A 143,496-nucleotide genomic window follows, 5' to 3' on the forward strand; every position below is an offset into this window, starting at 1 on the left:
ACACCTACTACCTCTGATTAAATGTACCAAGAAATAAATCAAGGTAATTCAAACAGTTATCCGCTTCAGAGTATATTCATTGCATATCAATTAAATTGACTTAATTATCTCATATAAGAAAAATAGATCGCAAAATGTTGTTTTCTAATTGTTCCTTTGAATAGTTATATTTCAACCAACCTGAATTTAAGTGCACTGACAAGGATTAAACAAACAGTTCCCTATGGTATAGCTCAAGAAGAAACAATCTTAGTAAAATAAGTACAGTAAGTCCCAAGAGATACATACCAATATTTCCCATACAGTGGTGGAAAAAGTACCCAATTCTAGTACTTGAGTAAATGTAAAAGATACCTTAAAAGAAAATGACTCAAGTGAAAGTCATTCAGTAAAATACTACTTGAGTGGTTTTATACTTAAGTATCAAGAGTTAAAGTTAAAGTATAAATAATTTCAAATTCCTTATATTTGGCAAACCAGATGGCACCACACGAAGCATGTGTGTTTAGTGAGTCCCCCAGATAAGAGGGAGTAGGATGACCAGGGATTAGTGAGTGAATTGGACCATTTTCCTGTCCTGCTAAGCATTCAAAAATATTTTTGGGTGTCAGGGGAAATGTATGGAGGAAAAAGTACAATATTTTCTTTAGGAATGTAGTGAAGTAAAAGAGTAGTTAAAAATATACATAGTAAAAGTACAGATACCCCAAAAAAACTACTTAAGTAGTACTTTAAAATATTTTTACTTACGTACTTTACACCACTGGTACTATAACTGTCATGTCCTGACCCTAGTAAGATGTCATTTTCTATAGTAGAGTAGGGCAGGGCGTGTTCAAATCAAATTTATTTATATAGCCCTTCGTACATCAGCTGATATCTCAAAGTGCTGTACAGAAACCCAGCCTAAAACCCCAAACAGCAAGCAATGCATGTGAAAGAAGCACGGTGGCTAGGAAAAACTCCCTAGAAAGGCCAAAAACCTAGGAAGAAACCTAGAGAGGAACCAGGCTATGAGGGGTGGCCAGTCCTCTTCTGGCTGTGCAGGGTGGATATTATAACAGAACATGGTCAAGATGTTAAAATGTTCATAAATGACCAGCATGGTCAAATAATAATAATCATAGTAGTTGTGTTCAAGTTTTTCTATTTCTATGTTGGGATTGATCTCTAATTGTAGGCAGCTGATCCTCATTGCCTTGGATTAGAGATCATATTTAAGTAGGGGTTTCTCTCATTGTTGTTTGTGGGTTATTATCTTTTGACTAGTGTGTTTTCCTCTCTGCGTATTTAAGTGTATTACACTCTGTTTCACGTTTAATAAATATGTGGAACTACGAACACGCTGCATTTTGGTCCGCTCCATTGAACAGCCGTGACAGAATAACCCACCAACAAAGGACCAAGCAGTGTGGAATGGAGCAGCGGAAGTCGTGGACATGGGACATACTGGAGGGAAAAGGATCCTGGACGTGGGAGGAAATCCAGGCCGGAATGGATCGCCTCCCATGGGAACAGTGGATGCAGCGAGGGAAGTACAGCGACGAGATCAACAGGCAAGGCAACGAAGGAAGCACGAGGCACATGGGAAGTTTGGCAGAGTCAGGGTGGAGACCTGAGCCAACTCCCCGTGCTTACCGTGGGGAGCGAGTGACTGTAGAAGCACCATGTTATGCGGTGGTGCGCACGGTGTCGCCCATGTGCACTCGCAGCCCGGTGCGCTCAGTGCAAGCTCCTCACCGTTGCTGTGCTAGAGTTGGCCGGCAGCCAGGGAGAAGTGCACCGATTCAACGCATCTGATCTCCAGTGCATCTCTTCGGCCCAGGTTGTCCTGCACCTGCTCTACGCACGGTACCCCTCATTCACCAGCTCGGCCCAGTTCGTCCTTTACCAGCGCTCCGTCCTTGCCGGGCTATAATCAACATCGAGCCAGGACGGGTTGTGCCAGCCCTAAGCGCCAGACCTCCAGTGCGCCTCCAAGGCCCAGTGTACCCTGTGCCTGCTCTGCGCACTCTCCCTCCAGTGCGCCACCATAGCCCAGTACGTCCTGTGCCTGCTCCTCACTTCCTCCAGTACGCCTCCATAGCCCAGTGCCTGCTTTGAGCACGCGGTGCTCAGTGCGTCCCCCCAGTCTGGTGAGACCGGTTCCAGCTCCCTGTAGGAAGCCAATGGCCTGGGGCCTCCAGCGGCGGTCTGCAGCCCAAAGCCTCCTTTTTTTTGGGGGGGGGGGGGGGGGGGGGGTACTGTCACATCCTGACCCTAGTAAGATGTCAGGGCGTGTTCTATTTCTGTTTAAGTTCTAGTTTTTCCATTTCTATGTTGGGATTGTTTGGTGTTGATCTAATTGGAGGCAGCTGATCCTCATTGCCTCTGATTAGAGATCATATTTAAGTAGGGGTTTCTCTTCATGTTTGTGGGTTATTATATTTTGAGTAGTGCGCTTTCCTCTCTGCGTCACGGTTTGTGGTTTTTGTATATTCACGTATTTGTGTGTATTGCATTCAGTTTCACGTTTAATAAATATGTGGAACTACGAACACGCTGCATTTTGGTCCGCTCCGTCGAACAGCCGTGACAATAACATTTTTATTATGTAATCTCTATGCAACTTCTCAAACGTATATGTTGTAATAATCATAAATACCCTGTCACAGGCCGGCTCATAGCCTGTGGCAAAAATGAGGGGGATCTACTAATTATATGCATATTCTCGTTTCTGGGCAAGAGTAGTAACCAGTTTAAATCGGGTATGTTTTTTATCCGGCCGTGCAAATACTGCCCCCTAGCCCCAACAGGTTAATGCTTTAACTACTGATTTTGAAGTTATAGTACGCAAGGGAAAAGCTGCTGGATATCTAGTTGCTTGACAACAGTTAATAAGTAGCTATGACCTGATTTGGACCGTGGTCAAGGCCCAACACAATCGATAATAAGATGCTCAAAAGGTTGCCCTACGGCTGGTATTGGATACAATGGTGCTGGCTTTACAACCTGGTTTGGCTTGCTTGTGCGCTGACATGTATCACAAGTTTTAATAAACTGAGACACATCCCGCTTTAAACGTGGCCAGAAAAAAATTACGGAGTACGCGATCATAAGTTTTACGAACACCCATATGACCTGCCACATCACCATGTGAAGTTTGCAACACTATTTCGTAAAGTAGTAGGTACAACTATTTGAAAGACTGGTTCTCCTAGACCCTGATCATAGTGTGGAACCCATTTCCTAACCAACAGCCCATCAAGAAGAAAATAACACGGAGCACTATTCCTCACCACTGAATCAGGAACAACTTTATCAAACAGATCAGCCAAGGTAGTATCGGCCTTTTGCTTAGCTATCAATGAATCTCTAGAACTAGTCAACTGTTCTGTCTGGAGTTTGACTGGAAACTCAAGACTTTCTGGCTTACTCTCAACCTTATTACGAGAGGCAGCGCGGGCAACAGCACAAACTGGAAATATACCTCAGGAGACAGTTGCGATCTGGAGATCCCCTTGCTGGGGACACTGAAGGTTGCTTCTTAAAGATGTTTAGTTTGCCATCTGCCCACACCTTACTACCTGCCAAGTAATTCCCCAAAATCATGTGGACTCCCTCTACTGGCAACTGGGGTCTAACCCCAACATCACCCTCTACCAGACCACATTTTAGGGTAACTTCATGTAAAGGAGAAGAGAATGGAACTAAACCCATACCACGTACCATTACACATCTGCCAGTATCAGACTCTTTAGAGAACAGCAAAACAGATTCCAGCATAAAAGAATTTTAAGCTCCAGTGTCTCTTAAGATCTTGATCGTAACATTTTGGTTGCCATCTTTCAGGAACACAACACCATCTGAAATAAAGGCTGAAAAATCAGTGGGAAGACAGAATCAAACTCAACTAGTGGCTGAAAAAAACTCACCCTGGTGGTCAGAGGCTGTAACAGGAGCTGCCATAACAGCAGGTTTAACTTGACCTGACTTTTTTGATTTAAGTAGAGGACAATCTTTCTTCCAATGTCCTTCAACTAAACAGTAGCGACAGGCATTAGCATTCACCGGTGCTTTAAGTCCTCCAGACCCAAACTTCTGCTGAGGCCTTTGGAAAGAAGTTCCTCAAAAAAGTTGACCTACTATTCCTAGAAGTAAAGTTATTTTTATGGTACATGTCACTGTTTGACTCAAAATGGCTTTTATGTGTTAGCCTGTATTCATCTGCAAGGACTGCTGCATCACTTGGAGACTTAACTTTACGTTCTTTCATGTATGTAGCAACCTGGTCAAACAGAATTTTTTAACTGTTCTAACAATCAAATTAGACAGATCCTCAAAAGTACTAACTTCAGAAGCTGTACACCAATGATTAAATGCAGAAGTCAAATCACGAACAAACTCAGAATAGGTTTGTGAATCTAGCTTTTTCCTGTAACGAAAACGTCGACGATATGCCTCTGGCACAAGTTCGTAAACCTTCAGAACTGCTGATTTAACTTTAGCATACACTTTACTGTCAGCTACACTCAGTGTTGCAAAAGCCTCACGTGCTTTACCTGTAAGTACACATTGCAACAACATAGTCATGTCCAAATCAGACCAAGCTCTAGCTTCCGCAATACACGCTAATAATACAAAGTATGTGTCTGGATCTGACTCATCAAATTTAGGCAACAAAGATTCTGTGAAACATCAAACTGTGGTAATTCTTTTGGTCTATTAGCATTTCTCAATCGCTCCATCTCCAACTGCATTTTCAACAGCTCCCGCTGCTGCTCAAAAGTTAACGAAGGACTAGACTGAACTTGAACCCTCACTACTAGCAGACTGACCCGAAAAAAAAAACTTATTTCCCTAAGACCCTGCTTTAATTCAGTTTTAACAGTCTAATTTTTTTATCAACAATCTCAATCTGATGTTCAGCAATATCAATTAACTGCTCCTTAGTACACAACTCTAAGGCTACCTCTGAAGGAGCTTGAACGAAACTACTCAGAATGGAAGACATTTTCCTCAACCAATACAACTATTATACAATACAACTAAATGCTCCAAAAAAATACACAACTCACCTGCTGTCAGTCTGGGTTCAAGGACAGGAGCCACACCCCACTATCCTCCAAAAACAACTAACTGGCCCTGGTCTTTGTGCAATCACATGTGGTGGGGTTTTATGCACACAAAACCAGTGGAGTGGAAAAGACAACCAGAAACTGGCGGCCCCCCCATAACCACGGAGGTGCTCCTGAGCCGATGTAGGGGAAAAGGAAAAGGGAAGCTCTACCCACGTTCACTGCCACCTAAAACAAAAACACCACGAGCCTCCTATTGACACTCGCTGATAAGCCTGAACAGGAGAGGACTCCCACTTGAACAAAAACCCAGAAATACCCAGAGTGAATTGTTAACCAAATTTAGCTACCAAGCTAACTGAACCAAAAGAACACATGGCTCTCAATGCTCTCTCCAACAATATAGGCCCAAACAAAAATCCCCTCAAACAAATTTTTTTTGGCAATCTGAACTCAACTAACCCAAGTTAACTTTAAAAACAGTCAAATAAGCCAAATTACAAATAAATAAACGTACCAATAATAAAGCAAAGACAATAGACAAAACCTTAACCAACTATGACAAAATGTTAAAGTACACTAAAATAACACTAAAGTACAATTCACTTTAACTTATGGATGAGCCCCCACTTGTCACAGGCCGGCTCATAGCCTGTGGCAAAAATGGGGGGACATCAACAACAGGTATAGGCCAATTCAAAAGGTTCTTTATTGTAAAACAAAACTATTAACTCTAAACAAAGAAATCGGAATGAGGTGTGTAAATGTCATAATGTAAGATGCATGGATGCGTGAATATGTGTGTGTGAACATGACTGAGTGGAAACTAAATAAACCAACAAAGGAACAAACAAAACAGGATCATACCTGGAGGAGCAGGGAGAGAAAGAGAGAGGTTAGTGGAGCAGTTTTATACCCTGAGCCCAGGTGGCTCCAATCACGCCAGCTCCAATCACTAATGACCCTCCTCTGCCTGCAGGAGGAACCGCCCCTGCACTGCAGAGGAGGCGCCGTGACACTACTATTCATTAATTACAGGATCTTTATGGTAATATCCTATGTTTGTCCTCCTATTGTACTGTATATGGTAGATACCACAGAAATATGTTGACTGGGTGAATTTATTGTTGAACAAAATAAAGCTTTTTTTTTTACAGAATCTATTCACTTACCTCAGTGTGACTTTGTGGATTTGTGACAGGTACTGCACCACAGGCTGTCAGCTGAGGAACACTATTGATGATGCTGCTGCTATTTCCTCTAGTGTGGCGGTTGTGTACTGTAGCTACCATATCACCAAAAACGAGGCTGTTAAACATTACCACAGAACAGTGGGAACTTTGCTCCCTGACTCGAAGAAATGGTGGCAAACATACAGTTGAAGTCGGAAGTTTACATACACTTAGGTTGGAGTCATTAAAACTCGTTTTTCAACCACTCCACATATTTCTTGTTAACAAACTATAGTTTTGGCAAGTCGGTTAGGACATCTACTTTGTGCATGACACAAGTAATTTTTCCAACAATTGTTGACATACAGTGAATTATAAGTGAAATAATCTGTATCACAATTCCAGTGGGTCAGAAGTTTACATACATTAAGTTGACTGTGCCTTTACACAGCTTGGAAAATTCCAGAAAATGATGTCATGGCTTTAGAAGCTTCTCATAGGCTAATTGACATCATTTGAGTCAATTGGAGGTGTACTGTACCTGTGGATGTATTTCAAGGCCTACCTTCAAACTCAGTGCCTCTTTGCTTGACATGATGGGAAAATCAAAAGAAATCAGCCAAGACCTCAGAAAAAAAGTCTGGTTCATCCTTGGGAGCAATTTACAAATGCCTGAAGGTACCACGTTCATCTGTACAAACAATAGTCCGCAAGTATAAACACCATGGGACCACGCAGCCGTCATACCCCTCAGGAAGGAGACGCGTTGTCTCCTAGAGATGAACGTACTTTAGTGCGAAAAGTGCAAATCAATCCCAGAACAACAGCAAAGGACCTTGTGAAGATGCTGGAGGAAACAGGAACAAAAGTATCTATATCCACAGTCAAACGAGTCCTATATCAACATAACCTGAAAGGCCGCTCAGCAAGGAAGAAGCCACTGCTCCAAAACTGCCATAAAAAAGCCAGACTACGGTTTGCAACTGCACATGGGGACAAAGATTGTACTTTTTGGAGAAATGTCATCTGGTCTGATGAAACAAAAATAGAACTGTTCGGCCATAATGACCATCGTTGTGTTTGGAGGAAAAAGGGGGAGGCTTGCAAGCCGACGAACACCATCCCAACCGTGAAGCACGGGCGTGGCAACATCATGTTGTGGGGGTGCTTTGCTGCAGGAGGGACTGGTGGACTTCACAAAATAGATGGCATTATGAAGAAGGAAAATTATGTGGATATATTGAAGCAACATCTCAAGACATCAGTCAGGAAGTTAAAGCTTGGTCGCAAATGGGTCTTCCAAATGGACAATGACCCCAAGCATACTTCCAAAGTTGTGGCAAAATGGCTTAAAGACAACAAAGTCAAGGTATTGGAGTGGCCATCACAAAGCCCTGACCTCAATCCTATAGAAAATTTGTGGGCAGAACTGAAAAAGCGTGTGCGAGCAAGGAGGCCTACAAACCTGACTCAGTTACACCAGCTCTGTCAGGAGGAATGGGCCAAAATTCACCGAACTTATTGTGGGAAGCTTGTGGAAGGCTACCCGAAACATTTTACCCAAGTTAAACAATTTAAAGGCAATGCTACCAAATACTAATTGAGCGTATGTAAACTTCTGACCCACTAGGAATGTGATGAAAGAAATAAAAGCTGAAATAATTCTCTAAACTATTATTCTGACATTTCACATTCTTAAAATTAAGTGGTGCTCCTAACTGACCCAGAACAGGGAATTTTTTACATTTACATTTACATTTAAGTCATTTAGCAGACGCTCTTATCCAGAGCGACTTACAAATTGGTGCATTCACCTTATGATATCCAGTGGAACAACCACTTTACAATAGTGCATCTAAATCTTTTAAGGGGGGGGGGGGGGGTGGTTAGAAGGATTACTTTATCCTATCCTAGGTATTCCTTAAAGAGGTGGGGTTTCAGGTGTCTCCGGAAGGTGGTGATTGACTCCGCTGTCCTGGCGTCGTGAGGGAGCTTGTTCCACCATTGGGGTGCCTGAGCAGCGAACAGTTTTGACTGGGCTGAGCGGGAACTGTGCTTCCTCAGAGGTAGGGGGGCCAGCAGGCCAGAGGTGGATGAACGCAGTGCCCTTGTTTGGGTGTAGGGCCTGATCAGAGCCTGAAGGTATGGAGGTGCCGTTCCCTTCACAGCTCCGTAGGCAATCACCATGGTCTTGTAGCGGATGCGAGCTTCAACTGGAAGCCAGTGGAGAGAGCGGAGGAGCGGGGTGACGTGAGAGAACTTGGGAAGGTTGAACACCAGACAGGCTGCGGCGTTCTGGATGAGTTGTAGGGGTTTAATGGCACAGGCAGGGAGCCCAGCCAACAGCGAGTTGCAGTAATCCAGACGGGAGATGACAAGTGCCTGGATTAAGACCTGCGCCGCTTCCTGTGTGAGGCAGGGTCATACTCTGCGAATGTTGTAGAGCATGAACCTAACCTACTACTTTTTACTAGGATTGAATGTCAGGAATTGTGAAAAACTGAATTTAAATGTATTTGGCTAAGGTGTATGTAAACTTCCGACTTCAACTGTTCAACATGATTCACTCCCACAGTCCCAGAGAGAACAATGCCATTGAAATTCCCCCAGTCTACAGGGGCTTCATGGCGCTCCCCTCCCTCTTCAGGAGAATGGGTCTGGACAGACATGATGACCTGTGTGTGAATTTAGAGGGAGAGCATTGATCACTGTAATGCCAACCGACCAAAAGTATGCTGTGTTCCAAGGGAGAGACCACAGACGATTTTGATTTCTCAGGTCTCTTCCATTGAAATGTATATATCTTTCAATATAGGTATGTCTTCAAAGGAGAGCACCAAATATCACATTTCAGGACAAATTCACGAAACTAATAATACTCTATCAAAATGTACACATAAACATACTTTTTCACCTATATATTTTCACTGTGCAATACCCTCCTCCATACCTCTTTCTGGAGTCCCCCAGAGAAAGGCTTTACACTGAGCTACATCCTGTTGACTTGACCTTGCACTGCCCAGTCCTAACATTGTATACTGATCTATAAACAAAACTCGATGAATTGCAAATAGAACATAATAGGCCATGGGGAGCTGTTTACACCACGTAACTTTATTGGCATTTCACTTCTCTTACATCTAGGGAGGATTTCTTAGTCATCCACTTCCTTTTACATTCAACAAACTGCAGAGTAAATCAGCAAACAGTAATGTTCAGTGAATGGTGTCCAGTAGCTGTCATAAGTCACGGTACATGAGGGTGCTCACTAGTTTCCATAGCCACAAAGTCATAATGATGGCTAAACCCCGCCCATTTCTACAATTTCTTAACATTTTATTTGAAACCTAACCCAAATCACACTGCTAACTTTATGCTTAACCCTAACCTTAAAGTAAGACCAAAAAGCAATTTTTTTTGTCATATTTGACTTTGTGGCTGTGGAATCTGACTTTGTGGCTATGGAAGCTAGTGGAAACCCTACATGAGGGTCTTTCTCATGTTGGACTGAGGCATTGAGAGTCACTGGGTTGCATTCACACATATAGATCTAACATCTTTGCCGGCATCGAGTGAGAGGCACTGCATTGATAGATCTGTTTTAGTCCTAGAGTCCATTCACTGGTTGCAGTTCACAGTAGAGTGATCTTCACTCAGATACTCACAGGGTTAAAGCTGTCGGTCATTGACTGCTAAGGCGTTGGTGGTAAGATGCTCATCATCCTATACAAACTGTGGTATAAAACTACCCTTTTCAATTTGAAACATGAGAAGTATGTCTGAAATATTTAAATGCTTAACATATGACTGTGTATGTACAATTAGAAAAGCTGCTAAAAACTACAAACTAATAACACTATTTAATTGAGCTACACACTGAATGCAATATAAACATCTGGTAAAATAGGGGGTTATCTCTGGAGTATGGGTGGGCCGTACAGACAGTGTGTGATTGGCAGGTTTCAGCCAGCAGGTTCCCGCAGGGGGACATGTGCGTTCCCAGTGAGCAGTTCGGGGCAATGTGGGTAGTCCGGTTGGGGACGGTCTGAGGGATCAGAGGGGTCAGGAAGGGCCGGAACAAGGGGTCTCTCTAGGCTGGAAGACAATAAAAAGGTCACCAATGCGCCTCTGCTAGTGGCTGTGGGTCCTAAGCTTCTAGTCACCACGGTGCCCAAACTGCCCATGCCATCCTGAGTGCCAGTCCCTCTCGAGGCCCTTCAGTAGCTCACTTAGCTGCTTTCTCTAACTGGGCGTGACAGGTTTGTTTTTTTATTTAGGTGGGGGGGGCAGTGCCATCCAATCAAAGTCTCAGGCTGTTCCCTCTCCTCAACCCAAATATCTCCTGCAGCGAGCAGAGCCTTTTTCTACACTACTGGAGAGGGGCGATGAGTGCAGCTTTGAAGATTACGGTTATTATTATTATTATCATCATCATCATCATCATCATCATCACTGCCGCAGGAAAATAAAAGACAATTCATGAGATATCGTTTTATATGGCTGTTCACTTGATCCTTCAGGCATTTTGTGCTCACTGAAGCTTTCGGTGTAGAGACTGGTGACAGTCCCTGTTAAATAGCCCCATGATCTGTTCTCTCTAGCTTCTCTGATAGAACACTTAACACACAGCTACCAATACAGAACAGCAACACAGTGTACATTAAATACAGGGATTATATCCTCACTTTACACTGGTTGGGTTATGTGTTTTTTAGGATTTGTATCTGTAATCTGGGTACATGTAGGACACTAAACAATACAATGGTTTAATAATGCCAGTATGAGGAGACATTTGATAAAAGGGTAAAAACGGCACAAAGTAATACATGTACTGAATAGTTTTATTTTTAAATGACTCTATAAAGATATTCAGTAACAAGAAGACATGTTTACGAGTTTTACAATGCAGCCGTCAGTTCACGGCAAACTAACTGCTCTAATACTGCCACTCAGTGGCAGAGAAGAGAATTCTGATTAAGTAATAAAGTAGTGTATTTTACCTGGGCAGTAGTGAATCACATCCTAAACCTTTCTTGGCTGGAACTACTCGTCCTCTTCTTCCTGCTGAGAAAATAAAACTGAGTAATGACAAAGTAAAGCAAGACAACAGAAGAGAGGAGAACCAAGATATCCCACTCAGTCCTATCAATATAAGAATACAAGAACCAGACCGTAGTTTAAATCCATATTAGTTTCTTTAAAAAAAGAGCACAGATGACTGTGAGATGACAGAGAGTGCTAGTTTAATAAAGAGAGCAGCCAGAAGAAAGCTTTCCTCTTCAATTAAGTGTTATCTCTCAGCTGTGCTTGATTACAGTTGAACATGATTACTGAGGAGTGGAGAAACTGATTTCATTCAGATAAGGCAATTTGTCTTTGCATCAAGGCGAACACTGGTGAGTCTTTGCATCAAGGCGAACACTGGTGAGAACATCAGTGTGTTTGCTGGTTGATATACTACCTCTGCTTCCTCTGTCACTTCTTCTTCTTCTTCCTCCTTGGCATAGCAAAAAAAAGATTTTGTTTTTTTGTGAAGGGAAGAGTCCAGCATAGGGGAAAAGGAAAGAGTAGTGTGTATAGTTGGGTTAAAATGGAGTTAAACCATCCAGGGGAGGCATCAAGAAAACAGGTAGGAGAGATGAGACTGGGAAGACACTAGGAACACTAGGAATATCACCATTACTTAGGCCAATGGAACAAGTTAGCCACAGGGATAGTGCACCATTCCCTTAACTGCTAGTGAAGTAGTAAGATTAGTGTGGGCCTTTAAGCAAGGCCCTCTCTGAGGTGGTGTCATATGACGTGAAACTGCAAGGCACTGCATACTTCACAAATCATCAGACCACATTCACTCCGAGGTGCATCTGTTGGGTTGAGCATGGTGTTGCAATTAGCTACATTTCTACAAATGTAAAAAGCCTTTACCCTATATTCTACACTTAAAACAGGTGGTGAAGTGCAATTAATTAGTCCTGTGACCAATTAATTCACTGTTTTTAATGACTAAGTTTTACAGAAAACTTGCTTGTGGATATAGTGCTTGCTGTGTATTCAAGATTTGATAAATGATGTCCACAGTAACACATTATTTAAAGCAGTATAGTTTGGTGCAACATATCTGACACTGCCAATATCTTGTTGTGGGGGAGCATTGCACAATAACAAACAGTCCATTAATCTTCTGCTGTGCTTGTCCTGTCCACACTCAGTCTCAAGACTCTCCTCACAAAGTGAAGCCATGCCAATGGCTATTTAAACATCCTGGTTGTCATGGAGTTCTGGTCAAGTCACTAGGGATCCCTATGCAACACTGTAAGATCCAATTCACAAGCATGTCTATGTGTCAGACTTGTACTCATGTGCGCAGAGGCAGATCTTGACACCAAACGATGAATGTCACCTGTTATGAAACATCCACTGGCACAATGCTGCAGAATCCTCAAGCCTCCAGGTAAACCAACGGGTAATGACCTCATCCCAGTCACACAGCACCAAAACCACAACCAGAGTCCAGAGAGAGCTCAATCATTTCCCCAAATTAAAGACAGCATACCACAGGAGGGATGCTGACAGCCTTGAAGAATATGATGGTAGTGAGCTCTTCACAAACCAACCCACACTAAATCCACATATGAAGGAGTAGGGTCATGCATAAGGTCCATTTACTCCACATCAGGGGCCACACCATGCAATGGGCTTGGAGAGCAGCCAGAATATACCTCTGTTACCTCTGGGGCCTCTTCTTCTTCCTAAGGTAGGGGATATCAGGGGTTTTGAGCATTTCAATGTCAAAGTGGGAACAAACGCAAGAGATACAACAGCCTATATTTGAGAAAAGCAAATCTGCATGTCACTAAGGAGACTACAAGAGGGAGGAAAACCCTGTGTTACTTAATGTTCCCATTATTATTACCATAAGTGAACCGAATGACGGTGTTGGCGATGTTGTCTGCCATGCTGCACACCATCAGTTAACTGTACCACAGAGACTACCACCCATGCAGCAGAGATAGAGAGACAGAGAGAGGGTCTTTCCAATCTAAGATCCACAGAAGACGCCACAAATTCCATCCAGAGGAAACTATTTCAACCTCACTGACTGACTCTTCTTGCTCCTGCAATGAAAGTATAGGAGGAGGTGGAGGAGAGCAAGAAAGTATAGGAGGAGGTGGAAGAGAGCAAGAAAGTATAGGAGGTGGAGAAGAGAAAGAAAGTATAGGAGGAGGTGGAGGAGATCAAGAAAGGGGAGAAAGAATAAGAGCAGAGAGAGCAAAAGCACTGAAGCTTGTGTGGAAGAGAAGAGAGGACAGGCAGGGGCAGTAAGGAATGTTGGAGAGGCTCTGTGTGAGTGAGTGAGTGAGTGAGTGAGTGAGTGAGTGAGTGAGTGAGTGAGTGAGTGAGTGAGTGAGTGAGTGAGTGAGTGAGTGAGTGAGTGAGTGAGGGAGAAGAATTCTAAAATCAGGATGAATGACAGTGCTGGGTTTCTCTATCATGGTCTGTGTTCTGATGGCTAGCAGAGTTACCATGTTGCTCATCCAACTATGTGATTGAGATATCATTATCTGGCATGAGACAGAGGGCTAAAGAAATAAAGTAAAGGGCTACAGTCTGTTCGGATGCCATAGGTGAGATAGGGTCTGTTCCATCTACACAAAAAGTAGTGAAGGAGGAAATTGAAGGAATGCTGAATAAACTGTGCAAGATGTGGAAGCAAGAAAAGCAGCATTGATAGAATGGTGAAGAGGTAGAGGGAGGACGAGTGTAGTTGGAAAAAAACACTTATCAATCTACCTCAAGCTGTCGCAGCTCTTCTTCCTCCTAGAAAGGATGAGATTGAGTGTCAGTGGTGTGGATGGTCTGGTCAGAGGTGACACCAGAAGCATGCGCGATAGGAAAGGTCTGTTAAAATCTTTATCTACAGGGATAGTTCAGGCTGACAGAAAGGAAGCAGCTACAGGACTAGGGAATAAATGAGGAGGAGGAAGGCTAAGAGAGAGGGGAGAAAGAGAGGTTCAGAGGGAGTGAACATGGACTACTGATGAGGGAACGAACGGCAGATAGATCACAAGACAAGCTCTTCCGTCCTACAACACAAAGCCTTCTGATCTCTGCCAGACAAACCCACACAGCTCGTGGCTAAGGGAACAACCACAGAAATTCACAGCCGCCGAAGCCCAGTTACCTCCGACCCCAAATCCTCTTATCCCTGGAAAACCAAATGAAGAGATGGGGGAAAAGGGCAAAGGTGAGAGAGGTCAATGTGTGGAGGAGGTACAAGGAGTTGCTGGCGGAGGAGACCCTCTTGCAGATAGCTTTTCATGCATGATTCAACATGGAGCCCTAAAATATTTTGTTAAACTTAATTATCTTTATTGTATTTATTTAGACTTACAATCTTTTTTACTGTATCTGGTGTTAACTATTTATACAATATATATTTCAATGTAGACAGAGTAGCAGCTAAAGGAGCAAGCCATTTTTCAAAATCAAATCATCAAACTATCTTATCAAATGACAAATACAGCGCCTTCAGAAAGTATTCAGATCACTTGACTTTTTCCACATTTTGTTAGGTTACAGCCTTATTCTAAAATGTATTAAATGTTTTTTTCCCTCACAATACCCCATAATGACAAAGCAAAAACAGGTTTCTGCTAATTTATAAAAAACAAAGCACTGAAATATCACATTTACGTAAGTATTCAAACCCTTTACTCAGTACTTTGTTGAAGTAACTTTGGCAGCGATTACAGCCTTGAGTTTTCTTGGGTATGACGCTACAAGCTTGGCACACCTGTATTTGGGGAGTTTTTCCCATTCTTCTCTGCAGATCCTCTCAAGCAGGTTGGATGGGGAGCGTTGCTGTACAGCTATTTTCAGGTCTCTCCAGAGATGTTTCGATCAGGTTCAAGTCCGGGCTCTGGCTGGGCTACTCAAGGACATTCAGACTTGTCCTGAAGCCACTACTGCGTTGTCTTGGCTGTGTGCTTAGGGTCGTTATGCTGTTGAAAGGTGAATCTTTGCCCCAGTCTGAGGTCCTGAGCGCTCTGTAGCAAATTTTCATCAAGGATCTCTCTGTACTTTGCTCCTTTCATCTTTGTCTCGATCCTGACTAGTCTTCCAGTCCCTGCCGCTGAAAAACATCCCCCACAGCATGATGCTGCCACCACCATGCTTCACCGTAGCAATGGTGCCAGGTTTCCTCCAGATGTGACGCTTGGCATTCAGGCCAAAGAGTTGAATCTTGGTTTCATCAGACCAGAGAATCTTGTTTCTCATGGTCTGAGAGTCTTTAGGTGCCTGATTGGTGAAGTGCTGCTGAGATGGTTGTCCTTCTGGAAGGTTCTCCCATCTCCACAGAGGAACTCTCCCCCGATTGCTCAGTTGGCCGGGAGGCCAGCTCTAGGAAGAGTCTTGGTGGTTCCGAACTTCTTCCATTTCAGAATGATGGAGGCCACTGTGTTCTTGGAGACCTTCAATGCTGCAGACATTTTTTGTACCCTTCCCCAGATCTGTGCCTTGACACAATCCTGTCTCGGTGCTCTACGGACAATTCCTTCAACCTCATAGCTTGGTTTTTGCTCTGACATGCAGTGTCAACTGTGGGACCATATATTAGACAGGTGTGTGCCTTTCCAAATCATGTCCAATCAATTGAATTTACCACAGGTGGACTCCAAGTTGTAGTAACATCTCAAGGATGATCAATGGAAACAGGATGCACCTGAGCTCAATTTCGAGTCTCATAGCAAAGGGTGTGAATACTTATGTAAATAAGATATTTACGTTTTTTATTTTTAATACATTTGCAAACATTTCTAAAAACCTGTTTTTAATTTGTCATTATGGGGTATTGTGTGTAGATTTCTGAGGATTTTGTAATGTAATCCATTTTAAAATAATGCTGTAACGTAACAAAATGTGAAAAAAGTCAAGGGGTCTAAATACTTTCTGAAGGCAATGTATGAATGTAGATGCTAGGGTATCTAATGATTATATCTCTAAGGTGGCATGCCATAGAAAATATCAGTGTTCTAAAACTGTGTCAAGGATTAAGATGAAATGCATCCAAACGTACAGAAATCCCTCCATAGGAGACCTGTGGAAAATGAGAAGGGGGCAAAAACGACAAAAGTGGATCTGGAGTTGCAAGTCATGGGATTACGAAGGAAGAGGGGTTTCAGCATTCAATATTGCACAAGAAAAGCGACAACAAAGAAGAATATGTGAGGTTAGTTGTCTGGACAATCAGACACAGACCACCATCACAATGATGCAAACAAACCACACATTAAAACTGAACACCCAAGGCCCTTAGCACAGAAATTGAGAAAACAGTATATAATGAATTCGACTTTAAGGACTGAACACTACAGCTATAGAACACAATTGAAAGTAGATCTACCTCGGCCTCCCGAGCGGCGCAGTGGTCTAAGGCAATGATCAGTGCTACAGGCGTTACTACAGATCCGGATTCGATCCCGGGTTTTGTGGCATGCGACCGCGACCGGGAGACCCATGAGGCGGCACATAATTGGACCAGCGTCGTCCGGGTTAGGGGAGGGTTTGGCCGGCTGGGATGTCCTTGTCCCATTGCGCTCTAGCAACTCCTTGTGGCGGCCAGGCGCATGCACACCGGCTTCGGTCACTAGCTGTACGGTGATTCCTCCAACACATTGGTGCGGCTGGCTTCCGGGTTGAACGAGCAGTGTGTCAAGAAGCAGTGCAGCTTGGCTGGGTCTTGTTTCGGAGGACGCATGGCTATTGACCTTCGCCTCTCCCGAGTCCACTCGGGAGTTGCAGCGACGGGACAAGACTGTAACTACCAATTGAATATCACGAAATTGGGGAGAAAAATGGGTAAAAAAACAACATTAAAAAATAAGTAGATCTACCTCAGAAACCGGCTGATCGTCTTCTCCCTAAAACAACGAATAGCAATGATTAGCTTTGGATGAACTCACTAGCTTTCACCAGGTTACTTTAACTAAGAAATTGAGATTTTAACTAATTGACTATTACTACAATCCAATAACATCACAAGTGCTTTGATATCTATTGACACATTGCACATAAGTCTGATGGATATATTCAGTTATATAGAACTTATTCAGGAGTTTATAACTTTATATCTTATCAATAAAGAGTTGATAGTGGTTCACTCTGTAGTGAACAATAGTGCCCTGGGTAACACTAACACGTCTCGGTTTACTCTGCGTCTGTTTGTTTGTACCACAGAACTTTGTATTCAGTACCAGCATTAGCTAGCTTCTGTGCCACTTCTGAGCCCAACAGAACACAACAGTGGTATGAGACATTAAAACAATGTGATATTTGACCTTTGCTGATCAGTCAGGCTTTTGCCTTCCTTTAACCTTTACCATTCTCAATACAGCTTTCAAGTCACAATAAAAGCATTTATTAATTAAGCTACTGGTGAGTTGTGAAACTTTGAATATGTATATAGCATGTTATTAAGCATGTATGATGTAATCATGTTTTGTTACAATGGCTAGCAGACAGCTGTGACTGGGCATTGGAAGAGAATCTTCATAGTACTGATAATCAGTGACTATGGCCAGGAAAACATAGACCTATGTCCCTTTTAGACGTACATGTATATGCTTTGATTAGAATAGTTGGATGACTAAAATATCTACAAGTTAATAATTTACTTAATTCCAGAATATTAGCGAGTTCAATAAAGGCACAATGTAGTATGGAACCATGTGTCAGGTCTATGAGATCCAAGCTAAGATCGTTTCTTAGTGGGGCAGATGGCACAATGCAGTGAGCAGTGGCTGTTGTTATTAATGACAATGCCCTTCATATCAGGAATTACTCCAGTGAACACAGTGTTGCCTGTTACCTTAGCCTCTTCATCCTCTACTTCTTCCTGTTTAGGATAAGAGAGAAAAACAGTGAGACTGGGACATGACTCCGAAATTTCTATTTAATTTCAATACTTTTCAGAAATGTAAAAACAACTTACCTGGGCTTCTTCCTCCTTCACGGGGGCCTTCTGGCAGAAAGGGGAGAAAATAGAAAAGATTGTGTATCAGGATTTTTAGAATGATAGCATGACCTCAAGGAGGCATATGGGAAACAGAGAACCTCTCCTCAAACATGGATGAGACACTTCTACATTGAAGGTCATGCAACTTGAACAGATCTCACAGATCACACACATTGAACAACAACATGGTGGGATTTCCAGAGGACCCCCACCAACACATACACACCTAGACATGGATGGACAGCAGAACGACACATACACACTTAGACATGGATGGACAGCAGAACGACACATACACACCTAGACATGGATGGACAGCAGAACGACACATTCACACCTAGACATGGATGGACAGCAGAACGACACATACACACCTAGACATGGATGGACAGCAGAACGACACATACACACCTAGACATGGGTGGACAGCAGAACGACACATACACACCTAGACATGGATGGACAGCAGAACGACACATACACACCTAGACATGGATGGACAGCAGAACGACATATACACACCTAGACATGGGTGGACAGCAGAACGACATATACACACCTAGACATGGATGGACAGCAGAACGACACATACACACTTAGACATGGATGGACAGCAGAACGACACATACACACTTAGACATGGATGGACAGCAGAACGACACATACACACCTAGACATGGAGGACAGCATACAACATATACACACCTAGACATGGATGGACAGCAGAACGACATATACACACCTAGACATGGATGGACAGCAGAACGACATATACACACCTAGACATGGATGGACAGCAGAACGACACATACACACCTAGACATGGATAGACAGTGGAACGACACACACACCTAGACATGGAAACATACAACATATACACACCTAGACATAGTTGTAGAACAAAGGACATAGTACATATCAAAGAAAATCAAGACCAACGATTATGTAGTCATTGAGACGACATGACAGTTAACTGCTACAGAACAGAGAAGTGGTTGAACATCCAACAGATCTAAGGAACAAACAGAACAGTCAACAGTCAATAGAAACAGTTATGGGACAGTCAATATAACAGAATACAGGTGGATTGGTATGGTCCAGAGTTGAGGAGGAGACGAGAATAACAGGAGCTCGAGGGAAACAAAACCTTGAGGTCGAGGAAAAGACAACATTAAAGAGATGGAGAGAGGAGACGTCACGGGAGGACACAGCATGGGATTCTGGGAGCCAATTACAGTGTCCTCTAAGGATTCCTCTGTGTCTTCGACTGCCTCCTTCTCCTCTGCCACCTTCTCTTCTGCTGCTTCCTCTCCTGTTTCTCCTCCCACCTCTGCTTCCACCTCCTCTGTGTGTTCATCTCCATTGCACTCCTCCATCGGAACCTCTCTTTTCTAGAGTGAAAACATCCATGTGCCATCAAGGGGGAAAAAACGACGTGTTAGAATAATAATGACACAGCAGCTGTCATGGGCACACATCAAACACCAGGAGGGGAGCAGCCCTACTGCTGGAGTCACATGTTCAAAGACATCACAGAGTAAGGCATCAGCATCAGCAGCTCCTCTGAGTAAAGGAAAATGCATGAATAAATGAAGGGCAATTACATATGGTTGCAAGGTGATGAATAGCAGCATAGTGGTGCTGCGGAGATAAATTAGAGGTTTTTAATGATGTATGCTGTAGCGAGGAAGACTGCATATTATCACACTGTCGGGAGCCAGCTAAATCAGTCCAGTCAACAGTATCAATAACAAAAACTGTCATTCCAACAACATTGCAACTTAAATGGAAAATTAACCGGCCTGGTACTCTGGAGAACAGCGAAAGCAGAGGGAGTCTGAACTCTTTTCCCAGAAATACCCATGAAGCTTGTCCAGTAAAATTAACTCAATTTGCACCCTTCTCGAAACAGCACCCTCTAAAAGCCTATGGGATTTGTTAGAGGAAGATCACAGGTTCAGCTGGGCAATACTTTCTCTGCTGTCCCTTGCCACCTTTTTGGGAAAAAGATACAAATAATTTCTCTATGGTTTGGCAGCATCCCAAAGTGAGTTGAGAAGTTGAAGTTTTTTCTTAATATATCTACATATAAATGTTCATATAATGTTTTACAACAGCATCAGCATGTTCTTCTATAAGAATAGTCCTATTATAGAAATAATTAATTACAAAAATAATGAACTGATTCCCAATCGTCTGCTTTCTATTGAGTATAAATCCTATATAATATCATAGAATTATTATAAATACTTTATATGCTTTGCAAAAACTACAGATGAAATATAAACACAATGAAACACTGTAAAAACTGAGAAATGTACACATGTTAATTAATGAGAGACGGGTACACTGTTTTTAAACCAACTCTAAATTGCCACTCATCCATGCAATGAGAGGATTAGCAACATTACTAGTTACTTGGGGCGGCAGGTAGCCTAGTGGTTAGAGTGTTGGGTCTGTAACCGAAAGGTTGCTGGATCGAATCCCAATCCCTTGAGTGGAAAACACATTGGGTAGCTGAATTCTATAGCTAAAAAGCTATATAAACACAATTTATATTTTAGAAAATTAAGTGAAAGTTGAATTCCAACCTTGGAACCTGGAGGAGGTGGCAGACCCAGGAAGGCATACACCGCATTGTCCTCTTTGGCGTCAAAGAATGTCTCGTAGTCCTATGGTAAAAGGCAAATTAGACATTTCTGTTTAGTCTCCAATCGTTCTCTCAGCATTTGAATGGACACTTTTCCCCCACCTTTACCTGAACCATTCAGTAGGGAGTAGGCTTATTGGTCACCACACCTTCTATATTATCTAGTTATGCTCACCCCACAGTAGCTCTCTTCGTTGAAGATCTGAGGGGGTAGAGGGATCCCGTTGGTGGGCTTTTTCTCCACAGGGACATTTTCCCTCATCCACATGCGGTTGTCCTCATTGCAGGCAATGTCCAATGGAGCGTAGTCCACTTTCAGGGCCTCCAGGAATCCAAGCACATCCTGTTGCTTCTTTTTGATCTGGACAATCACACAGGTGTACAGACAAACAACAAACACAGTATAGATAGGCTTCTTCTTCATGAGATCATGTTTGGCAGATTTTTTTCTATCACTAGGTTGAGGAGAGCAGAGTAGAAGGCTAATACATTAATGAAAGCTTTTTACTTTTTGTTTTATAGTTTGAGAAAGAATCTATTCACATATCATACACTATATGCAGTTGAAGTCAGAAGTTTACATACACTTAGGTTGGAGTCATTAAAACTCGTTTTTCAACCACTCCACAAATTTATTGTTAGCAAACTATAGTTTTGGCAAGTCGGTTAGGACATCTACTTTGAGCATGACACAAGCAATTTTTCCAACAATTGTTTACAAACAGATTATTTCACTTACCGTAATTTCCGGACTATTAAGCGCACCTGAATATAAGCCGCACCCACTGAATTTAAAAAATATATATTATTTTGAACATAAATAAGCCGCAAATGTCTATAAGCCGCAGGTGCCTACCGGTACATTAAAACAAATGAACTTTACACAGGCTTTAACGAAACACGGCTTGTAACAAAAAATAAAAAATTAGCAGTAAGCTTTAGTTGTCTTTTTGCACTGAGTCAATTCCTCACGCTGCTGTTTCCAACATCTTATCATCGACTCATTAAGACCAAGCTCCCGTGCAGCAGCTCTATTTCCTTTTCCAACAGCCAGATCAATCGCCTTCAACTTGAAAGCTGTGTAACCGATGTGAAATGGCTAGTTAGTTAGCGGTGGTGCGCGCTAATAGCGTTTCAATCAGTGACGTCACTCGCTCTGAGACTTGAAGTAGGGTTTCCCCTTGCGTTGCAAGGGCCGCGGCTTTTGTGGCGCGATGGGTAACGATGCTTCGTGGGGTGTCAGTTGTTGATGTGTGCAAAGGTCCCTGGTTCGAGCCCGGGTTGGGGCGAAGAGAGGGACGGAACCTACACTGTTACATTGATGCTGTTGACCCTGATCATTGGTTTCTGCGGAAAAGGAGGAGGTCAAAGGGGGGGTGAGTGTAACCGATGTGAAATGGCTAGTTAGTTAGCGGTGGTGCGCGCTAATAGTGTTTCAATCAGTGACGTCACTCGCTCTGAGACTTGAAGTAGGGTTTCCCCTTGCGTTGCAAGGGCCGCGGCTTTTGTGGCGCGATGGGTAACGATGCTTCGTGGGGTGTCCGTTGTTGATGTGTGCAAGGGTCCCTGGTTCGAGCCCGGGTTGGGGCGAAGAGAGGGACGGAACCTACACTGTTACAGCTGCATCATATACATTTCTCCGTGTCTTTGCCATGATGAGGGCGACAAAATGACTACAGTAATCAGAATGATGGGAAGTTTGAGAGCGCCTCTCGTCAAAGTTGTTTGACCTTAACCCGTTTGGCAATTTCATTGGTCTAATGAAAGCTTCATGCCGCCAAAAAACTGAGCACGTCACAGAATGTGTTTTTTTTTAGAAAAAAAAATTGAAAGCGGAAAAAAACATATATTAGCCGCGTCATTGTTTAAGCTGCGAGGTTCAAAGCCTGGGAAAAAAGTTGCGGCTTATAGTCCGGAATTTACGGTAATCACAATTCCAGTGGATCAGCAGTTTACATACACTAAGTTGACTGTGCCTTTAAACAGCTTGGAAAATTCCAGAAAATGATGTCATGGCTTTAGAAGCTTCTGATTGATTCAAATTATGTCAATTAGCCTATTGGAGGTGTACCTGTGGATGTATTTCAAGGCCTACCTTCAAACTCATGCCTCTTTGCTTGACATCATGGGAAAATCAAAAGAAATCAGCCAAGACCTCAGAAAAAAATTGTAGACCTCCACAATTCTGGTTCATCCTTGGGAGCAATTTACAAATGCCTGAAAATACCACGTTCATCTGTACAAACAATAGTACGCAAGTATAAACACCATGGGACCACGCAACCGTCATACCGCTCAGGAAGGAGACAATATAGGACTCGTTTTACTGTAGATATAGATACTTTTGTACCTGTTTCCTCCAGCATCTTCACAAGGTCCTTTGCTGTTGTTCTGGTATTGATTTGCACTTTTCGCACTAAAGTACATCCCAACTGTGAAGCACGGGCGTGGCAACATCATGTTGTGGGGGTGCTTTGCTGGAGGAGGGACTGGTGGACTTCACAAAATATGAGGAAGGAAAATTATGTTGGAATATTGAAGCAACATCTCAAGACATCAGTCAGGAAGTTAAAGCTTGGTCGCAAATGGGTCTTCCAAATGGACAATGACCCCAAGCATACTTCCAAAGTTGTGGCAAAATGGCTTAAGGACAACAAAGTCAAGGTACTGGAGTGGCCATCACAAAGCCCTGACCTCAATCCTATAGAAATTTGTGGGCAGAACTGAAAAAGTGGATGCGAGCAAGGAGGCCTACAAACCTGACTCAGTTACACCAGCTCTGTCAGGAGGAATGGACTGGAATTCACCCAACTTATTGTGGGAAGCTTGTGGGAGGCTACCCAAAATATTTGACCTAAGTTAAACAATGTAAAGGCAATGCTACAAAATACTAATTGAGTGTATGTAAACTTCTGACCCACTGGGAATGTGATGAAATAAAAGCTGAAATAAATCATTCTCTCTACTATTATTCTGACATTTCACATTCTTAAAATAAAGTGGTGACCCTAACTGACCTAAAACAGGGAATTTTTACTAGGATTAAATGTCAGGAATTGTGAAAAACTGAGTGTAAATGTACTTGGCTACGGTGTATGTAAACTTCCGACTTCAACTGTATACAGAAGTATGTGTACACCCCCTTCAAATTAGTCGATTTGGCTATTTTAGCCACACCTGTTGCTGACAGGTGTATAAAATCGAGCACACAGCCATGCAATCTCCATAGACAAACATTAGCAGTAGAATGGCCTTACTGAAGAGCTCAGTGACTTCCAACGTGGCACCGTCATAGGATGCCACCTTTCCAACAAGTTAGTTTGTCAAATTTCTGCCGTGATAGAGCTACCCAGGTTAACTGTAAGTGCTGTCATTGTGAAGTGGAAACATCTAGGTGCAACAAGGGCTCTGCCGCGAAGTGGTAGGCCACAAAAGCTCACAGAACAGGACCGCCAAGTGCTGAGGCGTGTAATAATTGCCTGTCCTCGGTTGCAACACTCACTACCGAGTTCCAAACTGTCTCTGGAAGCAACGTCAGCACAATAACTGTTTCGTCGGGAGCTTCATTAAATGGGTTTCCATGGCTGAGCAGCTGCACACAAGCCTAAGATCATCAAGTGCAATGCCAAGCGTTGGCTGGAGTGGTGTAAAGCTCGCCGCCATTGGACTCTGGAGCAGTGGGAACGCGTTCTATGGAGTGATGAATTACGCTTCACCATCTGACAGTCCTACGGATGAATCTGGGTTTGGTAGATGCCAGGAGAATGCTACCTGCCCCAATGCATAGCGCCAACTGTAACGTTTGATGGAGGAGGAATAACGGTCTGGGGCTGTGTTTCATGGTTCGGGCTAGGCCCCTTAGTTCCAGTGAAGGGAAATCGTAACGCTACACCATACAATGACATTCTAGACGATACTGTGCTTCTAATTTTGTGGTAACAGTTTGAGGAAGGCCCATTCCTGTTTTAGCATGACAATGCCCTCGTGCACAAAGCAAGGACCATACAGAAATGGTTTGCCGAAATCCGTGTGGAAGAACTTGACTAGCCTGCACAGACCCCTGACCTCAACTCCATCGAACACCTTTGAGATGAATTGGAACACTGACTGCAAGCCAGGCCTAAACGCACAACATCAGTGCCCGACCTCACTAATGCTCTTGTGGCTGAATGGAAGCAAGTCCCAGTTGCAATGTTCCAATATCTATTGGAAAGCCTTCTCAGAAAAGTGAAGGCTGTTATAGCAACAAAGGGGGGACCAACTCTATGTTAATGCCCATGATTTTGGAATGAGATGTTCGACAAGCAGGTGTCCACACACTTTTGGTCATGTAGTGTACATTTCCTTTTGATATTGTAGATTAGGTTTGAGGTAGTCCAAATATATTCCAGAAGGTTCTGCAAGTGAATGCATGGTGATTCATCTTCAACAGATTGCTGTTGCAGGTTAGGAATGTGATCTCAGCGACGGTAGAGATATATAAGGAACTCGGGTAGTCCTAGTGCTCCTCAAATGAGAAGTTAGACGCAAATAACGGTACTAAAAGTTGACAAACCGCTAAATTGCCTAGGTCTATAATAACTTCAAGCGATTTGAATCTGTTTGCCAGTCACATAAACGCATATGAATTAAGAGCTGAACAATAGTCGTGGTAAACCGGCCACAAAGTTAATAGCATGTAAAAACAAAGACTCGGGTAAGTGCTTACCGCTGTCGATCCTGATGAAGAAGCTAGAAATACTTTTATAACCATTTTGTTACAATGTGTTCTGTAGAATGAGGTACTAACGTAGGTTAGTAAAGATAAAGGCTGACTCCCCTAATACTAGAGCGCACCCAAGCCACACCACTGAGGCTATTTTTGTCCCCAAACTCTCCATCACCGCAGGATTGGTGGGCCAGGTTTTAGGGGTGCAGCGCTGACCGAGTGATTGGCAACTTCAGCTGTCTGTCGGTATGGGGACCACAAAGTTAGTTCGCAGCTACATGCATAGTGCATATATGGACAGAAATAGCCACTGCCCAACAGAGCAACTAGTGAAACCAAAATCAAGAGTTAAAGCGGCAGGTGAAATGTATGCTGTTGGACCATGATTATCTATAGGCCTAACAGTTATCTTTGTAGATCTACAGTGTGCATGCTTATTATAGGCTAGTGTATCGTTTTTTTAATTGTAGTATATCCTGAAAGTTGATCAAAACAAACAATTGTACTAAGTACTAACTTGTACTAAGTCTAATATAATTGCTTTAGTTGAAAACAGTTTGAGTTTATTTACAAATTAGGATGGTGTGTTTTTTAATTCTCCCAAAAGCTGTCAGTTCAAATAAATGTCCTATGAGCTGTGATTTAACCATATAATTAGAACGTATTCCAAAGCGGTCCAGTAGACAGACAACTACATTTCCCATTGTCCTATTCTATGAGAACGCTTGTTTCTAGGGCAACCAAAAATACATTTTCAGAGACAGCCAGCCAGCAACATAATCGTCAATGACTGTCTCTTGCTATTGAAGATAAATAATAACTCAACTGAATGCGAGAAGGGGAAAAAAACATTGATATATTTTAATAGTTGAATGTAGGGATTGCCTTGGCATGGGGAATTATTAGGCTTGGTTGTTAGTTATGTAGAATAGTTGAAGTCAGGAAAGGTTTTCAATCAAGCCAATGATTGTCTTCACTCGCTCTGTGTCTTCAATTGGCCTAGCTAGATAACGTTAGATAGCTAGCTAAACGGATTATACTATTAAATAATGTAAGTACGCTATAGTTGGAAGTATAGATTGCTTTGATTCTTATAATTTAACATACAGTGTGGCTAAATGAACTACTTCAACTAATTGGATATCTTTCTGCTATATTACAGAAACTGGTGCAGGCTCATATTTTGCATGGGAGACATGTCTCTAAGTCTGAGACACCACACCAGAGGCATAGTGCAGCAGGACGATGCTAACTATGAAGTTGGAGCAGGGGATGTAGACTCATTCTGCTTTTCAGACCAGTCCACCCCTTCTAGGTCCAGCAGGGGATACAGCAGTAGGACAGGCAGCAGGGTAGATTCTCAGGGGTCATGCACCCAGTCAGACTACGAGGAGGAGGCTGACACTACTGCAAATAGGACCTTTGCCCTCTCACCAAGCAAGAAGCCAGGTCTGGGCACGAAGACAGCTAAAACACGAAGTATGTGATATCTGATATTTCATATCTTCTCATTACTACAGACAACCTAGCTTTCATGACATACAGTGCATTCGGAAAGTATTCAGATCCCTTGACTTTTTCCACATTTTGTTACGTTACAGCCTTATTCTAAAATGGATGAAATCATTTTTTCCCCCTCATCAATCTACAAACAATACCCCATAATGACAAAGCGAAAATAGTTTTTTTGCAAATGTTTTTGCAAATGTATTAAAAATAAAAAACGGGGGAAAAAATGTACATACGTATTCAGACCCTTTACTCAGTACTTTGTTGAAGCACCTTTGCCAGCGATTACAGCCTTGAGTCTTCCTGGGTTTGACCCTACAAGCTTGGCACACCTGTATTTGGGGAGTTTCTCCAATTCTTCTCTGCAGATCCTCTCAAGCTCTGTCAGGTTGGATGGGGAGCGTTGCTGCTCAGCTATTATCAGGTCTCTCCAGAGATGTTCGATCAGGTTCAAGTCCGGGCTCTGGCTGGGCCACTCAAGGACATTCAGAGACTTGTCCCGAAGCCACTCCTGCGTTGTCTTGGCTGTGTGCTTAGGGTCGTTGTCCTCCAGTCTGAGGTTCTAAGTGCTCTGGAGCAGGTTTTCATCAAGGATCTCTCCTTCGATCCTGACTGGTCTCCCAGTCCCTGCCACTGAAAAACATCCCCACAGCATGATGCTGCCACCACCATGCTTCACCTTAGGGATGGTGCCAGGTTTCCTCCAGACGTGACGCTTGGCATTCAGGCCAATGAGTTCAATCTTGGTTTCATCAGACCAGAGAATCTTGTTTCTCATGATCTGAGAGTCCTTTAGGTGCCTTTTGTCAAACTCCAAGCGGGCTGTCATGTGCCTTTTACTGAGGAGTGGCTTCCGTCTGGCCACTCTACCATAAAGGCCTGATTGGTGGAGTGCTGCAGAAATGGTTGTCCTTCTGGAAGGTTCTCCCATCTCCACAGAGGAACTCTGGGTTCTTAGTCACCTCCCTGACCAAGGCCCTTCTCCTCCGACTGCTCATTTTGGCCGTGCGGCCAGCTCTAGAAAGAGTCTTGGTGGTTCCAAACTTCTTACATTTAAGAATGATGGAGGCCACTGTGATCTTGGGGACCTTTAATGCTGCAGACATTTTTTGGTACCCTTCCCCAGATCTGTGCCTCGATATAATCCTGTCTCGGAGCACTACGGACAATTCCTTCAACCTCATGGCTTCATTTTTGTTCTGACATGCACTGTCAACTTTGGGACCTTATATAGATAGGTGTGTGCCTTTTCAAATCATGTCCAATCAATTGACTTTACTACAGGTGGACTCCAATCAATTTATAGAAACATCTCAAGGATGATCAATGGAAACAGGATGCACCTGAGCTCAATTTCGAGTCTCATAGCAAATGGTCTGTATACTTATGTAAATAAGGTTTTTCAGTTTTTATTTCTAATACATAATACAAACATTTCTACAAATCTATTTTCGCTTTGTCATTTTGGGGTATTGTGTGTAGATTGATGAGGGGAAAAAACGATTTAATCCATTTTAGAATAAGGCTGTAACGTAACAAAATGTGGAAAAAGTCAAGGGGTCTGAATACTTTCCGAATGTACTGTAAGTGTAGGTCTATAGGCAGAGATGGTTTACAGCATATTCCTATGTACACATCACACTTAGGCACATTTTTCCTCTCAGCGCAAAACAAGGGAGGGGAGTGGTGCAAAAAGAAGAAAAACACTAATTTAAGGAAACACAAGGCCTCTCTCATCCCTCCAATCAAGCCCCTGGAGGGCCCAAACCAGCGCATTAGGTCTGCCCACAGGCACCGCATCAAGGAGCTCAACAGCCAAGTGTGGGAGCTGCAGCAGCAGCTGAGTGGTGTCGCCACAGAGAACAAACTGCTAAAGCTGCTCCAGGTCCGCCACACAGTGGCGCTACAGCGCTTCCAAGACTCACAGAGTGGCCTTCCCCAGGTACGCTGCAGTTTTTCTGGGGGCTTTAATAACTGATCTATAACACAGCTATAACAAACTCTGATCTGTAACACAGCTATAACAAACTCTGATCTGTAACACAGCTATAACAAACTCTGATCTGTAACACAGCTATAACAAACTCTGATCTGTAACACAGCTATAACAAACTCTGATCTATAACACAGCTATAACAAACTCTGATCTGTAACACAGCTATAACAAACTCTGATCTATAACACAGCTATAACAAACTCTGATCTATAACACAGCTATAACAAACTCTGATCTGTAACACAGCTATAACAAACTCTGATCTGTAACACAGCTATAACAAACTCTGATCTGTAACACAGCTATAACAAACTCTGATCTGTAACACAGCTATAACAAACTCTGATCTCTAACACAGCTATAACAAACTGATCTGTAACACAGCTATAACAAACTCTGATCTATAACACAGCTATAACAAACTCTGATCTGTAACACAGCTATAACAAACTCTGATCTGTAACACAGCTATAACAAACTCTGATCTGTAACACAGCTATAACAAACTCTGATCTGTAACACAGCTATAACAAACTCTGATCTGTAGCACAGCTATAACAAACTCTGATCGGTAGCACAGCTATAACAAACTCTGATCTGTAACACAGCTATAACAAACTGATCTGTAACACAGCTATAACAAACTCTGATCTGTAGCACAGCTATAACAAACTCTGATCTGTAACACAGCTATAACAAACTCTGATCTGTAACACAGCTATAACAAACTCTGATCTATAACACAGCTATAACAAACTCTGATCTCTAACACAGCTATAACAAACTGATCTGTAACACAGCTATAACAAACTCTGATCTGTAGCACAGCTATAACAAACTCTGATCTGTAACACAGCTATAACAAACTCTGATCTGTAACACAGCTATAACAAACTCTGATCTGTAACACAGCTATAACAAACTCTGATCTGTAACACAGCTGTAACAAACTCATCAGCTAACAACAATAATCTGATCTTGTAGCATTGGCTAAGATCATAATGTTTTGCACCCACCCACACCCTCAGGTCCTGGCCAAGCACGGCAATGAGGTGCGCGGTCTGCAGGAGCTCCTGCGCAAAGCCCGCATCCGCCGCAACAGTCTGTCCAGGCGTCTGCGGGGCACCGAGGAGGAGCTGCTGCGTACCAAGGACATTCTGCACAGGCTGCAGCTGCTCAGCGAGGACCGCAGCCTGAAAGAGAGGGAAGAGCTTAGCCACAGGCTGGCCCTGATCAGTGTGGACCTGAACAGGAAGAACAAGAGAATACAGGTACAGTACATGCACTCACAAGGCAGGGCTGACTCCATGTTCACAGGCCAGGTGGATGCCTGTATTGAAACTGATTGGGTTTTCAACTCTGTCCATCTGTATTGGTCTTCTACGGGGAGACCAATATAGGTGGACAGGGTCAATACAATTATGCTAGATTGATACTGTACACATAGTATCACAATGTTATATCTGTAGTGAAACTTACATATATTGTGTGTTGCAGGACTTGGAAAGACATTTTGAGCTGAGCCAGATATCCTTCAATCGCCATCTTGCCACAGAAACAAGGAAGACCAATGAGGCCAGAGAAATGTCTGATTACCTCCAGGCACAGATCAGTCTGTTGACCAAAAAAATCAAAGTAAGTTTATAAGAACTTGAGAGCAGCAACATAGAGTGTAAAAAACTTTAGGAACACCTTCCTAATATTGAGTTGCACCCCACCCCACCCCCAACCTGGTCAGTCTATATCATGGAAAGAGCAGGTGTTCATAATGTTTTGTACTATCAGTGTAGGTAAACTGTTCCAGATTTGAGTAGATTTGGAACAGTACTGTTGTTTGAAAGAGTGACCATCATTTAACTCGCAGTACTGCAATGTAAACACAAGAGGGTGTCTAATACAGCTGTATTTCAAAAGCCATAATTGAATGAAGCGAAATACCCATTTTCCCTCTCGTAAACTTGCCTGGCTACCCAAACGCTATGCCACGCCCACAGACGTTAGTTTCTTCTCCGCAATGAACCTGGATCTGAGTACCTCCCCGACGATTTCTAGAACGCAAACACACTCTAACCCTTCTGATTGGTCCCAGAAACCGATGGGTTGGGCCAGAGCCAGAACACACATGGGTAACGCAGCGTTTTGAAAATGTGTCATTGGCTTTGATACTCTAATCTAATTGGTTAGAAATGATCCAATCGCTGATTACTTTGTTTTGTTCAACAAATTCAGTTTGAGTCGTCAGGCAACTGGCAACAAACCAGCCTGGTAACAGATATCAGGATGATTACACTACATTTGAGAAAGTAACATTTATTGTACATATTGCATTCTTGAGAAATGGTTTACTGACGCATTTAATACAAAATATAGGAAAAAGAGAGAGAATTGGAGATCCACAATATCTACTCACATAGATTTCCAAATGGCTGGAACGGAAAAGGTACAAAGACATTATGAGCTACTTTTAACATGTTCCAGATCAGACTATTTGTTTTTACTTGAGGCTGAATATCTTTTCACATTTACAGGGGCAAGAGAAACTAAATCTGTTCAAACAGATGACTTATCCTCTCTCCCCATCGAGGCTCCATGCCAACTTGAACTAGAATATGCCTGTTCACTCCAGCATCTGGAGTTGGAGAAGAAGAGTTTGAGCTGGGTACGTAAATTGATTTTGTTCTCTCTCACATTCTGTGCAGAAAGCTGTATAACTGAGTAATGGTCAATAAAACATTTATTCAATATTGACCGATAAAAGCAAGATAGTAACTCCTTGATAAAAGTTTGTGTAGTGAGATCCACTGTAAAGTTGATATCTGGTTGTTTTTTTCAGGAGTCCTTTGCCATCGACTTCACAGACAGAAGTGACGCAGCAGACACGTTAGTGGATGACAGCGGATCAAACAATAATGAAGACTTTGCTGGTAAGGATTTATTTTATTTTACTATAGACTATTGGGAGAACCAATGAACAGCTGCAAAGCGAAAGGGATATTGAGGAAATAAATGGTTAAATTACATTCTGAAGAGTCTTGTATGTACTCTCCAGTCACAGTATATGCAAAAAAGACAGCAAACACAAAAAACTCCCAAATATTGGGAATAATTAAAGCTCACGTGTCATAGTAATTTACAGGACTGAAATAACCTTTCCTGTGTCATGTTATATCCCCCAAAAAAATCGGAGGGAATGACAACCGCTAATGCAAGCAACTATCATATTTATCCACAGAGGATGGAGAGTTGGATGGTGATTCTGACAAGGAGGATCCTCAGCTTCAGGGTGAGGAGGATTGCCTTGCAGAGAAGGCAGCGAGTTCCCCGAAGGCTTCAGGAAAGCAAACAGAGCCATTTGAAAGCCAGGTCCGGTACACTCTGGAGGATTTTCTGAATACAGAACGTGCCAACAAGGCCCTTGAATCCTCTCCCAGGACCAAACGTCTCTACAAATTCAAAGAAACCATCCAGAACCTACACAGTGGAAAGCCTGCCTATACCAGTCATACCCACAGCCTGAGAAAGAGCCCTCCTAGATACATCAAGAGCCAGGCCAGGGTGGAGAACCTTGGGTCTGGGGCATATGAGCCCTCCTTTGTCACTCTACCAGCAGAGAAGTGGCAAAGGCATGACACCAGGGGCCCTCATCCGGAGGATAGTGTAGTCCGCAGCAAGAAGAGCAGCTTGATGAAAGAGCTTTTTGGCCAGGCCCCAATCACTGATCCAATTGCCATGCAGACAGGCAGATCAAGAGTTCAAAGCACAGACCTGGACAGAATGTCATCTCACCATACAGGAGATGCTAGTCCGGTCTCACCTGGGAGAGAGACCAAGATCATTTTTGATTGACCCAAGAACAATACAAAATGATTATCTATTTTCACAAGTTGATTATTTTAATAAATCTTTCATCTGCCATGGCAACTCAACGCATTACTAAATGGAGTATTTGTATACGTGATATTTATAGTGAGTTATATACCTGAAAAGTATTGTTTAACTATTTGTTACAGAGGTAATATTAAGCTATCTGTTTGTGATTAGAGCATCAAACATTCTGACACTATTGTTCATGACGAATTCCTTAACTCCCTTGAAATCAGATTGTAATGAAAGCAACATTCAATGAAGACCATTCCTATGCCACAATGGTACATTGTACAATTTTGTAACAGCTTCTGTAAAATACCCAAGATGCTAAGAACAACCAACACTTGAGGCCTTCGGATTTCAAATTCTTTATTGTGTTGAATGAAGTACGCATTTTTTCTTATGCATACTTCAACACTTCCAAAACCCAAACAGTAAACTTTGTGATATTAGTTCAGCAAATGAAAATGTGCCACAGACCATGCCTACAATTAACATGAATAACAAATTAACAAAATGACATAACAATTTTAACACTTCTTGCTCAACTCATCTCAATAAGTTGGAATGAGATTTAAATACATGGTAATTAAAACATGCTCATACAATCATTACGCAGAGCAGCAACTTGTGAAATAACATCCAATTCCAAAGCCAACATGAGACACCGTCAAATGTGTGCAATAACACTGGCAATGTAAGGCAACGTTTGAATATGGGGTGCTTTGTAAAAAAGTGCTTACCAACAGTACCGGTTTAAACTTTAATATCAAAGCGCTGAGTAACACTGCCTGACTTCATTCTCAGAACATTTGGGGAATAAATAAGACATGAGAAGATACCATTCCTTAGCTAACAGCATGTAGACCAATAGACACCACTTTGTTGCACACCACCAGCCAGCATGTGATTCCAACTCCACCTGAAAGGATAAAAAGACTGGTTTCAAATAGGTTTCGTCAGAGTTGTCGGTTAGCAGTATTTGATGACAGTTTTCAAAAGAAAAGAAAGTGGAATTTGGATACACAGAGTTTTGAATTCCATGTTAAGATGGAAAAGAGTCATGTGATTCTATCTTCAGTATTTAAAGAGACTGAATAAAAAGGGACATTCAGTAGTCGTCTATAATTAGCCAAGACTAAGTCTTTTACACATTAAACACTAAGCTTGATTACAATGAATTTACCCACAGTGAAAGCGAGTGTGGGCCTCAATTCTCAGGTGTTGAAATCACACAATTTACCTGCTACTCCAGATGGGAAAGCCACCAGCCGCTCCAGGGGGGCAATCCACTTACTGGGTACAACAGTCACTGGGTCAGCATAATACTTCCAAATCAGTGAGATCATCAGAGCAGCCTAGAGAGACAAGAGAAAACAGCCTGATTCAGTGCATCAGAATTACTTGTGCATGTCTCTGGTGGTGACAACTGACATTTAAAAAAAGGTATGTATATTTTGTACATATTAAAGAATATAGGACATATTTCTCATTAAAATATGTTTAACTCACCTGCAGGATATAAAAACCTATATTCACCATCCATTTCATTTTGGCTTGTTGAGCAGTTCTTGACTTGACTGTAAGAAGAAAAACAAAATGACCAATCTGCGCAGGAACCATCTAAATTAATTATTGGTATCCACTCTCTAAATATCAAATTAACATCCACTAAAATGCCTACAGACATACATTAAATGTTAGGAATTTTATCAGATCTAATAACAGTTGCCTTTTGTGTGTTCTTCACAATTAATTTCAGTGTACACTACACAACTTGCATTGCAATAGAACCTGCTTTTTATGGTATGGCGTAAGGGAGGGGTTGGCAGTGACAAATAAGACTGATGTGTGACCAGTTTATACAGTGCATTAAAAAAAAAAAAAAGTATCTTTATTTAACTAGGCAAGTCATTTAAGAACAAATTCTTATTTACAATGACAGCCTACCCCGGCCAAACCCTAACCCAGACGGCGCTGGGCCAATTGTGCGCCACCCTATGGAACTCCCAATCACAGCCAGTTGTGATACAGCCTGGAATCGAACCAGGCTCTGTAGTGGCACCTCTAGCACTGAGATGCAGTGTCTTAGACCGCTGCGTCTGTCACAATTATCTTCGTCTTCTGACGATATTGCGAAATCGTCATCTGAGAATGTAGACCAATACGCAGCAGGTGTGCAGTTGTTCATTTTGAGCATTTAATTAAATCAAAACGAATACAAAAACAACAAACCGAACGATAAACTGACAGTCTGCAAAGCACAAGGCTCAACACAGAACAATCACCCACAAATAACAAACACACCCTAATATATGGGACTCTCAATCAAAGGCAGATAGACAACACCTGCCTTCAACTGAGAGTCCCAACCCCAATTAACCAAACATAGAAACAGACATACTAGACAAAAATCATAGAATACCTGAAAACCAAACAGTGCCCAAAAACCCCGGAATACTTAAACCAAATGCCTCTTCAACAAAACACACCACCCCAAACCACATAAAACGAATACCCTCTGCCACGTCCTGACCAAACTACAATACCAATTAACCTTATACTGGCCAGGACGTGACAGCGTCACTCGGGTATGACTGGAGAATTTAATGGAGAAATACATGTGGTGCATTTCAATGTGAAAATGCTTTTGATTCTAAAATAGTGAAATATTCCTGTCGTTGAACAGGATTTAAACTTGAAGGCATGTTGGTTGATAGGCAGTGGCCCTGAACTGAGACAGCATATAAAACACCATAAATCAAGGTCACCTGCGTTGTGACTCATTTAAACAATGTGATAAAGAGTGAACGTGTGGACTTTTTTGGCCATTTTGACAAATTCAAAACTAGATATTTTCAAACAAAACCCCAAAAATTGCCTTTGGGTTTTTGTCACAACCTGTATTTGCCCCTGTACAAAAATATATATATATATACACTGTAACAGAAATCCACTGAGGAATGTTTTCCAAACAAACCATTCTCATTCCTGAGAATTTGTCCATAACGTATCTTTAATTTTTTTTTAAAATCCATCCGAGTATAGTATTTCCTTGTTTGGATATTTGCTCGGTCATAGCCCTTACGGTTGCAGGGCAGGCGCCATAGTGTAATGCAAAGGCTGTCATTCATATGACATTAACTCGTCAAATGGCTGTTGGAGACATGTGGTTGTTGTCTGATAGTCAATGGAGTGTGTGTCTGTATGACACACTCGTAATGGAGCTCTATACTATGCTTCCTGCCTCTGTAGAGTCCAGAGCTATGGTCTGGACATGAAGGAGAGCAACAGGCAGCAGCTGCAACAACAGGCCCCCCAGTGAACACTCAGTCTGTTATCTGAACCCCACCTCCCACTGTCCACACATGGTGCGTTAACATTCAAGTCCCCTACATGCAGCAGAGAGCAGTTTGAAAAACCTAGAGGTATGGATAATTTGGTTTACCGCCTTTTTGCCCCTTATCTTATATAGAAGGTAAATGAGGGAGCTATAGCATCTGCATCTACATTGCTTGCTGTTTGGGGTTTTAGGTTGGGTTTCTGTATAAGCACTTTGCTGATTTGATTTGAGAGGAGCTACAGGAGGGGCTCATCTTAACTGCTGGAATGGAATCAATGGAACAGTATCAAACATCCTATAGCTCCTCCCACCAGCCTGCACTGACCTATAGTAAAAGTCTGACTTCCATCTAACCCCCCCAAAGGTGTGATAATGTCTCACTATTAGAGTTCCAAAAAGGGTCGGAAATTTACCAGGGGAAGTTAAGCCTGGGAATTTGGGGGATTTTGCTTAAATTCATCAAAAAAAGTTAGCTTATAACAGTGAACCTTTTTTGTGGGATACACATAAGGCAACTCTAGGTCTTGTGACATATTTTGGTTAAACTAGCCCCAATTCAATGGAATTGCAACCCTCTGCATGCACAGTGCATTCTTCCATCACATGTACAGCTGATTCTCAAGATCTTGCACAGGAATTAGATGTTAAGTCCACACTACTACACTGTCTGAGCCAAGGACTACATGCTTTCTGGTAAGTTTTGATTACAATACTGGCATGGTTGAATATATTTTATAATGAGATACATGATTTTTTTGTAAACTAGTAGCCTACAGCAAAGTGTGTTTAAATCATTTCTAACTTGTTAATTTCTGCTAGTCAGTTTTTGCTACCATATGGGTTTTAGCTTGCTTGAGCCTGCTAACTGAGGAGTGTTAATTCACCTGATTGGACTTGTTTAATCTAACTGCTTAACTATTTATCTGTACATGGAATGCATGTTATTTTTTTAATTCTAATCTTTACAGGAAAATGCCAAGGGCACTATCTGATGTGTAGAGATATGGGGACAGAAGACAAAGGACAGTGAGACCCTGGCTTAATCTTAGACACATGGAACGTAGGGTGAATATGGAGGGTACGGGGTAACAAGGAGACGGACAGCAGTGGAACTAAGGACACTAGATATGGGAAACGGACCAATGAAACGGGGGGACAGTTTGCGGGACTCTACCCGAAGGAGCAGGTCCCGTGTGGACAGCCATACCCTCTGCCCAATGCGGTAGTGGGGAGCTGGAGTCCGGCGGAGGTACGATACCTGGAGTTGGTCTTGAGAAGTGCTACCCGAGCTCTTCTCCAGGTACGTCGACAGCGGTGGACGAACATCTGGGCCGAGGGTATGTTGACTTCCGGTTCTTGTTCTGGGAAGAGCGGAGGTTGCTTCCCCTTTTGAGTGCTCCATGGGGTGAGTCCCGTTGCTGAACAGGGAAGGGTGTTCCGGGCATACTCCACCCAGAAAGGTTGTCAGCTCCAGGTAGTGGGGTTGGTTGACATCAGACATCTTAGGGTGGTCTCAAGGTCCTGGTTAGCTTGCTGGCCGTTCGAATGGGGGTGGAATCCGGAGGATAGGCTGGTCGACGCCCAAATTAGGGTACAGAACGCCTTCCAAATTGAGATGAGAATTGAGGACCCCAGTCTGAAACCATATCCACCGGGAGTCCATGGATCCAGAAGAGGTGCTGCACCATGAGCTGGGCCGTTTTCTTGGCAGAGGGATGTTTGGGGAGAGGGATGAAATGAGTGGCCTTAGAGAACCGATCCACCACTGTCAGAATGACGGTGTTGCCATCAGACGGGGGAAGCCCAGTGAGGAAGTCCAGAGAGATATGGGACCAGGGACGATGAGGAACCGGTAGTGGCTGTTGGCCAGAAGGAGCTTGCCGTGGAGTCTTGTTCTGGGCGCACACCATGCATGTGGCAACAAAGGCAGAGACGTCAGGAACCATTGTGGGCCACCAGAAACGTTGTCGGAGGAATGCTAGGGTACGGCGGGAACCTGGATGACAGATTAGCCTGGAGGAATGAGCCCATTCCAGGACCCGGGACCAGACTGAGTTAGGGACAAACAGCCGGTTAGCCGGGCCCTCTTCAGGTCCAGGCTGGGAGCGTTGCGCCTTGCGAACCAGGGTCTCAATACCCCAACCCACTGTGGCTGCAAGGCATGAGGTACGGATAATGGTTTCGGAGACCGAAGGTGTGGCAGAGGAACTGTATAGGCGGGAGAGAGCGTCAGGCTTAACATTTTTGGGCCCTGGGCGGTAGGAAACAGTGAAGTTGAATCTAGTAAACAAGAGAGCCCACCGAGCCTGCCTGGAGTTAAGGCGCTTGGCTGTACGGAGATATTCCACATTTTTATGGCCGGTCCAGACCAAGAATGGCTGTTCTGTTCCTCCCAGCCAGTGCCTCCACTCTCCCAATGACATCTTGACCGCCAGGTTGCCTACGTCATAGTTCCTCTCTGCAGGAGTGAGACGATGGGACAGGAAGGCACTGGGATGAAGCTTTTGGTCCTGGGCAGATCGCTGGGACAGGATGGCCCCCACTCCAACATCAGAAGCATCAACCTCTACCACAAATTGACGAGACGGGTCCGGATGGATGAAGATGGGTGCTGTTGTGAACCAATGCTTCAGGTTCACAAAGGCTTTGTCGACAGCTGGAGACCATGTGAACGGTACTTTGGGAGAGGTGAGTGCAGAGAGGTGGGCCGCCAGAGTGCTGTAACCCCGAATGAAACTGCGGTAGAAGTTAGCAAAGCCTAGGAATCGTTGCAACTGCTCCCTGGACTTAGGTTGAGGCCAATCCACCACTGCTTTCACCTTTCCAGGATCCATCTGGACAATACCCTCAGCAATGACATATCCCAGAAAGGCGATTGTAGAGTGGTGGAACTCACACTACTCAGCTTTCACACGAACAATTGCTTCTACAGGAGGCGCTGAAGGACCTGCCTGACATGAAGAACATGTTCTTGGGCAGACCGGGAAAAAAACAGGATGTCGTCAAGGTAGACGAACACAAAACGGTTTAGCATGTCCCGGAGCACATCGTTTACCAAAGCCTGGAAGACAGCGGGGCGTTGGTGAGACCAAACGGCATGACCTGCTACTCATAATGTCTGCTGGCTGTGTTGAAGGCTGTTTTCCAATCATCCCCTACGCGTTTTCCAATCATCCCCTACGCGTATCCAAACCAGGTGGTAGGCATTCCGAAGGTCCAGCTTGGAAAAAAGGGTGGCCCCCTGGAGAGGTTCAAAAGCCGAGGAGAAAGGAGTGGTAGGGGGTACCGATTTTTAACCGTAATGTCATTCAGTCCCCAGTAGTCAATGCACGGACGCAGGGTCTTGTCCTTCTTCTCAACAAAGAAAAACCCTGCGCCGGCAGGAGTTGCAGACGGACGGCGCCAGTAGCCAGAGACTCCTCTATGTACTCCTCCATAGCCTTTGTCTCCGGCCCGTATAGAGAATATAGCCGACCCTGAGGTGGTGTGGTACCTGGGAGAAGATCAATGACATAATCATAAGGACGGTGCGGGGGGAACGGAAGTAGCATGTGGCTTACTGAAAACTTCAAGGAGGTCATGGTATTCAGTGGGAATTTCAGAAACAACCAAAGCCTTGCTAACATCCTGACCAAGACGTCTGGGGGAAGGCTGTGTAGCTTGAAGACAGTGGGAATGGCAAAATGGGCTCCAACCCAGGATGGAGCTCGTGGTCCAGTCAATAACAGGGTTGTGTTTTTGGAGCCATGAAAATCCCAAGAGAACAGGAACATGGGGAGATGCAATAAGGAAGAACTGTATGGTCTCACTGTGGTTACCTGAAACCCATATATGAACGGGCACAGTACTATGGGTGACTACCTACTGAGCGGCCGTCCAGTGCCCTAGCATCCATGGGAACCGAGAGAGGTTGAGTGGGAATACCAAGCTCTGAAGCAATAGTAGCATCCATAAAACTTTAAATCAGCCCCAGAGTCAATGAGCACTCGGAGAGACAGACTGGTCTCCACACAGCAAAAGCACAAAAAAAGGTGCGTGGGTGATGGGAAATAGGGAACTCCCAGTCTGGCTCACCAGAGTACTTGTACCCACCAGAGACAAAGGTTTCCTAACAGGGCAGGTAGCTATATAATTTCCTGCCCCTCCACAGTACAGACAACAATTTGAACTCAGCCTACGTGAGCGTTCCCCAACCAATAACCTGGCTTTTCCCAATTGCATAGGCTCAGAAGTATCCAACTCACCCGTCGTTGATGATTCACGAGGGAACTCGGGGGGCTTCGGATCCTCTCGGAAAAACTGCCTTCGGGAACTTCTGGATTCCTTCGAAGGTGAGCGAGCCATAGCGGATCAACGAGTGTGCCCGAGACCAGACCTCTCACTCCTGCATTCCCTTAGGCGTCCATCAATTGTAATGGTGAGGGAGATGAGGGAGTCGAGGTCCACCGGTAATTCCCGAGCAGCTAGCTCATCGTTTACCACCTCACATAATCCGTGAAGAAAGGTATCGAAAAGAGACTCCGGATTCCAGGCACTCTCGGTTGGCCAACGTGCGAAAATCAACCACGTAGTCTGCCACACTACGGGAGTTTTGAAGTAATTCAAGAAGTTCACTGGCCGCCTCTTTCCCGGATACCGGAGAATCAAATACCTTCCTCACCTCTGCCATGAAATCCTCCAGATGACAAGAAATGGCGTATTGTTGCTCCCAAACTGCCGTAGCTCAGGAGAGCGGCCTTCCTGACATTAGCGTAATAATATACGCTATCATCGACCGGTCCGCAGGGAATGAAGATGGATGCAGCTAAAAAAATAAGGGAGCATTGAGAAAGATAACCCCGGCAGGTTCCAGGACCCCCAGAATATCGCTCCGGAGGTGGTAAGCGGGGGTTCCTGGGGAGCTGGGGTAGGCTGTACAAACCCACCACTGATAGTTGTAACGGCAGTCTTAGTAATGAAACCAAGGTGCAGCGGAGGACGTGTGTTCATCTTGAAATTGAATTGAAAAAGAGAACACTACAAAAATAAACAAAAGACGACAGTAAAACAGTCCTGTCAGGAAATACTCTAAACAGAAAACAATCACCCACCAACCCCAAAGGAAAAACAGGCTGCCTATGTATGACTCCCAATCAGCAACAACGAACTACAGCTGTTCCTGATTGGGAGCCACACAGGGCCAACCAAAGAAACAAACCAACATAGAAAAATAAACATAGAACGCCCACCCATGTAACACCCTGGCCGAACCAAAATAGAGAACAAAAACCCCTCTCTATGGCCAGGGCGTTACAATAGTAGACAGGTTACTGGGTGGTTGAGAGGTCTGAGGTGGCAGGTTGCCTATGAGCTAACTCACTGATTCGCACCATGATAGCCTTGAACCCGTGGTCATGACATTCTGTCAGGGAACGAAGCCCTTCCAAAAGGTCCAGCAGTAGATCCTCATGCCACCCAATGGTGGCTCCCTGCAAGGAGACAGCGTGGCGGAGCTGGTCCAAGTCTGCTGGGTCTGTCATGGCCAGTTCGTACTATAAAGGCACAAGGCGAGACACAGATGCAGACACGGGATGCAGATGGTTTGAGTCTTTGATATTTATTATATCCAAAAGGGGTAGCGTGAAGACTTCTGCCTGAAGCTCATACACGCCGCAGCATACATGTTGGACCCCAAGTATGCTGGCAAGAGCATCCTGTCTGGTGCAGAGATCAACAAGGCCTAAGGTGTCATCACTACCGTGTTTCGCCACCTTGGCCTAGATGAGGACAAGGTTTTTGGCAGTTTGGCAAAGTACACTTCCAAGCAAGGGCTTTGGGATGGAGATGCAATATGGCAGTCATGCCAACATATCTCATCAGCCACCTGGTGGAAAGGACTTTGTGCATCTGAGGCACTTTCCCTTGTTGCCTCCATCATCCTTCAAATCCCACCAACATCAGCCACCTCAGAGCGCAACTGGGCCTTGTTTGGGAACACACACACCAAAACACGCAACAGGCTGACCAATACAAGGGTTGAAAAATTGGTGGCCATCCAGGAAAATTTGAGGCTTTTTGAGCCTGACAACGAGCCATCCTCAACAAGGTTTGAAAGTGACAGTGAAGATGAGGCCTCAGAGTCTGATGTTCAAGAGGTGGACATTAAGGAGGTCCAGGGAGAAGACATGGAAGCCTGAGAGGAAGACAGTCTAGAAACTAAAGCTTTGCTTATCATTTTACAGATGTATGTTGAAAACGTTTTTGGGTGATATGATGGATCATTGGGGATCATTCAATATTCCCTTTCTTTTGTTGTTCAGTGAAATCATCCCATGTGAAGAGTCAACTTATTTAATTAAAGTTCAATTCGTAACTAAATATTTAGAAATCGTTATTTCTATTGGAAGGATGTAATCATTTGCAATTATGTCTACTTATGATAAGGTAAAATGTTTATGTTTCTGTCTCCATATGATATGGTAAATATATCCAATGCAAAAAAATCTACATTTAAATGATATTAATATTAATTTGCATGTATTTCCGTTAATTCCCATATATTCCCGTTAATTCCCATGGAAAGTTTCCACCTCTGAATATTCCCCAAAATGTGCAACCCTACTCACTATCAGGGATTTTTCTGCCATTGCAATCTCTGGGTGGGCAGCCTAAGCATTTTTTCAGGACACCTAATTCCAAACAGTGTTAAATTTAAAAAAATTATAATAATACACTACATTTTTGGGATGGAAAAACACTTTCAGTGTAAACTTAAACAACTAAAACCAGCTATAAAGTATGTAGAAAATATAAAATACATATATTTTTTTATTAAATAACCTTTATAAAAGCTAGAATATCAGGGAGAATTGAAAATTCCAAAAGCAATTAATTTAGCAGTATTGTTTTTGTTATTATGGTTGAGCAAAAGAACACAGCATTAGCAATGGTGAATTGCAAGAAATAAGCTTTAAAACAATTTTCTCTTAGCTCCATTGCAGAATGTGGAATTGCATGAAATTAACTTTAAAACTGCAAAAATGTATCTCAGCTCCATGAACAAAATGTGTAGAACTGCAGGAAATTATTCTACATGGCCAAGATGGGGGTGTAGAGAAATTCAGCAGAGCCAACTGGCCCGACCACGCCCATTGCCACACCGACCACCTAAACCCACTTTAAATTGTGTGTCTCTCTTACCATGTGTCTTCAGCTTGTCAGTCATCTTGTTGATTTTGCGCTCTAGTCTGGCGTATCTGGCAAACTCATCCATCATGCTAACGGAGTTGTGCTCCTTCTTCATCTCCTGGATCTCAGCCCTCATATCCCTCTCCTGCTCAGCATCGTTCTGAAGGACCTTCGACAGCTTCACATCCCAACAGACAAACATTTAATGGCTAATACACTACAGGTATAGCCTAGTTTCTGATAGGAGATAACTTTGGGATGGTTACCAGTTTTCCCTTGATCATGACTCAGTTTGATTACACATAATTCATTGGACGAAGGCGTCTTCTATACAGTGGAACTTTGTTAAGAGCCCCGACACTCAATATGAACATAAACACGCATCGCTTGAGGTACGGTTTTGGAAGTATAAGAAAGGACCTTATCTTTTATATCAGCGAGAAATAAAGGTACATTTAAACACACCTTGATAGGTTTAGGGTTAGTGTTCCCACGCGGCCATATCTCCATATTACAGCGCTTGTTTATGGCAGACAAGAGGCGGCCACCAGTGCTAATTAGCATGCTCCGAACACCTGTGTGTAAGTGTAATTCGGGAAGTGTAGCGGAAGTGTAGTTTCTTCGGATGGAGGCCCCCATAGCTGTATGGATCTGTGCAAAACTGCTACAGTAAGTGTAGATTAAAAAAAAAATCTGAAACATTCTTTCTCTCTGGTGAAAGATAAGGGCCATATGTTTCGAAAGCCGAATCGCAAGTGATGATTATTGATGTTTCTAAACATTAAAACACAGTGTCAGGATTGTAGTTCACATGAGGTAGTCGTGGAGGGAGCTAATGGCTGAAAACTGAAGGCAGAATGGCGCCTAGAGTTTGAGAGCTAGTTACCAGTATGTTACTGCAACAAAAGTGCAAAAGTATAGGAAAGTTGTATTATGTCCGATAAACACTGTACGTCATCCTGTTAAATGTGTTGTTCTGATAGTCAATGACGTAGGATACCAAATGTTTTACTCATTTAAATGTCTATTTTCTTTGTAATGAAATTGCCTTGGCAAGTGACAAGTATTTTCTGCCTCCATAGGTCATTTATGGTTTATTGCATTAGAACATGCAACACCTGGTTTAGGAGTATATTGCTTAATAAGGCACAAGGAGGTGTGGTATATGGCCAAAATATCACATCTACGGGCTGTTCTTAAGCACGATGCAATGCGGAGTGCCTCGATACAGCCCTTAGTCATGGTATATGTGTCATATCCCACAAACCACAGAGGTGCCTTATTGCTATTATAAACTGGTTACAAAATTAATTAGAACAGTAAAAATAAATGTTTTGTCATACCAATGGTATATGGTCTTATATACCATGGCTTTCAGCCAATCAGCATTCAGGGCTCGACCCACCCAGTTTATAACAACCCATATTCTATGCCTATAGGCTAGAAATACCATAAGACTTCAGATGTATTGACATGTTATGGTTGCTATTTGAATCTGTACCCAATAGATAACTACACGGCATTATCTACCCGGGAATATTATCAGCCTAGCACACCTTCCATTATCCAATGTAACAATTTGCCAACAGGATGGAATGGTTAGTTAGCTTCGTTGTTTGAGGGGCGCGAGAGGTGAAATAGCAAGCTAGCTAATTTAACCTGGGCAAATCTGCCAAAACATTACATGATTTACAAGCCAACCCTGCATTTCTCACACGACCAATGCCTAAATAACCCCTACTTACGAAAGAGGAAATGGTCGGCAACAGTATTTTGAAGAGATTGCACAAAAAGACAGATCCCAGCACCAGGAACCAAGCGCACCCGGCAGCCATTTTTCGTATCAACCTTTGTTGCTGCTGCGCTCATCATAAATGGAAGACACATCCAGTCTGAACTATGGGCTGATTTTCACATTAGAAACGCTTATTTATTCAAATACAACATATTTTATTAACTTCAAATCATTATGAGAATGTGCAAAATATATGCATAAGAAGATGTAATATATCAATTCATAATCCACATGGGCTAAATGTACTAAATTACTTTATTCAATAAAAAAAAATTGACAATTCTATAAGGGTCATTTACAGTATGTCTACATTATTCTAAATGACTAAATGACTAAATTGTAATATCAACGAAAATAACACAATTTGAAGCTATTCCCACCCCTTTAATAAAAATTGAAAGTTGGAACGACTGATTGGCATACAGACATACCCACACAGGTAACTTGCTATGGTTTAAAAATATGTTGCCTGGACCTTAAAGCCAATCAATGGCAACAAGGGGCGGAGAATGCATTGGCCGTCAGGTTGGTAGGATAAGGAATATAATATAGAGAGGGGGATCCAATCCGGTTTCAGCTCGTTTCTGTACGTAGGCCTACTGATGGAACATTTATGTTAGTTACAGTGTGTTCTGAAGGTACTGACTGAGTTACATCGAACACTTTCAGAAGCCTTCACTGAATTTTCAGTAACTGAGAAGGCTAATTTGTTATCTTCTTTTCTAGACAATACAAGTAAAGCAGCCATGCCGAAAAGAAGCAAAGTAAGTTGGATTGTGTACCTTTAATTTAAACCTTATTTTACAATATATAATTTAACACAGGAAGTGTTTTATAAATACCTGCAACAATTGCATGTACGCTAAAATATGCTTGATACAATGTAACACTTTTGCTTTAAAGTCTGAATGTTTTTGTGTGTCTGTCATGTTGTAATGGAAGTGGCGCCTTTTTACTTAGTGCGGTAACATTTTCCATTCGATCTCACTTTCTCCTTTTAACAACCCATACATGATCAACTATCGCAGCTTGTGCTTTTTATATAAGTAACGTAATCATATAATATAATTCCACCCAAATATTGGGTATTTCATTAATGTAAAGTAGCTTAATAGCCTTCTCAGCAATGAGATCAGACAAAGGGGTGTAACCCACCAGCGATGTAAGTAAGCTACATGTTGCCATTGCAGAAATGCGTGCATGAACTAGAGGATATTTTGTGAATATTGGAAGTGCTTTAATCGCCTACATATTAAGTTCACGTTTGTATTCAAATACTTTTAATAGCCCCGTTTTAATCCTAAAAAAAAACAGATGCTTGTGGCATCGTATATTATCACTTTGTGTCCTGTGTGCAGTAAAGCGTAGTGTAATGCGCGACACCCTATGGCATGGAAAGGTACAGTCTTTGGAGTGTCATGGCAGCCCTTGCAAATACGAAAGGCATCGACAACTCAGCGTTATGTATCACTTAAATGGGGTCATAGAATAATTAGTTTTAAAGAAAAAGACCACCTGAATTATAGGTGGTCACGGTAATAAAAAAAATGTTTTGCTTTTTGTTCGTGCGTATTTCCTGTCTTTGCTTTCCTAATGCAACATTGACAGCGCATAAGGGATCGTATAGGGGTGGATCAGGGAATTATAGATATTACTAATGGCGGGATCATACAGTAGACTGGTTGACATGGCGGGTGGATGGATGCCTTCATGTAACACATCTCCGTGTGTTGCTGGTGGATTGGGGGGGGGGGGGGGCGCATTTGGCCTTTATGTGTATAGGCTCCTAAAGCCTGACTATAACATACTATTTTACTTGTCGCTCTCCCAGTAACTGGTACCACAAAGGCTCTATTTTTGCATCATGACAATGGGAAAAGTCAAATGGCATAGTAATGTAAATACGTTAGCCTCCCCTCCCCCACCCAGTTTCAGATTACATAATTCCTCGTTAATTTGGGGGTGGAGCGGCGGGGGTACAGCATGTGAGCCCATCCCCCTCCCCAAGCATTACACTCCCACTTCTCCCGGCCGCTCCCGATCCATGAATGTGGGATTGTTGTTCTTGGTTTATACTAACATTTTATTTTCTCTCTCTCCCCACCCCCACAGGCAAGTAATGACACTGAAGTCGAGGTTAGTATTTGATGCTGTTATATTTGTCCATTATAAATAAATTATTTTTCTGCAATAACTGATTTAACTTTTTTGTTTTTCTCACCAGCCAAAAAGGCGATCCACAAGGTTGTCATCCGTAAGTTTACTATATATCATAATATTTATATGTTGTATAGCCTATTTATGATGTTTTCGATTAATAGATGCTATTGTCTATTTGTAATTGGACTAATTATCAAATATTCATTATTTTGCAGAAACCCACTACTCCGGCTAAACCAGAGCCTAAGACAAAGGTAAAAACAAATGTTGTAATTGTCAGCTTTTGCTGAAACCAAAAAGCACCCAATTATTATGCGTACTATGCATTTTTATATTGACATGTATATCATGTTTGTCTGTTTCTTGTAGACACCAGTCAAGGCAGCAGCCAAGCCCAAAAAAGTAAAGGAGGTAGTAGAGAAGGTCAAGCCTGAGGAGAAGAAAGAAGCTCCTGAGGAAAAAGCAGCACTGGCAGAAAACGGAGAGACCAAAGATGAGGAGGTAAGACTTGTTGGTTTAGTTTCAATTATACGATACGCCATGCCACTGATATATACAGCATTCAAAATCAGGAGTATTAGGTATTACAAACAGGCCAACTATTATAATTGGCATTGACAGCTGTTTGTCCCCCACACACAAAAATATTGTATAACCAACAAGACCTAAAAACTATCCTATAATATGAGAATGTTATTTTTTTTCATCCTCCAGGAGGCAGCAGAAGTGGCAGATGCTGATGCAGATGAGCCTGAGAAAGAGGAGGATGAGGCAGAATAATATGCTTACACTTTTGCCAGTGCTCCCCGTACCTCCTTTCTTGTACAATGCAGAGGAATATTTTTATCAACTATTTTCTTAAGAAAAGGCAGGTTGTGTAGTAGTAAGATTGTAGAAACACTTTTTTTTCCCTTTTCCCCTTTTTTTACACCTCTGGAAGAAAAGTTATGGTCATTGTGTGTTTCCCTTTTCTTTTGTAGTCTGGGGCACTTGTCAGAGGGAGGGGGGGCAGGTTTGCAGCAATGACATGCAATCATGCCAATATCAGGAATTTGTTATTCAACTGGGAGAGCTTGTCTGACACTAACATTCCATAGGCTTTATGAGGGACAGTTTATTTAACCTGTATTGTATGGGGAAGGGTTGGAGGGGTTTATACACAATAATACTTGTTTGATTTTTGTTTATAATGGGTAGGAAGGTGGTGACTGTTTAAGCTGTGCTCTATGAATATTAACTGTTTTATGAATCCACAGTTATGGTTCATCATCATCCTCCCTAGTACATGTACTGGATTTTTTTGTCAGGCCTGTGCATTATGTTAAATGTTGTTTGACTCTGTTCGGTGATGGCATTGCAATAACATTTGATATAGCTGCTGTGAAACTAAGTTTTTTTTCCATAATTTCTATGCAGTATGTAATGGTACGTTGTGAGGAATGGGGATGGTTCATGTGTTTTTAGCCAAGCTAATAACATGAAATGCATTACAGTGTTAAACATACTGGTTGTAGCTTATCCTTTTGGGGATACTGATAAACATGACTGTAATTTCACTTAATCTTTCAAGTGAACATAGCAGCTGTAGCAAGATATACATGTGGTTTTAGGATTTTATGTACAGTATTTCTCCTTTTTTTGTAGCTGTATCTGTGTTATGATTGATATAAACATGCCAATTTAATTAAATGGTTGTAATTTCTCTGTTTTCTCTGTTCTCTTATTGATCACAAGTGAAATAAAAACTGTATACACATGATATTCTAATTCACAGACACTTACTATGCATTAAATACTCTAATATCTCTTATACCATATTGATTGAAAATGTGTGATTGTTTTTTGGTGCTTGCCAAATATTGAGCAAATGTCTGTAATTCTATTAGGCCAGTGTAGCCATACACCACCTATTCGACAAGTAGCTGCATGACAATCACAATATTTTAGGGATTGTCAACTTGTGGCCTGAATTCGTCCCGTTATTGATTTTATTCCCCCGCCCCCAAGTTTTCGGAATAAATTCTAATAGCCTACAAAGATCCGTTGGACTTCTTGTGTAAATTTGCAGAGTGCACATTATATATATTTATGTTCAGGCCCCGACCGTCCGCCCAGGAAAAAATGCCAAAAATCAGCTGAATCTAGTTGATGGCCCATTAACTATTTCAACCAATTAGTTACCTATTAATAACAGTTATAACTATTCATAAAGTTATGCTTTTTTATAAGTAACTATTCAGTTATACCTACTTATGAAGCTTTCATATCTGTTGCATATGTCATTCTTTTTTCAATATGACTTTTTTTTTTAAACACAAATGACATTTGTTGTACCATAAATACATAGCCTAGAATGGGTCGTGTCTTGAAGGGATGCCGCTAATATCAGTGACATCAAAACTTTCATATTTGAATAGCACCGGGGAGGATTTTTGCGTTTTAACTAACCTTAACATAATTCTCCAAACCTGCAGCGTAAATTCTCCTGACCTGCTATGAAAAGTCACTTCTGACATTAGGCTGCATATCCCATCTAGTCAAGATCCCTCAAATGCAAGTGCAGGATAGACACCACATGGAGACTAGAAAACAATATACAGTATTTACATGATGTAAGAAATGTGGGTATATCATGTCATGTTATTTTTAGACAAATGTCAAAAAATAAATATTCCTGAAATTGTCATAGCACTAATATTTTGGCTACTTGTCAATTCAATTGAAGCCTACTGTGCAGTGCACAGGAGAACGCTTCCTGTCGGAATGCATAGTGCCAACTGTAAAGTTTGGTGGAGGAGGAATAATGGTCTGTGGCTGTTTTTCATGGTTCGGGCTAGATCCCTTATTTCCAGTGAAGGGAAATCGTAACGCTACAGCATACAATGATATTCTAGACGATTCTGTGCTTCCAACTTTGTGGTAACAGTTTAGGGAAGGCCCTTTTCTGTTTCAGCGTGACAATGCCCCGTGCACAAAGCGAGGCCCATACAGAAATGGTTTGTTGAGATCGGTGTGGAAGAATTTGACTGGCCTGCACAGAGCCCTGACCTCAAACCCATTGAACACCTTTGGGATGAATTGGAACACTGACTGCGAGCCAGGCCTAATCGCCCAACATCAGAGCCTGACCTCACTAATTCCCTTGTGGCTGAATGGAAGCAAGTCCCCACAGCAATGTTCCAAAACCTAGTGGAAAGCCTTCCCAGAAGAGTGGAGGCTGTTACAGCAGCAAAGGGGGAACCAACTCCATATTAATGCCCATGATTTTGGATTGAGATGTTCCACAAGCAGGTGTCCACATAATTTGGGTCATGTAGTGTATTTACATGATGTAAGAAATGTGGGTCTATCATGTCATATCGTCAGACAAATGTCTAAAAATAAAAAGATAATATTCCTGATATTGTCATAGCACTAATATTTCGCCAACGCAATTGAAGCCTATCGTGCACTGCACAGGCTAATACTGCATTGTTCTCATCAGCATTGCATAGCCTATTTGTCTATACACCACACATGGATGTTTTTCTTTAATCAGTTGAGTTATTGAAACAAAGCCTAAATAGTGTAGCTAAGTGAGTGTATCAAAGACAAATTGCACCGGGTAAAATAAAATGTGACAGATTGACGTTTTTGTTTTGCCATCACATATGACGTCATCAACAAGACACTCGACCTTGTCGAAGACAACAACAATGCGGTCTTTATATTATAATTTCGCATATATAAATAGCTTTCTTTCGTTACATTGACCCAAAGCTTCCTAATGTATTCAAACAGAATGTCAGTTCATTTAGAGGGCGAGCTTCGCTTTGTCTTTGTTGCAGTCGAGCAAAAAATAAAGAGTTGTTCCCCACCCCCTATTTCCTCTGCTGTGGCGGAAGTAACTCGTATTGCTGAGGCCTCATCCTTCCAATGGCGACTGAAAACAGGCTGATTAGAACGCGGGAGCAACTGTGGAGGGGGTCAGAGCAGTGTAACCGAAATTAAATAAATATATCATACTCTCACTAGTCATAAAGTTAGTTTAAAATTGTAGACCCACCAAATCACGGCCGATTCAATGGCCAAAAGTCGGAATATTTCGCTCCTTGAATCAGGTAAGGCGAATATAGTTGCTTAATTCATTGCTTAAATTATATATACATCTTGATTTAATTGATATCCAATTGTGCTCACTATTTTATTCTATTCACTTACAGAGCTATATTACCTAATTTCACGTTTTCTAACAACGGGTCCATGTCAGAGCGCGGCTGAGGTAAATTGGCGTGCCTTATTGACATCATTTTTCTTACTATTCAAAATTGTTGGCGAAAAGTTAATGAAAGCAACACATTCGAAAAACCTTTTTTTGTATCTATTGCAGATTCTAGCGAGCGAACTAGAAGAATATCAGGTGTGTATTCCGGTAGCAGCGGCGTTCTGCCGTCGGTGTATGTAGCTACTAGCTATCCCGATTGGACTGGAACGTAGAACTTGTCTCACTCACGAGTTTTAATGTTTCTCTGACCGCCTCACTCGTTTGACATCACATGTTTTTACTAACTTAATTTCTGGCAGTATTTCTAGTATCTTGAGTGTTGTGATTTACACTAACACGCACATTTTTGGATAGCTTTTGCCTTGCAGATTAGACTGGCAAGGAAATGAACATCCAAGATCTTACGAAGATTTGGTAAGTCTATAATCTATAGATGTAAATTAAATGTCGAATATCTGTTATTGTTGAGTGACAGCCACGTTGTGTCCATGCTTGGGCCATTTACTCTTTGTTCTATTCAGTTTTATTCGTTGTTACATTCTTGTTACATAATAACCTGATTTTAAACTTTTACCGGTATGTAGGATTACTTATTTTTGTATGTTTCGAAAGCTTAACGCTGTAGTATAGGAACACATTTATATATGCTCTATAAAATGTATCTGTTGTACTGCAGATAGGGTGGGGACTCTTGGGGTTCTGGCTACGTCAGGACACCACTGTTGACCAATCCACGCCCTAGAAAGGCTGTAGTTGCGTTATTTTCCTTGTGACCTGTGTTGTGATTCGTCGGTTGATGAATGTGTTTTACATAAAACGTTCTGCCCACAAAGAATACAGCACACTGGTGGAATGAGATCTGATGTACATGAAGAACCCAAGCTATGTCAGTGATTATTTTTTTTACCCCCTAGAAAAATAGATGCAATTTTCTTCCAGTGCCACTGGCTGACAGTGTATTAGACAAAGACTATGATGATCTAAATAATAATAAATAGACAGTATGGTTGCAGTACTGTAGTTTCATGATTCCTGGTGTCATCTTTTTTTTTTTCTCCATTTAGCAGACGCTCCAGAACGACTTAACCTAGTCGGCTCGTGGATTTCAAACAGGACAATTTCGGTTACTGGCCCAACGCTCTTAACAGCTACCCAAATATAAATGTACAAATGTTGTGATGGCTTGATTGAAGAAAGAACAAAGCATGCATAATGGTTTAACAATGAAAGCTGGATTAGACATTCTGCTCATCATCAACACTATTTTTGATCCCATAGGTTGCAGCCAACCGACACATTGCACCTGACCATTTGCTGCAGATCTGTAAGAAGATTGGGCCGATTCTGGACAAAGAAGTACCATGTGTTCCAGGCGTACATTCCCTACTGGGAACTGGGAGGCAGTCCTTACTCAGAACATCAAAAGGTGCAAAGCTTTACATGCATCTTGATTGAGCATGCATTCTAAATATATACATCGGCAACTTCGTTCTAAAATCGAATTGTAAAATGAAGTGATTCGATTACTTATTTCTTTCCATCTCTTCCAGGTTACGGCAATGTTCGGAGGAAAGGCTCATCATTTGCTGCCCTGAACAGAGGGAGACCACCAGAGATGCCTTTGACATGCAAGGATCCTCCAAATCTAGGTGGGTATTCCCTGACACAGGATTGACACATTCACACATTATTTTCTATTCATGCCGGTGCTGTAAATTCAATGTGTGCTTATAACTCAACAGATTCTTTGTTGTTTTCTGTTACCATGATTCTGTTATCATGTTTGGACTCTGAATCATAGTGTTTTGTCCTTCACAGTGGAGGTGTACAGAGGAAGGGAGCTAACAGGTACTCAACGGTTCAGTACTGTGAACCCTGTGAGCAACTATCAGCACATGCGGATGCACAGGAGGATTCTGGGTCATCTGTCTGCAGTCTACTGCATTGCTTTTGATCGGACCGGTCTCAGGATTTTCACCGTGAGTTTTGTCGTCATAAAGATCAAGTTGTTGGGGGAAATCATGTTAGGTGGTATACCCGAGGCTCATCACTTTATCTACCTTATCAAACCCCACAGGGCTCGGACGACTGCTTGGTGAAGATATGGTCTTCGTTTGATGGGCGGCTTCACTCCACCCTTCGAGGACATTCTGCTGAGATCTCAGACCTGGCTGTCAGCTTTGAGAATACCTTGATGGCAGCTGGCAGCTGTGACAAAACCATCCGAGTGTGGTGCCTTCGTACCTGTGCCCCTATGGCCGTCCTACAGGGGCACAGTGGATCCATTACCTCCCTACAGGTAGGAGCTTCCATATTCCTCCAACACCCTTATTATGTTTCTATCGACTGTAATGTTAGCCGGGCAAATAGTATGTAAGCTAATGCTGTCCACGGTTTTGCAAATGTAGGACACCATGCAACAGTGTAATGCGTTAACTGCACACAGCACTTTTTAACTCATGATGTACATACTAAACCTGATCGCTTCAGCAGCTCACATTGGACCACTAGTGTGATTTGCTGTCTGTACCGTAGACATCCCTCAGTATAGATGTGGCTGCATAAGTATATCTGGAACAGCATTTAACTTTGTGAATTACATCTGTCTCAGTTCTCACCGTTTGCCAAGGGCTCAAAGAGATACCTGGTGTCCACTGGAACTGATGCAACAATCTGCTTTTGGCAGTGGGATGTCAATAACATCAATTTCAGGTGAGTTTCAATTACTGGTAATTTGATTTAGATTGTAATTGCATCCTGAAAATGACAAATCTGAAACATTTACACTCTGTTTGTAAAGTGATCGCCCACAGAAGTTTACAGAGCGACCCAGGCCGGGAGTTCAGATGGTGTGCTCATCATTCAGTCCAGGTAACAATGTCAAGATCGCAGTTTTGTGTAAAAGAATGCTTTGGCTCTTTAAATACATTTCTACAAATTGATCATACTATTACACTAACCATAGCTGATATGATTTTAACAGAAGTATTGATTCAACTTTTTACCTCACTGTTCCAAGTTATTCTAACATGGGTATATAAAGGTTCAACCAAACTGGGATAAATGTATAGTTTTTTGTTGTTTTATAAAACATTTTAGGTGGCATGTTCTTAGCGACGGGAAGTACTGACGATGTCATCAGAATATATTACCTGGGAGGTGGGAACCCTGAAAAAATATCAGAGCTTCATGAACACACGGTAAGATCCTTTTGAAGAGCAGATAAACCAGCAAAAAGCTGAACACTAGAAAATAATGGGTTCCTAAAACAAATAATCATTAAATCCATTGAAGCTTTAATTTACAACAAATACAAACAACGTTGATGTAATATTCTAATCATTGGGTTGTCAATATATGTTCTAATTTTTAGGACAAGGTCGACAGCATCCAATTTTGCCACTCAGGAGAAAGGTATGATCAATGTGATTAGTTGAAGCACTCACCTTAGCCCAACCGTTTTCATGAGGATTGCCTAGAGTCCATTGTCTTGGTTTGCCTCGTCTCGTAGGTTTGTGAGTGGCAGTCGAGATGGCACAGCACGCATCTGGAGGCTGACTCAGCGTCAGCAGTGGAGGAGCCTTCTTCTCAACATGAACGCCACTCTACTAGGGTAAGGAATGAACAGCTTGCCGGCACCATTACATACACCTACACATGCTTGTATCTGTTTTATCCTTTCATATCAACTTTCTCCGCAGCTCAGAACACACGACCAATGAGGAAAGCTTTTTCAAGCCCAAGGTCACCATGGTAGCGTGGGATCGCCATGACAACACAGTAATCACAGCGGTCAACAACCATATCCTCAAAGTGTGGAACTCCTACACGGGCCAGCTGCTACATATCCTTAAAGTAGGAGCAACTGCATTGTCTTACATTCTATTTTCATAAACAGTGCTGTCTCACAGTGATAGCTGAGGACATTTTGTAGCTATGACTACTAGTAGTGTAGAGGAATTTCCATCCTTAAACTATTTGTATATAAAGAACTGTTGAGGGATAGTCCTAGATTCCTTAGTCAGGAGAACATTATAGTTGTACTGTTTTTCCCCTTGCCACTGCTTGTCACTGTAAGCATGCTTTTCAGGAGCATTTCCTCAAAACATTTTGTCCAGTGACTTGGTAAAATAGCAGAATAGCATCAGACAGTGATTTGGCCTGACGGCTGTGTGATTCTCTGTGCAGGGCCACGAGGCTGAGGTGTTTGTCCTGGAGCCCCACCCCTCAGATCCCAGGATCATGCTGTCTGCTGGCCACGACGGAAACGTCTTCATCTGGGACATCGTCCGGGGCACAAAGACACAGCACTACTTCAACATGGTGAGGAGGAGCCACGCACCACAGAAGACGGTAACATCCATTCTCTCCAACTATGACTGACTCCATCTTGGTTGCTCTGTCTGACCTACAGATTGAGGGCCAGGGTCATGGTGCTGTCTTTGACTGCAAGTTCACTCCCGACGGCCAGCGCTTTGCCTGCACAGACTCCCACGGTCATCTGGTCATTTTCGGCTTTGGGAGCTCCAAGCCATACGAGAAGGTAAGGATGGAGCTCCTACTACATCTATGCATAGGAAAGAGTCCTTTATTCAATGGTTTGAGATTGACTCCCTGTCTGTCTTTGTCCAGCTTCCAGATCAGGTGTTTTTCCACACCGACTATCGACCACTGATCCGGGACGCCAACGGCTTTGTGTTGGATGAGCAGACCCAGCAGGCACCCCATCTCATGCCCCCTCCCTTCCTGGTGGATGTGGATGGGAACCCCCACCCCCCTAGATACCAGCGGCTGGTCCCCGGGAGGGAGAACATTGCAGACGAACACCTTGTGCCTCAGCTGGGATATGTTGCCACAAGTATGTAAACTAGCATTTACGAGACAGTTGTAAGGCAATATGATCCTGGTGTTTATTGGACCAGTACGACAACACTAAAATAGCAGTTGGTCACGTGTGGATGGGTAGATTTTGTTTGACCAGTGCAACTACCATCTGTTTCTCTGAGAGTTTGTGAGTGGGTGGATCTGTGAATCTGTTTGAGTAAGTGGTTGTGTTACTTAAGACTGTCCATGTTGTCCCCCTCAGGTGATGGCGAGGTGATGGAGCAGGTGATCAGTCAGCTGACCACGGACCACGAGGAGGCCACGGCCAGACGCAGCATTCTGGACGACACCATCAGGCAGCTGCAGGAGCAGCAGGACAGGCAGAGCAGACCAGGGACACTGGCCCCAGCCCCCAGCACCCCACGCAGAGGTACCGGAACACACCCATACTGTCTCTTCTACTAGCAGTATTGTGTGGTGGCATGAAAGATAACATATTCCTAGCTCTCTTCCTTTCTACAAGCTACCATTGCTCTGGGGCATGCTCAAAAACTTTGTATTCCTACATGTTAATGGTCGAGGACTCTATTGGAAATGGAAAATCATTTCTCATCCATTATGGTTGAATGAATGATTGGGTCCTGGACAAGCAGTGATGTTGTGTTCCCTTCTCTCCCACTCTGTACCCAGCATCAGTGAATGAGCGAGGTGCAGCTGAGGTGCAGTCGTCCCCTAACGTGGGTCTGCGGCGCAGTGGGCAGGTGGAGGGGGTGAGACAGATGCACCAGAATGCCCCTCGCAGCCAGATGGCCACGGAGAGGGACCTGCAGGCCTGGAGACGCAGGGTGGTGGTACCTGAGCTCTTATCCAGCGGTTACAGGTGAGACCGACAGCCCTTAAACAACAGGGGGAGATAATCTGTATAGTTAGTTATATAACACAAAGGATGTCATGTATATAAACAAGCCTACTCCTGAATGGTTCATCTCTAGAACATTATTCCTGAAATGCAAGTTTAAATTAAATGTGTAAATGATCTTAGTTATCAGGATGACTTCCGAATTACAAAAGGAGAGGAGGAGATTGCCTTATACAATGCAAAGAAACGCCGTGTGACATACGGCAGTTGTAGAGTAAGTAGACATATGTTTATTACTTTAAAAAATCGTGACTGCCCACAGGAATTTTTAAATGATACTGACGTCATACCTGCATTTCTGCTTTGCTTCTGCCTCAGGATGATTCTGAAGATGAACTGCCTTGCATCAAACGAGCACAGTCCCGCAAAAAGCAAAAAGTCTTCCAGCAGAGCAGAGATGGCATTATGGAGGAATTAATCGAATTCTCCTGTGAGGAGGGAGAGGGGACCACAACATCAGAGGTACATTCTATGCTTTTGACATGTCCGTTAGAGAATAACAAGCTATTTCGAATATTGGTAAGAGGTCAATCTTGCCATCTCCTATCGCTCTAGGACCATGAGATGGAGGGCAGTGAACTGGATTCATCCAATGAGGAAGAGGAATGGAAAAGTGACAGTTCAAGGCACAGATAAGCTCTTTGCTTCTCTTGATTCCTTACAAGAGGTACATGACATATGTCATATTGTTGTTTCCCTTGGTATAATGCTAACATAACTTGCATTTCCCATGACAGCCACTCATCCAGTGAGTACTCTGACTGGACAGCAGACGCTGGGATTAACCTGCAGCCCTCCACTCCCGTGTCATCACGGAAACGAGTTCGCCGCCAGCTTAGCAGCTCGGAGGAGGAAGAGATCGAGGAGGAAGAGGAGAAGCAGCAAAGTGAGGATGAGGAACGACCACCGCAGACTAGCAAGCAGAAATCCAAGAAGCCCAAGGTTAGCCACTGTACTAACCTGCATATTTTTTGTCAGTGCTTGCATCCTGTTATGGTATGACAAAGTAGTTTCACACTTCTCTATTGAATATTAAATAAATCTTACAAATGAACAATTACGTATCACAGCGGCCTAAAGCCAGGCCATCGATCAACAGAGAAGTCTCCAACGAGTTCAGACCCTCAACGTGGATCACTGATGTCATTCCCAGGAAGTCTCCCTTCGTTCCCCAGATGGGTGATGAGGTACGTGGCTCTGTCTGGACCATATGTCTCCCCTACTGTGTTGTGTGCATCTCTGATGTCTAAATCAGAGGAGGCTGGTTGGAGGAGCTATAGTAATGGCTGGAATGGAACTGTATCAAACATATGGAAACCACGTATCCATTCCAGCCATTTCAATGAGCCCGTCCTATAGCTCCTCCCACCAGCCTCCTCTGATCTAATTACTGTTACCCTCTCTCTCCCTCAGGTAATCTATTTCCGCCAGGGTCACGAGGCGTATGTGGAGGCGGTGAACAGGAACAACCTGTACCCCATTAACATGGAGAAACAGCCCTGGAGGAAGATGGAGCTGAGGGTAAGAGCATCATATCCACTCTGCTCCAAACTAGGAAACGAATGAATCTGTCTTCCACTGATGCGGTAGAAAACGGGCTTGTGTGTTGAGGGCCTTTGTCTAAAAGGACATTGTTGAAGAGTAACTTGACACTCTCCTTCTCTCTACAGGACCAAGAGTTTGTTAAAATAACTGGGATCAAGTATGAAGTGTGCCCTCCGACACTCTGCCGCCTGAAACTGACGCTCATTGACCACGGCACGCGCAAAATCACAGACAAATCATTTTATGTCAAGTAAGTGATGCAACAGCTTCAAAGGGTCTAACATTAAAGATGCATGTACACAGATATTACTAGAGACATTTTGTAACTTTGGACTTCTGTACGCCTCCCCTCAGGTATCATGACATGCCGGATGTGATTGACTTCCTTGTGCTTCGGCAGAGTTACGACGAAGCACGCAGTAGAGTCTGGCAGCCAAGTAAGTTAACGATACATCTCTCTTCAGGGCTTTCTCACACTATTCAAGGTCCAGCAACGTATGAGATGAACAGGTCAACATTTCGATACAATGTTTTCTGCATTCCCCCATCTAAAATGGTAACATTCCTCACTGCAGATGACAGATTCCGGTCCGTAATAGATGATGCCTGGTGGTTTGGGATCATTGTTTGTCAGGAGCCATATCAGCCTGAATATCCGGACAGTCATTTCCAGTGCTTCAAAGTCCGGTGAGAATGTATTAAAGTGCTACTATGATTGGATCTGCAATGTTGGAAACCAGTCAAAATGGTCCCCAACGGTTGATGCTTCTAACCTGCTTGTCTTTGTTTTGTTGCCAGATGGGACAATGGCGAAACGGAAAAGCTAAGTCCTTGGGATGTGGAAGCTATTCCAGAGGATGGTAATTTTAACACACTCTGTTGTTGTAAATGGGACATTCTAGTACAGTATTTGGCAATGGACTATATGGCAACAATGGTGTGTGCTCTTCAGCCCAGCAACCTGAGTGTGTAGGTGGAGGGGTTCCAGTGACAGCAGAGGAGATGAGAGAGGTCATGTATAAACCCCAGACAGGAGAGTGGGGTGAGAGGAGCAGAGATGACGAGTGTGAACGCATCATAGCAGGCATTGACCAACTCATCACTGTCGGTAAGAACACTCTCACCTCCCCACTGCATTTTGATTCTACTTCCTTCTCAACAGACTCTGCATTGTATACCATTCCTAGATGGGCTAGTGAGGTTTTGAATTTCAAATTCACACTACTTCTGTTTTTTTCTTCTTCTCATTGACAGATATTGTAGCCCCATTCTCTGGCCCGGTGGACATAGTTCAATACCCAACCTACTGCACGGTGATAGCCTTCCCCACAGACCTGAGCACCATCAGACTGAGACTGATGAGTAGGTTCTACAGGCGGCTGTCCGCTGTAGTTTGGGATGTCAGATACATTGTGCACAACGCCCGGACCTTCAATGAGCCAAGGAGCAAGATAGCCCATTCAGCAAAACTTATCACAGATGTCCTGCTAAAATTTATCAAGTGAGTTGTCCAAATGTTATTGAGCTCAAACTTTTATACAGATACATTTTTAACAACATATGTTGCCTTTTTTATTTCCTCAGTCGACCTAGCTGTACAGATATCATGGAGATCTATAATGCAATTGAAGACATGGACTACACGGATGAGGTAAATCAGGTTTTGATGTGGCAAGTTATTCAAACCTTGCTCTGAAATGTTTGGGATGAACTGATGTTGATTTGAATGTCTTTCCCAGGACCTGGAAGAGGCACCAGGCCCCTCTTCTGGACACAGACTGTGCCAGGTAAGTAATGAAAGATGATGTAAAATCAGCTATGAAAACATCCCCAGCCACTTCCCTCAGTTATCTTATGTGTCTTCCTTCATCCCAGCGCTCTTCTGAGACGGTACCTGACCCAGACTCCTGGAAGGGGCAGTGCAAACGCCTGATGAACTATGTCTTTGAGTGTGAGGACTCTGAGCCCTTCAGAAAGCCTGTGGATCCTACCTCCTACCCAGTAAGAGAACAGAGTTCTACTGTAATAGTGACTCTGGCTTTGATAGAACTGTTGATCGAATGTGACTCATGTCTGTTTGCAGGACTACCTTAGGATCATTGACACTCCCATGGACTTTGGGATGGTGAAGGGGACCCTTGAGGAGGACCGTTATGAAAACCCCATGGAGCTCTGCAAAGACACACTTTTGATATTTGCCAATGCTAAAGCCTTCACGCCAAACAAACGCTCAAAGGTATTTCAGCTCTTGCATTTCCAAACCATACAAGTGATTCCAGTGTAAAAAAAAGCCTACCTTAATCAAAAACTTATTGAGTTGATTTTTCATTTCCAATTTGACTTTGGTCAGGTTCTGGATTGTCATCAATCTAGTGACTAGGACCTGATGCCAAATTGGTGTCCTCTACATATTTTTATCTCCTCTGTCCCCAGATCTACAGTATGACTTTGCGGCTCTCTGCATTCTTCGAAGAGCGAATCAGAACAATCATATCGCAATACAAAACTGCCGTCAAGAGCAGCGAGAAGCTCCGCCGCAGCCAGAGGTTCCGAAAGAAGCTTCAGCACCACGAGTCTGCTGCACCCAGCACTGACACCACAAGGTAGGCCTCACTTCTACTGCCCACCTCATTGGGCTTAAGGAAACGTACTTGTCCACATGACGTACAGCACTTCTAATTATATTGTTCTTTCCCTTCAGTCAAAAGAGGGCTGCTCTAAAAACTCAGGAAAAAGTGGAAGCGGCGTCGACGACCAAATCTACCTCAGCCAAAGTGTCTGCTCCTGAGAAAACCAGGAGGAGGAGCCACAGCAGTGACAGCTCAGGCCACAGCTCTTCTGAAGCTTCCTCAAGGTCAGACTCTGAGATTTACAGTGAGTTATATATGAGTGACTCTGAAGAGGAGAAACGCCCGAAGTCCTCACAGCACCATCACAGCAGAGAGAACAGGGGAACCAGAAGAGTCACCAGGAACAATGGGGCAAAGAAGAAAAAAAGTGAGTATTTCACATAAATCTGGCAGAAGGCAGCTAGTTCTTAATAGCTGTCCTTCTAATAAAATCCCTGTTTTTGATGTTTTATTTCAGTTGCTGAGAGCGAGAGTGAGTCCTCCAATGAGCGGGAGGAGAGTGAGGACGGTGAGAAGTTGTCCAACTCAATGTCTCGCCGATTCCCCAGCAGGTCCAGCACCAGGCTAACCAGGAACAATGCGGTTGCCCATAGGAAGCATACCAAACGGCCAGGTAAACACCATCACACCACAGAGCAAGGAAAAGGAGAGGTAACTAGAACAGGGAGTGGAGAGCAGATAACTGCCCTTCAAATCAAATTTATTTTTATATAGCCCTTCGTACATCAGCTGATATCTCAAAGTGCTGTACAGAAACCCAGCCTAAAACCCCAAACAGCAAGCAAAGCATGTGAAAGAAGCACGGTGGCTAGGAAAAACTCCCTAGGAAAAACTCCCTAGAAAGGCCAAAAACCTAGGAAGAAACCTAGAGAGGAACCAGGCTATGAGGGGTGGCCAGTCCTCTTCTGGCTGTGCAGGGTGGATATTATAACAGAACATGGTCAAGATGTTAAAATGTTCATAAATGACCAGCATGGTCAAATAATAATAATCATAGTAGTTGTCGAGGGTGCAACAAGCACGTCCGGTGAACAGGTCAGGGTTCCATAGCCGCAGGCAGAACAGTTGAAACTGGAGCAGCAGCACGGCCAGGTGGACTGGGGACAGCAAGGAGTCATCATACCAGGTAGTCCTGAGGCATGGTCCTAGGGCTCAGGTCCTCCGAGAGAAAGACAGAAAGAGAGAATTAGAGAGAGCATATTTAAATTCACACAGGACACCGGATAAGACAAGAGAAATACTCCAGATGTAACAGACTGACCCTAGCCCCCCGACACATAAACTACTGCAGCATAAATACTGGAGGCTGAGACAGGAGGGATCAGAAGACACTGTGGCCCCATCCGATGATACCCCCGGACAGGGCCAAACAGGCAGGATATAACCCCACCCACTTTGCCAAAGCACAGCCCCCACACCACCACCCTTCTGGTCAAAGGTCTGAACTGTCTGTACAGAGCAGATCTTTTTTTTGATATTATATGATTATTAGCCATTAAAATGTTGCTGCACTGTGTGTCCAGAGAGGGGTTCCCAGATGAACGGTCACAGCAGAACATTTGGGCGAGAGAGGCGACGAGGAAACGACTCTGAGAGATCACCATCCCAGGGTACAGACACTTACAGGGATGAGGAGGAGAATGTGGGCCGCAGGACATTGAAAAGGAAGACTGCCAGGGCAGCCGTCAACAAGATGAAGCTTCTGGAAGCCTCTGAGGAAGACTATGGTTCAGCCTCTGAGGATGAGGACAAACATAGGCGGAAAAGCAGCCGCCATGCGACCCGAGTCAGCAAACGCACTGCCGTGATCCAGAGCAGCTCTGAATCCGAGGATCAGTCATCAGCCTCTGGATCCGAGGATCTGTCATCAGCACAGAGTAAGCACACAGTCAGCTTAGACTGGTTTGGATCAACTTTTTTTTGTTCAAGTATCTACTGTACCAGAGCCACAAAAGGGGACATTCTTTGAGAACAAATTTCAACACTATTGGGTAACATTCTTTCTCTCACCTAGGTTCTAAAAAAGGCAAGGATTCATCGGGTGATTGGGAGAACAATGAGGACAGTATTGAGAGTGAAGCTTCATCCTCTCGTTGCCATCAGAATGGAGAGCGTAAGAACTCCAGCAGCCGCAGGACGACCAGACAAGCTGCAGGGATGGGGGGTAAGGGTAAGAGCTACAGGCATACTGTAGATGCTTTCACACTCAAGGCTACTTTCTCTCTGCCTTTACTCCAATTTCATTCATTTGTTGCTGTAGTGTTAATGTTTCTATCTCTTTCAGATGATTTGTCTCATGTAAATGGCTACAGCACAAAACATCAACCGGCTGATAGTAACTCTGAGAAAGAGGATGAGGAGAGCTCTGATGGTGAAGAAGGGGAGGAGGAAGAAACTATTGTGTCTCAGAAGTCCTCCAGAAGCACCGCAACTGCTGCAGTGAGCAAAAGTAGAACTTGCATTACCAGTTATGTGGAGGAAGAGATGTCTGGCTCCAGAAAGAGACAACACACAACACGAGACCACAATGCTCAAAAGCACCCTCACAAAAACGGGAGGAAGGTGGAAGAACATCCTAAAGACTCTGAGAAAAATTGTAAATTACCATCAAAAAGCCAAGAGCAAACATCTGCCTCAACCCACAAACAGGATGGCCCTGAATCAGAGGAACTCAGTGACACTCCAAAGAGATCAAGCTCTCGCAAGAAAAGATTGAAGTCTGAAGAGGAGGAAGATGGAGAGGAAGACGAAGCAGACAGCAACCATTCATCTGTTGAATCTGAGGGAGAATCCAATAAAAAACCTCCATTGCGAAACAAAAGACAGAGTCGCAATGACTCTGCTTCAGAGAGCGAGGAGGAGGAAGTTGTACCCAACAGGAGAGCAAGGAGGAAACTGCATGCTTCCTCAGAGGAAGAATCTGATGGGAAGGAGAAGCATAGCCCTAGCAGGCGGCCTTGCCTTCGAGTCCAACCAAAAAAGAAATATATCAATGAAGACTCTGAGGAGGACTTGAACTCTGAGATGCAAGGCAGTTGTAAGAATGGGAAGCGCAAAACTGTTTCACATAAAGTATATCAACGCAACCGAAGAAAAGCCTCCCCAGCTGCTACAAAACAACAGTCCTCTTCCAAGAGAAAACGCATTTACACTTCAGACTCCTCAGAGAACCCTGATGAAAAGAAACAGTGCATGCGCAAGACTAAGGCTAAGAGCTACTGTGATAAGGACGAGAGGGGGACAAAAAGATCCAACTCAAAGCATCCCAAGAAGGAATCTCGATCCAAGTCAGAACCCGAGGACGGTAATAGTCAGGAAGATGCCTCTTCTCAAGGGTCAGAGGATGAGAAGGAGGTTGAGTGTCCGAGGTGGAAGAGACATTTGGAGCGACAAAAACGCAAGCGAAAAGAAAGCTGCAGCAGCAGTGCCCACAGTTCTGCCTCTGAAAGCGAGGAGGAAGAGTCTTCTGCCTCTGAGAAGTCCTCTGCTAGCTCAGGTTTCCAGAACAATACAAAGAGAAAAAGCCACAAGAGGTCAAGGGTCAGCGAAAAGGGTACCGCCCGCCACTCTCGACAACGCAGGAGGGATGCCTCTGACGCAGACAGCGACCAGTTGTACAGGGAACCCCAGAGTGGAACACGTATCAAGACCCGAAACCGTGGCAAACGGACAGTGACATATCACGACAGCGAATGAAGGACTTGGCGCAGCAGGCTTAGCCAGAGCGAGACTAACTGGAGAACTTGAAGACACTTGATCGCCACATTAAGGTAGTAGCACTGGAGCCCTTTCAAAAGGAAATGCTGTGAATCTGTTTCATTCAGGGATATTTATATTTTCTATGAAAAATTTTTTTTTTTATAAAATGAATGAATGCAAGCATTTGAACAGCTGGTTTTCACAAGTGTGTGTGTGTGTGTGTATATATAGAGAGAACCACCTCCCATTCTGCTTTTGTGATTTGGCCAGCTAAATAACCGTTCGGGGGAGAATTGTCAGCTTGGGTGCTATCTTAATATACCTCTGTTTAATCAAGCATATTTTGCTGGTTTGCACTAAGAAACACACTGTAAAGAGGTATTTCATACACTAGTTTTGCATTAGGAACTCAGGGGTCAACTAAGTTTACCGTAGTCTCAGAAATGCAGTCTTGGGAGTTAGAGTAGGTAGGGATAAACATTTCCAGGATTGCGGATTCAGTCCAAGCACACTCGCTGAGACAACTAATCTTCTTCACCCTCCTTTGACTTCAACACTCCTTTGTAAATCCACATGAATTATCCTTTAATATATTGTGTGGTGACTTGTTGATATGAGCCAAAATGTACAAATTTGAATTCCTAGTTTTCCTCTGTTTTGTCTTAATTTTTTTTCATTGTTTATTTTGCAATATTTCCTTGTGTGTTCTAGTCATTGATTGAGGTGTAAATATGAGATTGAGTGAATGGTTTGGGGATCACTCTGTAGTAAACCATTGCTTATTTAAATTTGAGTATTCATTTTCCTTTTGTATGACATTACAATGCATTGTCTTGCCACATGTCACAAATTGGTACCCTTTTGCCAAGTACAGGAAACCAAAAAGTACTTATTGCAAAATACTGTGATTTCTCATATTGGGAAGACATTCTCGTGTTGTTCTGTATTATGTACGCTCAGTATTAAATTCCTTTTCTGAGATTTTTGCCAGTCGTGTGTGTGTGTGTGTGTGTGTGTGTGTGGAGGGGGTCTTGAACTGCAATTGCGTTGACATTTTTGCTTAATGTTTTTCATACTTTGATACAAACAGATTTCACAGGGAAAAGATCCTGGTACTCAGTATGGTTGTGGAGTGCAAGAGGGCTGTTTTTTTTCTGGTTAATAAAGACATCAATTCAAGGCTCATTTTGTATGTGTTATCAATTTCTGTGTTGGTCTCGAGACCATTAAGTGTCTCTGTCGGATAAATCAATAAATTTGTGCTTGGTCTGACAGTGAGGACATGTAATTTCTTCCCAAGACCAGCCGAAAACAGCAAAGTAAAGAAACAAATTATCAGCTTCCATTGTCAATGCATAAAACCGCTTTGCCAGACCAAGTCAATACAATTCTGCCTTGAAACATTAATTCAGTATCCTAACAGCATATATTTATTATAAACATGTTTTTTTTTTTTCGCAGTGGGAACCTAATACTAGTGCACTCATGTAGGAGAATGTACTCTTTGTATATATAACACAGGCATATTGGTGTAGTGGAGTTTATACGCTTAAGCAATAAGGCATGAGGGGGTGTGGTATATGGCCAATATAACACAACCCCCCCCCCCCCCCCCCGAGGTGCCTTATTGCTATTATAAACTGGTTACCAATGTAATTGGAGCAGTGAAAATAAATGTCTTGTCATACCCGTGGTATACGGACTGATATACCACAGCTGTTAGTCAATCAGCATTCAGGACTTGAACCACCCAGTTTATAATTACTTCTTAATCCCTACTGATACGTATCAAAGTATTGTAGTGCAGGTATACGATTTATGTAGTACAATAGAGAAACCATGCACAAAGTAGCATAAGCAATCGCAAAGCACGTGAAATCCATTCACATGCCCGCCGCGCACAATTTCAGCGGTATATCATCTGCTGGCAACAAGTGTGCAGCTCTCAACTGGTTTTGGCATGGAGCAGCTCACAGAAGAATTACATCGGTAGGATAGGAAAGACGTTTCCATTTATATCTACCAGTAAATGCTAAGTAAGGCAACAATGGGTATGCAAACCAGGTATTGAAAAAGTTTAGTCCGAAGTGTTGGTTAGTAGGCTATTTATGATATGATGTGATGTGTTTCCATCAGGGGCAAAGACATGGATGGGCCTGGGTGGGGAGCCATGCCCTGACAGGCCCACCCGATCAGATTGATGTGGTTTAAGAATTGTTGTGGACTTAGACCATCACATTTTTGTATTTTTTTCTATTAAAAAAAGTGTGCTTTTGTGAGTGAAAATCTGAAAAATCTATAGGAAAACTAATTTAAAAAAAGAATATGAAAACAGGATTTTTCATACAGGTTGCCTTTCCTTCGCTGGGCGGGCCGTTTGGGAACTTTTTGGCAAAATCTGAGTACACCCACTTCTTCAGGCACCACTACACCACTGCATAGAGCCAATGGAAAGACAGCAGTCACATACATCATGATGTTAAAAGTTAAGCAATCAATAAACTCAGACATAATAAGCCAGTAGGTCCCAATCATAAGAATACAAAAACACAACCATTAAGCATTTCTCCATTGAAATGTACAACTATTACTTCCCATTGCAAAAAAAAAACATTTTAAGTTTAGCACACAAAGTAACCAGTGACCTGTTTAAAGTGGAACTGACAGCGTTAATTTGAACTACTTTGCAGATATGAAACAGACAATCGTAATATCAGTCAATATTAAATGCACAGTTTATGCTACAAAACCAACTTTATAAGAGGTTTAAAAATAGGTTTTATTTGACTCAGCGTTCCATGGCGTATACTAAGGCATTGTTGGCAGAATAGATGGATGCAGTTCAATGCATGATTAATGTAATTCAACAATACATTTCTTGGTAGTCCAAAAAATATTGCTATCTGGCCTGGTAAATTGATTGCTGCCTCCATTCGGGATGCTCTGGTAGAGTTTCAATGACTCAATATTCTGGACAAAAATGTACAAATGTAACTAAGACTGGGAATGTCAATACAATAAAACTAGCAAGGGCAGCAGCCTTCTGAGTGGCGCAGCGGTCTAAGGCACTGCATCGCATTCAGTTACTACAGACCCGGGTTCATTTCTCGCGTTGTGCCACAACCGGCCATGGCCGGAAGTCCCATAGGACAGAGCACAATTGGCCCAGCGTCGTCTGGGTTAGGGGAGGGTTTGGCCAGTGAGGCTTTACTTGGCTCATCGCGCCCTAGCGACTCCTTGTGGTGGGCCGGGTGCTTGCGGGCTGACCTCGGTCGACAGTTGAACGGTGTTTCCTCCGACACATTGGTGCGGCTAGCTTCTGGGTTAAGCTGGCGGGTGTTAAGGAGCACGATTGGGCGGGTCATGTTTCGGAGGACGCATGACTCCACCTTCGCCTCTCCCAAGCCAGTCGGGGAGTTGCAGCGATGAGACAAGATCGATTGAGGAAAAAAAGGGGGTAAAAAAATATAAATAATAATACTAGCAAGGGCAATGATCACAAGTCAGTCATAACGGGGGCTAATAGGCTAGTGTATTTATTTTTGTAGCAAGCTAAAAACACTGAGACTAACGTTAGCTACTGTAGATAGCTAGCTGCTAGGAGGATGTCATGTAATGCCATTGGAGGAGTGGGTGAGTGTGAGTCTTTTTCCCCTCATATCGTTTTTCGGTGGCTATACACAGCTAGAGATGGAGGTGTCATTTGGTTAGCTAGCAAGAACTTGAATGACTGTTAACCAGTTAACATATCTCTTGCATTCACAAATTTACTCTGGCTATCTACTCTGATTTCAGAGGACTCTTGTCTGTGTGTGCCAAAGCGCAGAACAAGTGATGAATTTATGAACACGCAACACCCGCTGAATATGACCAGTGTCAGTAAACATAGACAAAAAAATTAAGTTAGTCAAGAACGCTTTAGATAACATAAAAACAGCCTAACTAGCGCTGCTACGGTGAGCAAAATAGCCAGAGTGAGGTGCTCATTTGTGTCTGGTAGTAGCTAGCTAGCAAGCTAGCCAAATTTAGCTAGTTAGCTTGGGCGCTTGGTTGGGACAAGCATGCATTGACAGGCAAGCTGCAGAAGAACAAGGAGGCTACAATTTCCAATCGTTTATCAGTGCAATTTTGACGGCCAAATAGATGAAAATGTTTGAGAGGGTTTATCTAATGTTCCTTTTTTAGATTTTAGCTCATCTTGCTCTGGCTAACATTAGTTGTTGATCTTGTTGATGTGCATAACTGAGGGAGATAGCCTATATTTTCATGGTTGTTTGATCAATAGGACTGTACAGTTCTGTGATGGAAATGTTTATGTTTGTGCTTTTCTATTAACCAATTTATGTGTACTGTTTGTGCTTTTCTAATAATCAATTTCTGTGTTCATGCAAGTGACTGATTGAACACCTGGCAGAAATCCTCACTGTAGTATCTGAAATTTGGCAGTATGCCCAGACTGGGGTTGCACATTTTGGGGAATATTCAGAGGTGGAAACTTTCCATGGGAATATATGGGAATTAACTGAAATATATGCAAATTAATATTAATACCATTTATATGTAGATGTTTTTTTGCATTGGATATATTTACCATATCATATGGGGACAGAAATATAAACATTTTACCTTATCTTAAGTAGACATTATTGCAAATTATTAAATCCTTCCAATAGAAATGTAAAAAACGATTTAGTTACAAATTGAACTTTAATTAAATAAGTTGACTCTTCACATGGGATGATTTCACTGAACAACAAAAGAAAGGGAATATTGAATGATCCCCAATGATCCATCGCGTCTCCCAAAAACATTTTCAACATACATCTGTAAAATGATAGTCTAGAAACTAAAGCTTTGGTTGTCTTCCTCCCAGGCTTCCATGTCTTCTCCCTGGACCTCCTCAATGTCCACCTCTTGAACATCTGACTCTGAGGCCTCATCTTCACTGTCACTTTCCAACCTTGTTGAGGATGGCTCGTTGTCAGGCTCAAAAAGACTCAGATTTGCCCGGATGGCCATCAATTTTTCAACCCTTGTATTGGTCAGCCTGTTGCGTGCGTTGGTGTGTGTGTTCCCAAACAAGGCCCAGTTGCCCTCTGAGGCGGCTGATGTTGGTGGGATTTGAAGGATAATGGAGGCAACAAGGGAAAGAGCCTCAGATCCACAAAGTCCTTTCCACCAGGTGGCTGATGAGATATGTTGGCACGACTGCCATATTGCATCTCCATCCCAAAGCCCTTGCTTGGAAGTGTACTTCGCCAGACTGCCAAGATGGCGAGACACGGTAGTGATGATGCCATAGGCCTTGTTGATCTCTGCACCAGACAGGATGCTCTTGCCAGCGTACTTGGTGTCCAACATGTATGCTGCGGCGTGTATGGGATTCAGGCAGAAGTCTTCACGTTTTTTGATGTATTTCAGAACTGCAGTTTCCTCTGTTTGGCGCAACAGTGAAGTGGGCAGGGCAGTACGGATTTCTTCTTACATCTGCAAGCAGAGTCAACATCAGTCAGGATGGCATTGTCTCCCTCAACCCGTGCAAGGACTACTGCTATTGATTTCAGGAGTTTCAGGCTGCTTACCACTCTCTCCCAAAATACATCATCCAGGAGAATCCTCTTGATGGGGCTGTCCATATCGGCAGACTGTGATATGGCTATTTCTTAGAGAGACTCCTTCCCCACCAGGAGACTGTCAAACATGATGACAACACCACCCCAACAGGTGTTTCTGGGCAGCTTCAATGTGGTGCTCTCACTTTGCTTGGTGAAGTAGATTGCTGCTATAACTTGATGACCCTTCACATACCTAACCATTTCCTTGGCTCTCTTGTAGAGTGTATCCATTGTTTTCAGTGCCATGATGTCCTTGAGGAGCACATTCAATGCATGAGCAGCACAGCCAATGGGTGTGATGTGAGGGTAGGACTCCTCCACTTTAGACCAAGCAGCCTTCATGTTCGCAGCATTGTCTGTCACCAGTGCAAATACCTTCTATGGTCCAAGGTCATTGATGACTGCCTTCAGCTCATCTGCAATGTAGAGACCGGTGTGTCTCTTGTCCCTTGTGTCTGTGCTCTTGTAGAATACTGGTTGAGGGGTGGAAATTATGTAGTTAATTATTCCTTGCCCACGAACATTCGACCACCCATCAGAGATGATTGCAATACAGTCTGCTTTCTCTATGATTTGCTTGACCTTCACTTGAACTCTGTTGAACTCTGCATCCAGCAAATTAGTAGATAAAGCATGTCTGGTTGGAGGGGTGTATGCTGGGCGAAGAACATTCAGAAATCTCTTCCAATACACATTGCCTGTGAGCATCAGAGGTGAACCAGTTGCATACACAGCTCAAGCAAGACATTCATCAGCATTTCTCTGACTACGTTCCTCCATTGAGTCAAAAAAACGAGTGGTTCATAATTTTCACCTCGAATAGAAGTAGAGGGACTTTTGTCAGAGGTCGCTTGTTGTGAGCGCTGAGGGAACTTTATGCACTTGGCCAGATGATTCTGCATTTTTGTTGCATTCTTCACATATGATTTTGCTGAGAGAGCATACTTAAATTCACACAGGAGACCGGATAAGACAGGAGAAAAACTTGAGATATAACAGACGGGGGGCTAGGGTCAGTCTGTTATATCTGGAGTATTTCTCCTGTCTTATCCGGTCTCCTGTATGAATTTAAGTATGCTCTCTCCAATTCTCTCTTTCTTTCTCTCTTTCTCTCTCTCTCTCTCTCTCTCTTTCTTTCTTTCTTTCTTTCTTTCTTTCTTTCTCTCTCTCTCTCTCTCTCTCGGAGGACCTGAGCCCTAGGACCATGCCTCAGGACTACCTGGCCTGATGACTCCTTGCTGTCCCCAGTCCACCTGGCCGTGCTGCTGCTCCAGTTTCAACTGTTCTGCCTGCGGCTATGGAACCCTGACCTGTTCACCGTACGTGCTACCTGTCCCAGACCTGCTGTTTTCAAATCTCTAGAGACAGCAGGAGCAGTAGAGATACTCTGAATGATCGGCTATGAAAAGCCGACTGACATTTACTCCTGAGGAGCTGACCTGTTGCACCCTCGACAACCACTGTGATTATTATTATTTGACCCTGCTGGTCATCTATGAACATTTGAACATCTTGGCCATGTTCTGTTATAATCTCCATCTGGCACAGCCAGAAGAGGACTGGTCACCCCTCATAGCCTGGTTCCTCTCTAGATTTCTTCCTAGGTTCTGGCCTTTTCTAGGGAGTTTTTCCTAGCCACCGTGCTTCTACACCTGCATTGCTTGCTGTTTGGGGTTTTAGGCTGGGTTTCTGTACAGCACTTTGTGACATCAGCTGATGTAAGAAGAGCTTTATAAATGCGTTTGATTGATTGATTGATTGATTAGGTACAGAATTTGCAAATGCACTAGTGCTGGGTGATATGGCCAAAATATCATATCATGGTATTTTTCTAATTTTTGACGATATGACGGTATTTTATGTTTTTGATTAATAAAAGTTATACATTTGCTTTCTGAGTAGTGTGTGAACATAGTGTGGCAACATATATATTCTAAATTATTTCCATGGGTCTTTCTCCATTCAAATTGTTTGTACTGTTCAATTCAACTTCAACCTAAAATAATTTCCTGCATTTCCATCAATTTCTGCATTTCCTGCACTCATTTGAGATCATTTCCACACTGCCACGATATGGGCAAAAAAACGAGGCCTTATTTTTAACCAAATGTTGCAATTGCGATTTAGATCAAAACACTTGGGTGAAATTTTGGGATCATGGAAATAGAATGTTTATTATAATTCTATAGTTAGAATATAAATAGTAGTGGGCACTGTGAATACAGTGTTGTTTGATATGACAACGAATGAAAATGCCATTGAACGAGTTATTGTGATAGGGTAGGAACCAAAATGATGTTCAGTGTTTCCTAGGGGACCCTATAATCTTTGGCTACATTAAATCTGTATTTATAGTCAACATATTCATGCTTCGTCTATTCATCTTTGATTTAGGAGATACTGTTGCACAAACAACATGCTGATTTAAGCCTCCACCAGTACTGGTATCAGGCTGTATTAGCAAGCTACGTTTGTTCTCACTCAGTACTAGTTAGCCAGCTAACTAGCGATTAGCATTAGTGGCTAACACGATTCTGCTTAACTTGCTAAGAAAACACAAACTAGCTGTTTGCAGATGTAAGAAACACAAACTAATATTGTAATTATAGAACGCTTGTGGAATTATAATAAGATCAAAGTGGAAACAACATCGTTGTCATCAACATTGTTGCATGTGCTGCATTGACCATGTAGACCGAACGAAAGTGTCTCGTGGTCAAGCAACAACAAATGCGCTCCTTGAGTGACCGGGTGGGACTAGGTCTGTGTGGAAAGCGGCATGGAGAGAGAGCAGAGAGGGATGACTCAAGTAGGAAGTAAACTATAAAAATGGACGTTCCACACGGCGTATCACATTTATCAAATCAAACATTCAAATACCGTTATAGAAGGTCAAGTAAAAACCCAAACGGTCTGTGCATAAATACCAGTATATAGCACTTTTTTATTTTTTAAATTGCACCTTTATTTAACCAAGTAGGCTAGTTGAGAACAAGTTCTCGTTTACAACTGCGACCTGGCCAAGATAAAGCAAAGCAGTGCGACAAAAAAAACAACACAGAGTTACACATGGAATAAACAAAACATACAGTCAATAACACAGTAGAAAAAAGTATATATACAGTGTGTGCAAATGAGGTAAGATAAGGGAGGTAAGGCAATAAATAGGCCATAGTGGCAAAATAATTCTAATTTAGCAATTAAACACTGGAGTGATAAATGTGCAGAAGATGAATGTGCAAGTAGAGATACTGGGGTGCAAAGGAGCAAAAAAAAAAAATAACAGTATGGGGATGAGGTAGTTGGATGGGCTATTTACAGATGGGCTGTGTACAGGTGCAGTGATCTGTGAGCTGCTCTGACAGCTGGTGCTTAAAGTTAGTGAGGGAGATATGAGTCTCCAGCTTCAGTGATTTTTGCAATTTGTTCCAGTCATTGGCAGCAGAGAACTGAAAGGAAAGGCGGCCAAAGGAGGAATTGGCTTTGGGGGTGACCAGTGAAATATACCTGCTGGAGGGCATGCTACGGGTGGGTGCTGCTATGGTGACCAATGAGCTGAGATAAGGCGGGGCTTTACCTAGCAAAGACTTATAGATGACCTGGAGCCAGTGGTTTGGCGATGAATATATAGCGAGGGACAGCCAACGAGAGCATTTTTGGTGACAAAACGGATGGCACTGTGATAGACTGCATCCAATTTACTGAGTAGTTTGTTGGAGGCTATTTTGATAGTCAGTTTTACGAGGGTATGTTTGGCAGCATGAGTGAAGGATGCTTTGTTGCGAAATAGGAAGCCGATTTTAGATGTAATTTTTATTTTGGATTGAAGATGCTTAATGTGAGTCTGGAAGGAGAGTTTACAGTCTAACCAGACACCTAGGTATTTGTAGTTGTCCACATACTCTAAGTCAGAACCGTCCAGAGTAGTGATGCTGGATGGGCGGGCAGGTGCGGACAGCGATTGGTTGAAGAGCATGCATTTAGTTTTACTTGCGTTTAAGAGCAGTTGGAGGCCACGGAAGGAGAGTTGTATGGCATTGAAGCTCGTCTGGAGTTTAGTTACCACAGTGTCCAAAGAAGGGCCAGGAGTATAAAGAATGGTGTCGTCTGCATAACGGTGGATCAGAGAATCACCAGCAGCAAGAGCGACATCATTGATGTATGCAGAGAAAAGAGTCGGCCCGAAAATTGAACCCTGTGGCACCCCCATAGAGACTGCCAGAGGTCCGGACAACAGGCTCTCCAATTTGACTCACTGAACTCTGTCTGAGAAGTAGTTGGTGAACCAGGCGAGGCAGTCATTTGAGAAACCAGGGCTGTTGAGTCTGCCAATAAGAATGTGGTGATTGACAGAGTCGAAAGCCTTGGCCAGGTCGATGAATACAGCTGCACAGTATTTTCTCTTATCGATGGCGGTTATAATATCGTTTAGGACCTTGAGCGTGGCTGAGGTGCACCCATGACCAGCTCGGAAACCAGATTGCATAGCAGAGAAGGTACGGTGGGATTCGAAATGGTCGGTGATCTGTTTGTTAACTTGGCTTTCGAAGACCTTAGAAAGCCAGGGTAGGATAGATGTAGGTCTGTAGCAGTTTGGGTCTAGAGTCATCCCCCTTTGAAGAGGGGGATGACCGCAGCAGCTTTCCAATCTTTGGGGATTTCAGACGATACGAAGGAAAGGTTGAACAGTCTAATAATAGGGATTGCAACAATTTCGGCTGATCATTTTAGAAAGAGAGGGTCCAGATTGTTTAGCCCTGCTGATTTGTAGGGGTTCATATTTTGCAGCTCTTTCAGAACATCAGCTATCTGGATTTGGGTGGAGAAATGGGGGAGGCTTGGGAAAGTTGCTGTGGGGGGTGCAGGGCTGTTAACCAGGGTAGGGGTGGCCAGGTGGAAAGCATGGCCAGCCGTAGAAAAATGCTTATTGAAATTCTCAATTATTGTGGATTTATCGGTGGTGACAGTGTTTCCTAGCCTCAGTGCAGTGAGCAGCTGGGAGGAGGTGCTCTTATTCTCCATGGACTTTACAGTGTCCCAGAACTTTTTGGAGTTCGTGCTGCAGGATGCAAATTTCTGTTTGAAAAAGCTAGCCTTTGCTTTCCTAACTGCCTGTGTATATTGGTTCCTAACTTCCCTGAAAAGTTGCATGTCGTGGGGGCTATTTGATGCTAATGCCGTACGCCACAGGATGTATTCCTTCCAGCCCTAAAATGCACACAGCTTTTCCTTCTACATTAGCTGCAGTGAAATGTCTCCACACATCAGATAGTGCCCGTGGCATTTTCCTGTAAAGATTAGAAAAAATGACTAAAAAAACAACAAATACAATTCCATGTACAGATAAATAGTTAAGCAGTTAGATTAAACAACTCCTTTGAAAGATAAATGTTTTAAAATTAACCAAGCTAAAACCCACATGGTAGCAAAAACTTACTAGCAGAAATTGTTAGACAGGGACGCAAACTGCTGAGGGCCCAAAAAGGTGACACTTTTTTTTTTGCACTAAAACATGCAAAAAATCCCTGCTAGTGGGAAATGCAGGTTTTAACTAATTAAACAACAAAGAATAAGATCTACATGATCAGTCTCTGTGTGTAAAATAAAAAGTGGTTAATAATAACCTAAAGAAAGCAATCCAATGTTATTTGTTGCCTAGACTTTACTGCAAATGACACTCAAGTCTTGAGAAAAAACAATACACTAATATTGCAGTTAGCCATGACAGCCTTTATAATAGAACGCTTGTGACCACAAATATTGCACTTGGGAAAAAAACCTCATAAAGTCGAAATAGAATGAAACAAACAGGCATTCTATTTTTGCTGGATTATAGTGGCCACTATAGTTGATATTGATCAAGTGCACAAGGCTACATGTGTGCAAACATACCATTCACTGAGTAAAAAAAAAACATATAATCCCCTCTCACTCACACACGTATTACTGTCAAGTTCAACACAACAAAACAATATCTTTGGGCTACACTGCACATTATTACATTGTACACTTTCTGCCTTTCTGCTGGCACATCTGTTCCACAATGTGCCAGCAAAAGTGAGAAAGAGGGAAAGTGTGTGGTGTTCCTTTCACCTCTATAGTAGCATCCAGCTTAAGCCAGGCCCAGCTCCAGCTACACTTGATCCCTGAATCCACTTGTTTAACAAGTAATGCCTAATTTTCACCTAATTCTCTCGTTCTTAAAATTAACCACATACTGTAGAGGGAAAACATTAGCTAACAGATAGTGGTTACTTCGTTAGCTAGTTAACTAGTTAACATTTCACACAGATTGCCAGGGTCCAGTAAGCAACTAACGCGTTATAACTTGAGGAACGGCAAGGAGACGTATACCAGTTAATACTATAGTGAATTGGTTAGGTTACTAATGTTAGCTAATCTGATGTTGTAACGTTAGCTGTCGGACTTTATTAGCAAGCTAATTTTCACACCATAAACTGAATTATTTGATCAGATAAGTTGGCTAATGTTGCTCAACATTTCTTTGGATATCTAACGGAGAATTCAATCCAGCTAGCAAGATACTTAACAATGCTAATACTTGTTCCACCACACTTTCTCCCGCACCTCAAACATTCCAAATGCCAGTACTTTTTCAGTTACAGCTCATGAAGTACGCATCATCACCTTCTCACCCCCATCTCCGTGGTCTGGTTTCTTACTAACGTTACCTCTTCGTTATCTTTCAGGGGACTCGCTGCTGTAAGTGGCAAGCTTACTTTCCAGAGCGTGCGCTGATGCTGTAACTAGTACATTTGTTGTCTCTTCTTTCTTCAGTAGCGTGCTGCGTTGCATTCTGTTGTTCTGTAAACGATTGCCTGAGACTTGGATACAGCCAATATCTCTCGTCGCTTACAGCCGGAAATTTACCAGAAAGTTTCCAACCCTTTGCAACCATAGTCCAGACCCTTGTTTTGTGAACGATATCTCAGTTTCAAGGTCTCAGCTTGGAGAGAAGAATCCTTGTGTTATTGGTCTGCCATGTGCATGAACCAGTATTGGTCGGTCACATGAATGATAGCAAAGGTAAATGATAAATGAATTATGAATAATGAATAAATTAAATCATGCAAATAGAACTTTCTGTGTAAGCATATAAGAGAACTAACAGGACTGCCCCATTAGAGCTCCTGACAGACGTTCGCTATGGTGCATCAAGTTGGATAGAACCTCTCCAGCGCGCTGACAATAAACAATGATTCATTTAAGTTGGACATTGTGTCCCTGGTGTAGAATTTCCACAACAGTTCCCAAATGTAAGAGGACTCCCGTGGTGGTTACATACAGTGGCTTGCGAAAGTATTCACCCCCCTTGGCATTTTTCCTATGTTGATGCCTTACAACCTGGAATTAAAATTGATTTTTTGGGGGGGGGGTTGTATCATTTGAATTACACAACACTTTGAAGATGCAATTTAATGTGAAACTGTGAAATAAGACAAAAAAAGAAAACTTGAGCGTGCATAGCTATTCACCCCCCCAAAGTCAATACTTTGTAGAGCCACCTTTTGCAGCAATTACAGCTGCAAGTCTCTTGGGGTATGTCTCTATAAGCTTGGCACATCTAGCCACCGGGATTTTTTTCCCATTCTTCAAGGCAAAACTGCTCCAGTTCCTTCAAGTTGGATGGGTTCTGCTGGTGTACAGCAATCTTTAAGTCATACCACAGATTCTCAGTTGGTTGAGGTCTGGGCTCTGACTACGTCATTCCAAGACATTTAAATGTTTCCCCTTAAACCACTTGAGTGTTGCTTTAGCAGTATGCTTAGGTTCATTGTCCTGCTGGAAGGTGAACCTCCGTCCCAGTCTCAAATCTCTGGAAGCCCTCAATAATTTCCCTGTATTTAGTGCCATCCATCATTCCTTCAATTCTGTCCAGTTTCCCAGTCCCTGCCAATGAAAAACATCCCCGAAAGCATGATGCTGCCACCACCGTGCTTCACTGTGGGGATGGTATTCTCTGGGTGATGAGAGGTGTTGGGTTTGCGCCAGACAATGTGTTTTCCTTGATGGCCAAAAAGCGAGTCTCCCACATGCCTTTTGGTGAACACCAAACGTGTTTGCTTATTTTTTTCTTTAACCTGTTAGGGCTAGGGGGCAGTATTGACACGGCTGGATAAAAAACATACCCGATTTAATCTGGTTACCACTCCTACCCAGTAACTAGAATATGCATATACTTATTACATACGGATAGAAAACACCCTAAATTTTCTAAAACTGTTTGAATGGTGTCTGTGAGTATAACAGAACTCAAATGGCAGGTCAAAACCTGAGAGATTCCTTTACAGGAAGTGGCCTGTCTGACCATTTCTTGAACTTCTTTTCCATCTCTATCATTTACTAAGGATCTCTGCTCTAACGTGACACTTCCCACGTCGTCCATAGGCGCTCAGAGCCCGGGAAAAAACAGAATGTCGTCATTCCAGCCCCAGGCTGAAACACATTATCGCCTTTCTCAAGTGGCCGATCAAGGGACACTGGCTTATGCGCGTGACCCCGACCGCCCTCGCCTTTGGGATTTTTTCCTCTGTTTGCCGAAAAGGAGATTCCCTGTCGGAATATTATCGCTTTTCTACGAGAAAAATTTCGTAAAAATTTAAACAGCGGTTGACATGCTTCAAAGTACGGTAATGGAATATTTAGAATTTTATTGTCACGAATTGCGCCATGCGCGCGACACTTCTTTACTATTTCGGATAGTGTCTGGAACGCACGAACAAAACGCCGCTATTCGGATATAACGATGGATTATTTTGGACCAAACCAACATTTGTTATTGAAGTAGCAGTCCTGGGTGTGCATTCTGACGAAGACAACAAAAGGTAATCAAACTTTTATAATAGTAAATATGATTATGGTGAGTGCTAAACTTGCCGGGTGTCTAAATAGCGAGCCCGTGATGCCTGGGCTATGTACTTAGAATATTGCAAAATGTGCTTTCACCAAAAAGCTATTTTAAAATCGGACATATCGAGTGCATAGAGGAGGTCTGTATCTATAATTCTTAAAATAATTGTTATGCTTTTTGTGAACGTTTATCGTGAGTAATTTAGTAAAATGTTAGCGAATTCCCCGGAAGTTTGCGGGGGGTATGCTAGTTCTGAACGTCACATGCTAATGTAAAAAGCTGGTTTTTGATATAAATATGAACTTGATTGAACAAAACATGCATGTATTGTATAACATAATGTCCTAGGGTTGTCATCTGATGAAGATCATCAAAGGTGAGTGCTGCATTTAGCTGTCTTCTGGGTTTTGGTGACATTATATGCTGGCTTGAAAAATGGGTGTCTGATTATTTCTGGCTTGGTACTCTGCTGACATAATCTAATGTTTTGCTTTCGTTGTAAAGCCTTTTTGAAATCGGACAGTGTGGTTAGATTAACGAGAGTCTTGTCTTTAAATGGCTGTAAAATAGTCATATGTTTGAGAAATTGAAGTAATAGGATTTTTAAGTTTTTGAAAATCGCGCCACAGGCTGGCAGTGGCTGTTACGTAGGTGGGACGCAAGCGTCCCACCTAGCCCATAGAGGTTAAGCAATGGCTTTTTCTGGCCACTCTTCCGTAAAGCCCAGCTCTGTGGAGTGTACGGCTTAAAGTGATCCTACGGACATGTCACGACTTCCGCCGAAGTCGGCTCCTTTCTTTGTACAGGCGGCGTTCGGCGGTCGACGTCACCGGCTTTCTAGCCATCGCTGCTCCACTTTTTCATTGTTCCATTTGTTTTGTCTTGTTCCCTGCACACCTGGTTTACATTCTCTAATCACACTGCATGTATTTATTCCTCTGTTCCCCCCCCATGTCTTTGTGTGGAATTGTTTTGTTACGTGTTTAGTGTGATGTGCTAGACTGGTTTTCCCCCGGGTATCGTATTTTGAACCGTGTATATTTGTGAGTGTTTTCGCGCTTGTTTACTTTTACCTGTGGCTGGAAGTTTTTGGATGCAGTTGCGTCTGTCTTTTGTGCCTCTGCCAAATAAAGTGTGCCTGATCACAACTCACTGCTCTCCTGCCCCTGACTTCGTACCAGTAGCGCACAACCTTAACAGAATTCCACACCGTCCATGGAGTCAGCAGGAGCAGGTACCCCGGTCAGCAGAGTCGAGGAGCGCGTCCTGGAACACTCGGCAATGCTGCAACATCTCGGTGCCACGATGGATCACATTGTCCAGACCATGGACCGCTATTTGTTCTTTACCAGTTTTGTGTTTACCCTGTCCTACAGACCAGGTTCCCAGAATATGAAGGCAGACGCACTGTCCCGGCTGTATGACACAGAGGAGCGGCCCATGGATCAGACTCCCATACTCCCGGCCTCCTGCCTGGTAGTGCCGGTCATTTGGGAGCTGGACGCTGACATTGAGCAGGCGTTGCGTACAGAGCCCGCTCCCCAGAGCCCGCTTCAAAGTCCTGAGGAGAGTGAACAAGGTGTGTTACAGGTTACAGCTTCGCCCCGATTACCGCATTAACCCCTCGTTCCATGTGTCTCTCCTCAGGCCGGTGGTGGTTGGTCCGCTCCAGGAATCTGAGGTACGGGAGGTTCCTCCTCCCCCTCTGGACATCGAGGGGGCCCTGGCATACTCCGTTCGTTCCATCCTGGATTCGAGGCGTCGGGCGAGGGGCCTTCAGTACCTCGTGGAGTGGGAGGGGTACGGTCCGGAAGAGAGGTGCTGGGTTCCGGTGGCGGATGTGTTGGACCCTGAACACTCGGCAGTCGACGTCACCGGCTTTCTAGCCATCGCCGCTCCACTTTTTCATTGTTCCATTTGTTTTGTCTTGTTCCCTGCACACCTGGTTTACGTTCCCTAATCACACTGCATGTATTTATTCCTCTGTTCCCCCCGATGTCTTTGTGTGGAATTGTTTTGCTACGTGTTTAGTGTGATGCGCTAGACTGGTTTCCCCCCGGGTATCGTATTTTGACCCGTTGTATGTATTTGTCATACATTTGTATATTTATGAGTGTTTTCGCGCTTGTTTACTTTTACCTGTGGCTGGAGGTTTTTGGACGCAGTTGCGTCTGTCTTTTGTGCCTCTGCCAAATAAAGTGCGCCTAATCACAACACACTGCTCTCCTGCGCCTGACTTCATACCAGTAGCGCACAACCTTGACAGGACAGATACTCCAATCTCCACTGTGGATCTTTGCAGCTCCTTCAGGATTATCTTTGGTCTCTTTGTTGCCTCTCTGATTAATGCCCTCCTTGCCTGGTCCGTGAGTTTTGATGGGCAGCCCTCTCTTGGCAGGTTTGTTGTAGTGCCATATTCTTTCCATTTTTTAATAATGCATTGAATGGTGCTCCGTGGGATGTTCAAAGGTTCGGATATTTTTTTATAACCCAACCCTGATCTGTACTTCTCCACAACTTTGTCCCTAACCTGTTTGGAGCGCTCCGTGGTCTTCATGGTGCTGCTTGCTTGGTGGTGCCCCTTGCTTAGTGGTGTTGCAGACTCTGGGGCCTTTCAGAACAGGTGTATATACAGTATACTGAGATCATGTGACACTTAGATTGCACACAGGTGGACTTTATTTAACTAATTATGTGACTTCTGAAGGTAATTGGTTGCACCAGATATTATTTAGGGGCTTCATTTATTTCATTTCACTTCACCAATTTGGACTATTTTATGTATGTCCATTACATGAAATCCCCCCAAAAATCCCATTAAATTACAGGTTGTAATGCAACAAAATAGGAAAAATGCCAAGGGGGGTGAATACTTTTGCAAGGCACTGTTTGTGGTGTATGTGGTCGGTCTGGCTGAAATGTTATATAGAGGATGTCTTAATAAAGACAATCAAAAGACTTAGTATTTTTTCAAGAGTTGTTCATTTGTTCGGCTATTGGTTAAAGGTGCAACACAAAATGTATTAATAAATGACCTTTCATCTAGTTCAGTCTTATTAACCACTTAAACATATTTTGTAATGATCTCTTACCTAGCTTGATGACTGTGGGCATTTTTGCTAAATAGAGACTGTGGATTGTGTAAAAATGTAGGAAATGAGCTTTAGATGCCCCCCCAAAATTATGGGGAGGACCCCCAGGCTCCCTCCACTATTTTGAATGTCAAAAAATATATATGTTGTTCTGAAATATGAACACAGAAATACTGGACATTTTGAACTCTTATTATGGTAGTGATTTGACAAAATTACAATCATGGGCTTGAATTGGACTCTCGGTCTTGACTCGTCTCAAACCCTTGTCCCCCTCCCGGTCTATCCCCCCTCCAGTCTTGGTCTTGCCTCTGACTTAATGTGTGTTGTATTAAACCGAGTAAAATGTAGGCAAGCAAACATTTCAGAACAACTACTAGTTGAATAAGACATGGGAGAGATGAATTTTGGCAAAGAGATTTATTTATAGACTAATACACTTGAAACAAAATGACAAACCGAAAACTGCAGACATTACTAGTGCCTCCTCCGCGATCAAACCGCCATAACAAATCAAATGAAACGCAGCCTAACGTGATCATTGACAGCTGCCTTGAAGGACACATATAAAAAATACTTTCTGCTACTAAGATCAGTGAAATGTAGGCTAAACTGACAATGGAGTGAAGAGCAGAAATCTCAACTAGCAAGCAAGTCCACGTACCCCTGACTGCAGTGTGCAGTTCGGGGCTGGGTTCAATGTGGGCGGAGTCAAACGTTTGACTCTGCCCACATTTGACCCTGCCCACCTTTTTATTGTCCATCTGATGTTTGACAGTAACACTCATTTGCGCAAGGCACAAGTTGAATAAAAACATATTTCATTTTTGAAGATTGTAAGAAATATTATATAAAGTACCAGCAGATGTAACACTTTTTGCGTCATACTATATTTGAGACAAACTACTGAAATTGTTGCAGTGAACAGCAGACTTGTTATGTACTGTTAAAATTGTGTTGATAAATGTTATAACTTTGTAATTATATTATTTAATTGAGCATATATACACACAGTTACTACCCATCCTGATTTATAATGTTATTTACTTTCCTCATGAGAATGGAGACAGACTATACCATATAGATATACTGACAAGCTGAATGTGCTTTGCACATTAAGTTATACCAGCTCCAGTAAAGAGATCAGACTCGGCTGACTTCTACGTCATCTTTACTAAACAACACAATTAACAATTGAAACAATTAACACAGCAGACAAAGTTTAACCACTCCTCAAAAATGGCTTTGCTCCTCAAAAGAGACAAAGACAGTAATTTTCTTGTTGTCAACTGCCTCCAAATAGAACAACTCATAATCTCTCTGTAACATGAATGGTTCCTTGAGGAGAACATTTTTCTCTTCATCCAGGCCATCATACAACTGTAGTTCTTTAAGGGTTGTAATGCGGTCTTCCCCTTCCATCCCAATTACACTAGGGAGGGAAACAGTGCCTTTAAATGTTTGGAGTTCACATCACCTTGCTGCCTCTAGGGTGTCCCTTAGAAGAACATCTGCTTCCTTGAAGAAAAAGGAAGAATAAATATTAAGAGTAGTACCTCATTGGGTGATCAAGTCAAATTACACCCCACTTTCACAATACCACCATGCAAACAAAAGCCCCTATTACTAAAGGGATTTTCAGTGATATCTATAACTACTCAACAAGTCATCACAACTATTATATCTTGCCATGCATTAAGTCTTCAACATTACACACAGTAGACTACATACCCAGTTCACAGCTCCCAGTTCGGCGTGCATTTTGTTTTGAGTATCGTCTAGAAAGAAAACAGACAGTGGTCAATAAGGGGCAGCAGGTAGCCTATTGGTTAGAGCGTTGGTGTCACGACTTCTGCCGAAGTCGGTTCCTCTCCTTGTTCGGGCGGCGTTCGGCGGTCGACGTCACCGGTCTTCTAGCCATCGCCAATCCACCTTTAATTTTCCATTTGTTTTGTCTTGTTTTCCCACACACCTGGTTTACATTTCCCTCATTACTTGTTGTGTATTTAACCCTCTTAACCCTCATGTCTGTGTATGAAATTGTTTAATGTTAAGGTTGGTACGCTTCCGGCTGGTTTGCGCCGGGTTTTTGTTTGATACCCGTGCTTTGTGGCAGCCGGTACTTTGTACTTGGGTTTTTGTATTTTGTGCTGCCTCACTTGTTCGTTGGGCATTTGTTTTGTGACACGGTTGCGTTCTGTGCAATATGATTGCCTAAGTAAAGTGCTTTGTCCACTCATCTCTGCTCTCCTGCGCCTGACTTCCATGCACCAGCTACACTCACCCCTTGACAGTTGGGCCCCTGAACAAGGCAGTTAACTCACTGTTCCTAGGCCGTCATTGTAAATAAGAATTTGTTCTTAACTCACTTGCCTAGTTAAATAAAGGTTAAATAAAGAAATTAAGTAATGTAACCTCTAGGGATGTGCGTACAAGAATGCACTCGTTAGGTGCCTCCTAAGAAGAGGTAGGTGCAGGAGTCAGGAGCAGGAGAGCAAGGAATTTCCAGTAGCACAATCGTTTATTGAACGTCCCAAAACACGACAACAACAGGTGGGGAAACACACCCAACCAAGTCGCCACACACAGGGAAATAAACGTAACACACGGAGGAGAAACCTCTACTCCTAAATACACTACAAACGGTACAACACAACCGTGAGGAAGAAAACCCTGTGGTGCAAACACGCACCCCTAGCAGAGCAACAACAGCAAATAATCCCGCACAAAGAATAGCAGGCAGCGGAGGTTAATAAACCAACCGAAATTAACTAATAGGACACAGGTGTAAACAAAACAGACAGACACAAACGAAAAATGCATCGGTAGCAGCTAGTAGGCCGGCAACAACGACCGCCGAGCACCGCCCGAACAGGGAGAGGAGCCACCTTCGGTGGAAGTTGTGACAGTACCACCCCTGACGCGCGGCTCCGGCCTCGAGGACGACCCGGAGGACTTGGCGCAGGGCGATCCGGATGGAGGCGGTGAAACTCACTCAGCAGAGATGGGTCCAAGACATCCTCCACCGGCACCCAGCATCTCTCCTCTGGACCATACCCCTCCCAATCCACAAGGTACTGCAGGCCCCTCACCTGAGGCCTGGAATCCAGTATGGATCGCACTGCATACGCCGGGGCCCCCACGATGTCCAGGGGGTGCGGAGGGACCTCCCGTACCTCAGCTTCTTGAAGCGGACCAGCTACCACCGGCCTGAGGAGAGACACATGAAACGAGGGCTTAATACGGTAATAAGGGGGAGCTGTAACCTATAACACACCTCGTTTATTCTCCTCAGGACTTTAAATGGCCCCAAAAACCGCAGACCCAGCTTCCGGCAGGGCAGGCGGAGGGGCAGGTTTCGGGTCGAGAGCCAGACCCGGTCCCTTGGTGCGAACACTGGGGCCTCACTGCGGTGGCGGTCAGCGCTCGCCTTCTGCCGCCCTTTGGCCCATTTCAGGTGCCTGTGGACGGCCTCCCAGGTCTCCCTCGAGCGCTTCACCCATTCCTCCACTACCGGAGCCTCGGTCTGGCACTGATGCCATGGTACCAGGACCGGCTGATACCCCAACACGCACTGAAAGGGCGAAAGGTTAGTTGAGGAGTGATGGAGTGAGTTCTGGGCCATCTCTGCCCATGGAACGTACCTCGCCCACTCCCCTGGCCGGTCCTGGTAATACGACCGCAGAAACCTACCCACATCCTGGTTTACTCTCTCCACCTGCCCATTACTCACGGGGTGAAAACCCGAGGTCAGGCTGACCGAGACCCCCAGACGCTCCATAAACGCCTTCCAAACCCGGGACGTGAACTGCGGGCCCTGATCAGAAACGATGTCCTCAGGCACCCCATAGTGCCGGAAGACATGTGTAAACAGTCTGTAGGGCCGTAGGGAGACCGGGCAAAGGGAGGAGACGACAGGACTTAGAAAACCAATCCACAACAACCAAGATCGTGGTGTTGTCCTGGGACGGAGGAAGATCGGTCAGGAAGTCCACTGACAGGTGTGACCAAGGCCGCTGTGGAACGGGGAGGGGTTGTAATTTCCCTCTGGGCAGGTGCCTAGGAGCCTTGCACTGAGCGCACACCAAACAGGAGGAGACATAAACCCTCACGTCCTTAGCTAAAGTGGCCCACCAGTACTTCCCCCTAAGGCATCGCACCGTCCTATCAATACCCGGATGACCAGAGGAGGGTAACGTGTGAGTCCACCGAATCAACCTGTCGCGAACACCAAGCAGGACGTAGTTCCGTCCAGCTGGACACTGAGGTGGAGTAGGCTCTGACCGAGATGCCCGCTCGATGTCCGCGTCCACCTCCCACACCACCGGTGCCACCAGACACGAGGCCGGAAGTATGGGGGTGGGATCGATGAACCGCTCCTCTGTATGATACAGACGGGACAGTTCGTCTGCCTTAGCGTTCTGGGAACCTGGTCTATGCGAGATCGTAAATCTGAATCGGGTAAAAAACATAGCCCACCTTGCCTGGCGAGGGTTCAGTCTCACGCCGCCCGGATGTACTCCAGATTACGGTGGTCATTCCAGATGAAGAAAGGGTGTTGAGCCCCCTCAAGCCAATGTCTCCACAACTTCAGAGCTTTTACGACAGCAAGCAACTCCCGGTCCCCCACGTCATAGTTACGCGCCGCCGAGCTGAGCTTCCTCGAAAAGAAAGCGCAGGGGCGGAGCTTCGGTGGCGAGCCCGAGTGCTGTGAGAGCACGGCTCCAATCCCAGCCTCGGATGCGTCCACCTCCACCATGAATGCTAAAGAGGGATCCGGATGAGCCAACACGGGAGCCTTGGTAAACAGAGTCTTCAAGTGACAAAACGCTCTGTCCGCCTCAGCCGACCACCGCAGATGCACCGGTCCCCCCTTCAGCAGTGAGGTAATGGGAGCAACCACCTGCCCAAAACCCCGGATAAACCTCCGGTAGTAATTGGAAAACCCTAAAAACCGCTGCACCTTCTTTACCGTGGTGGGAGTCGGCCAATTACGCACGGCAGCAATGCGGTCACCCTCCATCACCAACCCTGATGTGGAAATGCGATACCCCAGGAAGGAGACGGCCTGTTGGGAGAACACGCATTTCTCAGCCTTGACGTACAGGTCATGCTCCAACAGTCGCCCAATTACCCTGTGCACCAGAGACACATGCGCGGCGCGTGTGGCGGAATATATCAGAATGTCATCGATATAAGCCACCACACCCTGCCCGTGCAGGTTCCTGAGAATCTCGTCTACAAAGGATTGGAAGATGGCTGGAGCATTCTTCAACCCATACGGCATGACGAGTTCCTCATAATGTGGTACTAAACGCCGTCTTCCACTCATCTCCCTCCCGGATACGCACCAAGTTATACGCGCTCCTGAGATCCAGTTTTGTGAAGAAGCGTGCTCTGTGAAATGACTCAATCACCGTGGCGATGAGAGGTAGCGGGTAACTGTACCCCACCGTAATGGAATTTAGACCTCTATAGTCAATGCACGGACACAGACCTCCCTCCTTCTTCTTCACAAAAAATAAACTCAAGGAGGCGGGTGACGTGGAGGGCTGAATGTACCCCTGCCTCAGAGATTCAGAGACATATGTTTCCATAGCCACCGTCTCCTCCTGTGACAGGGGATACATGTCACTACGGGGAAGTGCGGTGTTTACCAGGAGGTTTATCGCACAATCCCCTCGTCGATGGGGTGGTAATTGGGTCGCCTTCTTTTTACAGAAAGCGATAGCCAAATCGGCATATTCGGGGGAATGCGCACGGTGGAGATTTGGTCTGGACTCTCCACCGTCGTTGCACCGATGGAAACTCCCACACACCTACCTGAGCACTTCTCTGACCACCCCTTTAGAGCCCTCTGTTGCCACGAAATAGTGGGGTTGTGAAAGGCCAACCAGGGAATCCCCAGCACCACCGGAAATGCAGGAGAATCAATGAGGAAGAGACTAATTCTCTCCTCATGACCCCCCAGCGTAACCATGTCCAGTGGAGCCGTGGCCTCCCTGACCACCCCTGACCCTAATGGTCGACTATCTAGGGAGTGCACGGAGAAGGGTTTGTCCTTCTGAACCAGGGGAATCCCTAACCTATGCGCGAAACCGCGCCATCGTGCTTCTACACCTGCATTGCTTGCTGTTTGGGTTTTAGGCTGGGTTTCTGTACAGCACTTTGTGATATCAGCTGATGTAAGAAGGGCTATATAAATAAAGTTGATTTGATTTGGTGCTGACTCACCTGGGGTGTCCGAACAGTGCTTGGCCTGCCGTCTCGACTCCCAGACGAGCCCCTCCAGCACCGGTCGGCAGTGTGCCCTCTCCGACCACACCTAGTGCAGGAAGGAGCTCCTCCTCCGATCGCCCTTGCTGCAGTGGCCCCTAACTCCATGGGTGTTGGAGCGGAGGCGCTGGGGGGTGGAACCAACAGGACCCGATCCGGACGCCCGCGCGTAGCCAGCAAGTTGTCCAAACTTATGGACATGTCCACTAGCTGGTCCAGGGTGATGCTGGCGTCTCTGCATGCTAGCTCCCTGCGGACGTTCTCACGTAAACTGCACCGATAGTGGTCAATCAGGGCCCTGTCGTTCCACCCCGCGCCGGCGGCCAAGGTCCTGAACTCCAGAGCGAAGTCCTGTGCGCTCCTCGTCTCCTGCCGTAAATGGAACAGACGTTCACCCGCCGCTTGACCCTCAGGTGGATGGTCGAACATGGCCCGGAAGCGGCGGGTGAACTCTGGGTAGTGGTCCCTCGCCGAGTCTGGTCCATCCCAGACCGTGTTGGCCCACTCCAGAGCTTTGCCTGACAGGCAGGAGACGAGGGTGTTCACGCTCTCACCTTCCGAAGGAGCCGGGTGAACGGTAGGTAAAGATCCAGCTGGAGCAGGAACCCCTTGCACCCGGCAGCCATCCCATCGTACTCCCTCGGGAGCGCGAGCCGAATACTGCTGGGGCCAGACGACGTCGGAGAAGGTGGTGGTGCTGGTTGGAGTGTGGCTGGTGGAGGGGTAGGGAGGCCACCCCTCTCCCATCTCTCCATCGTCGCCATCACTTGATCCATGACGGTCCCCAGACGGTGGAGAACTGTGGAATGGTGTTGCATGTGCTCCTCCATGGAAGTGGAGAGCGCGTCAGCTCCTGCTGACTCCATGATATGGTGCGGGATTCTGTTAGGTGCCTCCTAAGAAGAGGTAGGTGCAGGAGTCAGGAGCAGGAGAGCAAGGAATTTCCAGTAGCACAATCGTTTATTGAACGTCCTAAAACACGACAACAACAGGTGGGGAAACACACCCAACCAAGTCGCCACACACAGGGAAATAAACGTAACACACGGAGGAGAAACCTCTACTCCTAAATACACTACAAACGGTACAACACAACCGTGAGGAAGAAAACCCTGTGGTGCAAACACGCACCCCTAGCAGAGCAACAACAGCAAATAATCCCGCACAAAGAATAGCAGGCAGCGGAGGTTAATAAACCCACCAAAATTAACTAATAGGACACAGGTGTAAACAAAACAGACAGACACAAACGAAAAATGGATCGGTAGCAGCTAGTAGGCCGGCAACGATGACCGCCGAGCACCGCCCGAACAGGGAGAGGAGCCACCTACGGTGGAAGTCGTGACAGCACCATACTTTAGCTAATAGCCTATACAGTACCTGATCCTGCAGAGCTGGATGCTGATGTACCATGCAGTGACTTCTTGGGGGGGTTAAGTGTTTAAACATTGGTTTAAGACTATACCACTCATCATATGACACCTCCCTGTAGTGTGTTTTGTTTTTGCTGGCTTTTCGATCTTTCAAACTTTCTTCTACAGACCTTAATAAGTGATTTACATACATACGAAGATATATTCAGGTCAGTCTGACTACAGTGAAACAAGTGATTTTTAAGGATGCAAATGAAAAGTTGTTATAATGTTCAAGACTTACGGCATGGGAAAGTTCTGCAGGAGAATAAGGCATCAACATCGCCTAATTTGCTGCATGTTTTCCTTTGAAAAAGAAAATCACACAATCGGATGGGGATCCCAAAAAACATATCCACTAGTGATGAGAAATTCAGAATTTATACATACCTCAGTGAAATCACACTGTGCTTCCATTGCAATGTACAGATCGTAGTGTAAGTTAAGAAAGAGTAGGTGTTAAGTTTGATTGTTATGATAACAATAATGATAATACCACCCCCCCCCCCCCAGGAATATATTTCAGGATGTAGAAGACAACAACCCCCCCAAGAAGTCACAGCATGTTACATCGGCATCCAGCTCTGCAGGAGTTTGATGTATGAATTGTGTATGTTAGAACAGGCCCCAAAAAGTCTCAAGAATAATAAACAAGAAAAAGTATGAGCAATAACAATAGTGTGCTTTACATACTGCACTGTAACGGCCGTCGAAGGGAGTAGACCAAGGCGCAGTGTGTTGAGTGCTCATCATGTATTTATTGTACTGAGAACACATAAACAAAGAAACAAAAACGACAGCCAAACAGTTCTGTCAGGAACATGAACTAAACAGAAATTAACCACCCACAAAACCCAAAGGAAAACAGGCTGCCTAAGTATGGCTCCCAATCAGAGACAACGATATACAGCTGCCCCTGATTGAGAGCCATACCCGGCCAAAACAAAGAAATACAAAACATAGAAAAAAGGACATAGAATGCCCACCCTAGTCACACCTGGCCTAACCAAAATAGAGAATAAAACCCTCTCTATGGCCAGGGTGTGACACTGCACGCACAGAAATAATAACTTTTCATATGTTATAACAGAAAATAGGACTAATATAATATACTGAATTGCCAGCATCTTACCATCAAAACAAACACCCCACAGTTGTTTGAGAAACCTTGCTTTGGTAGGCCCTGTGGTGTGAACAAGGTACAATTTTCAATAAAGGAATGACAATCAAATGGTACAGTTCAGTGGAATAATTTAAAGGAATATCTAACCTGATCATCATCCACAAAAGTCCTCCAAGGTCCAGGGGACAAGATCCGAGGAATGTTTCTGTGAACACAGTGTATGTGAAAGTAAAGAAAAAGTACAATTCTACAGCGTTTTAATACTTCAGCATGCATAACAGTTTTGAACAAAGTTGGAACTGAATTAGCCCAAGTTTTTTTCACAAAATGTATCGGTTTTGCTGGACCAGAAAATGTATTTGACTGCAAACACACCATTTCTCAAATCAATGCACTCACATGCCAAAAATGTTTCCTTGGACACTGTTTCAAAGCAATGTTCATGACTTCTTCATAAATATGTTTTGAAGTTTTTCTTATTTAACTTCTGTTTGCAGTGTGGACAAGTTGCAATGACTTTTCTTGACTTGCCATGTATTTCATTATTGTATATACTAAACTCAGCAAAAAAAGAGAAACGTCCCTTTTTCAGGACCCTGTCTTTCAAAGATAATTCGTAAAAATCCAAATAACTTCACAGATCTTTAAACCCTGTTTCCCATGCTTGTTCAATGAACCATAAACAATTAATGAACATGCACATATGGAACGGTCGTTAAGACACTAACAGCTTACAGACGGTAGGAAATTAAGGTCACAGTTATGAAAACTTAGGACACTAAAGAGGCCTTTCTACTGATTCTGAAAAACCCCAAAAGAAAGATGCCCAGGGTCCCTGCTCATCTGCGTGAACATGCCTTAGGCATGCTGCAAGGAGGCATGAGGACTGCAGATGTGGCCAGGGCAATAAATTGCAATGTCCATACTGTGAGACGCCTAAGACAACGCTACAGGGAGACAGGACAGACAGCTGAACGTCCTCACAGTGGCAGACCACGTGTAACAATACCTGCACAGGATCGGTACATCACACCTGCGGGACAGGTACAGGATGACAACAACTGCCCGAGTTACACCAGGAACGCACAATCCCTCCATAAGTTCTCAGACTGTCCGCAATAGGCTGAGAGAGGCTGGACTGAGGGCTTGTAGGACTGTTGTAAGGCAGGTCCTCACCAGACATCACCTGCAACAACGTCGCCTATGGGCACAAACCCTCCGTCACTGGACCAGACTGGCAAAAATTGCTCTTCACTGAGTCGCAGTTTTGTCTCACCGTGGGTGATGGTCGGATTCGAGTTTATTGAAGGAATAAGCGTTACACCGAGGCCTGTACTCTGGAGCGGAATCGATTTGGAGGTGGAGGGTGAGTCATGGTCTGGGGCGGTGTGTCACAGGATCATCGGACTGAGGTGGTTGTCATTGCAGACAATCTCAACGCTGTGTGTTACAGGGAAGACATCATCCTCCCTCATGTGGTACCCTTCCTGCAGGCTCTTCCTGACATGACCCTCCAGCATGACAATGCCACCAGCCATACTGCTCGTTCTGTGCATGATTTCCTGCAAAACAGGATCATCAGTGTTTGCCATGGCCAGCGAAGTGCCCAGATCTCAATCCCATTGAGCACGTCTGGGTCCTATTGGATCGAAGGTTGAGGGCTAGGGACATTCCCCCCAGAAATGTCCAGGAACATGCAGGTGCCTTGGTGGAAGAGTGGGGTAACATCTCACAGCAAGAACTGGCAAATCTGGTGCAGTCCACGAGGAGGAGATGCACTGCAGTACTTAATGCAGCTGGTGGCCACACCAGATACTGGCTGTTACCTTTGAACCGCCCCCTCCTTTGTTCAGGGACACATTATTCCATTTCTGTTAGTCACATGTCTGTGGAACTTGTTCAGTTTGTCTCAGTTGTTGAATCTTTTTATGTTCATACAAATATTTACACATGTTAAGTTTGCTGAAAATAAACGCAGTTGACAGTGAGAGGACATTTCTTTTTTTGCTGAGTTTGTGTAGGCTGTGTAGACTCGCTATGTGCAACTATGGGAATGGCATCAATGATAGACATTTAGAGACAGCCAAACACAACAAGGCATACATTGAATAAACACAGAAAATCAACAATCAAATTGATTACATAACTCTACATGTAAACCTAGGCTTACTGCTCAAGTCGGCAAATTTGTCCAAATAAGATTCCCTTATTGTGAGCAATTAGCTAGCTCACGTGCAAATGGGTGCTAATTAACGCTATGCTAACATTTGTGCGGTAGTTGGTCATATAAAAATATACCACTGCACAGGTATAACATGAATATTACAAAGTACATTATGCATAATACCAGTCTCATTTACTTCCATGGTTTATATTGCTATCCATTTAGGTTAGGTTCGATTAAGATTCGCTTTCGTTGACACCATCAAAGTTTACCTCAACTTGCTTGACCTCGAAGGAGACGGGAAGGTTTTGGGTTAAACGCGTTTGACTCCGCCCACATTGAGCCCGGCCCCGACGTTTGACTCCGCCCACATTGAGCCCGGCCGCGAACTGCACCCTGAAGTCAATTTGTATAAACCTTGCTGTCTGTCTCTCCGATATTTGCAATATTGTTTCAATATTCAAATTCAATCTACAGCTGTCCCATAGTAATGAACGAGTCGGGACGAGATTGACAGGCAGGCAGCGTTTCTCAGCCAGTCGAAATCATGAATCAGCTGGCATCACAAAATGGCAATTGAAAAAAAGTGCAGCTACTGTAGTTTGCAGTCTTTCCAGTTAAAATGTGAAGTGATTGTGTTGGCTAGCTCCTCTGAACAAGTGTCCTGACGAAATCGCGCCTCACATAACATTAGCTCATTGTTATGGATGAATCCAAATAAATGTCACTAGAAAACAGCTTAAACAAATGCAGCTACTGTTGTTTTTCTGTCTGCACTGTTTGACGTGACTGTAAATTGGCTAGCTAGCAAGCAAGGGATAAGGACGTTGCCAGCCAGTAAGGCAATGGAACATTTAGAATGAACGACTGGGTCGTGCCCATAGATACAGAACAAAAAGACTGAACAACTGGGTCGCGTCTCTGGCAACCAAACCAATAGAACGAACGCCCAGCCGGCTTGGTTAGCAACCCTAGATTGGTCTCGGGACTATATCTTGTGTAAGGATGAAATTATAAATTAATAAAAAATAACGTTTTGAATGAAAATATTTCGATCATTATTTGAGTTGTATAAAAGTGATAATGCCCTCGACGCCGGTGTTTGAAGGATATATTGGTACGATTTGCCGGTGTTGTGCCGAAAATCTCTCCCCTGCCAAAATTCTCCCCCCATTCGTGTGAACGCACACACACTACATTTTGCATTGCTGCGACTTGCTGAGAAGCCCCTGACTGCAGCGTGCAGTTCGCGGCCGGGCTCAATGTGGGCGGAGTCAAACGTTCTGTATCTATGGGCGCGACCCAGTCGTTCATTCTAAATGTTCCATTGCCTTACTGGCTGGCAACGTCCTTATCCCTTGCTTGCTAGCTAGCCAATTTACAGTCACGTCAAACAGTGCAGACAGAAAAACAACAGTAGCTGCATTTGTTTAAGCTGTTTTCTAGTGACATTTATTTGGATTCATCCATAACAATGAGCTAATGTTATGTGAGGCGCGATTTCGTCAAGAAACTTGTTCAGAGGAGCTAGCCAACACAATCACTTCACATTTTAACTGGAAAGACTGCAAACTACAGTAGCTGCACTTTATTTCGTTTTAACTTTTTTCAATTGCCATTTTTTTTGTGATGCCAGCTGATTCATGATTTCGACTGGCTGAGAAACGCTGCCTGCCTGTCAATCTCGTCCCGACTCGTTCATTACTATGGGACAGCTGTAGATCGAATTTGAATATTGAAACGATATTGCAAATATCGGAGAGACAGACAGCAAGGTTAATACAAATCTCTGCTGTTGGAAACTAAATGTTATTCTAAAAAAAATGTGAGATAATGTCTAGATGCTTTTTATAGTGGAGATCAAGTTTATAATTTGCCTGGCTGGGTTGATGAGACAGTGGATTGCGCAGTCAAATGGAACAGAGTAAATAGCCATATTAACGTCATAGATTTAGCTCTTGGTAGCTTGTGGAATAGACACCGGCTGGGATGCGCTTTTAACCAGCATTCAGGGTACAGGATTAGACCCACCCGTTGTATAAAACAGACCAACAGACCAACACATCTTCACACGAATGTCCACGGTGGGTCTCTGTAAATTATGCGATTATATTGGAGACAGTTTAATAGCGGTGACTGTCATCAATTCATTTACTCTTATAGTATTTCTAAGTAGAATCCATATCAGCCAGGGAAACTTTGTGATAGAACATTCAGATTTGTCTGCCTGACTGTGGGACTCTATACCTGAATTATTAGGATTTTTTTGTGATCACAACAAAACTAGGTATTTTGATCAAATATAGATATAATAAATGTTTATCTTTCAAAATATGGGCCTGGCTGAGAATATAACATTAAGTTTTCTGCCTGAGTGTGGCGCTGTTTACCACATTTTTTAAATCATTTTGTGACTGTAACAAAGCTACTTTTACTCAACTAGAGATGAAAATAAATAGTGTTTCTTTAAAAAGATGGGCCTGGCTAACATGGACTGTTTCCTCACCTTATTCTCCTTGTGGTTATCCATGGTTGTTGGTTATTTGCCAGGTAAAAGTAATTATTTTGTATGTTTTTGCTGGACATCTAGAGAATATTAATTTATTATAATAATAAACTACTTTATTCTGCTAACTGCATACAAGTACATTTCCCTGTTATAGGAATGGAATGGAGTTGTAGAGTTGTAATTTAGAGTTAGAAGAAGTGAAAACTATACAAGGACTGAAGCAATAGACTCCTCACTCAACTAGATATTGAAATAAATTGTGTTTCTTTGAAAAGATGGGCTTGGCTGATATAAAAATACATTAAGGGGAAAGGATCCAATGACACAGAGGCTGATTATCTTTCTGCACATCTCTTTATTTACAATGCTGGCTGCCATTGTTAACACAATTGCAGGACATTAAATGCTACCTGAATTTACTAAAAAAGTAACATAAGTAGGCCTACAGTATCACAGCGAGGTCAAACAGGTGTGTGTGTGTGTGTTAGTCAGACTGTCCAGTGTCCACAACAACACTACTGATTATTCTCTACCCCCAGTGTATGTGGTGTACTATGGTTTTAGGCATGCGCTCACAAACCCTCATCTTTTCTCTTTCTCTGTCTCTCCTTCCGGAGGACCTGAGGCTCTTGGACTGCGACTGAGGACACCCCAGCCTGACACCTGAATGTGCCTGGCCCAATCCCACCTTGCCCTCCTCTACCAGCCTGTGGCTACCTCCACTGATTCTTTCTCCCCCTCAAGTCACTAACCTACTCCCCACACACCTAGAAACTTGTATTTCATTACTTACCATATGACTTTATGAAAGGCCATCGGTTCATGGAGTCTTAAAGTGTGAGTACTTTCTCTATAGTCATTATGGATATTGTCTGAGCCTGCTGGCCAGTAATACTGGTATTGCCCTTTCCTTATTGAAATTGTGAATAAAGGAAGACTATGCTTTCATTTTCTATTAAAACACAATGAAGACATTGTTAGATTGAATGAATGCTTTTATACTGTCTGTATCTCTGTATTACAGTAAATCAAATACAGATTCGTGCAAACTGGAAGTGTGACTTCTTTCCCCAATGATTTCTGAAGGCTGAGGTACTTTTTCATTTATCAGTTATTCCATACCAACACTAGATGAGGCTGAATGGCAACAACACCACACACACCTGCAAAGCAACTTATTCATCTCATTGGTAAATGACTGTTCAGTCTGTTGAATATTTAATCAATGAAAATATGGATGTCTTATTAAACCTTCAAAAGAGACACACATACATAATAAAGGGCATTTATCAAACAAAGTTATTGACAGGAAAAGTAATTTACTACATCACTTATAGTCCCAGCCTCTCCTCTTCGTTTGCTTAATTGGGGGAATGGGATGGAGAAATGGTTTACAATAGGCAGGGTGGGGCTCATGGCAACATTGAGCCATGACTACATGGAACTCTATTCCACATCAAGTAACTCATGCAAGCTGTAAAATTAGATAAAATATATATATAAAAAATACACCTTATGGAAAAGCAGGAACTGTGAAGAGACACACACACACAGGCACAGACACACCCATACTGTCACGTCCTGACCAGTAAAAGGGATTATTTGTTATTGTAGTTTGGTCAGGTCGTGGCAGGGGGTGTTTTTCTGTGTGTTTTGGGGTTACATTCTCTGTCCTTTTTTCTATGTTTGGTATTTCTTTGTTTTGGCCTGGTATGGCTCTCAATCAGGGACAGCTGTACATCGTTGTCGCTGATTGGGAGCCATACTTAGGTAGCCTGTTTTCCTTTGGGTTTTGTAGGTGGTTTATTTCTGTTTAGTTATTTTACCTGACAGAACTGTTTGGCTGTCTTTTGTTTATTTGTAAAGTGTTCTAATTTTCCATTAAATTACAAAGATGAGCACTAACCACGCAGCGCCTTGGTCTACTCCATTCAACAGCCATTACAGAACCACCCACCATCAACGGACCAAGCAGCGTGGGAGAAAGGAGTCATGGACCTGTGAGGAAATCCTGGATGGGGCAGGACCGTGGACAAGGCCGGGAGAATACCGCCGCCTGCCGGAGGAGATAGAGGCAGCGAGGGCAGAACGGCGTTTCTGGGAGGATCGGCTGGCACGGGAAGTGTCATGCTAGAGTGGGCATCGAGCCAGGACGGGTTGTGCAGGCCGTGCGCTCCAGACCTCCAGTGCGTCTCCAGGACCCGGTCTATCCTGTGCCTGCTCCCAGAGCCAGGCCTCCTGCATGTCTCCCCAGCCTGGTGCGTCCTGTGCCTGCGCCCAGAGCCAGGCCTCCTGCAAGTCTCCCCAGCCTGGTGCGTCCTGTGCCTGCTCCCAGAGCCAGGCCTCCTGCATGTCTCCCCAGCCTGGTGCGTCCTGTGCCTGCGCCCAGAGCCAGGCCTCCTGCAAGTCTCCCCAGCCTGGTGCGTCCTGTGCCTGCTCCCAGAGCCAGGCCTCCTGCATGCTGTCTCCCCAGCCTGGTGAGTCCTGTGCCTGCGCCCAGAGCCAGGCCTCCTGCATGTCTCCCCAGCCTGGTGAGTCCTGTGCCTGCGCCCAGAGCCAGGCCTACTGAAAGGCCCGCCTGTCCGGCGCAGCCAGAGTCGCCCGCCTGTCCGGCGCAGCCAGAGTCGCCCGCCTGTCCGGCGCAGCCAGAGTCGCCCGCCTGTCCGGCGCAGCCAGAGTCGCCCGCCTGTCCGGCGCAGCCAGAGTCGCCCGCCTGTCCGGCGCTGCCGGCGAGGGACCCCGCTCTAGAGGCGCCACCAAAGTGGGGTGAACCAGTGGTGGAGCGGGGTCTGCGTCCCGCTCCTGAGACACCTCCGTAGGGGGGAGGATTGGGAAGGGGGGTTGTAGCACAAGAACCGTCGTTGACGGTGGCCACCCTCCCTTCCCTCCCTTTTAGTTTGGGGTTGTTTTTGTGTTTTTTTTGTTTTTGTTTGAGGTGCATTTCGGGGTCTGCATCTTTGGGGGGGGGCGTCCGCCTGACTGTCACGTCCTGACCAGTAAAAGGGGTTATTTGTTATTGTAGTTTAGTCAGGGCGTGGCAGGGGGTGTTTTTCTGTGTGTTTTGGGGTTACATTCTATGTCCTTTTTTGTATGTTTGGTATTTCTTTGTTTTTGGCCTGGTATGGCTCTCAATCAGGGACAGCTGTACATCGTTGTCGCTGATTGGGAGCCATTCTTAGGTAGCCTGTTTCCCTTTGGGTTTTGTGGGTGGTTTATTTCTGTTGAGTTATTTTACCTGACAGAACTGTTTGGCTGTCTTTTGTTTATTTGTAAAGTGTTCTAATTTTCCAATAAATTACAAAGATGAGCACTAACCACGCTGCGCCTTGGTCTACTCCATTCAACAGCCATTACACATACACACACATGATAACATACACATGGGTTTGTGTTGTAGCTATGTTGTGGTAGAGTAGTGGCCTGAGGGCACACAATTAAAGGAAAATTCCAACCAAAACTATCGTTTTGTATTGGTTTCATTGCACGTGACACTTGTTGACCGAGTTCCAAAATGTTTCTTTTCAACAATCAAGATATGTAACCTTTAAAATACCGAAATATGTAATGTTTTTAACTTCTATGGGCTAGGTGGGACGGTAGCGTCCCACCTGCGGGACACAGCCAATGAAATATCAGGGCGGAAAATTCAAAAACAACTGTCATAATTCAACTTTCTCAAACATACGACTATTTTACACCATTTTAAAGATACACTTCTCGTTAATCTAACCACATTGTTCGATTTCAAAAAGGTTTTACAGCAAAAGCAAAACATTAGATTATGTTAGGAGAGTACATTGACAAAAATAATCACACATCCATTTTCCAAGCAAGGACAAGTGTCAAAACCCAGCGACATGAAGCACTAACCTTTGACGATCTTCATCAGATGACACTCCTAGGACATGTTACACAATACATGTATGTTTTGTTCGATAAAGTTCATATTTATATCCAAAAACAGCATTTTACATTGGCGCGTGATATTCAGAAAATGTATTCCCACCAAAACGCCCGGTGAATGTGCACATCAATTTACAAAAATACTCATCAACGTTGACAAAATACACAATTATTTTAAGAATTATAGACTACTCCTTTATGCAACCGCTGTGTCAGATTTTAAAATAGCTTTACGGAGAAAGCACATTTTTCAATATTCTGAGTACATAGCTCAGCCATCACGGCGAGCTATTCAGACACCCGCCAAATTCGGGTCAACCTAAACTCAGAATTAGTATTAGAAATATTGTATTACCTTTGCTGATCTTCGTCAGAATGCACTCCCAGGACTGTTACTTCCACAAGAAATGTTGTTTTTGTTCCAAATAATCCATATTTATGTCCAAATACCTCAGTTTTGTTTGTGCGTACAGATCACTTATCCAAAGGCATAACGCGCGAGCGCGGAACAAGAGACAAAGCCAAAATGTTCCATTACCGTACTTAGAAGCATGTCAAACACTGTTTAAAATCAATCTTTATGTTATTTTTAACGTAAAATTGCGAGAATATTCCAACCGGACAATAGCATATTCATTCAAGAAGAAAAAGGAGGGGCGCGCTCGCAGGACCGAGCATATCCAATCCCTTTGTTGCCAGGCAGACCACTCAGTAACTGAGCTCCTATTATCTGCCCAGTGACAGGAAAATGCTCAAACCACTTTCTGAAGGCTTTAGACAGCCAATGGAAGCCTTAGGAAGTGCAATGTCACCCCACAGACACTGGAGCTTCGATAGAGAATCAAAAGAAGGACTACAATTCTGACTTTTCACTTCCTGCTTGGATTTTTCTCAGGTTTTTGCCTGCCATATGAGTTCTATTATACTCACAGACACCATTCAAACAGTTTTAGAAAGTTAAGAGTGTTTTCTATCCAAATCTACTAATAATATGCATATTCTAGTTTCTGGGCCAGAGTAGTAACCTGTTTAAATTGGGTACGTTTTTCATCAGGCCGTGAAAATACTGACCCCGAGCCCAGACAGGTTAATTGGTTGGCAGCAGCTAATGGGGATTCATAATAAATACAACAGGCAGAATGCGTCCCAAAGGGCACCTTATTCCCTATAACTTTTCCCTGTATAATGCACTACTTTTGACCAGAGCCCTGGTCAGATGGAAAGAGACTGGTAAGTGACTTGAGGGGGAGATATAGCCAGTGGAGGCAGCAACATCCACCAGTTAGAGTGGGGCCAGGTGGATTGGGCCAGGAAAGAGAGAATACAGTAGACGGCACGCATCAAACGTTTGATTTATGACCCTATGTCCGGGTGACGTGTGCATGCCCATATTTGGGCATCCTGTCAGGACATCCTGGCGGAAGTTATCACGTGCTCTAGAGTGCCAATATATGGGCATCCTGTCAGGACATCCTGTTCCTGTTCTCACGCCTAAGAGTGAATGTTAATTTATGCATATGCATATGCATCTATTCCTTTGAAGCTGTCACGCTTTAGTTGGTGTTTATTTAACAAGAGTGCATCTGTTAAAGCATGTGTATGTAGTTGATCTATCCTGGGGTGAGTGTGTGGGTGGGTGGGTGGGTGGGTGGGTGTGTATGCAATTGTTTCAAAACAATGTTTTTTGGGGTGTGTGTGTGTATGTCTCTGCAGGGGTGTTTGAAACAATGTTTTTTTATCTAAACAATTCAACAACAGGAGGGCATATATACATAACGATACCCAAACAACAGGTGATTTTTCCTATGTTGGGGATCAAAGATCTGCTCTCCAGGGGGTGGCGGTCACAGTCAATCATGCCAGCCTCTTTTTGAAAGGGTAATTGTACTGTTTAAGTTGGGCCCTTTACTTATGACTTAAACAGATTCATTTTCTACCCCACTTATTAATTATTAATTAATGCAGTGGGATAAATCAAGTGTTTCTTGGTTTAAAACAAATCTTGGTCTTAAACAAATCTACTGTGAAACAAAAGTGTACACTTTACACACATGTTTATTGACTTAAAAAAAGACCACAGTAACATGTCAGATATAGTAGAAATGTTACAAAATCTGCTAGTTCGTATGTATTTCCAAAGCCTGTCAGGATGTGAACTACTGTCAAGTCCTGATCCTAGTAAGATGTCATTTTCTATAGTAGAGTAGGTCAGGGCGTGTCGGGGGTGTTTTGGGTTGTTCTATGTTTTCTATTTCTAGGGGTTTTTCTCCCTGGGTTTTGTGGGTAGTTGTTTTCTGTTTAGTGTATGTCACCTGACGGAACTGTTGCCGGTCGTTTTGTTGTTTTTGTTTAAGTATATTCATTAAAAGTAAATATGAGCACTCTACACGCTGCGCCTTGGTCCCCTTTATACGACCCGCATTACAGAACTACCCACCTAAAAAGGACCAAGCAGCGTGCCCAGGAGGAGCAGGGATCCTGGGCCAGGGAAAGGAAAGAATGGAGGACGTCCTGGACATGGGAGGAGGTAATGGCAGGGGACAAGACCCTGCCATGGAAGCAGGTGGAGACAGCGAGGGAGGAACGGCAACATTACGAGGAGCTAGCCAAACGAAGTTTGGGGGGGGCACACGGGAAGTTTGGCAGAGTCAGGATGGAGACCTGAGCCAACTCCCCGTGCTTACCGTGGGGAGCGAGTAACGGGGAAAGCACCGTGTTATGCGGTGATGCGCACTGTGTCGTCAGGGCGCACTCACAGGCCGGTGCGATCTGTGCCCGCGCCCTGCATTAGTCAAGCTAGGTTGAGCATCCAGACAGAACGGGTTGTGCCAGCTCTACGCTCGAGATCTCCAGTGCGCCTCCGCGGCCCAGTATATCCTGTTCCTGCTCCCCGCACTCGCCCTGAGGTGCCTGTTACTGGTCTGGCGCCTCCTATGCCAGCCCCACGCATCAGGCCTCCAGTGCGCCTGCCCAGTCCAGGGTGTCCTGTTCCTGCTCCCCACACTCGCCCCCAGGTGCGTGTTACTAGTCTGGCGCCTCCTATGCCAGCCCCACGCATCAGGCCTCCGGTGCGCATCCCCAGTCCGGAGCCTCCAGCGACGCTCCTCAGTCCGGAGCCTCCAGCGATGCTCCTCAGTCCGGAGCCTCCAGCGACGCTCCCCAGTCCGGAGCCTCCAGCGACGCTCCCCCGCCCGGAGCCTCCAGTGCCGCTCCCCAGCCCGGAGCCTCAAGCGCCGCTCCCCAGCCCGGAGCCTCCAGCGCCGCTCCCCAGCCCGGAGTCTTCAATGGCGGCCTGCAGCCCAGAACCTCCAGCAGCGGCCTGCAGCCCAGAACCTCCAGCGGTGGCCTGCAGCCCAGAACCTCCAGCAATGATCTACAGTCCGGTTCCTTCGACGACGATCCACGGTCAGGCGGTAATAAAGCAGAAGGATCAGCGGGTGGAGCGGGGAGTACGCCCAGAACCGGAGTCGCCTCCTATGCTGGAAGTTAAGGTTATGTGGACTGCATTTGAGCCGCCATAGACTTTTGTCACCCTCCCTACCCTCCCTTTGTGTTTTGTGGTTGTTTTGTTGGGTTTTGATTATGTTGAATTCGGAGTCTGCATCTTTGGGGGGGGGGGGGGGGGGTACTGTCACGTCCTGATCCTAGTAAGATGTCATTTTCTATAGTAGAGTAGGCATGACAGGGGGTTGTTCTATGTTTTCTATTTCTATGTTTAAGTTCTAGTTTTTCTATTTCTATGTTGGGATTGTTTGGGTTGAGCTCTAATTGGAGGCAGCTGATCCTCGTTGCCTCTGATTAGAGATCATATTTAAGTAGAGGTTTTGTGGGTAGTTGTTTTCTGTTTAGTGTATGTCACCTGACGGAACTGTTGCCGGTCGTTTTGTTGTTTTTGTTTAAGTATATTCACTAAAAGTAAATATGAGCACTCTACACGCTGCGCCTTGGTCCCCTTTATACGACCCACGTTACAACTACTTTGTGCCTGTAAAACTTACGGAGCGGGGCTTGTGTGGGTATTCTGCGAGCAAGAAAGCCTGTCTTGACGGCAGTGAATTGGAAACGGCAGGATGTCAGGGGTAAACCTATAACCGGACCCTTTATCTGTAAGAAAGGAATAGTAAAATTGTTTAATTAATTATAACATGTTTTAAAAGGTCTGTACTAAAGATTTACAATTAAATAAATGGTATTAAAGCTGTATCTCACCCTTTAACGATTGGGAATCTGTCTTTTCGCTCTAACACCATGCCTATACAGGAGAAAAAAAGGCTTTCAGAAAAGACGTGTGCATGCGCGTGTGTGTGTGCGAGCGCATGCGGGCGTGTGTGTGTTTCAAAACAAAGGGTTTTCGGTGGTGTGTGTTCAACAATGCCCTGGCATTTGCACTTAAGTCTCTCTCTCTCTCTCTCTCTCTCTCTCTCTCTCTCTCTCTCTCTCTCTCTGTCTAGATATCTGTCTACTCCCATCAAAAAGGGTTGAAACAATATAGGCCCTTTCGATTCATTTGCACACATGCCTTTCAAATCTGTATTTATCTCACCCCAGAGGATGTGGGGGCTCAAAAGTCAAAACCCACAGCCGGAATATAACATGTCTAGAACGACCCCTGGGGTTAAAAACATTGTTATTTCTAATCAGCAGCGATACTAACGGTCCCCCACCCCGGTCTGTAAATTTACATCGGACAGACCCCCAAGCAGTTTCCCCCTGAGGTGCTATGAAGCAAAAGGCAATACAGCCAGCATAGAATAGGTCTAGACATCCCCTCCGGTTGTTTTAAAACATGGCTTTTATTCTCTAAACATTTGCGGTAGTATAGGTCCATTTTTGCATACAGGATGGCACCCCGAAAAACAGTCAAACAAACCCCTGGGCTGTAAATTCATTACATACTATCTCTCAGTCACGACAGAGGTCCTGATGAAACAGACCGTATTCTACCCATCTGTACGACCGGCTTTAACGCAACTACAAACCCCGGGCAACAGCCCAGAAGAGCAGAAGACCGAACAGCTAAAAGATCATCTGTGAATCATTCCTCATGGAGTTCTAACAGCTGATGTTGGATGATCCAAAGCATTTATCCTCGGGAGCAGTTGGCTCAATGTTGGATATCCTATAGACGTTAGAGAATATTAACATGTATTTATACGAAATATACTGCTCAAAAAAATAAAGGGAACACTAAAATAACACATCCTAGATCTGAATGAATGAAATAATCTTATTAAATACTTTTTTATTTACATCGTTGAATGTGCTGACAACAAAATCACACAAAAATAATCAATGGAAATCCAATTTATCAACCCATGGAGGTCTGGATTTGGAGTCACACTCAAAATTAAAGTGGAAAACCCACTACAGGCAGATCCAACTTTGATGTAATGTCCTTAAAACAAGTCAAAATGAGGCTCAGTAGTGTGTGTGGCCTCCACGTGCCTGTATGACCTCCCTACAACGCCTGGGGTTGCTCCTGATGAGGTGGCGGATGGTCTCCTGAGGGATCTCCTCCCAGACCTGGACTAAAGCATCCGCCAACTCCTGGACAGTCTGTGGTGCAACGTGGCGTTGGTGGATGGAGCGAGACATGATGTCCCAGATGTGCTCAATTGGATTCAGGTCTGGGGAACGGGCGGGCCAGTCCATAGCATCAATGCCTTCCTCTTGCAGGAACTGCTGACACACTCCAGCCACATGAGGTCTAGCATTGTCTTGCATTAGGAGGAACCCAGGGCCAACCGCACCAGCATATGGTCTCACAAGGGGTCTGAGGATCTCATCTCGGTACCTAATGGCAGTCAGGCTACCTCTGGCGAGCACATGGAGGGCTGTGCGGCCCCCCAAAGAAATGCCACCCCACACCATGACTGACCCACCACCAAACCGGTCATGCTGGAGGATGTTGCAGGCAGTGAAACGTTCTCCACGGCGTCTCCAGACTCTGTCACGTGCTCAGTGTGAACCTGCTTTCATCTGTGAAGAGCACAGGGCGCCAGTGGCGAATTTGCTAATCTTGGTGTTCTCTGGCAAATGCCAAACGTCCTGCACGGTGTTGGGCTGTAAGCACAACCCCCACCTGTGGACGTCGGGCCCTCATACCACCCTCATGGAGTCTGTTTCTGACCGTTTGAGCAGACACATGCACATTTGTGGCCTGCTGGAGGTCATTTTGCAGGGCTCTAGCAGTGCTCCTCCTGCTCCTCCTTGCACAAAGGCGGAGGTAGCGGTCCTGCTGCTGGGTTGTTCAAATCAAATCAAATGTATTTATATAGCCCTTTGTACATCAGCTGAAATCTCAAAGTGCTGTACAGAAACCCAGCCTAAAACCCCAAACAGCAAGCAATGCATGTGAAAGAAGCACGGTGCCTAGGAAAAACTCCCTAGGAAAAACTCCCTAGAAAGGCCAAAAACCTAGGAAGAAACCTAGAGAGGAACCAGGCTATGAGGGGTGGCCAGTCCTCTTCTGGCTGTGCCGGGTGGATATTATAACAGAACATGGTCAAGATGTTAAAATGTTCATAAATGACCAGCATGGTCAAATAATAATAATCATAGTAGTCGTCGAGGGTGCAACAAGCACGTCCGGTGAACAGGTCAGGGTTCCATAGCCGCAGGCAGAACAGTTGAAACTGGAGCAGCAGCATGGCCAGGTGGACTGGGGACAGCAAGGAGTCATCATGCCAGGTAGTCCTGAGGCATGGTCCTAGGGCTCAGGTCCTCCGAGAGAAAGAAAGAAAGAGAGAAAGAGAGAGAGAATTAGAGAGAGCATATTTAAATTCACACAGGACACCGGATAAGACAAGAGAAATACTCCAGATGTACCAGACTGACCCTAGCCCCCCGACACATAAACTACTGCAGCATAAATACTGGAGGCTGAGACAGGAGGGATCAGAAGACACTGTGGCCCCATCCGATGATACCCCCGGACAGGGCCAAACAGGCAGGATATAACCCCACCCACTTTGCCAAAGCACAGCCCCCACACCACTAGAGGGATGTCTACAACCACCAACTTACCGTCCTAAGACAAGGCCGAGTATAGCCCACAAAGATCTCCGCCATGGCACAACCCAAGGAGGGGGCGCCAACCCAGACAGGAAGACCACGTCAGTGACTCAACCCACTCAAGTGACGCACCCCTCCCATGGACGGCATGGAAGAACACCAGTAAGCCAATGACTCAGCCCCTGTAATAGGGTTAGAGGCAGAGAATCCCAGTGGAAAGAGGGGAACCGGCAAGGCAGAGACAGCAAGGGCGGTTCGTTGCACCAGCCTTTCCGTTCACCTTCACACTCCTGGGCCAGACTATACTTAATCATAGGACCTACTGAAGAGATAAGTCTTCAGTAAAGACTTAAAGGTTGAGACTGAGTCTACGTCTCTCACATGGGTAGGCAGACCATTCCATAAAAATGGAGCTCTATAGGAGAAAGCCCTACCTCCAGCCATTTGCTCAGGCTCTGGCCTTAGTCCCCAACCTAACCTGTCCACCCCCGCTGAAGACCTCGGGCTGGAGCACATCGCTGGAGACCTCGGGCTGGAGCGCGTCGCTGGAGACCTCGGGCTGAAGCGCGTCGCTGGAGACCTCGGGCTGGAGCGCGTCGCTGGAGACCTCGGGCTGGAGCGCGTCGCTGGAGACCTCGGGCTGGAGCGCGTCGCTGGAGACCTCGGGCTGGAGCACGTCGCTGGAGACCTCGGACTGGAGCGCGTCGCTGGAGACCTCGGGCTGGTGCGCGTCGCTGGAGACCTCGGGCTGGAGCGCGTCGCTGGAGACCTCGGGCTGGAGCGCGTCGCTGGAGACCTCGGGCTGGAGCGCGTCGCTGGAGACCTCGGGCTGGAGCGCGTCGCTGGAGACCTCGGGCTGGAGCGCGTCGCTGGAGACCTCGGGCTGGAGCGCGTCGCTGGAGACCTCGGGCTGGAGCGCGTCGCTGGAGACCTCGGGCTGGAGCGCGTCGCTGGAGACCTCGGGCTGGAGCGCGTCGCTGGAGACCTCGGACTGGAGGGCGACTCTGGCTGCGCCGCTTCCGGACTGGAGGGCGACTCTGGCTGCGCCGCTTCTGGACTGGAGGGTGACTCTGGCTGCGCCGCTTCCGGACTGGAGGGCCGAGTCTGGCTGCGCCGCTTCCGGACTGGAGGGCCGACTCTGGCTGCGCCGCTTCCGGACTGGAGGGCCGACTCTGGCTGCTCCGCTTCCGGACTGGAGGGCCGACTCTGGCTGCGCCGCTTCCGGACTGGAGGGCCGACTCTGGCTGCGCCGCTTCCGGACTGGAGGGCCGACTCTGGCTGCGCCGCTTCCGGACTGGAGGGCCGACTCTGGCTGCGCCGCTTCCGGACTGGGGGCCGACTCTGGCTGCGCCGGTTCCGGACTGGGGGCCGACTCTGGCTGCGCCGGTTCCAGACTGTGGGCCGTCTCTGTCGGTTCCGGACTGTGGGCCATCTCTGCAGGCTCCGGACTGTGGGCCATCTCTAGACGGGGTACTGTCGCCGGAAGCTCTGGACGGGGCACTTTTGCCGGATACTCTGGACGGGGCACTGTTGCTGGACACTCTGGATGGGGCACTGTTGCCAGACACTCTGGACGGGGCACTGTTGCCGGACACTCTGGAAGCCTGATGCGTGGGGCTGGTACTGGAGGTACCAGACTGGAGACACGCACCCCAAGGCTAGTGCGAGGAGCAGGAGCAGGACGAGCTGGACTGGGCTGACGCACTGGAGGCCTGGTGCGTGGGGCTGGCTTAGGAAGCGCCAGACTAGGGACATGCACCTCAAGGCTAGTGCGAGGAGCGGGAACGGGACGTACTGGACTGGACTGACGCACTACAGGCCTGGTGCGTGGGGCTGGCTTTGAAGGCGCCAGACTAGGGACACGCACCTCAAGGCTAGTGCGAGGAGCAGGAACAGGACGTACTGGACTGGACTGACGCACTACAGGCCTGGTGCGTGGGGCTGGCTTTGGAGGCGCCAGACTAGGGACACGCACCTCAAAGCTAGTGCGAGGAGCAGGAACTGGATACGCGGGGCCTTGACTACGCACTGGAGGTCTGAAGGACACAGCCTGCATAACCCGTTCTGACTGGATAGTTACCCAAGCTCAGCACGGGCGAAGTGCTGGTATCGACCGCACCGGCCTATTGGTGCGCACTGGTAATACAGTGCGTATCTCTGTATAGCGTGGTGTTTTCTTGGTCTGATGCTCCCTATAATAAGCACGGGAAGTTGGCCCAGGTCCCAGTCCTGGCCTAGCCAACTTACCCGTGTGCCCCCCCAAAATTGTTTTTGGGGCTGCCTCTCAGGCTTCCTTTCCAGCCGTGTTCCCGAATAACGTCCTCGATCCTCTCCAGTCTTCCTCCATGGTCCTTCTCCGGCCAGTATCTCCTCCCAAGTCCATGACTCCGTATACACCTCCTGCTGCTCCCTCCTCCGCTGCTTGGTCCTCGTTTGGTGGGTGATTCTGTCATACAATTCATCTTCTGATGAAGAGTAAGAAATATCGGACCAATACGCAGCGTGGTAAGTGTCCATACTTATATTTTTATTCATACGTGAACACTGAAACAAAACAAGAAAACACACGACAGTCCTGTAAGGTAACCTTGCCCATATATGGAACAATCACCCACAAACACAAGAGAAAATAAACCCATATAAATATGGCCTCCAATTAGAAGCAACGACAACCAGCTGCTTCTAATTGGAGGTCGTTCCCAAAACTAACATAGAAATACAAATACTAGAAATACGAACATAGAAATACAAAACATAGAACAATACCCAAAAAACCCCGACAACACAAAACAAACACACCCCTGCCAAGTCCTGACCAAACTACAATAACAAATAACCCCTTTTACTGGTCAGAACGTGACACATATATCCACTAGTTCCAATATATCCATGATATTCGGGATTTCCTTTAGTGCATGAGGGTGATAGTTTGTAATGTGATTTTCTTATTTTCTTTTTTCTAAATACAGAAATTATAATCTCCCACCATAATAATAGAGTCTTGTATTGCTTATAAGCTTGATCAATTATTATATATTTTCAAAGATGCATGGATCATCATTATTTGGACCGTATAGATTAATGAGCCAAATCTGTTATGGTCCTTGCGGATCTGTTTGGACAATTTGCATATTCATATCAAAATTATTGTTAATTAATAACATCACCCTTTTGAGTTTCTTTGCCCATGGGAGAAGTATATTTTGCCCCCCCCCCCCCCCCCCCCACCCCCCCAGTCCCTTTTCCACACAACTTCATCTAAAATTGTTGAATGAGTTTCTCTAAACAATATTATATTCCTTCTCTTTTAGCCAGGTAAATACTGATGGTCTTTTCTTATTATATGCTAAGCCATTACAATTATAACTAGTTATACTTATTACACCTTTTACCATAATGACATACAAGTTTCAATTCTATTGATCATAATATATGTTTGTAAACTTACCATTAAAAATATGATTGAGTGTCCATATACTGTATCTGTACCATGACATTTGCACTGCTACTGAGTAAACCTCCATTGTTCTCTAGGAAGGAAATATATTTTCTCCACCTTTGTTTTGAAAAGATGATATGTATCCTCTCTACCACAAGGTGACGATATAACCTTGAAAGAGTTAACTGCTCAGAGCTTTCTAAGTTTAGTGAAGTAAAGGTTTTTATGTTTGAAAAAAATAAATATTTGAAGAATCCCAAAATACAAATGTGTTAATTATAATTTATATGCTGGAACTTTCAGACTTCCATTTTTTTGCCTACAGAATTGCCTATAAAGCAGAAATAATAGTTCATTGAATAGATGAATACACTTCATGCAATTTTTCACATATTTAGTTTAATTTGAATTAGGCCTAACAGTGAAGTCAGCAATCACATCAGCCACTCATTATAAATCTCTTCCCATACAGAACCGCAATAGACTTTGAAATAAATAAATAAGTAAATACTGCTTTGTTGTCTTTTTTAAATATTTATATCCTAACTGATTTAGTAATGTGCATCTAAAGATATGAGTCCGTAGTGAGATGTTGGTAACCCAATGTAAATTGTCCAGGTGGCCATTTGATGAATTGTTCAGCAGTCTTATGGCTTGGGGGTAGAAGCTGTCCAGGAGCCTTTTGGTCCTAGACTTGGCACTCTGGTACCGCTTGCCATGCGGTAGCAGAGAGAACAGTCTATAACTTGGGTGACTGGAGTCTTTAACAATTTTTTGGGGACTTCTTCTGACACCGCTGAGTATATAGGTCCTGGATGTCAGGAAGCTTGGCCCCCAGTGATGTACTGGGCCGTACGCACTACCCTCTGTAGCGGCTTACGGTCAGATGCCGAGAAGTTGCCATACCAGGTGGTGATGCAACCGATCAGGATGCTCTCGTTGGTGCAGCTGTATAACTTTTTGAGGATCTGGGGACCCATGCCAAATCTTTTCATTCTCCTGAAGGGGAAAAGGTGTTGTCGTGCCCTCTTCACAACTGTCTTGGTGTGTTTGGACCAAGACAGTTAGTAACATAATGTTTATCTTCGATAGGAGCTCATGCAATTGGACCCTCCATACTTCAGTGGTGTGTTGTGTGCTAAAAGGTGAGTATTACAGTCCTAGATGTAATATTTAAACAAACCACGTGACACAGTTATTATCTGCCAACTGCCAATGAGATACATCTGTTTGAATCCTGTGTGTGTGTATTTTGCGTGGGTGGGAGCAAACTTAATTTTTCATTGTAGCTCATCATTTTATTCTTTACCTGGTCCTCCTCTGGCATCAAATGTTACAAAGAGTGTTAGGAGATACATAAGGGAGCTACGTAAGTCTTTGTTTATCCTATATCAACTTTCTTCGCTCAGTTGAGCTGTCACCTCATTTTGCCTGAAGATTTTCCCGTCTGCGTTTATATAATTAACTAATTATCCTGTTACTTATTTGATAGAAAATATCAAAAACAATGGATTAGAATATGCAACCTGAAACTCTGTTGCCATGCTACAGTATAGAAAGACAGTTTGAATGTGTTAGGCAGATGAGAACCATCCAGAATACAGTGAGGACCAATGTTCCCTTTAAACTGTGTTGCCCCAAGACTGCCGCGCAGCTCCCCCGGGACTGCGGTGCAGAAATATCAGCCCACAGAGGGAAGATAAAGGTCTAAGACACTACAGACCCGGGTTCGATCCCAGGCTGTGGCGGTGCACAATTGGCCCAGCGTCGTTAGGGGAGGGTTTGGCCAGCCGGGAAGTCCTTGTCTCATCGTGCTCTAGCAACTCCTTGTGGCAGGCCGGGCACATGCACACTGACTTTGGTCGCCAGTTGTACAGTGTTAACCTCTGGCACATTGGTACTGTTGGCTTCCGGGTTAAGCAAGCAGTGTGTCAAGAAGCAATGTGGCTTGGCAGGGTCATGTTTCGGAGGACACATGGGTCTCGACCTTCGCCTCTCCCGAGTCCGTACGGGAGTTGCAGCGATGGGACAAGACTGTAACTACCAAATGGATATCAGGAAAAAGGGGTAAAAAGTAAAAAAAAAATAATAATAATACAACAACGATAAAGCCTTTTTATTTTATTTGTCTCGGGCTGTTAAAATATATAAAATATATTTGGATTTGTTTAATAATTTTTGGGTTACTACATGATTCCATATGTGTTATTTCATAGTTTTGATGTCTTCAGTATTATTCTACAATGTAGAAAGTAGTAAAAATAAAGAAAAACCCTTGAATGAATAGGTGTTCTAAAACTTTTGATGTTATGGGATGCATTTTCTCTATGGTTTTTGATGGTAGGCCACTGGTAGGCCTACAATATGATCAAATAGACACAGTAGCCTACTTGGCCACTGTTAAAACTGTAACTTAAAGCGGGTACAGCTTCTGTGTTCACAGTAAACGTGTGCTCGAAGTTGCACGTCATTTTCACAACGTTGAAGTTGGCACACAGCAGACCTGAAATTTGCTCAGTGCCGAAGAAAATTAAAGGGGACATTGGTGAGGACCCAGATAGTATTCAAGTCAACCTAAATCTAAACTCATTGCAAGACTAAATCCCATTTTATCTGTCGGGAAAGGATTTCTCCAATAGCATATACAATATGTTGTATTATCTGTTGAGACCCTATGCATTTGTTCTAGTATGTGTTATATCAGCAGTTTGATGCTGATTAATGGGCTTTGGGCGGTTAAGAAAGCGTATTATCTTTATTGCCAAGGGTAATTCATAAATGTTGCGATTCCCAGATGGAGAAGTGGAATGGCCTGATCTGCTGTGAACATTTTGAGTGAATGGGAGATGTGGTTGGTCACATCTAACATCTCCAGTTTGAGCCGGTCTCACATCGTATTTTTTATGGAAATTATTAATGAACTGCTTTTCCTCTCAGGCGCTCACCAGAGGCCAATAAGTCTAAATGCCAAATGTGCTGGATAACAGTTTATTAAAGCTTTATTGCAGACATTCCAGTTCCTGTGGGATGAACTTAATGGCTGTTTCCACCATGGGGTTAGGCACAACCTCTGTCTGAGGAGGGGAGGTGGTGGAGAGTCTTTTTTCCTCCTCTGTTTCCGAATCTCTTTCCCCTCAGCCCTCTCCATCTCCTTGGTGTGCTATGTCGTGCTGTGCTATGTTGTTGTTAGGCGTTTCATATGGAGTTGGGTTTAGAATGCGGTTGGTTCCCAGGGATTGCTGGTTGCCCAAAGTTGCCACCACCACTGCATGGCTCCTGGTGCTCATACTCTGTCCTCTTCTCCTGGAGTCAACAGCATTAGTGGTTTGCAGTTCCTACTGAAGTCAGAGTTGGAGAATGCTCATCTCTTACTGAAATGGGTTTCAGATTATGTGCGGTAAATTAATCCCTAGTAGTACATCATCTGCAAAATAGTATAAATTACTCCCTTTAGTAGTCTGTAAGAAAGATCATTTAGTCTTTAGGAAAGATCATATGATCACTGCTACTATTCCATTAGCATTTGGTGAAAAAGCTTACTGTTGCCCTTTGAGTGAAGCATAGTATACAGTGTTACCTGAGTATTCTTTCAATGTGAAACACCACTTAAATAATGCAGCACAGAATGTACAGAAACACTTTGTCCCATATACAACAAGCAAGGAGGCCACATCATGTGCTGCTGTGTGCCTAGTCATGTCTATAAAACTGGGCCTAGGAAATGGGCTTCTCACGGGTTTTAATTAAATCCAAGTGACATTGGTATATGCCTCCAGAGAAGGCACTGCTTGCTTGAAATGGAATGTGTTGTCCACACCAGAACTGAGTAATTGTGCGTGCTTCCCAAGATTGGCAGCAGCCTTGCAAATCAACTGATAGGGCTGTCCCCCTTATGTCTGCTAATCTGAAAGCGTTAGTCCCAAGAGTCAGCATGACAAGGGTTAATCAGAGCAACAAGTTGCTTTCTGGGGGAATAAGAGGAATCTGTAAAGCACCATAATTAACTATGGAACCTTGCTAATAGGTGCCAATTTGGTTTTAGCAGGAGATTCCTGCAGTCATCTACAGTAGCTTGTCTCTGTCACACAACTGGGATTAGGCTAAAATGTTTTCATGTCATTTTGTGGTTGTGTTTTGGTTGCTGGAACAACATTTATCCCAGCCTCTACAGTCCCTACTTCTCCTTGGGGTCTTGTATGGAGGGCCTGAACAGCCTCTTCACCCAGCTTTATGGAGTCTCTCTCATGTCCAAAAATCCAAGTGCAGGAGACGTGTGGAAATATGATGTCCGCAAACTGGTAAATCCCCTTGTATAACTATTCCAATGTCCGTATAATGTTACAGTTGTGGTTTGTTTGCTGTGGTTATATTGTGTCTAAATTGTGTTTCTATGGTGTGATCTCCTACTTTGGCTCATTTGTCTTGTCACTTCCTGCCCAGGCTGTAGTTCATGAGACAGAGGCGTTGCTGGAATAGGTCTTTCTGGCCCTGTGGCACTGATCTTGAAACCAGCAGCATATAGAGTGTGTTCTCACCTGACATGATGGAGAACTTGGTCCACGAGATGGGCCTTGCCATGCACTCCATGCTGTAGGGCGCACGTGCTACCAACACATAACAGGTCAGCCATGCTCATCTGACGATCTCAGAGATTAACTGTTAACTTTAGCTGCTTTAACCTTGTGCTTAGCTTGGCATTGTGCTTATAGGCAATTCCATGGTAACAGAGTGATGCTGAAACGTCCAAGTCGTCCTTGTGCATAGAGTTGTATGGTTTGTTTAACTTTGCAATCATTGGTTTTTATTTGGCATAGATTATAAAGTGAAAAATCGGAGTCACAGCATCACTCTGTTACCATAGAATTGCCCCTATGTATTTGTACTGTTAATGTGAATAATAATATGGGAAAGTTTTTGGAAATGACTGTATGTAAAGCTTTCTCAAGTCAATAGGCCTAACAGTGAGAAGGATTGATTTCAGTATCAATGATTTAGTGGTTGGTGATTTCAGTATCTCCTAGTGTAGTGGTTGGTGTTGTGTATGCCATTTTACACACAGTGCATCTGATAATGATGGTCACAGGTTAGAATGGCATGCATAGATGCTGTGTTCAGTCATGGTGTGGAGACTTGAAAAGGCCTGTTAAATCCAATTGAGAATGATACTGTTTGGTGAGGAAATCCACACAGGTTATTATTGGATTGATTGCATGCTCCTTTACTTATTAGATGCAGACTAGGGATACGCCTTAGCAAGCAACTCAAGATACTTCCAAATGTCAATTTCATGGAGAGAGATATCCACTTACATGAAATAGATGTAGCAACTTGGGATTGTGGTTGTGCCACTGACTTTGCGTAGGCCACTGATTATTGAGTAGTGAAACAATTTGCCAACCATTATCAAACAGTGCAGGTACACAAACTCACCATTTTGCTGTTGCAACATGTTGATGACCCAAAATTGATAACAAAGCCATATATTAGTTTTGTTTTAAAGTGTTACTATACTGAACAAAAATATAAACGCAACATGCACCAATTTCAAAGATTTTAGTAAGTTACAATTCATATAAGGAAATCAGTCAATTGAAATAAATAAATGAGGCCCTAATCTATGGATTTCACATGACTGGTCACAGATACCTTAAAAAAAAAAATATTGGCGAGGATCAGAAAACCAGTCAGTATCTGGTGTGACCAACATTTGCCTCATGCAGCACGACACATCTCCTTCACATAGAGTTGATCAGGCTGTTGATTTTGGCCTGTGGAATGTTGTCCCACTCCTCTTCAATGGCTGTGAGAAGCTGCTGGATATTGTCGAGAACTGGAAGAAGCTGTCGATTATGTCAATCCAGAGCATCCTAAACATACTTAATGGGTGACATGTCTGGTGCGTATGCAGTCCATGGAAGAACTGGGACATTTTCAGCTTCCAGCAATTGTGTACAGATCCTTGCAACATGGGCCTGTGCATTATCATGCTGAAACATGAGGTGATAGCGGTGGATGTATGGCATGACAATGGGCCTCAGGATCTAGTCACGGTACCTGTGCATTCAAATTGCCCTCGATAAAATGCATTTGTGTTCGTTGTCCGTAGCTTATGCCTGCCCATACTATAACCCCACCGCCACCATGGGGGACTCTGTTCACAACATTGACATCAGCAAACCTCTTGCCCACACGACGCCATACATGTGGTCTGCGATTGTGAGGCCGGGTGGACGCACTGCCAAATTCTCTAAAACAACGTTGGAGGCTGTTTATGGTAGACAAATTAACATTATATTATCTGGCAACAGCTCTGGTGGACATTCCTGCAGTTAGCATGCCAATTGCACACTCACTCAAAACTTGAGACATCTGTGGCATTGTGTTGTGTGACAAAACTGCACATTTTAGAGTGGCCTTTTAGTGTCCCCAGCACAAGGTGCACCTGTGTAATGATCATGCTGTTTAATCATCTTCTTGATATGCCACACCTGTCAGGTGGATGGATTATGTTGGCAAAGGAGAAATGCTCACTAACAGGATGTAAACAAATTTGTGAACAAAATTTGAGAGAAATAAGCTTTTGTGCATATGGAACATTTCTGGGATCTTTTATTTCAGCTCAATAAACATGGGATCAACCCTTTACATGTTGCGTTTTATATTTTTGTTCACTGTAAAGATATGGTGCAATATTTCAGCTGAGAAATTAATGTCTTTGTGTTTTTGCAGCCTCTGCCTCAGAGCATGGTGGCTCATCTGTGTAAGTCCAAAAAGTTGTGTCATGTGGCAGACACTCAACTACAGATAACTCCCCCTGACATACAACAACAATGAACTAAATGGGTCACAGTGTTTACTTTCAGGGGTTACATTGACACTGAACTCTCATGCAAATGTACAAATGTACAAATGACCTACTAAACTATTTAAAGTGTACCTGCACTGCAGCAAACACTGACAACTCTTATCTGCTCATCTTTATAGTCATTTTTTAACAAGGTATCCTAGATTGTTACCGTTGCTTTAAAAACTCACTTTAACACAATGGGCATAAGGGTCCTGTAAGTGCTTTGAGTGAGTGAGTGATTGATGGTAGATAAGTGTACAGACTTAACAGATATCAGTCTTTTTCAGGCAACAGAAAATGCCTTGACTCAAGTGGGATATTTGGGAACGTTTCGAAGGTTTAACATGTAACTGCATGAATGATTCAGCATATATATATTTTTTCTGTGGACAGATTTTCTACTCTGCTCTGGATCAGATTTATCATGGAAAACCCCAAAACTGATCAACGAGTGATATCTTAAAAGACATGCAGCAGAAATTCAGCCTACCATATACTCCAAACACGGTGGGTACCTCAGTGTCAAAATGGTCTTTGCCTTCACTGAGTTGGTGGTCTATAGATCTTTGATTATGTGCTCAAGTACAGCCTTTATAGTTAATGAATGTTTGGGGGGCATTCTTTTCCTAATCCCCAAAACTTTACCACAGTGTGTGCCTTTTCTCATGCAACAGAGGGACAAAAACAGCTCAGAGCATAGAAAGGGCGAGAGAGAGGGAGTTATTTTTGGGCTTTTCTTCCCTAGCTCTGTGGTTTTATATCTCTTACCCAGGCGCAGTACCGTTTAAGGGATTAAAGCTTTTTTGGAGGCCCTGCTCAAATAACAAAGCAGAGGTATACTTTGAATGAGCACTCCCTGGGGGAAATATTTGAAACTCTTCTTTCTGTGGTCCTTTAATTTAAAAAAAAATTAACAAAAGAGGACAAAGTCAGAAGGGAATAGAGAATGTAAAACACAGCCATCATTTAGCCAGGAATGGCCTTCATAAGGCATTTATCCTCAACTATAATTATGTGGGCCATCAGGAATAGAGAGCACTCCGTCAGAACTATATTCCTCCTCACTTTAATTGAGCTTACCAGCCACAGTTGCTTTAACCTCGCTAAAAGTCCTACTTCCACTTTTATCCATCCAGCGACCAACCTCTCAGGGGAGTGTGGTTAATGTTATATACTTTCCTTCCTGTCTGGGTAATTTTTCTTCGATTATAAAACCATGCCCGATATTCAACATTTCACTCAAATTACATGTTATAATGGAAGAGTAGTTTTCCTCCTTTTAGCCCCACTTACAAAAATCTGAATTGTATTGTTAAAGGATAAGTCATGGGATTGGAGCAAGTGAAAACAGATTTGTTTATGTTCTGCTGAAAGGACGATATTTCTGGGCTTTTATTCTCTCCCCCTGCCCTTGCTAAACAGCAGTGAAGCAAAACCTTCCACACTAAACTGAACATTTGAATGGCTAATAGGTTACAGAAAGACCCAAATGATAAACACTGGGGTGATTGTGACATGTATATGGTTTATAGACCAGAGGTATCAGTTCTGACTGGAGAGAAGGACTTTCAGCTATTGTTGAGTACATTGACCAAATGGAAAGCCCTGCAACTGTGATAATAATATTTGGAAAGCCTGACATTCCTTCTGCTGTGTTGATGATTCTTTGTCTTTATCAGTTCTCTTGGAGCCCTAGAGAGTCAAGACATGGTCTTTTCTCACCCAGAATGTGGTGTTGATCTCTAGCACCCAGAACAAAGGCCTAGCAGCCTGGTCTGCAAAGGACAGGAGTGTCTTTTATCTAATACACAGAGAACAGAGTGAAAGGCTGCTCTGACTTTCCTCGTCTTTGTGTGTGAGGATCAAAAGAGATCTTTCCAAGAGATGTTTACTTGACTGGGCTATGACCTTCTCAAAAGTTGACATCTAACATTTGAGGCAAGCAGAGGGATCAAAAATAAAGCAGAGCACTGGTGTCTGAACTGATTAGTTTGAGTGTTCACTGTCCATCTCGAAGTTTCAGCCATTCTTTCAGTCTTACCTGTAGTTCTGTTTCATGTTCAAAGGTGTTATACGGTTGGAGATATCTTGCCTCAGGAGGATGAGGGTGACCCCATATCTACTATAGGCCTCTGGTACTGCTGTAGACCTCTGTTACTGCAGTCCGGACAGCTGGTGAATTCTCTCCCCACGATTTGTGCTCACTTTCCTAATGTTTTGGTTTCCCCCTTGTACTGCCTCTGTCAGGGGTACTGTTTACCCTTATTAAAGTCATTAGGGCCCAGATGGGACCCATCATGCAGACACTTGGCGGCTTAAGCCTGTTTCACGCTAGACGATCTTCTTTCACAACGCTCGCTGTTTAAATAAGCAGCACCCCTCTCAAAGGCAGAGTACAGGGTGCTTTAGACTAGCCCCTTTCAACTTATCTCTCACCTCTCCAAGACAGTACGGTAAAGTGCACAGCCAGGGATAAAATAGCAAGATAAAAATCTTGTCTTTTTTTTCCTCCTAAGAGCTAAAGACACTCATTAGTTTATAAAGATCTCAGCCCAGATTTGGATGTTACTTTGGGCTACTTCATTTGGAGATATCGATGTGACTCTAGCAAGGTTAATAAGGTTCCTTATGCATTACAGCCTTAATGCTCTGATATAATTCTTACAGTACTTAGCTTTGCATTTGTGTTTTACAACCACTGTGGAGACTGGGGTATAATTTAGTTTTATTCCACCACTGCTTTCTTCTGACTGACTGACTGACTGTTTGAATGTTTGCCAGATGAATTTCCCCGGAGTCCCAAATCAGGCATGATCATAGAGTACGTTGTCTTTATAGTTAGGAAGTCGGACCCTCTAGGCAACAAGGTGAAAAGGAAAAGTGTGCACTTTTAGGAATTTCCATATTCCTCTAAAAGCAAAGTAAAAGGTTTGAAGTAAAATGTATACAGTTAAACCGAAGTCTGTATTTGACTTAATCATTGGCCAATTGAACAGTAGCCTACATTTTGAAGCAGACAAAACAGTGACCAGACAGTAACTAGAACAAACATCAATAGACATTCTTTAATGGCCCAGAATACTTTTGGGTCTGTTCCTGAGGGGGAAGTAGATGATGACAGAAGAATGTCTCTGCTTGTCTTTTCCTTCAGCAACATTTATGAGCAGGAACCTTCAAAGCTGAATTGGCTTTGCTATTCAAACTTCACTCTCACCATACATAGTAGAAACAAACTCATTTAATGTTTCCTTTTGTCATGAATTAAGCATTTTTTTTCTAAAGGGAAAGATAATTGCATTCAATCGGTCTGTCTATGTTTAAAAAAAAAAATTCATCAAATGTTTCTTTGTCAATATACCTACAGTGGTGGTCTTTATGAATCATGGTATAAACAGTGGAACCTGTTGAAAGCCAGTTAAATTTGGGTTATTTATTGGGTATTTATTTATGGTGTTGTTAATGACGCTGTGATATTGTGAAATGCTTTGTTTTCCTTCGCAGGCATGGCAGCTGAGATTCAACCACCTCATTGGCTACGGAGCCAAGTACTACTCCTATATCATGTCCCACGCTGTGGCCTCCATGGTGGGAAAACAGTGCTTTGTTCAGGATCCTTTAAACAGGTGAGACTGAGAGCCATTCAGTGTGTCCTCACACAAACCCTTCATCAGGAAATACACACAATATCAAGGCGTGGCTGTCTGCAGCACTTACTTGACTTTTACGGGTATGACTAAATGTACCGTATGACTAAATGTAGGGTATCACTAAATGCAGGATATCAATAACCTAAATGCAGTGTCCCTACAGAAAAAAACAGCTTACTGTAATAACACAAGGAACTTCCTCTGAAGCAGTCATAAATCGATTGTTTTTTTAAAGCAAAACCAGACTCTGTTTGGTGATGTATTTTTGTGTGGCCCTTGAGATTTTTTGCCTGTGTGTAATCATACACCGGGAACTTGTTATTCAAAATTCAATGAATAACTGTTGTTATATCACTAAAAGTTACAGTACATTTGACTGGAAGGTATAAACATGTTTGCATTTCCAAAAAGACTGAGGCAAATGCTCTCTCACAAGCAACCTTCCCTGGGTAGTGTTAAGTCTCTCTGCCTGACATTGAACATGACATCATGAAACCCACACCAGCTTGGCAGGTGTGTACAGTAATCCAGTCAGAGTCACCAGCATCTACATTACATAGCCCACAGCCCTCCCTATCAGCTCTGCTCTGACTTGGACTCCACAAAGGCTTTGTTTAGAGATTCATCTCAGAGATTCGAGCCCCGCAGCCCTTTTCTCTCTCTCTGTCTTCCTTTCTCTCCTTTCCCTCTGACATTTAGTTCCACCTGTGGTTGTTGAACCTTTGTTTCCTAGCATCAGGAGGCCCTAAAAATTGCCAAAGACTCCAGCCACCCAAGTCATAGACTGTTCATAGACTGCTACCGCTGTTCTCTCTGCTACCGCTGTTCTCTCTGCTACCGCACGGCAAGCAGTACTTTTGGAGCCAAGTCTAGCTCCAAAAGGATTCTTAACAGCTTCTACCTCCAAGCCATAAGACTACTGAACAGCTAATTAAATGGCTACCCGGACTACTTGCATTGACCCCCCCCCCCCCCCACACTTTTTTACACTGCTGCTACTCGCTGTTAATTATCACTTTATCACACATAGTCACTTTACCCCTTCCTACATCTACATATTACCTCAATTACCTCGACTAAGCTGTATCCCCGCACATTGACTCAGTACCGGTACCTCCGTTTATATAGCCTCCTTACTGTTATTTCATTGTTGCTCTTTGATTTGTTGTTTTTGTTTGTTTATTTAGTAAATATTAAATAAATAACTCATAATTTTCTTAACTGCATTGTTGGTTAAGGGCTTACAAGCCCTTAAGCATTTTACGGGAAGGTCTACACCTGTTGTATTCGGGTCATGTGACAAATACGATTTGATTTGATTTTGATTTGATTTAATTGATCAGCCCTGTGAGGGGAGAGCTGAGACTTTGCCCAGGGCTCTCAAGATGGGGAAGTAGAGCTGCTGTGGGAGAATACATATGGCTGTAATCTTATATCTCTCCTCTCTCTCCCCCAGGGACATGGGAGAGCGCTACCGTAGGGAGATGCTGGCCCATGGGGGAGGGAAGCCCATGCTCATGGAAGGTATGTCATGGTCTTGAACTTTGTGTTTTCAGAGACTCACCACCTCTCTGAGAGCCTCTGGACAGGTCGTGTAGTGGCCCACTTCAGGCTGATTTACCTCTTTAGTGTCCCAACGTTATTAAGGAGTGTCCATTAGACTACAAATGAAGGTGCCAACCAAATTCTCTAACTATATTTCAATGAATTGTGTTCAGAAGAAAATAGGTATGTCTGCTCTAGGTGACCCTTGATGACCCGGTGAAACTAGAAAGAAAGAGTCAGCAGTAGTTCCTTCAATTCAGAACTGCTACTGTTGTGGTTAGTCTGGTCTGCGGTAGGGGCCTCAGAGCGGAGGATATTTAGCTCTCCAGCATGCTTCACTGCCTCTCTTACCTTGTGTTTACAGGGGCTCTATCATTATAGAGCTATATAGCCCCTCGTATGCTGGTGGTTAGTCTTGTATGGTGGTAACTGGTAACCTATAACAGAACACAAACCCTTATACAGTGCATTTGGAAAGTACTCAGACCGCTTCACTTTATCCACATTTTGTTACGTTACAGCCTTATTCTAAAATTGATTAAATTATTTTTTCCCTCATCAAGCTACATACAATAAAATGTGAAAACAGAAATACCTTATTACCTAAGTATTCCGACCTTTTGCTATGAGACTCGAAATTGAGCTCAGGTGCATCCTGTTTCCATTGATCATCCTTGAGATGGTTCTACAACTTGATTGGAGTCCACCTGTGGTAAATTCAATTGATTGGACATGATTTGGAAAGGCACACACCTATCTATATAAGGTCCCACAGTTGACAGTGTTCGTCAGAGCAAAAACCAAGTCATGAAGTCAAAGGAATAGTCCGTAGAGCTCCGAGACAGGATTGTGTCGAGGCACAGATCTGGGGAAGGTTACCAAAAACTTTCAGCAGAATTGAAGGTCCCTAAGAACCCAGTGGCCTCCATCATTCTTAAATTGAAGAAGTTTGGATCCACCAAGACTCTTCCTAGAGCTGGCTGCCTGGCCAAACTGAGCAATCAGGGGAGAAGGGCCTTGGTCAGGGAGGTGACCAAGAACCCGATGGTCACTCTGACAGAGCTCTAGTTCCTCTGTGGAGATGGGAGAACCTTCCAGAAGGACAACCATCTCTGCAGCACTCCACCAATCAGGCCTTTATGGTAGAGTGGCCAAATGGAAGCCACTCCTCAGTAAAAGGCACATGACGGCCCACTTGGAGTTTGCCAAAAGGCACCTAAAGGACTCTCAGATCATGAGAAACAAGATTCTCTGATCTGATGAAACCAATATTGAACTCATTGGCCTGAATGCTAAGCGTCACAGTTGGAGGAAACCTGCACCATCCCTACGGTGAAGCATGGTGGTGGCAGCATCATGCTGTGGGGATGTTTTTCAACGGCAGGGACTGGGAGGCTAGTCAGGATTGAGAGAAAGATGAACAGACCAAAGTACAGAGAGATCCTTGATGAAAACCTGGTCCAGAGCGCTCATGACCTTAGACTGGGGCGAAGGTTTACCTTCCAACAGGACAACGACCCTGAGCACATAGCCAAGACAACGCAGGAGTGGCTTCGGGATAAGTCTCTGAATGTCCTTGAGTGGCCTAGCCAGAGCCCTGACTTGAACCCAATCGAACATCTCTGGAGAGACCTGATAATAGCTGTGCAGCGACGCTCCTTATCCAACCTGACAGAGCTTGAGAGGATCTACAGAGATGTATGGAAGAAACTACCCAAATACAGGTGTGCCAAGCTTGTAGGGTCATACCCAGGAAGACTCAAGGCCGTAATCGCTGCCAATGGTGCTTCAACAAAGTACTGAGTAAAGGTTCTGAATAGTTATGTTAATAATTTTTTCCCGGTTTAAAATGTTTAATACATTTGGAAACATTTCAAAAAACCTATTTTCGCTTTGTCATTATGGGGTATTGTGTGTAGATTGAGGAGGACAAAAAAATGATTTAATCCATTTTAGAATAAGGCTGTAACGTAACAAAATGTGGAAAAAGTCAATGGGTCTGAATACTTTCCGAATGCACTGTATATGGTGGCTGCGTGGAGGTCATCCTCCTACCCTTTGACCCCCCCTTCCCCTTGTGTCACGTCCCCGTTGTTTCATTAGCGGCTGCATTTGGGTCGTGATTAGTTGCTTTGCTCAAAGCGGCCGGCTCCCTGCAGCCTTCACTGCGGCATGTCTGGACATGAAAACTGAAGGCGTTGCAATGTGGACTTAGAGCGGAGGGAAACCAGCGTAGTAATAATGAAATTACAATTGCCAGGGGACTGTTCCCTGTTATTAGAGCTGCTGTTTAATCAAATCAACAGCAAAAAAAATCACATGCGCCGAATACAACAGGTGTAGACTTTACTGTGAAATGCTTATTTATGAGCCCTTTCCAAACAATGCAGAGTTAAAAAGTGAGAAAAATTATCTACAAATGAAAAAGGAAATAGTAACACAATAAAATATCAATAAAGATACTATATACCAGTAGTACCGGTACGGCGTCAATGTGCAGGGGTACGAGGTAGTTGAGGTTATTGATGTGAACATGTAAGTAGGGGTAAAAGTGACTAGGCAATCAGGATAGATAATTAACAGAGTAGCAGCAGCGTATGTGAAGAGTTTGAAAGTGTGTCTCTGTGAGTGTGTGTGGCGTCAATATGCGTGTGTGTGTGTGTTGGATTTTGTGTGTTGGAGTGTCAGTGTAGTATGTGTGAGTGTGTGGGTAGATTCCAGTGAATGTGCATAGAGCTGGTGCAAGAGAGTCAGTGCAAATAAAAAGGGGGTCAATGCAAGTAGTCAGGGTAGCCATTTGATTAACTGTTCAGCAGTCTTATGGCTTGGGGTGGAAGCTGTTCAGCAGCCTTTTGGTCCCAGATGTGGCGCTCCGGTGCCACTTGTTGTACGGTAGCAGAGAGAACAGTCTATGACTTTGCTGGCTGGAGTCTTTGACAATTCTTAGGGCTCTCCACTGACACCGCCTGGTATAGAGGTCCTGGATGGCAGGAAGCTTGGCCACAGTGTTGTACTGGCCTGTGCGCACTACCCTCTGTAGCACTTTACGGTCGGATAGCAAGCAATTGCCATACCAAGCGGTGATGCTGTCAGTCAAGATACTCTCAATGGTGCAGCTGTAGAACTTTTTGAGGATCTGAGGGCCCATGCAAAGTTTTTTCAGCCGCCTGAGGGGAAAAGGTGTTGTCGTGCACTCTTCACGACCTTGTTGGTGTGTGTAACGCCCTGGCCATAGAGAGGGGTTTTTGTTCTTTATTTTGGTTAGGCCTGGGTGTTACATTGGGTGGGCGTTCTATGTGCATTTTTCTATGTTGGTTTGTTTCATTGATTTTGGCCGTGTGGCTTCCAATCAGGCACAGCTGTAGAGTGTTGTTGCTGATTGGGAGTCACACATAAGTGCCTGTTTTTCCATTGGGGTTTTGTGGGTAATTGTTTCTGTTTAGTGTTTTGCACCTGACATGACTGTTTGGCTGTCGGTTTTCTTGTTTTGTATAGTGTTTTTTCTGTTATTAAATTCAATGATGAACACTAACTCTGCTGCGCCTTGGTCTACTCTCTCTCCCGACAGCCGTTACAGTGTGTTTGGACCATGATAGGTCCTTAGTGATGTGCACACTGTGGATCTTGAAGAGCCCCATTTGATGTGAAGGGTGCGTGTTCGGCCCTCCATTTCCTGTAGTCCACGGTCAGCTCCTTTGTCTTGTTGACGTTCAGGGAGAGGTTGTTGTCCTACAACCACACTGCCACGTCTCTGACCTCTTCCCTATAGGCTGTCTCATCGATCGTTGGTGATCAGGCCTACCACCGTTGTGTCGTCGACAAACTTAATGATATTGTGTTAGAGTCGTGCACGGCCGAAGCAGTCGTGGGTGAACAGAGAGTACGGGAGGGGACTAAGCAGCGTGGTGTGTTGTTGCCTGCCCTCACCACCTGCGTTGGCCCGTCGGGAATTCCAGGATCCAGTTGCAGAGGGAGGTGTTCAGTCCCAGGGTCCTTAGCTTAGTGAAGAGCTTGGAGGGCACTATGATGTTGAACGTACCTTTTGTCAGAGTCGATGTAGTAGGATTCGATCTTAGTCCTCTATTAACGCTTTGCCTGTTTGATGGTTCGTCCGGATTAGTGTCCCACTCCTTAAAAGTGGCAGCTTTAGCCTTTAGCTCAGTGCGGATGTTTCCTGTATGTAATCCATGGCTTCTGGTTGGGATATGTACTGTACGTACGGCCACTATGGGGACGACATCGACGATGCTCTTATTAATGAAGCCGGTGAATGATGTGGTAAACTCTTCAATGCTATAGGATGAATTCCAGAACATATTCCAGTCTGTGCTAGCGAAACGGTCCTGTCGCTCTAATTAACTGTTGTTAAGATATTAACTTCTGTGATTATCTTTTATGGTCCTCCATAAGGTATGCTGGCTGCCTATCTGGCGGCAAGCCAATCTGCCAAACTGCCTCGGAAAAAAATCATACTATTGTTGTCCTATATCAAATGGAATGTTATTTATCACATGCACCGAATAAAACTGTTGCAGACTTTACAGGGAATATCATGCTAATGACTTTACATTTCTGCAGACATACTTAACTGTAGGTCCTTATAGCAGTGCTTGCACATCATCTTATTTTCATGATTTACCATATCATCATGACCACTTCAGTTACAGTAATAAAGTAAGGATAGTTTATGTGTGTCTGTTCAAGCCTTTAGAAAAGGAGTACTCGTTCTGAGAACCTAGCAAAAAATTGGGGAACATTTTGAGTGAGTACAGTAATTAGTCATTGGAAGTGACATGTTTACTATGATGATTTTTGTATCTGCACAGCATCATAGCAATAGCATCTAGCACTTACATAAACTAACACTGAGCAAACCGAACCCTCCCAAAGAAGCTTGCCGATGAAGTGGTCTAATGTTCCCCTGCTGTTCCGTCTGGTATGGGCCCAAGGCCTAGGGGTGGAGGATGGGAGTTGAAGGGTGACGGGGCAGGAGGGGGAACCGGAAAGAGGGGGAACTGGAGCAGCCCCAGAGAAGCTCCTCGGAGGCCGGCCTGGTCTCTTTATCTGGGTTGCTCCCTGCCTGCTCCGTGCTGTGCCTGGATGTTTCCCAGGCAGCCGTTGGTGAATAGCAGAACGGGGATTAAATGGCGGCAGAGAGAGTGAAAGGTGATCGACTGACGGCCGCTGCTGACTGAAGTCCTCTGTTCCTGGGCCCAGGCCGTGACAGAAGGGGCTTTCATGGGCCCGCTGTTGCCCATAGCCGCCTCTGCCCACCGTGGATCAGGAGGGGCACATGGAACAATGGAGCTACCTAAGCAATGGAGCAGGTCCCAGGACCCAGCCTGTCAGCTCAGCTCAGTCTGGCCCAGTTGCCCCAATCAGGCATGGGCATAATGACCCTGTCCTGAAGTGAATAAACCTCCTGAGCCTGGTTCTATTGGCCTGGTTCTATTGGCCTTGTTCTAGACTGCTATTCCTTTGTCTCCCTCTAGTTTAATCAGAGGATCACTGTATGTGTAGTATGAGTCTTTAATCACCATAGTTCAGTATGAATGAGTCCTTATAAACTGAGGAGGGTTTGATTTACAGTCACATTCCACTCCTTGCTATGAATTTATATTTAAGGGTGTGGAATACACTATACTTTGATGTAGTTGCAAATGTGCCAGTTGAGTATTGATGTAGGCATACCAAGTTATCAGAAGTTAAATTAAGGCTGTGAATTTATTTGCCTCCTCAAATAGTTAGAGATCTTCCTCCAAACTGCTCTTTGCAATGTTTGTCATCACCCTTGCCATGTTTTTTTTTTTACTGTTTTTAAGTGCGGTTTCAAGAAAGAACGGGCTTCCTTAACTTCAAAGACATAATTATAGTGGCAATGAGAAGATACTTTGCTGCCAGGTTAGAAAGAGGTAATAACTTGCACACCTTGACATGTTTCAAATGGTTATGAGCAAAATGTGAAGTGCTACAGAAACCAGAAATCTGTTATGAACTGTATAAGAATGAATGTTGCTCAACCCTGTTTGTTCAAAGAGCTTTTTCAAATCAAATCAAACTTTATTTGTCACATGTGCCGAATACAACATGTGTAGACCTTACCGTGAAATGCTTACTTACAAGCCCTTAACCAACAATGCAGTTCAAGAAAGGGTTAAGAAAATATTTACCAAATAAACTAAAGTAAAAAATAATAAAAAGTAATACAATAAAATAACAATAACGAGGCTATATAGAGGGGGTACTGGTACCAATTCAATAAGCGGGGCTACAGGTTAGTCGAGGTAATTTGTACATGTAGGTAGGGGTAAAGTGACTATGCATAGATAATAAACAGCGAGTACCAGCACTGTAAAAACAAATGGGGGCGGGGTCAATGTAAATAGTCTGGGTGGCCATTTGATGAATTGTCCAGCAGTCTTATGGCTTGGGGGTAGAAGCTGTTAAGGAGCCTTTTGGTCCTAGACTTGGCGCTCCGGTACCGCTTGCCGTGCGATAGCAGAGAGAACAGCCTATGACTTGGGTGACTGGAGTCTTTGAAAATAATGTGGGCTTTCCTCTGACACTGCCTAGTATATAGGTCCTGGATGACAGGAAGCTTGGCCCCAGTGATGTACTGGGCCGTACGCACAACCCTCTGTAGCACCTTACGGTCAGATGCCGAGCAGTTGCCATACCAGGCCGTGATGCAACCAGTCAGGATGCTCTCAATGGTGCAGCTGTGGAACTTTTTAAGGATCTGGGAACCCATGACAAATCTTTTCAGTCTCCTGAGGGGGAAAAGGTGTTGTCGTGCCCTCTTCACGACTGTCTTGGTGTGTTTGGACCGTGATAGTTCGTTGGTGATGTGGACACCAAGGAACTTGAAACTCTCGACCCGCCCACTATAGCCCCGTTGATGTTTATGGAGGTCTGTTCGGCCCGCCATTTCCTGTAGTGTCATGGTTCCACCAGAAGGCGGCAGAGACCATCCTAGAGACAATTATGACACTCAGGTGTGTTCTATTAGTCATTATGATTTCCACTTTAAAAGAGGTGTGTTTTCGGTTTCTGTTGGGGCGGATAGCAAATTGTAATGGGTCTAGGGTATCCAGGATGACGCTGTTGATGTGAGCCATGACCAGCCTTTCAAAGCACTTCATGGCTACTGACGTGAGTGCTACAGGGCGGTAGTCATTTAGGCAGGTCAACTTCGCTTCCTTGGGCACAGGGACTCTGGTGGTCTACTTGAAACATGTAGGTATTACAGACTCGGTCAGGGAGAGGTTGATAATGTCAGTAAAGACACTTGACGGTTGGTCCGCACATGCTTGAGTACACGTCCTAGTAATCCATCTGTCCCCGCGGGTTTGTGTATATTGACCTGTTTAAAGGTCTTGCTCACATCGGCTTCCGAGAGCGTTATCACACAGTCGTGCGGAACAGCTGATGCTCTCATGCATGCTTCAGTGTTGCTTGCCTCGAAGCGTGCATGAAAGGAATTTAGCTCATCTGGTAGTGTCACGACTTCCTCCGCAGTCGGTCCCTCTCCTTGTCCGGGCGACGTTCGGCGGTCGACGTCACCGGTCTTCTAGCCATCGCCGATCCACCTTTCATTTTCCATTTGTTTTGTCTTGTCTTCCCACACACCTGGTTTCAATTCCATCAATTACATGTTGTGTATTTAACCCTCTGTTCCCCCCATGTCCTTGTCCGATATTGTTTATTGTAAGTGCTTGTGTACGTTATGTCTGGTGTGCGTCGGGTTTTGTACCCATTTATTGATTGTTCTGTTTTCCGGTGGGTTTTTATTATTAAACTGCGCCGTTGGAAACACAGTTTTTTCTCTCCTGCGTCTGACTTCTCTGCCGCCAGTACGCACCCCTTACAGGTAGGCTCGTGTCACTGGGCAGCTCGCGTCTGGGTTTCCCTTTGTAGTCCGTAATAGTTTTCAAGCCCTGCCACATCCGACAAGCGTCAGAGCCGGTGTAGTAGGATTTAATCTTAATCAGGTATTGACGCTTTGCTGTTTGATGGTTTGTCTGGGGGAATAGCGGGATTTCTTATAAGCGTCCGGATTAGTGTCCCACTCCTTGAAAGTGACAGCTCTAGCCTTTAGCTCAATGAGGATGTTGCCTGTAATCCATTGCTTCTGGTTGGGATATGTATGTATGGTCACTGTGGGAACGACATCGTCGATGCACTTACTGACGAAGCCGATGACTGAGGTGGTAAACTCTTCAATGCCATTGGATGAATCCCGGAACATATTTCAGTCTGTGCTAGCAAAACAGTCCTTTAGCGTAGCATCCACGTCATCTGACCACTTCCGTATTGAGCGAGTCACTGGTACTTCCTGCTTTAGTTTTTGCTTGTAAGCAGGAATCAGGAGGATAGAATTATGGTCAGATTTGCTAAATGGAGGGCGAGGGAGAGCTTTGTATGCGTCTCTGTGTGTGGAGTAAAGGTGGTCTAGAGTTGTTTTCCCTCTGGTTGCACATGTGACATGCTGGTAGGAATGAGGTAAAACGGATTTAAGTTTCCCTGCATTATTAAAGTCCCAGGGCACTAGGAGCTGGATGAGCATTTTTCTTGTTTGCTTATGGCCTTATACAGCTGGTTGAGTGCGGTCTTAGTGCCAGCATCAGTTTGTGGTGGTAAATAGACAGCTATGAATAATATAGATGAGAACTCTATTGGTAGATAGTGTGGTCTACAGCTTATCATAAGATACTCTACCTCAGGCGAACAATACCTCGAGACTTCTTTATATTAGACATTGCGCACCAGTTGATATTTATAAATAGACACACACCATCGCCCCTCATCTTACCAGACATAGCTTCTCTGTCCTGCCGATGCATGGAAAATCCCGGCAGCTCTATATTATCCATGTCGTCATTCAGCCACGACTCTGTGAAACATAAGATATTACAGTTTTTAATGTCCCATTGGTAGGATAGTCTTGATCGTATATCATCCATTTTGTTTTCAAATGATTGCACGTTGGCCAATAGAACGGATGGTAGTGAAGGTTTACTCACTCGCCTACGATTTTTCAGAAGGCAGCCTGACCTCCGCCCCCTTTTTCTCCGTCTTTTCTTCACTCAAATGACTTTCTTCACTCAAATGATGGGGACTTGGGCCCGTTCCCAAGAAAGCAGTATATCCTTCGCGTCGGATCTTCGTCCAGTTTGAGCTGAGTAATCGCTGTTCTGATGTCCAGAAATTATTTTCTGTCATAAGAGACGGTAGCAGCAACATTATGTATAAAATAAGTAAAAAAATAAGTTACATACAGTGTGAAAAAACTAACAAAATAGCACAGTTGGTTAGGAGCCCATAAAACGGCAGCCGTCCCCTCCGGCTCCATTCCTACAAGTTGTACTCACAATGATGTTATTAAGTAGGAGAGGCAATATGGTATATGCAAATATGTAATAGTGAAGTGATATATTACTTTCAACTGGTGAAAGTGACACTAATACATGCAACAATAACTTCAACACGTGAAATGTTTTACCTCAGCGATGACAAGGCAGTTCCTAATGTCTGTCTCTGTTCTAATCCTCCGCATTGTCAGTCAGTCAGTCAGTTAGTCGGAGACCAGGCTAAACCCCAAGGTGTGGCCGGGCCGCCCCCAGCACCAGATGACACAGCAGAGCAGCACTCTAGAAGTAGTGGGATTAATGGCTGATCAACAGATGTGGCTCAGCCTGGGACCTTGATGCAGGCAGTTTTTACTGAGAGAGAGTCTCTCTCCCTTCCATCCACCCCCAAGTCCTCATTACCCTGTTGTTACTCTGCTGTTAGCCACATCTCCACCCTCACCACCCTCTGTAAAGTAAATAAATAGTCCTGAGCTGCATATACTACCTAAATGCAGCCTTTATTTAAGTTATTATTTTTTTTAAAGGAGGTTAGTTCTTCCATATTTATTTTAAGCACAGGTTAGTTAAGCAACTGTTCGACAAAAGTTCACTGTACAACAAATTCTTCATACAGCCACTCAACTGGTATACTGTAACCTTTTCTTCCGTTGAAAGCTCTCCTTGAGCTCAGACTGACAAGTAATTGTTCTTTCAATGGATAAAAGGCCTTTGAAACAAAATCCTTCTGCTGTCCCAGCAAATTGCTCCTTTTCAGAATACAGAAGTAATGGATCATATATTATTGCCATATAGACCCATTGATGTATGTGTCTGGTTTGCTTTAAAGTCATCCTCAGTGCACAATGGTCATTTTGGAGTGTCTCAGGAGCCTTTTAACCTCAATGGTATTGGTGTCCCCTCCACAGGATGGTTGTGCTAATGTAGGCTAATGCGATTAGCATGAGGTTGTAAGTAGCAAGAAAATTTCCCAGGACATAGACATATCTGATATGGGCAGAAAGCTTACATTCTTGTTAATCTAACTGCACTGTCCAATTTACAGTAGCTATTACAGTGAAAGAATACCATGCTATTGTTTGAGGACAGTGCACAGTTATGAACTTGAAAATGTATTAATAAACCAATTAGGCACATTTGGGCAGTCTTGATACAACATTTTGAACAGAAACGCAATGGTTCATTGAATCAATCTTAAACGTTGCACATACACTGCTGCCATCTAGTGGCCAGAATCTAGCCTTCCCTGTGGCTCAGTTGGTAGAGCATGGTGTGTGCAATGCCAGGGTTGTGGGTTCGATTCCCACGGGGGGCCAGTACAAAAAAAATAAAAAATGCATGAAATGTATGTATTCACTACTGTAAGTCGCTCTGGATAAGAGCGTCTGCTAAATGACTTAAATGTAAATGTAAAAAATCTAAATTGCGCCTAACTTGGAATAGCCCATTATGGCCTTTCTCTTGCATTTCAAATATCTAATATAACACATTAGATCTTTTACCAGATCTAATGTGTTATATTATCCTACATTAATTTCACAAACTTCAACGTGTTTCCTTTCTAATGGTATCAAGAATATGCATATCCTTGCTTCAGGTCCTGAGCTACAGGCAGTTTGATTTGGGTATGTCATTTTAGGCGAAAATTGGAAAAAAGGGTCTGATCCTTAAGAGGGTATTAAGGAGGTTTTGCAGTAACCTTCAGCAAGGGACAACTTGGTTAAACGTAACCTAATAGCCTGTTTACCTAACCCTGTTTAGTGTTGAACCTTGGCGTTTGTGTATGTGTCTAATCTACTCAAACCCATTAAATGGCAGCTTCATTAAATTGTACCTGTAAAACACCAGTCTCAACGTCAACAGTGAAGAGGTGACTCAGGGATGCTGGCCTTCTAGGCAGAGTTGCAAAGAAAAATCCATAGCTCAAACTGACCAATAAAAATAAAAGATTAAGATGGGCAAAAGAACACAGACACTGGACAGAGGAACTCTGCCTAGAAGGCCAGCATCCCAGAGTGGCCTCTTCACTGTTGACGTTGAGACTGGTGTTTTGCGGGTACTATTTAATGAAGCTGCCAGTTGAGGACTTGTGAGGCGTCTGCTTCTCAAACTAGACACTCTAATGTAATTGTCCTCTTGCTCAGTTGTGCACCCGGGCCTCCCACACCTCTTTCTATTCTGGTTAGAGCCAGTTTGCGCTGTTCATTGAAGGGAGTAGTACACAGTGTTGTACGAGATCTTCAGTTTCTTGGCAATTTCTCACATGGAATAGCCTTCATTTCTCAGAACAAGAATAGACTGACGAGTTTCAGAAGAAAGTCTTTGTTTCTGGCCATTTTGAGCCTGTAATCGAACCCACAAATGCTGATGCTCCAGATACTCAACTAGTCTAAAGAAGGCAAGTTTTATTGCTTCTTTAATGAGAACAACAGTTTTCAGCTGTGCTAACATAATTGCAAAAGAGCTTTCTAATGATCAATTAGCCTTTTAAAATGATAAACTTGGATTAGCTAACACAACGTGCCATTGGAACACAGGAGTGATGGTTGCTGATAACGGGTCTCTGTACGCCTATGTAGATATAACATTAAAAATCTGCCGTTTCCAGCTACAATAGTCATTTTCAACATAAACGATGTCTACGCTGTATTTCTGATCAATTTGATGTTATTTTAATGGACAAAAAATGTGTAAATGACCCCAAACTTTTGAACGGTAGTGTATGTGTTGTGATATTTGTGTTTGCTCTATAATGTCTTAGTGTATACTTAACAGCGTGATATATATAGGCCTAAAGGCCCAGACAATAGGAAGACACAGTGGCGTAATAAATTCAAACATTATTGTTTCATCACAAAACCGGAGAGCAACATCTGTCTGGTGAAGTCTACAAAACATATTGCATGTAACAAACAGTTACATCAACTTTCAAGCAGAAAAAAAAACACGTTGACTAACCCTACTTGTAGAGAAACGCCAATGCCATCCTCCTCTCATGTTTCCTAAAAAGTCTGTGACTCTGTCATACAGTACACGCTTTAAGTTTTTGATGTCCTAGCCTACCTGGCTAAAATGCATGCTCGCTATCCTAACTTCCTTTCATGGGCAACGAGGCGACAAGCCAACCAGTTAACATTAGCCTACTACGTCTAGCTACATGTTGAACTTTATTTTTTTACTATTTACTACATTGTAGAATAACAGTGACGACATCAAACTATGAAATAACACATATGGAATCATGTACTAACAAAAATGTTGAACAATTCAAAATATATTTTATATTTGCGATTCTTCAAAGTAGCCACCCTTTGCCTTGATGACAGCTTTGCCCACTCTTGGCATTCTCTTAACTGGCTTCATGAGGTAGTCACCTGGAATACATTTCAATTAACAGGTGTGCCTTGTTGAAAGTTCATTTGTGGAATTTCTTTCCGTCTTAATGCTTTTGAGCCAATCAGTTTTGTTGTGACAAGGTAGGGGTGGTATACAGAAGATAGCCATATTTGTTAAAAGACCAAGTCCATATTATGGCATGAAAAGCTCCAATAAGCAAAGAGAAACGACAGTCCATCATTACTTTAAGACATGAAGGTCAGTCAATATGGAAAATTTCAAGAATTGTTTAAGTTTCTTCAAGTGTAATCCCAAAACCCATCAAGCGCTATGATGAACTGGCTCCCATAAGGACCGCCACAGGAAAGGAAGACACAGAGTTACCTCTGCTGCAGAGGATAAGTTCATTAGAGTTAGCAGCCTCAGAAATTGTAGGCCAAATATATGCTTCAAGGAGTTCAATTAACAGACACATCAGAATGCCACTTAACCATCAACTGTTCAGAGGAGAATGCGTGAATCAGGGCTTTATGGTCGAATTGCTGCAAAGAAACCACTACTGAAGGACACCAATAATAAGAAGAGACTTGCTTGGGCCAAGAAACATGAGCAATGGACATTAGACCGGTGGAAATCTGTACTTTGGTCTGATGAGTCCAAATTTTAGATTTTTGGTTCCAACCGTCGTGTATTTGTGAGACGCAGATTAGGTGAACGGATGATCTCCGCATGTGTGGTTCCCACACCGTGAAGCATGGAGGAGGAGGTGTGATGGTGTGGGGTTGCTTTCCCGGTGACACTGTCTGTGATTTATTTAGAATGCAAGGCACTAGTGCAGTGTTAGCTAGCTAGCTACTTAGTTGTCTTTGTCATAGCTTGATAATTGTGTAGTTTAGTAATTACCGAGGTTAGCTAGCCAGCCATCGAGGTTAGCTAGCCATTTTTCCTAACCCAGCCAACTATTACCGACGAGCAGCATTGTAGAAACTAAATACATTACAAGGAACGTCTTGATTAGTGTTATGTTAGCTAGCTAGCTACAAAGTTGCTTTGTATCATGACAAGGTGTAGTACTGAAACTATCGAGTTTACCTAGCCAGCTACACGTTCAAAGTCAACAACGCAGCCACTGCTAGCTAGCCTACTCCACCAGCCAGCAGTACTGTATCATTTTAGTCAATAAGATTTTTGCAACGTAAGCTTAACTTTCTGAACATTCGAGACGTGTAGTCCACTTGTCATTCCAATCTCCTTTGCATTAGCGTAGCCTCTTCTGTAGCTTGTCTACTATGTGTCTGTCTATCCCTGTTCTCTCCCCTCTGCACAGGCCATACAAACGCTCCACACCGCGTGGCCGCTGCCACTCTAACCTGGTGGTCCCAAGTGCGCACGACCCACGTGGAGTTCCAGGTCTCCGGCAGCCTCTGGAACTGCCGGTCTGCGGCCAACAAGGCTGAGTTCATCTCAGCCTATGCTACCCTCCAGTCCCTAGACTTCCTGGCGCTGACGGAAACATGGATTACCACAGATAACACTGCTACTCCTACTGCTCTCTCCTCGTCTGACTACGTGTTCTCGCATAACCCTAGAGCATCGAGCCAGCGGGGTGGTGGCACTGGAATCCTCATCTCTCCCAAGTGGACATTCTCTCTTTCTCCCCTGACCCATCTGTCTATCTCCTCATTTGAATTCCATGCTGTCACAGTTACCAGCCCTTTCAAGCTTAACATCCTTATCATTTATCGCCCTCCAGGTTCCCTTGGAGAGTTCATCAATGAGCTTGACGCCTTGATAAGTTCCTTTCCTGAGGATGGCTCACCTCTCACAGTTCTGGGTGACTTTAACCTCCCCACGTCTACCTTTGACTCATTCCTCTCTGCCTCCTTCTTTCCACTCCTCTCCTCTTTCGACCTCACCCTCTCACCTTCCCCCCCTACTCACAAGGCAGGCAATACGCTTGACCTCATCTTTACTAGATGCTGTTCTTCCACTAATCTCATTGCAACTCCCCTCCAAGTCTCCGACCACTACCTTGTATCCTTTTCCCTCTCGCTCTCTTCCAACACTTCTCACTCTGCCCCTACTCGGATGGTATTGCGCCGTCCCAACCTTCGCTCTCTCTCTCCCGCTACTCTCTCCTCTTCCATCCTATCATCTCTTCCCTCTGCTCAAACCTTCTCCAACCTATCTCCTGATTCTGCCTCCTCAACCCTCCTCTCCTCCCTCTCTGCATCCTTTGATTTCCTCTGTCCCCTATCCTCCAGGCCGGCTCGGTCCTCCCCTCCTGCTCCGTGGCTCGACGACTCACTGCGAGCTCACAGAACAGGGCTCCGGGCAGCCGAGCGGAAATGGAGGAAAACTCGCCTCCCTGCGGACCTGGCATCCTTTCACTCCCTCCTCTCTACATTTTCCTCTTCTGTCTCTGCTGCTAAAGCCACTTTCTACCACTCTAAACTCCAAGCATCTGCCTCTAACCCTAGGAAGCTCTTTGCTACCTTCTCCTCCCTCCTGAATCCTCCTCCCCCTCCCCCCCCCCCTCTCTGCGGATGACTTCGTCAACCATTTTGAAAAGAAGGTTGACGACATCCGATCCTCGTTTGCTAAGTCAAACGACACCGCTGGTCCTGCTCACACTGCCCTACCCTGTGCTTTGACCTCTTTCTCCCCTCTCTCTCCAGATGAAATCTCGCGTCTTGTGACGGCCGGCCGCCCAACAACCTGCCCACTTGACCCTATCCCCTCCTCTCTTCTCCAGACCATTTCCGGAGACCTTCTCCCCTACCTCACCTTGCTCATCAACTCATCCTTGACCACTGGCTACGTCCCTTCCGTCTTCAAGAGAGCGAGAGTTGCACCCCTTCTGAAAAAACCTACACTCGATCCCTCCGATGTCAACAACTACAGACCAGTATCCCTTCTCTCCTTTCTCTCCAAAACTCTTGAACGTGCCGTCCTTGGCCAGCTCTCTTGCTATCTCTCTCAGAATGACCTTCTTGAGCCTAATCAGTCAGGTTTCAAGACTGGGCATTCAACTGAGACTGCTCTTCTCTGTGTCACGGAGGCTCTCCGCACTGCTAAAGCTAACTCTCTCTCCTCTGCTCTCATCCTTCTAGACCTATCTGCTGCCTTTGATACCGTGAACCATCAGATCCTCCTCTCCACCCTCTCCGAGCTGGGCATCTCCGGCGCGGCCCACGCTTGGATTGCGTCCTACCTGACAGGTCGCTCCTACCAGGTGGCGTGGCGAGAATCTGTCTCCGCACCACGTGCTCTCACCACTGGTGTCCCCCAGGGCTCTGTTCTAGGCCCACTCCTATTCTCGCTATACACCAAGTCACTTGGCTCTGTCATATCCTCACATGGTCTCTCATATCATTGCTATGCAGATGACACACAATTAATCTTCTCCTTTCCCCCTTCTGACAACCAGGTGGTGAATCGCATCTCTGCATGTCTGGCAGACATATCAGTGTGGATGACGGATCACCACCTCAAGCTGAACCTCGGCAAGACGGAGCTGCTCTTCCTCCCGGGGAAGGACTGCCCGTTCCATGATCTCGCCATCACGGTTGACAACTCCCTTGTGTCCTCCTCCCAGAGTGCTAAGAGCCTCGGCGTGACCCTGGACAACACCCTGTCGTTCTCCACTAACATCAAGGCGGTGACCCGATCCTGTAGGTTCATGCTCTACAACATTCGCAGAGTACGACCCTGCCTCACACAGGAAGCGGCGCAGGTCCTAATCCAGGCACTTGTCATCTCCTGTCTGGATTACTGCAACTCGTTGTTGGCTGGGCTCCCTGCCTGTGCCATTAAACCCGTACAACTCATCCAGAACGCCGCAGCCCATCTGGTGTTCAACCTTCCCAAGTTCTCTCACGTCACCCCGCTCCTCCGCTCTCTCCACTGGCTTCCAGTCGAAGATCGCATCCGCTACAAGACCATGGTGCTTGCCTACGGAGCTGTGAGGGGAACGGCACCTCCGTACCTTCAGGCTCTGATCAGGCCCTACACCCAAACAAGGGCACTGCATTCATCCACCTCTGGCCTGCTCGCCTCCCTACCTCTGAGGAAGCACAGTTCCCGCTCAGCCCAGTCAAAACTGTTCGCTGCTCTGGCACCCCAATGGTGGAACAAGCTCCCTCACGACGCCAGGACAGCGGAGTCAACCACCACCTTCCGGAGACACCTGAAACCCCACCTCTTTAAGGAATACCTGGGATAGGATAAAGTAATCCTTCTAACCCCCCCTTAAAAGATTTAGATGCACTATTGTAAAGTGGTTGTTCCACTGGATATTATAAGGTGAATGCACCAATTTGTAAGTCGCTCTGGATAAGAGCGTCTGCTAAATGACTTAAATGTTAAATGTTAAATGTTAACCAGCATGGCTACCACAGAATTCTGCAGCAATACGATATCCCATCTGCTTAGGGCTTAGTGGGACCATAATTTATTTTTCAACAGGACACTGACCCAACACACCTCCAGGCTGTGTAAGGGCTATTTGACCAAGAAGGAGAGTGATGGAGTGTTGCATCAGACGACCTGGCCTCCACAATCACCCGACCTCAACCCAATTGAGATGGTTTGGGATGTGTCGGACAATTTACCACCTGTGGTAAATTCAATTGTACATGAATGTACATGATTTGGAAAGGCACACACCTGTCTATTTAAGGTCCCACAGTTGACAGTGCAGGTCAGATCAAAAACCAAGCCATGAGGTCGAAGGAATTGTTCGTAGATCTCCAAGACAGGATTGTGTCTAGGCACAGATCTGGGGAAGGGTACCAAAAACTTTCACCAGCATTAAAGGTCCCCAAAAACACAGTGGCCTCCATCATTCTTAAATGGAAGAAGTTTGGAACCACCAAGACTCTTGCCGAACTGAGTACCGTAATTTCCGGACTATTAAGCGCATCTGAATATAAGCCGCACCCACTGAATTTAAAAAAAATTATTATTTTGAGCTTAAATAAGCCGCACATGTCTATAAGCCGCAGGTGCCTACCGGTACATTGAAACAAATTAACTTTACACAGGCTTTAACGAAACACGGCTTGTAACAAAAAGAAATAGGCTTTAACGAAACACGGCTTGTAACAAAAATAAATAGGCTTTAACGAAACACGGCTTGTAACAAAAATAAATAGGCTTTAACGAAGCACGGCTTGTAACAAAAATAAATAGGCTTTAACGAAACATGGCTTGTAAAAAATAAATAAAAATTGCAGTAAACAGTAGCCTACCAAGAAAGTCATTGGTCACTATCTTCCTCCTCCTGTGCACTGAAACCATCTCCTTCGGTGTCGGAGTTGAATAACCTCAGAATTGCTTCATCCGATATTGGATCGTTTTCATTGTCGCTCTCGTCGCTTTCATCCGGAGGCAAATCCCCCGCTGAGCCCTCTTCAACACGCAGCAGTCCAGCCTTTCGAAACCCGTTGATGATAGTGGATTTTTTGAAAATGCTCCACGCTGTCAGGACCCACTGGCAGACTTGACCATAAGTTGCTCTTCGCATGCGGCCCGTTTTAGTGAAGGATTTCTCCCCACTTGTCATCCAAGCCTCCCGCTGAACACGGAGCGCCACCTTAAATGCACGATTTACACTGATGTCGAGTGGCTGCAAATACTTTGTTGTGCCCCCAGGAATCAGGGTGACAAAATGACTACCGTAATCAGAATGATGGGAAGTTTGAGAGCGCTTGATTTAATCTAAACAGTAAACAAAAAAGTTGTTTGACCTTAACCCGTTCTGCAATTTCATTGGTCTAATGAAAGCTTCATGCCGGCAAAAAACTGAGCACGTCACAGAATGTTATTTTTTTGTTTAAGCCGCGAGGTTCAAAGCCTGGGAAAAAAATTGCGGCTTATAGTCTGGAAATTACGGTAATCGGCGGAGGGGCCTTGGTCAGGGAGGTGACCAAGGACCCGATGGTCACTCTGACAGAGCTCTAGTCACTCTGACAGAGCTCTAGAGTTCCTCTGTGGAGATGGGAGAACCTTCCAGAAGGACAACCATCTCTGCAGCACTCCACCAATCAGGCCTTTATGGTAGAGTGACCAGATGGAAGCCACTCCTCAGAAAAAGGCACGGCGGCCTGCTTGGAGTTTGCCAAAAGGCACCTAAAGGACTCTCAGATCATGAGAAACAAGATTCTCTGGTCTGATGAAACCAAGATTGAACTCTTTGGCCTGACTGCCAGGCGTCAGGTCTGGAGGAAACCTGCCACCATCCCTACGGTGAGGCATGGTGGTGGCAGCATGATGCTTTGGGGATGTTTTTCAGCTGCAGGGACTGGGAGACTAGTCAGGATCAAGGCAAAGATGAATGGAGCAAAGTACAGAGAGATCATTGATGAAATCCTGGTCCAGAGCGCTCAGAACCTCAAACTGGGGCGAAGGTTCACCTTCCAACAGGACAATGACCCTAAGCACACAGCCAAGACAACACAACAGTGGCTTCGGGACAAGTCTCTGAATGTCCTTGAGTGGCCCAGCTAGAGCCCGGACTTGAACCCGATCGAACATCTTTGGAGAGACCTGAAAATAGCTGTGCAGCAATGCTCCCCATCCAACCTGACAGAGCTTGAGAGGATCTGCAGAGAAGAATGCGAGAAACTCCCCAAATACAGGTGTGCCAAGCTTGTAGCGTCATACCCAAGAAGACTCGAGGTTGTAATTTCTGCCAAAGGTGCTTCAACAAAGTACTGAGTAAAGGGTCTGAATACTTATGTAAATGTAATATTTCAGTTATTTTTTTATAAATTGGCAAACTTTTCTAAAAACCTGTTTTTGCTTTGTCATTATTGGGTATTGTGTGTAGATTGAGGGGGGAAACTATTTAATAAATTCTAGAATAAGGCTGTAACCTAACAAAATGTGGAAAAAGTAAATGGGTGTGAATACTTTCCGAATGCTCTGAATATGAACATTTTCCTTTAGGTATACTTTTTGGAGAGTACTAATGCTACCGTGCCCACTACAACAACAAAATGTTTTTTAAGTACATGTAATTTTGTCCTTGAAAGATGTAATTAAAATACTGTAGAAATTCAGGGAGGACTGCTCCTTTTGAGGAGTACTAATTTGGCCGACCGGTGGCTTCAATGCCTCTCATTGGCCAATACATAGCATCAGCAATCTAGTGTTTATATACACCATTGGCATTTACCTGCTGGCGGCTCCTTCGTCTCATCGTGACTCTGGTCATGGAGATTAGTCTCCATGCTTATTTAACACACAAACCTACAGCACAGCAGGCTGCAGGCTCCCGGCATGCCCACTGCAAATCCCGTGTGAAGATGAGTTTGGAAATTGCTGTTATTAGAGAAAGTGCTAGTGATGCCGCAGACAGCCTTGTGGATCCAGGTCAGTGACTGCAGAGTGAGATCTTTGATGGGCTCACCATTCCCGGCCCAATTATGTCATGTTTTCGTGAAAATCCATTTGAGTTGAACCGTGCACGCATAGCTTGTAAGTGGTTCGTCCTCTAAGGTTAAAATATGCAATATTTCATTACTGCCCTATAATGTAATTGTTTTGTCTGAAAAGAAAAACATGCAGCTATGAATAGTCTATAGATTTCTGCAGTGCAAAATAGCAGGTTTAGCCAAATATTGTACTACTGCAGTATAATCCTCTAGGACAGTGGTTCCCAAACTTTTTATAGTCCCGTACCCCTTAAAACATTCAACCTCCAGCTGCGTACCCCCTCTAGCACCAGGGTCAGCGCACTCTCTGTTGTTTTTTGCCATTATTGTAAGCCTACCACACACACACTATACAATACATTTATTAAACATAAGAATGAGTGTGAGTTTTTGTCACAACCCGGCTCTTGGGAAGTGACAAAGAGCTCTTATAGGACCAGGGCACAAATAATAATATAATCAATAAGTTTGCTCTTTATTTAGCCATCTTACATATAAAACCTTATTTGTTCATCAGAAATGGTGAATAACTCACCACAGGTTAATGAGAAGGGTGTGCTTGAAAGGATGCACA

At 44.2% G+C, this 143,496-nt stretch overlaps 5 protein-coding genes and 1 long non-coding RNA gene across 58 annotated transcripts; 3 read left to right on the plus strand and 3 right to left on the minus strand.

Annotated features, from left to right (window-relative positions):
* Positions 1 to 9,322: 9,322 nt before the first annotated feature.
* Positions 9,323 to 25,770, minus strand: sh3bg (SH3 domain-binding glutamic acid-rich protein). Of its 50 annotated transcripts, none has more exons than XM_014214619.3 (12): positions 25,604 to 25,770; positions 21,071 to 21,256; positions 20,837 to 20,917; positions 19,481 to 19,636; positions 18,222 to 18,248; positions 18,099 to 18,125; positions 17,125 to 17,151; positions 14,021 to 14,047; positions 12,958 to 12,978; positions 11,691 to 11,726; positions 11,230 to 11,290; positions 9,323 to 10,324 (listed from the first exon to the last, which is right to left on the minus strand). In XM_014214619.3, the coding sequence occupies exons 1-11, from the start codon at positions 25,646 to 25,648 to the stop codon at positions 11,273 to 11,275; spliced, it is 651 nt and encodes a 216-aa protein (XP_014070094.1). In that variant the 5' UTR covers positions 25,649 to 25,770; the 3' UTR covers positions 9,323 to 10,324; positions 11,230 to 11,272.
* A 515-nt stretch (positions 25,771 to 26,285) lies between these two features.
* On the plus strand, positions 26,286 to 33,249 carry LOC106612988 (lebercilin-like protein). Its single transcript, XM_014214771.3, has 9 exons — positions 26,286 to 26,654; positions 26,766 to 27,082; positions 28,777 to 29,054; positions 30,137 to 30,379; positions 30,606 to 30,743; positions 31,479 to 31,548; positions 31,637 to 31,767; positions 31,942 to 32,032; positions 32,341 to 33,249. Exons 2-9 carry the CDS (start codon positions 26,791 to 26,793, stop codon positions 32,952 to 32,954), a joined length of 1,857 nt encoding a protein of 618 aa, XP_014070246.3. The 5' UTR covers positions 26,286 to 26,654; positions 26,766 to 26,790; the 3' UTR covers positions 32,955 to 33,249.
* Positions 33,250 to 33,327: 78 nt separating this feature from the next.
* On the minus strand, positions 33,328 to 45,368 carry LOC106612989 (guided entry of tail-anchored proteins factor 1). Its single transcript, XM_014214772.3, has 5 exons — positions 45,231 to 45,368; positions 43,498 to 43,663; positions 34,488 to 34,555; positions 34,219 to 34,333; positions 33,328 to 33,897 (listed from the first exon to the last, which is right to left on the minus strand). The coding sequence occupies exons 1-5, from the start codon at positions 45,318 to 45,320 to the stop codon at positions 33,824 to 33,826; spliced, it is 513 nt and encodes a 170-aa protein (XP_014070247.1). The 5' UTR covers positions 45,321 to 45,368; the 3' UTR covers positions 33,328 to 33,823.
* A 434-nt stretch (positions 45,369 to 45,802) lies between these two features.
* LOC106612990 (uncharacterized) lies at positions 45,803 to 49,142 on the plus strand. 2 transcript variants are annotated; one of them, XM_014214773.3, is made up of 7 exons: positions 45,803 to 45,918; positions 46,007 to 46,044; positions 47,393 to 47,416; positions 47,505 to 47,534; positions 47,656 to 47,694; positions 47,810 to 47,941; positions 48,155 to 49,142. In XM_014214773.3, the coding sequence occupies exons 1-7, from the start codon at positions 45,894 to 45,896 to the stop codon at positions 48,218 to 48,220; spliced, it is 354 nt and encodes a 117-aa protein (XP_014070248.1). In that variant the 5' UTR covers positions 45,803 to 45,893; the 3' UTR covers positions 48,221 to 49,142. The 2 variants fall into 2 exon arrangements, with proteins under 2 accessions (XP_014070248.1, XP_014070249.1); XM_014214774.3 differs by having other exon boundaries at positions 45,833 to 46,044.
* Positions 49,143 to 51,299: 2,157 nt separating this feature from the next.
* LOC106612987 (bromodomain and WD repeat-containing protein 3) lies at positions 51,300 to 66,506 on the plus strand. Of its 3 annotated transcripts, none has more exons than XM_014214768.3 (41): positions 51,300 to 51,540; positions 51,643 to 51,701; positions 51,810 to 51,839; positions 52,059 to 52,118; positions 52,983 to 53,130; positions 53,255 to 53,353; positions 53,523 to 53,683; positions 53,782 to 54,003; positions 54,316 to 54,416; positions 54,505 to 54,575; positions 54,804 to 54,904; positions 55,078 to 55,118; positions 55,216 to 55,317; positions 55,406 to 55,559; positions 55,893 to 56,027; positions 56,119 to 56,247; positions 56,337 to 56,562; positions 56,791 to 56,958; positions 57,219 to 57,408; positions 57,571 to 57,661; positions 57,766 to 57,909; positions 58,003 to 58,073; positions 58,185 to 58,389; positions 58,518 to 58,634; positions 58,861 to 58,968; positions 59,118 to 59,242; positions 59,347 to 59,429; positions 59,568 to 59,679; positions 59,791 to 59,852; positions 59,945 to 60,100; positions 60,247 to 60,493; positions 60,577 to 60,643; positions 60,732 to 60,779; positions 60,868 to 60,993; positions 61,076 to 61,228; positions 61,426 to 61,595; positions 61,694 to 61,989; positions 62,080 to 62,235; positions 63,146 to 63,499; positions 63,637 to 63,786; positions 63,907 to 66,506. In XM_014214768.3, the coding sequence occupies exons 1-41, from the start codon at positions 51,504 to 51,506 to the stop codon at positions 65,316 to 65,318; spliced, it is 6,687 nt and encodes a 2,228-aa protein (XP_014070243.3). In that variant the 5' UTR covers positions 51,300 to 51,503; the 3' UTR covers positions 65,319 to 66,506. The 3 variants fall into 3 exon arrangements, with proteins under 3 accessions (XP_014070243.3, XP_014070242.3, XP_082812482.1); XM_014214767.3 differs by having other exon boundaries at positions 51,301 to 51,540; positions 63,637 to 63,792; XM_082956356.1 differs by having other exon boundaries at positions 51,304 to 51,540; positions 52,059 to 52,868; positions 63,637 to 63,792.
* A 25,142-nt stretch (positions 66,507 to 91,648) lies between these two features.
* Positions 91,649 to 95,053, minus strand: LOC123724149 (uncharacterized). The gene is made up of 3 exons (XR_006756833.2): positions 94,148 to 95,053; positions 91,859 to 91,916; positions 91,649 to 91,771 (listed from the first exon to the last, which is right to left on the minus strand). It is a non-coding gene; the product is annotated as an uncharacterized LOC123724149 (long non-coding RNA).
* Positions 95,054 to 143,496: the final 48,443 nt, after the last annotated feature.

Source organism: Salmo salar, chromosome 09, assembly GCF_965601325.2.
Source record: "Salmo salar chromosome 09, fSalSal1, whole genome shotgun sequence".
Classification (NCBI taxonomy): Eukaryota; Metazoa; Chordata; class Actinopteri; order Salmoniformes; family Salmonidae; genus Salmo; species Salmo salar.

What these genes read in the sequence shown, in the direction of transcription:
- sh3bg (XM_014214616.3), bottom strand. Translation starts at nt 25,648, where the DNA reads ATGGTTATAAAAGTATTTCTAGCTTCTTCATCAGGATCGACAGCG. An exon ending in TGAAGGAGGAAGAAGCCCAG is followed by an intron (nt 18,126 to 18,221) that starts GTAAGTTGTTTT and finishes TATCCTAAACAG; the next exon opens with GAAGAAGTAGAGGATGAAGA. An exon ending in TAGAGGATGAAGAGGCTAAG is followed by an intron (nt 17,152 to 18,098) that starts GTAACAGGCAAC and finishes TCGTTGTTTTAG; the next exon opens with GGAGAAGACGATCAGCCGGT.
- LOC106612988 (XM_014214771.3), top strand. Translation starts at nt 26,791, where the DNA reads ATGGGAGACATGTCTCTAAGTCTGAGACACCACACCAGAGGCATAGTG. An exon ending in CACAGAGTGGCCTTCCCCAG is followed by an intron (nt 29,055 to 30,136) that starts GTACGCTGCAGT and finishes CCACACCCTCAG; the next exon opens with GTCCTGGCCAAGCACGGCAA. An exon ending in GGAAGAACAAGAGAATACAG is followed by an intron (nt 30,380 to 30,605) that starts GTACAGTACATG and finishes TGTGTGTTGCAG; the next exon opens with GACTTGGAAAGACATTTTGA.
- LOC106612989 (XM_014214772.3), bottom strand. Translation starts at nt 45,320, where the DNA reads ATGGCTGCCGGGTGCGCTTGGTTCCTGGTGCTGGGATCTGTCTTTTTG. An exon ending in TAGGTTTTTATATCCTGCAG is followed by an intron (nt 34,334 to 34,487) that starts GTGAGTTAAACA and finishes TTGTCTCTCTAG; the next exon opens with GCTGCTCTGATGATCTCACT. An exon ending in TTTCCCATCTGGAGTAGCAG is followed by an intron (nt 33,898 to 34,218) that starts GTAAATTGTGTG and finishes TTATCCTTTCAG; the next exon opens with GTGGAGTTGGAATCACATGC.
- LOC106612990 (XM_014214773.3), top strand. Translation starts at nt 45,894, where the DNA reads ATGTTAGTTACAGTGTGTTCTGAAG. An exon ending in AGTTACAGTGTGTTCTGAAG is followed by an intron (nt 45,919 to 46,006) that starts GTACTGACTGAG and finishes CTTCTTTTCTAG; the next exon opens with ACAATACAAGTAAAGCAGCC. An exon ending in CCATGCCGAAAAGAAGCAAA is followed by an intron (nt 46,045 to 47,392) that starts GTAAGTTGGATT and finishes CCACCCCCACAG; the next exon opens with GCAAGTAATGACACTGAAGT.
- LOC106612987 (XM_014214767.3), top strand. Translation starts at nt 51,504, where the DNA reads ATGGCCAAAAGTCGGAATATTTCGCTCCTTGAATCAG. An exon ending in TGACATACGGCAGTTGTAGA is followed by an intron (nt 57,662 to 57,765) that starts GTAAGTAGACAT and finishes CTTCTGCCTCAG; the next exon opens with GATGATTCTGAAGATGAACT. An exon ending in GGAAGCTATTCCAGAGGATG is followed by an intron (nt 59,853 to 59,944) that starts GTAATTTTAACA and finishes TGTGCTCTTCAG; the next exon opens with CCCAGCAACCTGAGTGTGTA.